Here is a 144,179-nt window from a genome sequence, read left to right on the forward strand (position 1 = left end):
ATCAGTTTTGTAGCATTTGGCTGAATGCAGGAAGCTGTCGCAAGGTCGCCATGGACTTTAACAGAATCATAATCACCTTTACTGCCAAGTACCGTGGGTTCACATGTACAAGGAATTTGTCTTGGTGTACTGGTGCTCACAATAACAGTAAAATACAAGAAATAAAAATAATATTAAAAAGGTTAAACATTTCACAGAGAGAAATTTATGAAATGAGAAGCCTAAATATAAAGAAACTATAAAGCTATGAAAAACTATGAGCATATATATAAAAATATAAAAATTGAGGAAAATAAAAATAGAGACATTACCTGTACATTAGTGCAGGATGTGCAGAAGTGGACCAGTGCAAAAGCTCACAGTTTGAAGTAAGAAGGTGCAGTATAGCAGTCTGAGCTGTGTGTGTTAATGTAACGCAGGAAACAGCACAAGCACATCTTGTGTTCTACATGGTCAAATAGTGCAACTGTGTAACCAGTAAATTCATTACAGTTCTCACATGAAGTCTATTTTGTTGAAGTTATGAACTGTTCACTGATGGAGACTTGAGTGCAAAACTGTTCATGGCAGTTGCAGTCCTAAAGCTATCATAGCAATAGTGGTCCAAAGCCATCTTCATGGTTTTAATCTCAGTGATCTTCAGGCTGTCCGTGTGAGGCCGTCCCCACATTATTTATTTATGTAAATAAAGTTACTTTTTTCTAAAAAGTGTTAATTTCCCCTTTGTCGCTATGGAGACTTTTAGAACACCCTGTAAATTAAAATAGGCATTTCAGGGCAGTCTCATGTGAGATCCAACAGTCGTGGTAGTCATGGTTGTATTTTCATGTGGGCTGTCATCTTAATCTTGTGAAACACAGAAAGGCCATGTTGATTAACATGTGAACGTATCTGATGTAACGTGTTGCTCAGCGACACGCTCATTCAATCACCTTCAGGGCATTGGCATGGGCACACCTCTAGTATGAGACACTTCCTTGGACTATGTCTAATTTTAATTTTAGAGTTTCTGGGGAAATGGTGAAAAAATGAATGACTCATTCGGCACTCATCCAAACTGCGTCGACTTAAATGCTCTAGCGTGCCTATGTCCCGCCCTCCATAAACATGTAGCATGTAGTCGTGGCCTGGGGTGCACTGGATCAGATGAAGCATGTAAGCTTGTTGTAGCCAAACCAGCCCCTCCCCAATGCTACTGATCGGAAGGTCATGAGTTCAAACCCCAGCACCGCCAAGCTCTTGAGCAAAGCCTCGACTGCTCAGTTGTATAAATGAGATAAATGTAAGTCACTCTGGATAAGGGTTCTCTGCCAAATGTAGGGCCAGACTCTCAACCATGCTAGCAATGCGTTAATCTCAAGCTGTGCTTATCAGGTAGTTAGCAGGGAATGTATAATTTTTGAAGAAGAACAGAACAGGAAAATAGACACACGTCTGCAATCAGAGGGCAGCCACTGACTAGCTACAAGGGAAAAGTGACAAACCTAAAGGACACTACAGAGCCCCATATGGAAAATATGAAAGATACTTGTAATATACACTGTATGGTCAAAGGTAAGTGGACACCTGATCATCAACATCCAGTGTTGGTCCCCCAACTGCTATAACAGCCATCACTCTTCTGGGAAGGCTTTCCACTTAGCTGTGGGAGTTTCTGCCTATTACGTCACAAGAGCATTAGTGAGATCAGGCGCTGATGTCGAGGAGGTCTGGGGTGCAGTCGGTGTTCCAGTTTATCCAAAAGGTGTTCAGGGTTGAGGTCAGGGCTCTGTGCAGGACACTCGAGTTCTTCTACACCAACCTTGGCAAACCATGCCTTCATGGATGTTGCTTTGTGTATAGGGACACTGCTGAGCTGGACCAGGTTTCAGTCCCTTAGTTCCAGTAAAGGGAAAATCTTAAAGCTATAGCATACAAAGACATTCTAGACAATTATGTGCTATCAACCTTGTTTGGAGAACAACAGATTGAACAACAGTTTGGGGAAAGCTCACATATGGGTGTGATGGTCAGGTGTCCGTATAGTGTAGAAAAAAACATACACCAAAGTAGAATATAATGACCAGAGAGCAGCTCTATGTCATTTTCATATAGTGTGACATGAGGTGAGAAGGAGAAAGGGAGTGACTGCTGTATAATCATGGAATTTATTGCAAATACTGAGTCATACATCACTCTTTTGCTGGAAGATATCTGCATGCATGCACATGCACACAAGGATGCACACACTGGCTGTTTTGTGCTTCACCATTTTGAATTTCATGACAAATAGGGTTAAAGTATATCATCTTCTTGGCCTTAACATCCATTTGGACATTCATGGAAGTTTTGTTTACTGTTATGTGAGGATACACGACGGTAAATTATTCAAAGCTGTAAGTAACTGAGGAAAAAACAAACTTTTTTATTGCCTGTTTGAGATTATGTGCCTGTACTGATTACGTACAGCCATTCATCAGTCATCAGGGTCATACTTTATAATGGTGAAAAAAGAAAAAAAAACTTGTATCACGTTATTTTCTGTTCAAATCCATACATTTTGGATGGCAGAAGACAGGATTGGATTAACTCATGTTCTTTATTTACATAATCAGTCATAGTCAGGCTGCATGGATCCATCTGATTTGTCAAGATGCCTATAAGTGGCACATGTTGGTGTTAGAACAGAAATTGTCACTGAGTCAGCACTGTCTGTTTCAATTAAATACTGTCATGAGGATATCTTTGTTGAGCTGCTTACGCTTAATTGTAAAATAAAATGCTTATTACTGGTTAGCACCATAATTGACATTGCACAAGTGTGACCTGGTTGTATAAAGCAATCAAAGAACAAGAACAGTAGCACTGTTCCAGATGAGAAAATATGGCATTAAAGTGTGTTGAACAATATTTTCTTTCATACATCCTATTTGAGGTTGCTAGCCAGGCAGCAAAATTGCAGAGGATGCACAGCTTAATGTCACAGGTTGTCATGAAAACACAGAGGCAAGGGTGGAAATTTAACATCGTGGCTTAGAGAGCGGTACATAGCACAGCTGGTAACATACAGGACGCTCACAAAACAATGGAAACACCTCGGCAAAATTGGGCTATAATTTATAACCAGGAGCTGAATTTGGTCTTTAAAGTTTTTTTTTTTTTTTTGACTGTATCATTTCAGTATCATGTACTGAATTTAAAAGTTCAAATTTGTTATACATGAAGAACTTTTTTTTTCTTTGGGAATCGAATATTTATTTCCTCCCCAAAATGCAACAGTTAAAGGTTTGGAAGATGTTAAACGTCACTTATGTGAAGAGTTTTAATCGACTTCTGTGTCCATTTTCAACCAATTGTGTCCACATATACATCCTTCAAAGATCTTCAGCTATACTTATTTATTCATCAGGTAGCATTTCCACTTCTGATGCATTGTATATTTGCGATTTGAACACTGAATTATGTTTTTTTATACGTATTTGTCTCATATCATTATAGATGCTGATAATAAGTTTAGTAAAAATGCCTTGTATAACAGAAGCATAGTTGAATATGTATTAAATTGATGAGGCTTTTATATGCTTTCTCTGGTGTTTCCATTTTTTCATTTGCCTCCAGTACATATACTGTACATCATCAACTCTTAATCCATTGTTAATTCTTTAATAGCAGAGATCTCAACGTATTCACTGCGTTTAAAGTGGCTTATGTCAATTTATTTAAATTAACTTTAATTATGTGTGGTACCATTGCATGGCAAATAATTTTTAAACAATGACCAACAAAAAGCATTCCCCTCAGTACAATGGAGTTGTTATGAACTTTGGCTTGATTGAACTGTATGATGGTACACCAACAAACTGTACAAGATAAAAATCTCCCTGGTCCATCAATCATTTTTCCTTAAATAATATTTTATTTCTTTCACATGTATTTGTAAGTTCTGTACAATTCTTTGTTTATCCTTGGGGTTGCTTAAAAAATAGGTGAGACGGGTTGAAAAAAAAAAATGGGATTATGCCATTTAGTGCACTTAAAACCCAGGAAAAAAATTGTCCGCCAGAATTCCTTCAGTTTTTATATGGTTGAAAAAAAAATCAAAAGTTCCTCAAATCATTACACAGGGTCCAGTTAAGGGTGTTGTTTTGCTCTAAATCCCAATTCTTCAGTGTCAATAGAGGAGGCACGTTAAAAATACTGCCACTTCCCGAGGACTGTGTCTTTGATTGCATCAACATACTGTGCAGGCACCCAGTAAACCCAGTATTGAGAGGCTTCCGTCGGACCCAGCTGAAACGCCTAGGAGAGCAAACAAAAACATTAAACAACACAGTGGTGATATTAAGAAGTAATGTGACTTCACATTACACACTTGAGATAGCAACCATCAGATTAAATTGTGTAGTGGAATTCTTATAAATGATATCTTATCTTAGAGTTTAACTTAAAGCTGCTTTAAGAAATTTCTTTTAAGAACACTTTGGCCAAATCCTGATAGGGAAAAATCACTAAAATAGATACTTGGGGGGGAAAAAAAGTCACTACCAGCATGTGACAACAATCTCTTGTATTCTATGGGGTAGGGTGGCTAGATGAAGCCATTTCTCACAGGGGAAAAAATAAAAAATCCAAGCCCATCTGAATCAGCCCAAACCATGTGGCTAAATGTGCTGTAGTCTGAACTTTTTTGGGCATAGTTTTAAAAGATATGATGGTGCAAAAACTAGACAACTTATCACCCAAAGAACACCATACCCACAGTGAAGCATGGTTCAATTCAATTCAATTCAATTTTATTTGTTTTAGCGCTTTTAAAAATGGGGTTTGTCACAAAGCAGCTTTCCAGAAATAAATAGATTCAAATTAGATTAAACCAAAAATAAATTGTAAAATATATGAATTTATCCCTAATGAGCAAGCCAGTGGTGAGGGTAGCAAGGAAAAACTGCCTAAGACGATATGAGGAAGAAACCTGGTGATGACATGGAGACTGGAGAAACATGGTGGTGGCAGCATCATGCTGTGGTGCTGCTTCTCTTTAGCTGGGACTGAGGCTTTAGTCAAAATAGAAGGAATCATGGATCGCTCCAAATACCAATATATTTTGGCAGAAAACCTGCAGGCCTCTGTTAGATGGCTGAAGATGAAGAAACATTTTCACTTTCCAGCACGATTTTTATAGAACAAAAGCCTCGATCCACATTGGTACCATGGTTTTATTCAAATGTGGCATCTGTCTCATGTGATCTGATTAAAAGTGAAGTACGAGTGCAAAAAGGATGCGATGCTTGTCAATCCTGATAGCTAAAATCACTAAAATAGATGCTCGGGGACGAAAAAGTCCAGGGTTTGGTAATCTACTAAAAAAAGATGAACTAAAATTTTCAAAACATTCCCTTTGTGTCGCTTTTGAAAGTGTAAAAAAAAAAAAAAAGCCTATAAGCTGTAAATGTGTAATTCTCAAGAAATAGTGATTTTATTCGAATTTGAAATAATTTATTTGAGGTCTTTTGCTTTGGAACATAAACAGTTGGGTCTGAAATTGTAGTTAGAGTTACATTATGTAGACTTTTTTTTTTTAATAAAATCTCATTACAGCAACTGAAAAATGTGACAAAAAAGGTAAAGTGGATTGTTTACTTTAAAAAACATAAAACTTTTAACATTTCACATGTATGTTTACTAAAAGACCTTTAAGTTATGAATTATTAATTGATGCAAATATTCACCACTTCTCTCATTACCAAAATATACAAGCTTACATCAAAGCAAAATTTTTTTGGCATTGATCAGACTAAAGTAGTGTGTTAATTAAAAAAAAATGTTTCCGGGTAAATTTAGTAAGAATATTTAGAATTAACATTTAAAAACTCATGTATCCTAAATGCCTAAATGATTAAAGTACTAAGTAAAGTGGATAAACTGTATTAAGTAAGCTGGATAAACTCTATCCTATACAGCTTTATGCCCATTATATACAGTCAGGGCCATAAGTATTTGGACAGGGACACAATTTTTGTGATTTTTGCCTCTGTACACCACAATGGATTTGAAATGAAGCAATCAAATCATTTTTTACACAGTCCCTCCATTTGCACAGGCTCAAAAGTAACTAACATAATTATACACATAAGGATTATTATTAATACTTGGATTCAAATCCTTTGCAGTCAATGCGGCTGCTGTAAAAACCTGGCAGAGCATCTCAAGGGAGGAAACTCTGCATTTGGTGATGTCCATGGGTTCCAGACTTCAGGCAGTCAAGTATTAAAAATAATCCTTATATTTATAATTATGTTAGTTTGTCCAATTACTTCTGAGCCTGGGAAAATGGCTGTTAATGAAATATTTCTGTTAAACCCCTTGAATTAAAGCTGAGAGTCTACACTTTAATCCCATCTTGATTAATTCATTACAAATCCATTGTGGTGGTGTTATAAAGGCAAAATCACAAAAAACTCTGTCATTGTCCAAACAGATATTAAAAACGTCAGACTCATCAGCCTAACTGGGATGAATTACAAACATGTGCCAGAAAGGCAAAATAATGCTCGTTTAAGGTTTTCATTTTGTTATTTTGTGTTTTAAACATTTAATACATCACTGCCGCAGCATACCTTTGATTTCATGAGAATGATCTAAAACGAGCAGAAAATAAAGCACTCGCTTGAAGGTTTATGAGGCAAGCTTAGGATTATGGCAGAGTTATTCATTTTAAAAAGAAGGCTGACGTGTAACCAAAGGTTAAGGTACCGGCTTTACTGATAACACTGTAGTTAACAATACAAAACAGAGCAAGAAAATAAAAGAAAAGGAAACCCACAAAGGAAACGAATTTGTTCACAAGACAAAAAAAAAAAAAAATGCAGATGCAGATGTTTGCCAGAGTTTTGCTGCAGGTGCTGTTCGCTTCTAAGTGATACCGGAGTGCAGGTTTGTGATGCAGCCACGATGCGGCTCTACTGGCTACAGCGGATATAAAAAGTCTACGCACTCCTGTAAAAACGGCAGGTTTTTGTGATGTAAAAAAAATGTAACTAAGGTAAAGTATGTCAGATGTTTTTCCATCTTTAGTTTGATAAAGCAACCAACACGATTCAAGTGAAAAAAGAAGGGGAAAAAAAACTTCACAACCTGGTTGCATAAGTGTGTACACCCTTTTATAACGGGGCATGTGACTGTGCTCAGAATTATCCATTAAACATTAACCATTCACATTCAGTCTCATGTTCAAAAGTAATTATCATACACCTGTCATCAATAAAGCAATGAAGTGATTCTGATTAACTCCAAATAAAGATCAGCTGTTTCTGTAGGATTTTCTTGACATCATCTTGGTTTCATCAGACTGCTGAAGCCATGGGCCTCAAAGAGTTTACAAAGCACGTACAGGATCTCACTGTTGAAAGGTATCAATCAGGAGAGGGGTACGAAAGAATTTCCAAAACATCAGATCAGTACCATGGAGCACTGCGAAGGCCATCATCAGCAAGTGGAGAAAACGGGGCACCACAGTGACATTACAGAGAACAGGACATCTCTCCAAAATAGAAGAAAGGACAAGATGGAAAGTTATCAGGGAGGCTGCCAGGAGACCTACAGCAACATTAAAGGAGCTGCAGGAATATCTGATGAGTGCTGATCACTACCTGCATGTGACAGCAATCTCTTGTATTCTTCACATGTCTGGGCTATGGGGTAGGGTGGTAAGATGAAGCCCTTTCTCACAGAAGAAAAAAAAAATCCACCTAAATCACCCCAAACCATGTGACAAAATGTGTTATAGTCTGATAAGACCAAGGTAGAACTTTTTGGGCATAATTCTAAAAGATATGATTGTGCAAAAACAAGACAGCTTATCACCCAAAGAGCACCATACCAACGGTGAAGCATGGTGGTGGCAGCATCATGCTATGGGGCTGCTTCTCTTTAGCTGGGACTGAGACTTTAGTCAAGGGGGAATCATAGATCACTCCAAATACCATCTACTTTGGCAGAAAACCTGCAGGCCTCTGTTAGACAGCTGAAGATGAAGAAACATTTTCACTTTCCAGCATGATTTTTATATCCACTGTAATTCTACCAATTCAATCAGGGTAGACTTCACCAAATCTCGTTATGTGAGTATTTAAGCGCTCGGATAGGACAAAAGCCTCGATCCACATTGGTACCATGTTTCTATTCAAATGTGGTAGCTGTCTTGTGCGATCTGATTAAAAGCGAAGAGCCAAGTACGAGTGCAGACAGGATGCGATGCTTGTCAGAGACACATCTGTGATCCAAGCGCTCAAATCGCTCGATGCGTCCTGATGTTTTAACAACCAAAAACCTTAAGTAGCCCAAATAACAACTTGAGTAAGGAATGGTAAAGAATTATAATTACACAAAAGTTTTAGTTCTTGCACTTAAATATTAATTAGCTTTCAACTACATCAGGCTAAGCAAACATCAGTGCTACACTGTGTTTGCATAAACCATGACAGTCCTGCTATAGTAATTCTCAGAGCTGTGTCCGGTCGAAGCTCACAGGAAATCTTTTACACGTATGCCATATGCCAGCTTGAGAGAGAAAACAAACTGAACGGGAGTCAGAGAGCGAGTATCTGATACTTTACTATAAGAGGAAAATGGATTCAGGGGTGATAGATTTTATCTTTCTGAACAGGTAAGTCATTTATTTGTTCTCCAATTTGGTCGCTAGTGAACAACAGTCATCCTCGTTGCGGAGTTTGTATCGTTACACAGCTGTAAAGTTGTTTAGCAGCAGAACTAATAATAGCCAGCTAGTGACTAACAGGAGATGTTATTTAGTTCCTCTGTATTTTTTAGTTTCAGGAATGAGTCATCTGGGGCATAAGTTTGCCCTGGGTGTATATTTATTACTCTGCATTTTAGCTAGGGAGTTATATTTAAATATATATTTATGTTGGTCAATAAATATGGTCCTTGTACAAGACCAAAGAATTGGTCTTGAGTTCCTGAACATGAAGGTGTAAGTAACGTCTCTGTATGACAAACAGGATAGAAGCGACTGAAGAAAAACTATTTCAGACATTTGACCTTGCTGTGACCTTGATCATGGCTCAAATCCAAAGTCTAATCAGTTCCATATAAATTCCATATAAAATACAAACATTCAACTACTTGTGCTTGAGATATCTCACTAATGAGAATCTCAGAAGGATGTATGTATGGATGTACAACATGAAAACATCCTGTGAGTGGCAGTTCACAACTCCTGCAGGATGAAACACTTCAACTTGCTGATGAGAGAGATCAGAGGAGAACGGCCAGACTGGTTTGAGCTGCCAGGAAGGCTACAGCAACTCAAATAACCACTCTTTACAACCGTGGTGAGCAGAAAAGCATCTCAGAACTCACAACATCTCAAAACTTAAGTTGGATGGGCTACAGCAGCAGAAGACCACATCAGGGTTCCACTCCTGGAACCAACCCACGTTCCCCCACCACCCTTTTCTGTCTTGCGCTCAGAACAATCTCGATTCTTAATGGCTTGGATTCTCTGGAGATTCTGGTCCATGTTCACATGCTTGCGTCACATAATCGCAGATTTCCCAGCTGCACGTTTATGCTGTGAATCACCTGTTCTATCACATCCCAAAGGTGTTCTACTGGATTCAGATCCGATGACTGAGGAGGCCACTGAAGTACACTGAAACCAGTCTGAGACGACTTGTGCTTTGTGATGATCATGGCGCACTATCATGCTGGAAGCAGCCATCAAAAGATGGTAAGTCGTGACCATGAAGGGATGCACATGGTCAGGAACAACGCTCAAATACACTGTGGCATTCAAGCAATGATTGATTGGTATTAACGGGCTCAAAGGGTGCCAAGAAAACATTCCCCACACCATCACACCACCTCCACCAGCCTGGACTGTTGACACAAAGCAGCAGCTGGGTCCATGGATTCATGCTGTTGGTGCCAAAATCTGACCTTACCATCTGTGAGCTTCAGCAGAAATCGAGATTCATCAGACCAGGAGACGTTTTTCCACTCCTAAACTGTCCAGTTTTAGTGAGCCAGTGCCCACTGTAGCCTCAGCTTCCTGTTCTTGGCTGACAGAAGTGGAACCTGATCTGGTCTTCTGCTGTTGTAGTCCATCCACCTAGAGCTTGAAAAGCATCTCAGACGTGTTCTGTGCTCTGAGATGCTTTTCTGCTTGCCACGGTTGTAAAGAGTGCTTATGTGAGTTACTATAGACTTCCTGTCAGCTTGAACCAGTAAACTCTAGAGAGTGCTGTGTGTGAAAATCAGCAGTTTCTGAAATACTCAACCCAGACCCTCTGACACCAACAGCCAGGCCACGGTCAAAGTCTCCGAGGTCACATTTTTTCCACGTTCTGATCTTTGATGTGAACATTAACTGAAGCTCCTGGCCTGTGTCTGCATGATTTTGTGCACTGCACTGCAGCAACATGATTAAGTGTCAACAGTGTTAAGTGTTAAATCAAAGATTTTGTGATTAAACTGGACTTTTTATGCAATCTGGCCAAACCTCATGAGGTTTTCTGGAATTAAAAATATAGAAAAGCAAACATACCATCATATGGTAGTCCTCATGACCTTCTATAGGCTCAGTCACAACATTTTTGATGGATCCCATTGGGATTTTTTCTGTCCTTTCTGTAAACCAAAATCACAGAGGTTAACAAAGAAGAAAAAAAAAATCCAAAATGTAAGGAGAAAGAATAATAAGAAGAAAGAAATCGGCACCCTTTGTTCCAATCCACAGCTGATCCTGTTCCAGTTTGAAAGTGAGCCTTACTTTTCCGCCAGATTTGTTGTACATTCCAGATAAAGGCACTGTTGGTAAACGCTCCTATACGTATGAATATGAAAAAATTAATGAATGACTAAAGATTAGAGTAATATGTTATTTAACCATCTAAAGGTCCTTGCAAAGGCTAATCACATTTTAAATTTCATATAATATTTAATATCTAACTTTAATATTTGATACATTAACACTTGATAGTATAATAGCACTGCACATAATGAATAAACGTTTCATAAACAATCAACGATTCAACAATCAAGATTTATTACCTTAGCTCCTTTTATTGACGGCATAACATCCTCAGGTTTTCCTTTGTCCAACACTTTTCTATGTTGCTACAACAGAAAATTATTTATAAGGACAATAATATTACTAAAGCAACCAAAGCTAAGTTTTATATGGATATGTATATCCCTTTGTTCACTAGGAAACACTGTGGTGTGGAAAAGAATAAAACGAGGATTCCCACCTTTTGTCTGCACAACGGCTCTTTTTTATTTTCCTCAGCTTTAACTTCTTGTTGAATTACTTCCTTCGGTGTATTTACAGCCAGGACGTCATTTATTGTAGACCCGACCACCATTATTTTCGCACCGTTTGTGACTTTAATTTCACGAAGCGTTTTGTCCTCTGGTAGCAGTCCTTTGTACATCACCTTCTGCATAGCGGGTGGAAGACCTACACAAGAGCATTCACAGAGTTAATCGGAAACGTTTCTGAAGAGTGACGGCAGCCATTACAAACCCAAACACCACAGACATCTCACACTACAGGGCCAAAAGTATGTGGACACCTGACCATCACGCTCATGTGCTTTTTGAACAACCCATCCACGATCTACTCCCCAGTTTGCTGTTATAATGAGCTCCACTCTTCTGGGAAGCTTTCCACTAGATGTTGGAGCGTGGCTGTGGGGATTTGTGTTCATTCAGCTACAAGAGCATTAGTGAGATCAGGCGCTGATGTTGGTGAGGAGGTCTGGGGTTCAGTCGGTGTTCCAGTTCATCCCAAAGGTGTTCAGTGGGGTTGAGGTCAGGGCTCTGTGCAGGACACTCGAGTTCTTCCACTCCAACCTTCACACACCATGTCTTCATGGAGCTCGCTTTGTGCACAGGGGCATTGTCATGCTGGAACAGGTTTGGACCTTTTAGTTCCAGTGAAGGGAAACTGTAAAGCTACAGCACACAGAGACGTTCTATACAATCGTGTGCTTCAACCTTTTTGCCAACAATTTGGGGAAGAACCACATATGGGTTTGAAGGTCAGGTGTCCACATACTTTTGGCCATATAGTGTAGATAAAATATAATATGCGACGTATTATAACCTCTTTCTGACAATTTGCACAATTTGTCACTTCACTAAATGCTGGGCAGCAACACAGACCTCTCTAGCAGTTGGGTAGCTTATGCTACTTTCTATAAAATACCAAAAAAAACTCTTACGTTAATCTGAAGTGAAACACAGTTATTGCTATTTTAAAACAATCATCATATAATCATAAACCATCATGCTGAAAGAGTGTGTGGTAATTAGCACCGAGTTTTTAATGTGTGTGTGTGTGTGTGTGTGTGTGTGTGTGGCTGCAGAGACCACAGAGTGGTACAGGCGCAAAATACTTCTGTATGCGTACAATTAAAGATCAAATAAAGAGTATTTTGTTATTTTACAGTGAGAATAATAATAATAGTATTTTTAAATTGTGTATGAGTATGAGAACTGCTACACCCTGGCCTAAAGACATTTCTCACCAGTAAGTGTGTGAATTCTCTCTTTCAGTTTAGCTCCAGTTCCATCTAAAGGTATTTTAAGATCATATTTGTTCTTGTTCCAAATAATTTTCAGTTCCACCATCTCCTTCCCCTCCTCGCCGTCGTCTCCGTTGCTGACGGCGGAGACCTGAGACAGCGAGGCGTTCTCTCCATCGGCGAGGACGGCTTGCTCAACCCCTGCTGCGTCTCCTTTACTGCCCTCGTCAGACGACACTTCTGATGCTTTCAGGCTGACTTCGGTTTCCATTTCCACTCCCTCGCTTCCTGCACGATCGAAGACAGACGGTCGCATTAGGACAGCGAAACACATGACTTTCACACACAACCAATTACTCAGGAGCACTTCTTGCCATAAAAGATTCAAATGTACCAGTAATATGTGGACATGTCAAAAGCTTGGATTCAGAAAGAGCTTGAAAGTGATTACTCTTGGACTGATCATTGATCATGACTATCTATAAGAGTGTACTATTAAAAATAAACACTTATAACACTTCTCCTTATGTCTTGTGTATAATCACATGCACTGTCATGCCACTAAAACAACTGAACACACTTACACTCATTTACAGTCATGTGCTCAGAATAGTTTACATTAAACCAGTGACTAATTCTACACAAGCACTCTTATTCAAAGCCACAAAGATGATGTTGGTGATGGTGATGATGATGATGATGCTAAATGATTAGCTTGTTAGCTAGCTAGCTGACGTTGGCGAACCATCTAGAAAAGTCTCCATGGGAACTTGGCTAGTTTTACAGCCTTAAATAACACAACACTGGTCACTCACTAGGTGCCACGGTTTACTTTTACTAGCTAAGTGTTTGTATTTTTTGTATTTTTATCTATTTTTTATATTTTTAGCCAGACTTGGCACACGCAGCACAACAGCTAACACAGCTTCTTAAGTTCGCCAACACTTTTGGCCGAGGCGAGTTAGCTAGCTAAGTACAACATATCTACAAAAAAAAGAGTCCTGACACGTTGATATCTTCTTACAGAGACGTTCCAGGAGTCGGTTTAATACTCTGAAAAGCGGAAAGGTCTGTCGAGAAGAGAACAGAAGCAGGTTTTGTGCATGAACCTACCATCCTGAGCCGCCATGATGATTGTGTACAATATGAGGAATGCCTGCTGGGAAAGAACGCGCTGTCACCGCTTGGACCGGACGGGCTTCCGTAGCTGCTGCTTTTGCGATTCTAAAAATCTGGAAAAGCGATTTGTTTATTTATTTTTGTTCTTCTGGCTGTCGAGGTGCTTCAACTAAAAGCTGCTGACTTTTAATCCATTTTTAATCCAGAAACTAAACCAGGACATAACAGACAAGCTTTACTTGAGCATGCAGGGTTATATATTATATTTTTTATAAACATTTACTAGCTAAAACACTTCAGAGCTGAAAGGTGACGTTGTAACTTAATTATAAACAGTTATAATGAGACAGATAATTAACACTCTAATTAATTAAACACAGGCTGGAAATACTGTCTTTTTTTTTAAAAAAAAATGCATGTCTGATTGTTTTAGAGTTAAAAAAGTTAAATTTGATCTTCATGTATCGTCATAGCCTATAGCTGTTAGTTATAGTTATTATTATTATTTATTTTTATTTGATTTATTCTTTATTTTGCTGTTTCTGTCTAACTACAGTCTTAAACCTTCACATTTAATTGGATCCTGGGATCATTTCCAAAAGATCCCGTGGAGAGGACCCAAGTGATCACATGCTGGTTAGATCTGACATTCCTGCAGTGGTCACACACCAGGAGTGTGTGTGTGTGTGTGTGTGTGTGTGTGTGTGTGGACTCATTTGGATGGTTTCCAGCTAAAACTCCACTTTATAATATGTAACACTGGTTAGAGTTTATTGTTTTCCTGCAATGGATCTCAGTTTTTGCTAAGATTGTTCAGAAAAAACTCTAAAAACTCTGGAGAGAGAGAGAAGGAGAGAGAGACAGAGAGAAGGAGAGAGAGAGAGCGAGAGAGAGAGAGAGAGAGAGACAGAAAGAAGGAGAGAGAGAGAGAGAGACAGAGAGAAGGAGAGAGAGAGAGAGAGAGAGAAGGAGAGAGAGACAGAGAGAGACAGAAAGAAGGAGAGAGAGAGAGCGAGAGAGAGAGAGAGAGAGAGAGAGATGGCTGACATCAGGACATATAATGTGGTGATTCTGGGAATGGCGTTTTTACTCGTTTTTACAGCCTTCACCACCTGTGGAAATATAGAAGTGAGTAAGATCTATGTTCTCAAACTTTCTCAAACACATTCTTAAATATACACACTGATACACTGCACCTGGCTCCATGTGGATGTTTGTTCGTCTATCAGGTAATTTGTTGAGAAAAATGTTTGATAGAATGAGTGGGTTTGTTAAAAACGGATTAAGTCGTAATAGGAAAGTGAAATAAAAATAAATATATGAAATATGAAATATTATTTAAATATTTAATATATATTATATAATATATTATTCTATAGTATTGTATATAATTCTATATTAAATATTATTTAAAAAATTATAGTAAATAAACAAATAAATAAGCAGACAGATGGTGGTAGCTTGCAGAGTGTATAATTGTTCATTGTTTAGCAAATCCGAGTCAGGCGCATCTCATGTTCGCAATCTGGAAGATTATAATGTCAGAGGTGTCTAACAAGAGCACTGGGTGAATATCACAGCAGATGCACTGCATTCCCACCAGTTTCCCACCAGTTTCCCACCAGTTTCTCACCAGTTTCTCACCAGTTTCCAGTTTCATGATGGTTATAGAGATTAAAAAAAGCCAGTTAAGCATGTTATGTTTCATAGATTGTAGACTAATTAGATCTGAGTTTCCCAAAAGGAAATGTGCAAAATGTAAAGTTTGTGGATTTTTGCCAAAATGCTGCAAATGTAAATGTCCAATACTGAGTAAAAAACACTCCACTATCAGATCCGATTTAAAGTTAAATCAGATCAGCATTAAATGCATGTTATGTTGCAACTTGTCGATGCAACACAGATCATGAGATCACGTATGCGAGCACAGGACACAACTTATCTTAAAGCAGAATGCCATTGCTTCTAGGATCGACGGAGGTCTACAGAAAGGCCATGAGTTATTTACGTTTGTCTGTATTGTTTCCTTGAGGTCACAACTTATTCTTCTCATGATCTCAGGATAATAAATCTTGTTTTCCGAGATCATGTAGCAGAGGCATACTAGCGTTGCATCATGGTGGCCAGTGGCACATTGTCATATATTGGTGTTATGGAGATTCTGCAGTAATTATGTCTCAAACATGATGCCGTCCAGGGTCACTATAGTGTCCACAATGGTTTAGTTACAGATTTCTGAGTCATCATCTCAGGTGATGGACACTAATTTGGAAATTGTCTAGCACTATCAAACACTTCCTTTTGTGTCATTCCTTGATTACAATAAAACCAGATGCACTCATACATAATGTACAGCATGTATGCCTAATCATGCATTACAACATCATGAGAAAAATAAGTTGTGATCTTGAGAAAACCATGTTTGTTATCTTGAGTTGTGACTTTTGAGTTGTTATCTCAAGATAACAGTACAGAGAAAAACAAATAACTCATGGCCTTTCTGAACTTCTGTAGCATCTGTGAGGTTTTGCATAACTTTACAGCAGACACTCGTAGAGAGGATGCCTGTAGTGGTCAGTATTGGATCGAAAATAGAAAGATTTGGAGCCACAGCTTTGAAGATAGGCCCCTGTCAGTAATTAGGGAGAATTCCCAAGCATGAATGTCCTTAAATAGTCTTTAACAACTTATAAAACATCTACCATCTTTGCATCAAGTCTCTTAAGAAATACAGGACAGTCAGTCAAATTTCCTTAAATGTATCTTAGTGTGCAGTGCAGTCTCTGGGGTCATGTTGTTATTCCAGAGTGTGTCTTCTGACTTTTCTCTGTGAACAGGGCAAAGTGGTGTGTTTTACTCTTGGACTAGATAGTTATCATGCCAAACCAGGCAATGATGGTTGTGACACCATGCGTAAAGATGGATAACTTTTTTATGTAAAGTATGTGGACACCTGACCATCACACCCATATGTACTTGCTGAACATCTCATTCCCTTTTTTAATAAGCTCCACTCTTCTGGGAAGCTTTCCACTAGATGTTGGAGCGTGGCTGTGGGGATTTGTGTTCATTCAGCTACAAGAGCATTAGTGAGATCAGGCGCTGATGTTGGTGAGGAGGTCTGGGGTTCAGTCGGTGTTCCAGTTCATCCCAAAGGTGTTCAGTGGGGTTGAGGTCAGGGCTCTGTGCAGGACCCTCGAGTTCTTCCACTCCAACCTTCACACACCATGTCTTCATGGAGCTCGCTTTGTGCACAGGGGCATTGTCATGCTGGAACAGGTTTGAGTTCCAGTGAAGAGAAATTGTAATGCTACAGCACACAGAGACGTTCTATACAATCGTGTGCTTATAACTTTGTGGGGTTTTGGGGAACAGTTTTGGGGAAGAACCATGTATGAGTTTGATGGTCAGGTGTCCACAAACTTTTGGCCATAGAGTGTATCTTATACACGTGATGCTCGTATTTGGTGTGTTATGAGATGATTGTCTCAAGGAGTTTGACGCACTCATGTCTTTGGTTGATTTCTTTGGGTGGAGTATTGTTAGAAGGGTTTGGAGAAATTATTATCTTGGTGGGATTAATTTGGAAGTCCGTATACCATCACACTGATTTTATTACATAATTAATATGATTTCTTTCTCTTCAGCAAACTGTGGTGAAAAGTCTGGATAATGCTACTTTCAGTGGAAGTGGGTATCACAGGTAAGGACCTGGGTTCTGTACAAGACAGCTTTAATTCAGTGTTTGTTGTTTTCGCTTCTTCAGAAGGAGGTATTCCTTTAACTTGTACTGTCTACATCACTTAAATAAGTGTTTCTGTAGAAAACAGTAGGTCAACAACCTGAAAAATATGATCTCGGTCTGAAGTATATACATCCTATCCTTTTTATTATCATTTATGGAAATATTTCATGTCTCTGAGATGTGCATATTAACACATTTTCCTTTTGCTTTTTCAGCCTTGGTATAATATATGGAGTTTTTTCGTTTGCTAATTTATTTGCCCCCTCTGTGGTGGCAGTAATCGGACCACAGTTTACCATGTTCTTCAGCGGAATTCTTTACAGGCAAGTATCACAAATTACCGAACATGTCCCGTTTATTTAGTGAATATTTAGTGGATATTTAATTAAGTACTGTAATGTTTCTCCAACCCTGTTGTATGTCTTTTAGTGGTTACATAGCTGTATTTATTATTCCATCGACCTGGTCCTTTTATTTGACCTCAGTACTGATTGGGATGGCAGCAGCCTGTAAGTATTCAGTCTTCTCAGGTTTTTCATGCTTGTGTTTCATTCAGCGCTGCAAGTAATGCGCTGAGAATATCATTTGACCTTCGTTATAGATCCTCTTTGTGGATAAATATAGCAATACTGCCACATTGCCAGGTCTAGATTTGTGACATTTAATAAGTTATTAAAGAATAATAAGAATGGATAAGGATAATCCGATACAGTCTCAAATTTGTTTGGTCAGGACTGGAGCGAAATTTTTAACATTCATTCAGAGTTCTCAGGTTTTTGACACACATGGATTAAAGTAAAACCTTGATTTGTTTGCACAGTGCTTTGGACGGCTCAAGGTCGCTTTCTGGTGGGGAATTCGGATGCCTCCACAATTAACAGGAACACAGCAATGTTCTGGGCTTTGTTGCAATGCAGGTAATAAGGCCAGTGCTGAGACTTTAATCATTAGCATTAGAATCAAATCGATCATACCGTAAGAAGTAATGTGCAAAATAATCCATTCAGCAAAACCTAGAAATGTTATCTTTTCTAGGGAATTATTCACCAGCACATTTCATAACCTTATTGTTCAATTATTTTTGTTGGATTTTGGTTTCGCTGTAGTAACTTTCATTCTTTTTCTTTCAGTATGTTGTTTGGCAATCTTTATGTCTATATAGACTGGAAAGGAAAAACTGACATATCAGGTAACTTGTATTTTTTTTTTACGTATTTACTTTTTTTTTTTTACTTATGTCATTTTCAAAAGACAAGAAGAACACAGGGCTGTGATTTTTAACAGCAGCCATTTACCATGGGCTTCACCACTGTGTCTGAAATCATGTCTAAAGCTCTTGGATCTAAACATGGCATTTTAATGGAGAGTTATAGGGAACTTTTACTTACCTTACATTTATATAGAGCCAAATAAAAGTTATAGCTACTTTCTTTCTACAGGCAAGAATCCCCTACTTGTTGTTTCTGTGAGCTAAAGAGTGGTACGTAATTGGTAGATTAAAAAAAAAGCCGCATTATTACTTTAGCGTACGGTTTATTTCAGGAAGCTTGCTTTCCCTTACCTTTTCATTATGTGAATTTTTATTTGTGTCTTGTGGATTATATGGAAACATCTGTGGAACAGCTTATTCAGGGCAGTACTAAATAAAAAAACAAAATGCAATTTTTATGATCCCTGATATATTTTTTAAAATAATTACCATTTTGCAGATTCTGCAAGGCGTATGTAAACTTATGACCACAACTGTACGTTAAATCTCATTCTAGACATTGTACAATTTTCAAGATATATCCACTATTAAAGGCCAAGTCATGTGGCTTTTTAGAGCATGTTAATTGATCATTGTACACATATCCAGTCTGGGAGTATCAGCAAATCAGGTTTACGATATCAGGAGTCAACATCTATAAAATAACGGAACCAAAATGGTTTCGTTGTAGCTGTCAGTCCATTATGAGGAACATGAAAATGACAAAAGTCACAAAATGACTGATGCTCACATGTTCAGAAATAATTTCATCATGTCTTTTATTGCAGAAATTAGTGTTTTATTTGATTTCTTCCTGGCCTCACAGACGGAGACAGAAAGACAATGTTTATCGCTCTGCTGGTCACGTCTGTGCTTGGAACACTAAGTTTCCTCTTTCTGCGAAAGTCAAGTCAGCTGGAGGAAGAGGACATTCTGTCTGAAGAAGAAGGCCAGTCCCTGCTCTCATCCAGACTAATGTACAGTAAATCCCCTTATAAACACTTTTTCAGTTTGTCTATAATTTGTCTTATGATTATTCATAAGGTTAAGGTTAGAGATGGGGCTATTTTTAGGTGTCACTGTCGAAAGATTTTAATACTTCCTCATGTTATTTCAGATTTAAACAGCGAGCCAGCTCTGCCATAAAAGAGGCCAAAACAGATTTCAGTGAGTGCAGAAACCATTCTGGCATCATGCACCTTATCTTATCAGTGCGATATTCTATAATAAAATAAGAAAGACTTGCATTCTCTGATAACCAGCATGTGTAAAAAGACAAACAATCTTGTGTTTTCTGGGAACTACTGCGTTTCTGGGAACTGAGTAAATCTGGAATAAATTACACAGTGACTCAGAAACCAAACAGCCATTCAAATGTGAAACTAAGGATATTGGGTGTTACTGGTCTCATGTGTACTGCGCTGAGTTCGCCTACTCATCATAAAACTCTTCCAAGAGTTTACAAATCATCACAATTTCTATCCCATTAAAAGAATTTAATTCTTGCTTTAAAAAAAAAAAAAAAAGCTGAAGTCCCACCTGGAAATTATAATTCATGTGCCAGTGACAATGTGTGTGTTTTATAATGTGTGTGTTTGCAACCTTTGACTATTTCTGTTTTATTTTTCAAGAGGCAATTTTGCACCTTTTTGGCACAAAAACTATATTACTGTTAAGCTTCTCCATGGCTTACAGTGGTAAGTTTGATATATTTACAATATATTATGTTACATTCTTCCTTTCATTAGTCATACATGGCTTGTCATAATTATTGATAGCAGTGTTCCTTCCTCTTAGGTCTGGAGCTGTCTTTTTATAGTGGTGTGTATGGAACTTGCATTGGAGCCACGAGTCATTTTGGAGACAGCTCCAAAGCCTTGATAGGCATTTCAGGCATTGTGGTGGGAATCGGAGAGATAGTTGGTAAGCATACATTTATTCCCTGATCGAGGGAGATTGATTATTAACAAGTTTTAATGCACCGTTTGGCAACCCATACAATTAATAGGATATATAGTGAAGAGAGAATAACAACACAAAGCCTTTCCCTGTAATGTTGACCATGGTTGTAGACATACGTAGACGATCTTTGAGATTGTTCCATGCAACATTTCAAGTGCCTTTATATTCTAATATTTAGAATATAATTCAAAAGAGTTTTCAGTAGAGCTCAAATATGAACTCTAATATGGTCTGTGCAAAAACATTTGATTTTGTGGCCCACAGTCATTTTTATTTGTTGATTTTGGATCTGAAGATGGTGTGCAGTATCCAAAAATGTTTAATTTTGGTATCATCTTGTGTAGGAAGATGATGTGTAGGATTATTTCTTGTTTAGAAAAACACCCCACGCGATTGTTGAACCGTGGGTGAAAATGCTCTGAGCTGATGTGAGTCACTATGTCATGCTGTTATAGTAATTCCCAGCCAGTGCTGAATCAGGAGTGTGGGATCAGAATCATGGGAAATTTGTAGGCATATGTCATACGGCAGCACAGATACAACAAACCCAACTTTAGTCATGAAAGAAGTGACAGCACAGTGATGGACAGAGGCAGCAGCCAATCAGGAGAGAGCGAGTGTGAGAGTGAGAGAGTGCAAGCAGACAGGAGTGAGAGAGTGATATTACACTATAAGTTAAAAAGGATTCAGAGATGGCAGAGTTTCTTGGTGAAAAGCTAAGGCATTTATTTGTTTTCTAATTTTGTAGGAAGCTAGTGCATGACAGTCAGGCGATTTATCTTCGTGTTGGAATTTGTAGCGTTACTCAGTTGGGCCAACTTCCTCCCTCTGCAGAGGCGCCAGCTGCGCTTCTGGGCATGCAGTTTCGGGACATACCGTGGTATTAAGTTTTCGCCTCCTAGCAGCAAGCAGTGTAATAACTGACGTAAACATGGGAGAGAAAACAGGAGCTGCAGTCTCATGGCATGTTTTTTGTGGTTTTAAATTTGCACCCCATAGTGAGATGGATAGTAAAAGAACTGCTCAAATAATGAATTTTTTTAAAAAGAGGTTGACTGCATCAGGGGTTGTCATTGCTTCACAGTTTGCCAATGAAACGTCTGTCTTTCTCAGAAATGCTGCCCTGATTATTGTACTGTCCTGTATATGTAATATATAATTTGGTAAAGTTAGTATATATACATTTTTAGCATTAACAGTAATTCTGTTGTCACATGATGCACCAAAACTTATATTTCTTTCAACTTTTCTTTCAAATTTTCTATCTATTAATTCATATTTAATGCATAACTAAATGTTAATGCCCAATATACTTTTTAACAACACAGCATTAACAGTAATGTAGTATTCACAGTCACTTAGCCTGCATGGTACAAAAGTAATGAATTCCCCAAAAACTCTGCAGTTTCTTCCAGCGAATAGACTGCTATTTGTCATCGCCCCCTTCCTGATGCTCGGCACTATTGAAATAGTCATTCATTCAGGCTCTAAGCCTGTTCACATGCGTTTGCTTGAACACAGTGAGACCTGACAGAGCATAATACACAATTACACACGCTTGCCAAGGACCGTCCTACATTAATTACTACATTATTCTGAAACCAAAAGATGAAAATTGGAGCAGTGCTTCTACAGAATAAATCCATTTTGCTTTTCTTTGCTGCTTGTTTTGTTCATTATAAATGTATTATCTCCAAAATGAGACTACATTGTATGCTACAGTGGGCGAGCTGTTTGTTCATAAAGCTAGCTCAGCATGCTCATTAGCTAACTGATGTTAACTTTAAATTGTAAATCATGATTAAAAACACTACCCTTACATACAAAGGAACCAACCCTGAAATCAAACTCAGATGTGTCAGAAATATTTTATTTAGAGGCTGACTGGACAGCTAATAGATATGCTAAGAGTTAAGATATATATATATATATATATATATATATATATATATAGATATATATATATATATATATATATAATACACACACAGTGCTGTGTGAAAGTCTTACATGCAAAGAAATGCTGTAGAGCAAAGATACCGTCAAAAATAATGAAATTAAATGTTTCTACATTTTAAAAAAATCTATAATAAGCAGTAAACAGTAATAAATGAAACAAACTCAGTTTGGCGTGATGAAACTTTGGTTTAAAAATAAAATTGCAGGCCCAGATATGTGTGTGGTTTTATAAGGAAATGAGCTGGAAGTGTTACTGAGCGTATTGCAGAAGCAGCCACAGTTCTTCTGGAGACTTCGACTGTCGCTCTTACTTCTTATTTTTGCAGCGAAACCCAGCAGCCTTCATTATGTTTTTTTTTTATCTGAAAAGCGTCTCTTATGGAATCTGCTGCTTTCTTTACTGTCATACAAACATTTTTCTATAGCATTTAATTTTCTGCTGAAAAACTGTTTGGAATCTAAAATGTTTTTGTACTGAATCGATAAAGTTTGTGACAAAAACAGGGCATCTAAGACTGTGTGTGTGCCGAGTTTGCCTGTTCTCCCTGTGCTTCGGGGGTTTCCAGTTTCCTCCCTCAGTTCAAAGACATGCGTTGTAGGCTGATTGGCTGATTTATAAATAGTCTGTAGTGTGTGAGTGAGTGCCTTGTGATGGGTTGGCACCCCTCCAGGGGGCCCCCCGCCTTGTGCCCCGAGTCCCCTGGGATAAGCTCCAGGCTCCCCGTGACCCTGTGTAGAATAATCAGTACAGAGAATGGATGGATGGATATATATATATATATATATATATATATATATATATATATATATATATATATATACATACAGTCAGGTCCATAAGTATTTGGACAGTGATTTTTGCAATTTTTGTAATTTTGCTTCTGCACACCACCACAGTGGATTTGAAATGAAGCAATGAAGATGTGAGTGAAGTGTAGACTTTAATTCAAGTGATTGAAGTGTAGACTTTCAGCTTTAAATCAAGGGGATTAACAAAAATATTGCATTAACTGTTTAGTCACAGGCTCAAATGTTAGAATTATTTTTAATACTTGGATGCAAATCCTTTTTCCCCTCAAATTTGGAACTATATATATATATATATATATATATATATATATATATATATATATATATATATATATATATATATAGTTTGCACATGTGTGTGTGTATGTATACACGTTGATATGCAATCAAAATTGACTGCATATTGATATATTACAAAAATAATAAATGTAATTGCTTGTCATAATACTTATGTAATACTGAGAAAACAGCAGTATGTTATTATATCCTCAAAGTCAAAAACTCTTGGGCCATATCCCAGACTCGCAGCTGTGAGATTAACGTGCAAAGCAGACGACGACAAGCGCAACAGAACATTGTTACACAAGCAACGTGCAATAGCTTTATTTTTTATTATTTCTTTTTTACTAGCGAGGGCCGGAATTACAAATTCTTAATTGTTCTTAATCTTTTTTGTGGTCTTCTGTTTCACTGTCCAGTGTTTCCACTTCCAGAGAAAACAGTTCCAGATGTTTCTGTTTTTTAATTATTGTTAAAAAATGACTGTGGTAAATGGTATTTTAACTGCTTATGTGTTCTCTTGGATGGTTTAGGAATCCATGGAGAGTAAATCTAGGGTTGGGAGCCATTTTATAGTTCAGCATAATAACAATAATAATAATAATAATAATAATAATAATAATAATAATAATAATATGATTGTTGTTATCATGGCAGCTTTACATTATATGCACAAGTGAGTACCAAACAGAACAAGATCTGTCAAACATTAATCCTGAAAATAAAAGTGAAACAAACATTAATTAAATAAATGACAATAGAGGGAATGAAAGACATTTAAAAGCATGTAAAAAGAAAAAAGAAATTTGCAAAGTAGTTCATTATTTATTAGAATAAATAAGCTACAAGAAAAAAAGAGCATCCTTTATTTGTTGAAATGTCTGACGTTATAGTTGCCCTGAAACGACTGTGATATTGCAGTGTAGAAAGTTGTTCTTAGTAAAATAGATGTTTTAAGTTATTTACAGTTATTCCTTTATTATATAGAGAATAACTAAGATGATATGAAGCTAATCTGGACTGAACCTGGATCATGGACATAGCTGGACTGAGTGTGTTTCTTGGCGGGTTGCTTTCAGGTGGAGGGCTGTTCGGCCTTGTGTTGAAGAACAACCACTTCAGACGCACGTCAGTTGTCTTCCTCGGAATGGTGGTGCATTTTGTGGCCTTCTACCTGATCTTTCTCAACATCCCAAATGATGCTCCAGTGGTCTTTGAAACCAGCACACAGCACAACCCTTATCTGTCTCCGAGGTTCTGTAATGACAGACTCTGACCTTACAGTGTGTATTTGCTGGCTGCTTTGTTATGAATGTGTTCTGTTTTCTTTCAGTGTGTCCATCGCCTTGCTGTGCAGTTTCCTGCTCGGGCTTGGGGACAGCTGTTTTAATACTCAGCTTTACAGCTTTCTGGGTTGTGTTTACACTGAACAAAGCATTCCAGCCTTCGCTATCTTCAAGTTTGTTCAGGTAAAGCTCAGATTGATTCAGACTTCTGACAAGAAACAAAGAAAGAATTGTTCATAATTAGAATGACCAAACAACATATAACACTGCCTGCACACTAGTTTAATCCTCAGTAGGGTTCCTTCTGCTCTGACATGGATTCCTTTCCTTCCATACAAAAATAATTCTTCACGTTCTTGAGTGCCACATCACTGGCGTAGCCAGAAAGGCCTGGATAAATGTGAATGCGTACTTACAGTACATTATGATTATGCTGAAGTGTTCTAGCATCAGTAGCCTCCACTGTGCAGCTCTGTTTAGAGCAGGACATGCTTTAACATCTGTTATGCACACATGCCTGCAATATGAGCTAATTATTATGCACAAAAGCTTGTAATATGAGCTAATCTGCACTAATTAAAACATGTACAACATGTGAAGCTGACTACGGCAACTGATCTGTCAGCAAAAAACAGCACAGCTTCCATGAACCGATCGTGACTTTACTATTATAATGTTCTATTTGGCAATCTGTCTTCAAAACGATAGAACTTTATAATACTAGGTTCATGAAATGTCAGTTAAATCAATCAATCACTTTATTTATAAAGCACAAGAAAAACAACACTAGCTGACCGTTGTGCTGTACAACCAACTACAAATAAATACAAATTATAAAAAAGAAAGAGACCATCTAGGTACAACCCCACAGAAATGAAAAGACATCATTACACATAGTAATAAACTCTAAGCGAAACCCACCAAGGACATGCTCTGGGTTTAGTTATAGGCCAGATCAAAAAGATAAGTTTTCCACTTAGATTTAAATTCTGACTCTGATGATATGATTACATCTGAAGAGATGCCAAAAAACTGTTCCACAATTTTGGGCCTGCTATTGCAAAAGCACGATCACCCTTTGACTTTAAACTAGATTTAGGGGCCATCAGAAGTCTCTGGTCAGATGATCTCAACCGTCTGACATGTGAAGTAATGCTCAGCAGGTCAGAGAGATGGGTTTAAGGCTCTTAAAACATATAATAAAATTTTAAAATCAGTTTAAAAAGAGTAAAACGGGTGATGATACGTTCCTATTTACGAAAAAGTTCAAAAGAATGCACAGGATGGGGATATGAGTGTTGAGATAGAGAGAGAGAGAGAGAGAGAACATAAGAAATAATGATGTTGATTTCAATCGTAATTCGATTATTTGACGTAGCATAAATCTCTATGATGCACCTGAAATGTGTCACTCATACAAAAGCCAATCTGTGACGATATTACCCCAGCAGTGGAAACTGGCACATTTAAGCATAGCACATAAATATAACACAAATTTCATCTGTTGTTTGATTTTTGATTAGTCCAGTAATACTACAAGAAAAAATAATATTGAAATGAGCTAATAGATTTGTCTACCATTACGCTGTCACTGCATCACACTATTAAAACATTTAATTAATTCGATTTGCTTTCAAAACTGAATGGGTCAGCCCAGATCTCTCTGTTCCTGGCTACACATTCCACTTCTCCAGATGTTCCCAAGCCACTGTGAAATTCACTATATGGCCAAAAGTATGTGGACACCTGACCATCACACACATATGTGGTTCTTCCCCAAACTGTTGCCACAAAGTTGGAAGCACACAATTGTATACAATGTCTTTGTAACCAGGCTTGGGGTGTAACGGAATACATGTAACAGCGTTACGCAATCAGGATACAAAAAACTGGTAACTGTAATCCGTTACAGTTGCGTCAAAAAAAGTAATCGGATACATTTGTAAAAATGGATAGAAAATACTATCAGGATGACAATTTTTTCATTTAAAACAAAAGAAATTGATCTTTTGACATAACGCAGTATAGACAGCTGCTTGATTATGGTTCTGGTTCTCTCTTGCCAGTCGTGATTCACGTAATTGTGTACGCAATTAACATCTGTCTCTAATCATCCTGCTCTGTTGAAACAGCTGTTTATCACGATGATGCCCGCTGGAAAAAATGCATTACAGTTGTGGAAATTTCGAAATTATTTTATCTATAAAGGAGAAAACAGAACGGTAAAGTGCAAACTATGCCTTCGAAATGTGAAGACGCTGGTTTTATCGAAACACTCGCCATCTAATTTAAAGAAGTATTTAAGCACGGAAATTATGCTAGCTAGGTTAGCTAAAATTATTTAGTGTTAGTTAGTGCTTTGAAAATTCCCTGGTTTGCATGATCACAGTTGTGGATGATGTTGCCAGCTGTGCTGAATTAGCTGGGAACGTCCTGTATTTTGACCCCCCCGATCACCCCACTCCATCTAATCCCGCTACACGGGATGCCTGCTGTCGAACTCCTGACAACGCCCCAAAGTCCAACAGTGAAATGAAGAAAGATCACAGCCTTGATCAGCATGTATTTTGAAATAGCCTTTGAAGTAGATGGTGTAGACTTTTTTTTTAATGTTGTGTGTGATGGTAGTGACATTTTTCCTTGTACTTGTTAACATTAGTTAATGAAATGTGAATGTATAAGAACAAAATGTACAAAAGAATGTACAAAAACTGGAAATTTTGCAGAATCAAACTTTTAACAAATAGTAAAGTGTTTAGTAAGGACATACTGAATAACAAAGCTTCTAAGATCATGTTGCAAAATTATGAAAATTAATAATTATCTGTCTTCAAATTTTTAGATTGGTCACTGCCCTTGCAGTATGTGCTCCACTGTCACTTCTCATTTCCATCATAACTTCAGTTGAAACTCTAAAGTTGTTCTCTGAAATGCTTTTGTGATGTTGCTGATGTTGTTCATGTTGCTTTTCTCTTGACTTTATTTACATATGTGGCCTTGAAGTAATCCAAAAGTAATCAGATTACATTACTTTCATATTGTCATAGTTGGATCATGTTACTGATTACATTTCTTATGAAGTAATTTGAAACTGTAAAGGAATACATTTTTAAAGTAACCCTCCCAGCCCTGCCTGTAACAATGCAATTTCCCTTCACTGGAACTCAAACCTGTTCCAGCATGACCATTCCCCTGTGCACAAAGCGAGCTCCATGAAGACATGGTGTGTGAAGGTTGGAGTGGAAGAACTCAAGTGTCCTGCACAGAGCCCTGACCTCAACCCCACTGAACACCTTTGGGATGAACTGGAACTGAACCCTAGACCTCCTCACCAACCATCAGTGCCTGATCTCACTAATGCTCTTGTAGCTGAATGAACACAAATCCCCACAGCCACGCTCCAACATCTAGTGGAAAGCCTTTCCAGAAGAGTGGAGGCCGTTGTAGGAACAAAGGGGGGACCAAATCCATGTTAATTCCCATGGTTTTAGAAAGGGATGTGCAACAAGCACATAGGGCTGTGATGGTCAGGTGTCACATACTTTTGGCCATATAGTGTATAATGCTGCTGCCTGATGCAGGAGCCAATCAGAGGGCATCGTTATAAGATGCCTGAACCACCTCAATGGCATCCTCCCAATTCGGTATTAAATATACTTAGGCGCAATCCAATCCGTGGCTTGCACATTTCTTGGGTTCAGATCTAGGAGGCCTCCATGAAGGGAAAATATTCTAATCTGAGGCTAGAAAGTTAAATATATAAGTAGCAGATTTTCCTGTCTGAGACTTGAAACCTCATAGAGGCAAACTTTCCGCTGAGGAAGAGCTCCAGCTGTGGAGCCCTCAGCCTGAGGCTGAGACTGGACTTATCCCACACCCACATGAAGCCAATCTCGTACATGAACGCTGGATGAGCATACAGACCACCTGATCATGAAGTTTGGTAGCAGAGGCCCAAATGCGGACTATATCTAGTCCATACCTTTTTATCTAACACAGTAACTTGGGCTCTTTCCCTGCCAGAACAATGATATTCCATGTTCCCAAAGGTGGTCTAATCCATCTAAGTCTAGTCCATCACATGCTTGCCACCTGACTCGCATTTAAACTGACCTCTACCCTTCGTTTTGAAGCTGGTGAGCCCACAAGATGGCTCCAAGTCGCCACTTCGGGCTGAGCCAGACTTGCCGGCTCACCTGCGGGCTTGACTCCAGGGGCCTCTAAACCAAGCAGGGTGCATTTAATCTTTGTCTGAATTCAATTCAAATCAGATCTGTTCATATAGGGTGACCCTACTGAGAGCATTATGCTCCTGGTAACATATCCATGAGGTGCACCAAAGTACACAATCACCTCTTCACCATGAAAGGGTTATGATCCATGAAGGTGCAGAACATTTCATTTGTAGCTAATTTCCTAATTCAGGAGCATGGTAGCTTTTCTGTGTTGTCTAACATCTTGAAAATAATCATATTAGTATATTAATATCATGTTGTATGAGCAGAAATGTCCTAATCTGTTACAGTGATTAGTAAACAAATATCTAAATATTTTTTTATGGCGCGTTCCCAAAATTTGTTCATAGTTCATCCTATTTATTTTTATCTTGCTAAAATAAAGTCAATATGGTATCAAATCAACTACGAGGCAGATAACGACTTGCAAAGTAATAAATAAAGATTTTAATCATAATGCATATAAATGACATTAATAATAATGGGAATAGCAAAGCAACATAATTGTCAGTGTTGTGTGTGAACCCTGAACAGTGGAATACAAAATATTGAATATGGTTTATGGTTACTTATAATCTATAGCTTTATTATGTTGCCAATAACAAACCGCTCTGTCTGTCAGTCTATCTTTGCAGCAGTGGCGTTTTTCTACAGTGGCTACCTGCTGCTGTGCTGGCAGCTCCTCATCATGGTCATCCTGGGCTTCATGGGAACGCTGTGCTTCTTCGTGGTGGAGCGGATGCTGAGCGTCTCAGCCGATCTGTCAGAATACTAGCTCTTCTCATTACACCAATGTCCACTCAGGTTTAGTATTTGCAATCATGCTAAACTTGCACTGCATTCGCATTGTATATGCCATGCTCCCACTACTAGCATTTAGCAATAATACAGTCTTATTTCTAATGAGTACTAACACATTTGTGGTGTTTGACCTTTGCCCCCAGTGGTGTTGGTTGAACATGTTGTATTGCTGATTGTTATGGGAAACACTACAATGTTATAATTTATATGTTATCTTTTTTAGCTTGTGGTCATTTTGGCAAAACTTAGTTGTGATTGGTCCCAGAGGTTTCAAGGCAGATTGGCCTATGTTATTATTATTATTATTATTATTTAATTCTAATATAGATGCTCTGCTTGATTAGTGACAGTTCATTTTATGATTCAGTTAAAATATATGGTGTTGAGAGACATAAGCAGTCATTTTATTGGTAGGGAAGTTGGTAAAATACACTATATGGCCAAAAGTATGTGCACCCCTGACCATCACACCCATATGTGCTTATTGAACATCTCATTCCAGATTTATTCCCCCTGTGTTTGCTGTTATAATAAGCTCCAATCTTTTGGGAAGTCTTTCCACTAGATGTTGGAGTGTGGCTGTGGGGATTTGTGTTCATTCAGCTACAAGAGCATTAGTGAGATCAGGCGCTGATGTTGGTGAGGAGGTTTGGGGTTCAGTCGGTGTTCCAGTTGATCCCAAAGGTGTTCAGTGGGGTTGAGGTCAGGGCTCTGTGCAGGACACTCAAGTTCTTCCACTCCAACCTTCACACACCATGTCTTCATGGAGCTCGCTTTGTGCACAGGGGCGTTGTCATGCTGGAACAGGTTTGAGTTCCAGTGAAGGGAAACTGTAATGCTACAGCACACAAAGACATTCTGTACAACTCTGTGCTTCCAACTTTGTGGCACCAGTTTTGGGAAGAACCACATATGGTTGTGATGGTCAGGTGTCCACATACTTTTGGCCACATAGTGTATGATTTCTCCTTACTGTATGTTTAATTTGTTTTGAGGTAAAATAATCATCAGTAGAGAGGAATTAAGACCAACTTGGACTTACATATTAAATTTTGTAACTGTTTGCACAACTGAATTCGTATGAAAGTTACGAAGGTTGTGGTTAGAGGCCTTGTTATGACTTCATTCATAACCTCATACATGTCCTAACAGTGCTATCAATTTCTCAAAAGAAAAAGAGTTAAAAATAGTCTCATTAAGATGTGTAAGATATCATCCTAACATGCACTAAGAGCTTCTTACTACAAATAAGTGTTTTTTTGTGTCTCCTTTTCTGGGTTGTTGTTAGTTCTCCTAAAATATGCTTCAGACCAATAGTTAGCTATGCTGTGTACTTGTTATGGTATGATTGAGATTTTGGTGTTCATAACCAGTTGAATGCCTGTCTTTGTCTTCATTTTCTTATTTGTTAAGCACAATAGGTTTACTTTCATCTGCCAGTTGTGAAAATAACCATATGGGGTATTGGATATCAGGGAGTGGGCCTTATTAATTATGTTAGACACTAATTTTCTCTTTGTGAAGGATTCATCACATAGATTTTTGTCCTTTTGATGATTAGGTGCACAAGGACGAGCACATTATGTTTTCAGAGAGCTGTCCCTCGCTCTCTCAGGGTTCTCATTATTTCCGCTGTAATTTTTCCACAATGTTTTGTCATTCTTGTGCTCATGCAGTGCGTATGAATTTGATACATAAGAGCGATCGGTTTTGTCTTTATGTTTACATATCCAGCCAATGTTTTACTCTTTAATGATTGTTCAAATGCAGCTGTTTTATTTTGAAAAGTGCCTTATATCAGCATCAGCAACTGATATACAGTGTTGTAAACTACCAAAGACAAAAAAATGTATAATATTGATGTATAATATTGCCTTGGTATAACAAAATGGATGACTTTATCACATTTCCAGTTCCATATTGCGCCAAATACAAAATAATTCAGTATTCCAGTCTATTAATTTTTTAAAAAATTCATTTTAATGTCAATTTATTTATATGTATCTTGCTGGCTTTGTTAACATGGTGTCAGTTTATACTGTCACTAATCTGCAGGATTGTGACTGAGTGCTGGTGAAGTATCAGTAACTAAAGGCCGAATGTGCCGAATCTGAATAATAGCTATACAATAATTAATTATTTGTTTTTTAGTGTAAACATGTCTTTTTATTTTTAATATACTGTATATTTTGCTTTTTATATTTAGCTGACAATCATGCAGGTTGAGTTTTTTGTCTTTTATAATAACAAATATACTGTATACTGTCTATGATTGTGACAGGAATATATTTCACTGTTGTCATATAATGTATTTTCTTAGATTTGTGCTCTCAAGTTTAATAAAGAAGTGCCATTGCAAAGCAGACGGTCTCATTGTTTTTTACTTAATCACAGAAAAGCGTATAACCTCATTAAAGGAAATTTCATCATATCCTGTCCACTCACATAAACTGTTGCGTTTCTGACCAACATCAACGCATGAGAATTTCTTAGGTAAGTAACTAGACATCCTCAGGGCTGTTTTCGTGTTGAGAGATCCACTAGCAAACGTGGCCAGGAAGTGGTGTAAGAATTAAATAAATCTTCTAAAACAAGCATTAGACTTCACAGAGTAAACCATGCTGCATGCTTGTCTGGCCATTTTAAATGGATTATAGCAGATCAGTCTTTATAATATGAGGCAAGATACAATTTGAGTGTTGCAAGTTAAACTCATGAAGAAGCGGAAACGTTTTACATTGTGTTGATCAGATAAGCGTCCTGCAGTCACAAATAGATAATGGAGTATTGATTTCTCTGTAGTCAGGCCATAAAAGCTGCGTTTCCTTAATCCATTCTGCACTGGAGTGCAGTTAAAACATTCACATTAAAGTGCTGCACTAAAATTTAGAGTAATTATTGTATTTATGCTTCCAAGTAATGGATTCAGAAACAAGTAGACAGAGTGCAATAAACCTTTCCAACTGGTGGCAGAAACAACTGTAGGTCAGTCTGCTATTTTTAAAGCTCTCTCCTAATTTTAGGTGTAGTAGATATGCAAGTGCTACTTTGATGTTACACTTTTTTTTTTTTTAGTCGGACCTTTATCAATAAAAGATTTCTGCATCACCTTTGTTAAATTGGTTGTTCAATCATATTTATATTTATAGTTGAAAGAAAAACCTTATTTCTTTTTGGACCCCATTCTTACTCTAGGATAGATACAAAGGCCAGACTTGAACATTTTGTATGAATTTTTTTTATTATTATTATTTTGTGAGATCTTTATTTGGACTGAGTATGCAATACATAACAGAATGCATAAAAGAACTGCATGAAATTAAGCAATACATCTCAAAATAACATCTTCTTTTCAGTTATGAAATATAATAGTAAAAAAGTACTTTTCAAATAGGTAAACAAAGGCTCAATAAAGTCTTCTCTCAACATGTTTCATGATTTTTTTCATGATGTCCACATTCAGTTGTATTCTGATGAATTTACAATAAAAACTAGCTCTAAAGAATGTCGTATTAAATCTAACACTAAGGAACTCTAGAAGAAATGCCATCGGTCCATTTAGTTCTTTACTGTAACATTTATGCTGGAAAGCCATTGCCTTATAATTACATAAGACAACAAAACCCTGTCACAAGACAGTGACAACACAGTAACTAGAGTGCACTACATTGTCTTTTACTGATGCTCAGGTTGTTTTTTTTTTAAATGATATTTTTGAATATATTATTTTACTCACACTAGTAGCATAGCTGAAAATATCTCCTGGATATTGTTTTCCTTTATCAGTATTAATTAATACACAAGAACTATGAGCATGTAAACTGTACATTCAATGGAAATTGTAGAATCATGATTACTATTTGAAAATCATGGGTAAGCCATAGTAAATATTGTAAAATCATGGTAATGAGAGAGAGAGAGAGAGAGAGAGAGAGAGAGAGAGAGAGAGAGAACCATGGTAAAAAGCCACTGTTCATTTTCATAAATGAAATTAAAAGCCTTATGTCGAAATTGTCTGTCTACTTTTTTGTTTTGTTTTGTTTTGCTCAGATCTGATCTTTCTACCTTGACACTTCAGTAGACATTCGTGTGGTCCATGTGTTACATGCACACATTTTGAAAAGACTTGCACAATGCCTCATGTGCATCATAAGCAACAGCAAATGTCATATTTGTGAGTTAATCATTGTTCTGTAGCGATGTGTAAACTAAAAAAAAAGGTTCGTACAACTCAGATTAGCACAAACAAATTAGATCAGAAACCAAACCAGCACAAACGGTCATTCTTACAGCACAAATCAACATAAATGAATAACAAAAGATTACTTCAGTTTCAATTCAATTCGTTTTTGCAAAAAACATCATGAACATCATAACATGCACTGCACATGTACAGTCAAAACCTGGAAACAGATCTGACGGATCTCATCGTGGTCATATATTTGATATGGTATCTGATAGGAACACATGAAAGGATACATTCACATTACAAAGATAAAGTTTTTTTAAAGATTTTTTTTTTTTTTTGGCCAAATGTGACACACAGCTGTGTACACAATATACAATAAAACGTACTCGCCCCCCCACCCCCTTTTCCTGCCTGAAAAGAACTGTGCCTGTGTCGAGTATCACAGTCAATCTAGAAACATTCCTGCATACTCATTTCCCTCTTTTCTTTCTACTTGCATCTCTTCCTGTCTGTGATTAAGGTGAAATATGAGTCTGCATTGTCCAGCAAATGGACCCCTCATGCATCTTAATATGAGGCAAGACGATGTGTGCCGTGTCAGAGTAAGTAACAGAAGAACCAGAAAGGGTTTATTTGTCTGATAAATGTTTTGCACTCACATACAGGCAATGAACGGTTGATTTCTCTATATTCAGGATGTAACATTTCTGATTCGAGAGCCTGTCACTTGGGCACAAATTGGGTGCGCGGTGGGAATACACCCTATATGAGATGCCAGTAGATCACAGACATGTCCTGACATGTTTTAAGTGCAAGGAAATGAGGTTGGCATGGGGTGCAAGGAAATCTGAAGAAGCCAGAGAAACTTAGGAAAAACATGCAAAGCTCTACATATACAGTGGGCCACATTTATAAATATTTAAGTAAAGTTGCATGTAAATATTTGCATAAGCCAAACCAGACTAAAAATATGTGCAGGGTTTGTAAAAGTTTTGGAAATGCTGATTTTCTTCAAACTCATGTGCGTATGTTGATGAACGCCAATCAGCTAATTTGTATTTGTTCACGACCAAAAACTCCATAAAAGGTAAAACTCACAGAGCTGAAATGACAAGTGAATGGCAGGAAAAGACTTTCTCAGCAGTAGACATGAAAGTTATTTTGACTCACATCTATACCAATTAAAAAATATATTATTTAACAATGTAACAGCACAAGAAAAGGCCAAAATCTGGAGGCAAATTACAGAAAAGGTGAAAAGAAAAAGGTTGGACAATTAAAAACAGAGGAAAAATAGACTATTTATATCACCAAGCACATCACACAGAGAAACTGCTATTTTTTATTTTTTTTTAAATTCAAAGCAAAGTGTCTTGGTGACTGTCAGCTAGATCTCCCTCGCATACCAGTTCACTTTCCCTGACACCGTGATGGAAAAGCAGGAAGCCTGTATTATACAATTTTAGCACACAGCAGCTTGAGACATGCCAGATAGGTCACTTATCGGACACTTAGCGCTGGCTCTGGACTGGGTTTCACAAAATGTGTGTGTATTTGAAATACATAAGCTATTTAAACTTGACATTGTAAGATACTATATCCGTCTATAAAATCTGTATATATAAAATCGCAGTAACTCATTGCGAATGATGATTTGAAGCTGATCGATTGAGTTTTACATTAGATAGTTTTCTTATAAACAAATTTACACACACTCAGGAGCACGAGCAGGACACAAATGTTTTTTCGAAACTTACAGAATTTTCATGAATACCAAATTTCTTATGTAAATGCACCTACAAACTATTTTTACAGATACATCTGCTTGTATCCAGCTTGAACAATGAGCCCCAGTAACCTGAGCAGAGGGTCGACCCGAAGACCCTGGAGCTCTGAGGCAGTAGCGCTCCCTGCTATACCACTCTACCTCACTTTACTGAAACCATTCAAGAGACTCGTAGAGAAAATCATTGTGGTCCTGTACTTCTTTACAGGTGTCATTTTCTCAGGCCCTGTTCCAGCTCCACCCTGATTCGTCCCTAACGATTTAGCATGTCTGTCCGCTCTGTTTGCAGCGCTTCCTTGTGAGCTTGTGTATACATTCCCCGCTTGTCTTGTGTGATCTTGTATTGCTGATGCTTATTCAGTAATCTTAAACTGTGCTCACTGTCTTCTAGTTCTTTATGTCTGTGCTTTGCTTAGCATGTGCTTTGACCTCTACTGAACCCACTTGTGATTATTCAGTCAGTCCAAATATGTCCCTATCTTGTCCACAGTGGTGGTGACATTGAACAGATCATAACAATCCCTACTCTACACTCACTCTTAGTGTTTGGGAAGACTAACTCAAGCTACATAAAAGCATTCTGAACTGTGCATTGAAGAAAAAATGAACATCTCTGCCACCAAAAGCAACTCTGAAAGGAAATTGAATATTTAAAGGCACAAACTAGTTGTATTATATAGTGTACATTATTTACATATGGCAGCATGTATAAAATCTCGAAAGATTTCCCCAGGTACAGTTTAATAAAGGCGTACATTCCATGACCATGTCTTTCCTTAACAGGGTAACTTTACATTCAGAGGAACAAACAGCTCGGACTAGTTTGGTCAGGTCTTCTCAGAGGCAGAACAACTACGCGACATTTCATCATGCATACTATTCCCATGACGCTTCTGATGAAACGTTTTCTTTTCAGTTTTATGGCCTCCAGTAGACTATATAATAATAAACACGGCCTATCACTTTACTATATTTGGCTGAAATTTCTGCTCTTGTGGTTCTTTATCAATACCAAATAGATCTGCAGGCTCCAATGTGTGCTGTCTTATCGAAGATCACACTCTCACATTAAACTGCGATGTAAGTACATGATAGCAGATCACTATTTTTAAGTGAGAGACACCAAGGAAGTGTGGTAAGGCAGTTTGGTCTACACTTGCATTCACAAGTTCTGTAATTACACACCACAATACTACATGTCTTCCTTTTTCCTAAACCTTACTGAAGTTTTAATTTCCCATGTCTAAATGTATTATTATCCAAACCTAACCTTATCTTGTTGCATTACTGACCATACCATATAATACAAGATAGAATAAAAACAACAAATCATCAGCCATACTTCTGCTTTTTGATAGTAGACATTTAACCTTTTTACTGGCAAGCGTGTTTTATTTTACTGAGTCATTCATTACATAGATGCAAATTACTGTATTGCCTAAATGTCATGCCAAAGGCTGCAGTAAAAAAAACATCAATAACCATGAAGTAAAGTGTAACACTTAAATTTATATTAGTTATATGCCCATAGTTTGCAAACATATCTGTACTTGGCATACTTCCAACAAAGTCATCTTGCTAATGCTCATGCTTATGGATTTAATGGAAGCTTAAACAGCAGACCTCGATAAATGGATAATAATGCTGCTGTGCTAACTGAGTAGTACGCAAGTGTGTCGTAAGAAAACACACCTCTTTTTTTTTCAGCATGAGTTCACTGCTTAATTGGTAGTGGATAAAAAAATTATGCTTATACCTTCTATGTCTTTCCTGTAAATACAATTACGGAAATTCTGTCCTAAGCTGTGACCTTAAACCCTGTGATAGGAAGAGTCGATTTGAATACCTGGAGAGATATGCAAAGCCGGGCCACAAAGATGTTTTAATTCAGGTTCAGTGGTGAGGCTCTGTTGTTCTTCCGAATTTCTGAGCAAGCTTTGAAAATCTTTATATCCATTCTCGACTGGGATGATGGTGGTTTGACAGGAAGTATTCTGTGGGATCTTGCTGCAGATTAGTTTTTCCATGATTAGATTAATGTCATTATGAGAGCTGATAAATGCGTGGTCTGTAGATGCACAATCTATGACCTCATTGATGCTCTGATATCCAGGAACCACAGCAATGTCGTTGCTGGAGGGTGTGAACTGAGTCGGGCTGGCGTTTTCAGATCCTGAGCAACCAGTACACGGGCCGTACTCAAAGTCTGTCGGGATCACTGGGTCCAGGTTTTTAGCCAGACCAGGAAACACATTCTCACTCTCATTAAAGTCATTCATAAAGTGACTAATAGCTGGGTTGTGAAACTTATCAGAGACTGAAAACATATAGAACTTGTTACTGACACCAGAGCTATTCCCACACTCACTTTGGACATTACAATCGTCACTGTTTGAGTTCAGGTTTTTATAGTATTTGTTCGACATTGGCATTTGACAAAGATTTGTTGATTGAGATGCTCTGACAAGTTCCCATTGAGTGTTATTTTCATTGCTGTTTTCTTCTGAACTCTCATTGCCTGTTTGGCCATAAATCACTTCAGCTGAACTGCCATTCTTACCAAGGCTGTTGAGGCTATTTTCACCTCTGACGTCTACCAGAGAAGACGCTGGCCTGTTGTCAGAAAATAGAGGCACTTTAGAAGAGCTCTTAACAATATTAGGACGTTGCTTTTCTTTTAATACATTTTAAATGCATAAAACAAAAAGAATCACCGTGTCTTCTCCCCAGGTTGGACCAGTTTCGAAGAGTCAAGACGGACAGACGAGAAGTCATTTTGAAACAACAGCAAGTTTGGGACCTGATTAACATGAAATATATGCAGGGCAGGATGAATTGCAGGGCATTTCTTTTGGAAATAATATTGCCATAATGCTATGTGTGTGTGTGTGTGTGTGTGTGTGTGTGTGTGTGTGTGTGTATGTGTGTGTGTGTATGTGTGTGTTTAATAGGTCACTATTGCTCAGTGTGACTCGAGCTATTTTACACGGACAAGAAAGGATTGGGTTTTATACAGCTACGATACAAATCTGGTCCTCAGTATAAGATATGAAAAAAAATGACAGGAAGTTCAGATGAAAATTGCAGCACTTGAGCAATCAATTTTCCTGCTTATGCGTCGTGACAACCCTTGCTATCAGCAGTATAAGTTATATAATTTAGAGAAAAAAGTGGCTATTTTTGTTTTTTTCAGTCCCCCCCTCCACACACACACACACACAAATGCATATATATATAAGGAGTTATTACTGAATTTCATGCCATGTGCAAAAATTGATCATAAACCCGTAATTTAACTGACAGTAAAGTGTCTTGAATTGTAGATGCATGGTGTAATTTAAGTCATGTGTTAAAACAAGGCAACAACTGACAGGAACAGAAACACTGCCTACCTGTTTTACAAAACTAGTAGCTATTTTCGGAGTAGGAATCTTGTCCCACCACTCTGTCAGAATTCTGCAATTAAGAAGTTTACAATTAAAAACTGACAATTTACTTATAACCTACTGTATGTGTCTGACCATAAAATTGTTTAAACAATTGCTGCAAATGCGTATATTTGCTTACTGAAAAACAATGTGAAAGTAACAAACTTGGTGACAATGTCTACTGCTAAAGGCGCTACAAAAATAAAATAAAATAAAATGAAGAGGAAGCCCCTAGTACTGTGATTCAGGTTAGATACAGAGCTACGCCATGGGTAGACAATGATACCCAACTGAAAAGATACAGTAGCATGGGGCACGTGTGTGCTAAATCACCCTTTTTAATACTGACAGTAGTTCTACATCCAACTTACGGTACTAACTGTAACTAAACTATCTAAAGTAACTAAAATGGAAGCAGTCTTACTTGTTGTAAGAGTAGTAGCTGGTGAATATGCAGATGATCAGAATTATACATAGGATGGGAATTATTATCTTGAGAACGTCCTTTGGAGAGGAGGCTGAGGACACAGATACAGGTAATACAGTTTTTTTAAAGGAAATGGTTCAACATATTTAATAATAATAATAATAATAATAATAGTAATAATAATAATAATAAAACGTACGTGTGGTAAACCTATATGGATCACTGTAGTCACTGAATCTTGAATTTAAGCGTGATCTCACTCTTGCCATCACAATATAGTTGGAATTTGACTCAAGGTTTCTGCCTAAAAGCCTATATTCCTGCTGTTCTTTTGTCACTGTCACCTGTATGAAAATAAGTAAAGTTCTGCTATTCACCTAATAATTTTCGCACAGCATGACAATGTCGGATGCGTGGAATGATGTACTGTTGTTCATTACACATAGCTAACTTACATTTTTTATGCTTCCTTTGTTTCCTTCGACATAGTAAATGAGCTCCGTAATCAGATCACTGCTGAATGTAGAGTCTTCAGTCCTATATACGGAGTCCCAGACAACAAGAAAGTCTCCATTCTTTGTCTGATTGACTGACACAATGAATGGTTTTTTAGGCTTAACTGTTGAGAAAAAAAAAACATTTATGAACTGGCAAGAAGTTTCATATAAAAGATATAAATACACCGATCAGCCATAACATTATGACCACCTGCCTAATATTGTGTTGGTCCCCCTTTTGCTGCCAAAACAGCTCTGACCCGTCGAGGCATGGACTCCACTAGATCCCTGAAGGTGTGCTGTGGTATCTGGCACAAAGACGTTAACAGCAGATCCTTTAAGTCCTTTAAGTTACGAGGTGGGGCCTCCATGGATCAGACTTGATGGCCAGCACATCCCACAGATGCTTGATCAGATTGAGATCTGGGGAATTTGGAGGCCAAGTCAACACCTTGAGCTCTGTCATGTTCCTCGAACCATTCCTGAAAATTTTTTACAGTGTTGCAGGGTGCATTATCCTGCCAAAAAAGGGCACTTCCATTAGGGAATACCGTTGCCATGAAGGGGTGTAGCTGGTCTGCAACAATGTTAGGTAGGTGGTATGTGTCAAAAGTAACATCCACATGAATGCCAGGACCCAAAGTTTCCCAGCAGAACATTGCCCAGAGCATCACACTGGCTCCACCAGCTTGCGGTCTTCCCATAGTGCATCCTGGTGCCATCTCTCCCCCAGGTAAACGATGCACATGCACCCTTCCTTTCACATGATGTAAAAGTTCCATTGCTCCATGGTCCAGTTCTGATGCTCACCTGTCCGCTGTAGGCACTTTTGGCAGTGGACAGGGTCAGCATGGGCACTCTGACAGGTCTGCGGTTACACAGCTCCATACGCAGCAAGCTGCGGTGTACTGTGTTTTCTGACACCTTTCTATCTGAGCCAGCTTTAACTTTTCAGCAATTAGTGCTACAGTAGCTCTTCTGTGGGATCGGACCAGACGGGCCTTCGCTCCCCACGCACATCAGTGAGCCTTGAGCACCAATGACCCTGTCGCAGGGTCACTGGTTATCCTTCCTTGGACCACTTTTGGTAGGTACTAACCACTGCTTACCGGGAACACCCCACAAGACCTGCTGTTTTAAAGATGCTATGACCCAGTCGTCTTGCTATCACAATTTGGCCGTTGTCAAAGTCTCTCTAATCCTTACGCTTGCCCATTTTTCCTGTTTTCAACACATCAACTTTGAGAACCGACTGGTCACTTGCTGCCTAATATATCTCACCCCTTGACAGGTGCTACTGTAACAAGATAATCAATATTGTTCACTTCACCTGTCAGTGGTCATAATGTTATGGCTGATCGGTGTATAACAGTAGCAGATAAATTTACTGTATATAACAGTAGAACATAAAAGTAACAGTTAGACAATTATCAGCATTTAACAGTTATAACAGATGATCTAGGTGTCAATCAACAAAGGTTTTGTGATTTTCAGAGAGAATAAAGAGTCATTGTATGAAAGTATCCATGTACATATAATTGTGAACAATCAAAAAAAATCTTTGTAGAATAATAAATTCTCTTCAAGGCATAAGAATTGCCTAGGAACATACTGACAACTTTATCCTTTTTTAAAAACGCAGGACCCTGACAATATCATGCTCCTTCATGTAGGCATACATGCTTTGACAAGCTGGGGATCATGTTACGACAAGCTGGGAATCATGTTAAGACAAGCTGGGGATCATGTTAACAAGCTGGGGATCATGTTAAGACAAGCTGGGGATCATGTTAACAAGCTGGGGATCATGTTAAGACAAGCTGGGAATCATGTTAAGACAAGCTGGGGATCATGTTAATAAGCTGGGGATCACGTTATGACGAGCTGGGGATCATGTTAACAAGCTAGGGATCATGTTAAGACAAGCTGGGGATCATGTTATGAAAAGCTGGGGATCATGTTATGATGAGCTGGGGATCATGTTACGACAAGCTGGCGGATCATGTTAACAAGCTGGGGATCATGTTAAGACAAGCTGGGGATCATGTTAACAACCTGGGGATCATGTTAAGACAAGCTGGGGATCATGTTAAGACAAGCTGGGGATCATGTTAACAAGCTGGGGAACATGTTAACAAGCTGGGGAACATGTTAACAAGCTGGGGATCATGTTAACAAGCTGGGGAACATGTTAACAAGCTGGGGAACATGTTAACAAGCTGGGGATCATGTTATGAAAAGCTGGGGATCATGTTATGAAAAGCTGGGGATCATGTTATGATGAGCTGGGGATCATGTTAAGAAGCTGGGGATCATGTTATGAAAAGCTGGGGATCATGTTAAGACAGGCTGGGGATCACGTTATGACAAGCTGGGGATCATGTTAACAAGCTGGGGATCATGTTAAGAAAAGCTGGGGATCATGTTACGGCAAGCTGGGGATCATGTTATGACAAGCTGGGGATCATGTTAAGACAAGCTGGGGATCATGTTAAGACAAGCTGGGGATCATGTTAACAAGCTGGGGATCATGTTAAGAAAAGCTGGGGATCATGTTAAGAAAAGCTGGGGATCATGTTAAGACAAGCTGGGGATCATGTTATGACAAGCTGGGGATCATGTTAACAAGCTGGGGATCATGTTATGACAAGCTGGGGATCATGTTAAGACAAGCTGGGGATCATGTTATGACAAGCTGGGGATCATGTTATGACAAGCTGGGGATCATGTTAAGACAAGCTGGAGCTACAAAAGTAGCAGAGCCACAGAGTCACTAAAGAAGACTAAAGAGTCACTAAAGAAGTCTATATCTCACATGATGACTAATTTATTCTATTCACACAATGGCTAATACCATTTAGCAAAAACATTCCAAACACTAATTTGACACAAGAACTCCACCATATTAATTAATTAAGTAACTAATTAGAATTATAATATAATTAATTATAATGATTAATTTAAATAACCTTTTTGACACTAAGACTAAGAATGAGCTCATTAAACTTAAAACATAAAGGATTAAGTTATGTTATGTCTACTTACTGTTTTCTGTAGTACTGACATTTTGACTGAACAACAAGTTTTTCCTTCTCGACACGTTAACGCTGAAGTTCTCCATTATAACAAAGCCAGATGGCACTTCGATCGAGCATTCACATGCACTGGAATTAAATTGCTTGAAATCACATGCAAACAGTCTGTAAAACAGCAAGGAACAAGGTACAGCAATCAGAACTGATAAAAGCGAGTAGAAAAAATATTAACTTTACATGTTTTTTTAAAGTTATGGTCCACTGATGAACTCACTCATATTTTGTAGTATCTCTAGACACACTGAGACTGTATTCGGAGCAAGTCTCAAGTTGGTCTGAGGTCAAACGGCACACCATCTCGGTTAGGTAATCGTTAAGGCATTCCAGATCCAGGTTGGGCTCTGAAATTTTTTTGAAGGTGTCATTGAATTTAAAGGTCTAACTAACAGACATTAATTACTAAAGCGCTTCAAAAGCAGTGCACAAACTTGCCTGCTCTTGGATGATCTTCAGAAGATTCAGTGAAGCCAAAGCTGATTAAGAGGCCTAGGTGCAGGATGAGGATCACGGCACCCATCCTATAGACTGCATAAATGAAAGTAAAGGAATACAAGGAAACTGTTGAAATGGATTTCAAAAAAAAAAAAAAAAAAAAAAGCTAACATAAAAGTCAGATATAACAGATATAAGTCTAGATTAATAACTTAATAACAACTAACAGTTCACAATGAGCAATTAACAGGTTCTGTGGACAGCTGCTCCAGAGCCATGAAGGCTTTAAACGCTTGAGGAACTCACCTCTGTGTTTCTGCACAATAAGCAAGCAGAATAAGGTGACTTCCAAGTTATCCTGGGAGAAAAGTCCGATGTGGTGGTCTGGCTCGTGTATTTCAACAGCTTGAAGCGACTTGGCGTGCTGACGCGCGGATGGCACTGAAGGAGCTTTTGGGAACACCACCGCCTTATCTCACTTCCCCGTTGCGGGATTGGGCAAAATGGGCGTGTTTTTCTGCTTTTACTGGAACAACTGAGCTACAGCAGTTCTGTGGAAAATCGTAAGGAGGGTTCACTCCTCCCATTTCACCAAAGAAAAACAAAATGGGTACAGAATATAAATAACAGGAACACATTAACAAGCGATCAAATATCGAAAGTGTTGAACGAAGTGAAACCCAGAAGCTTGCTGAGAAATCCGAGGCTGAGAAATAAGAGGCTTTGTGCATGTAGCTGGCGAAACTATGGGACCTAAACTGGCAAAAGTGAAAGTAGGAACTCTACAAACGGGATACTAGAGTTCAGTAGAGTAATTTCAGTAATAAAGCATGATATGAGATTATTCTCGGGGAATGCTAAGAGATGATTCTATGAGAGTGATTACAAATTATACTGGGGGTAAGATTAGAGATTATACTGGGGTGTGTGATTAGAGATTATACTGGGGGTATCATTACAGCTTATACTGGGGGTAAGATTAGAGATTATACTGGGGGTAAGATTAGAGATTATACTGGGGTGTGTGATTAGAGATTATACTGGGGGTATCATTACAGATTATACTGGGGTGTGTGATTAGAGATTATACTGGGGTGTGTGATTAGAGATTATACTGGGGGTAAGATTACAGATTATACTGGGGTGTGTGATTAGAGATTTTACTGGGGGTATGATTACAGATTATACTGGGGGTATGATTACAGATTATACTGGGGTGTGTGATTAGAGATTATACTGGGGGTAAGATTACAGATTATACTGGGGTGTGTGATTAGAGATTATACTGGGGGTATGATTACAGATTATACTGGGGGTATGATTAGAGATTATACTGGGGTGTGTGATTAGAGATTATACTGGGGTGTGTGATTAGAGATTATACTGGGGTGTGTGATTAGAGATTATACTTGGGGTATGATTACAGATTATACTGGGGTGTGTGATTAGAGATTTTACTGGGGGTATGATTACAGATTATACTGGGGTGTGTGATTAGAGATTATACTGGGGGTATGATTACAGATTATACTGGTGGTATGATTAGAGATTATACTGGGGTGTGTGATTAGAGATTATACTGGGGTGTGTGATTAGAGATTATACTGGGGTGTGTGATTAGAGATTATACTTGGGGTATGATTACAGATTATACTGGGGTGTGTGATTAGAGATTTTACTGGGGGTATGATTACAGATTATACTGGGGTGTGTGATTAGAGATTATACTGGGGGTATGATTACAGATTATACTGGGGTGTGTGATTAGAGATTATACTGGGGGTATGATTACAGATTATACTGGGGGTATGATTAGAGATTATACTGGAGTGTGTGATTAGAGATTATTCTGGGGGTATGATTAGAGATTATACTGGGGGGTATGATTAGAGATTATACTGGGGGTATGATTAGAGATGATTCTAGGGTGTGTGATTAGAGATTATTCGGGGGGTAAGATTAGAGATTCTACTGGGGGTATGATTAGAGATTCTACTGGGGGTATGATAAGAGATTATACTGGGGGTATGATTAGAGATGATTCTAGGGTGTGTGATTAGAGATTATACTGGAGTGTGTGATTAGAGATTATTCTGGGGGTATGATTAGAGATTATACTGGGGATATGATTAGAGATTATTCTAGGGTGTGTGATTAGAGATTATACTGGGGTGTGTGATTAGAGATTATTCTAGGAGAGTGATTAGAGATTATGTCAGCAACATACATATGTGTGTAACATAAGTGACTAAAAACCTGTCTATGATTAGAGATTATACTGGGGTGTGTGATTAGAGATTATACTGGGGTATGATTAGAGATTATACTGGAGTGTGTGATTAGAGATTATTCTGGATCTTTGAATAGAGATTATACTGGGGTGTGTGATTAGAGATTATACTGGGGTGTGTGATTAGAGATTATACTGGGGTGTGTGATTAGACATTATTCTGGGGGTTTGATTGGAGATTATTCTAGGAGAGTGATTAGAGATTATACTGGGGTGTGTGATTAGAGATTATTCTGGGGGTTTGATTGGAGATTATTCTAGGAGAGTGATTAGAGATTATACTGGGGTGTGTGATTAGAGATTATTCTGGGGGTTTGATTGGAGATTATTCTAGGAGAGTGATTAGAGATTATGTCAGCAACATACATATGTGTGTAACATAAGTGACTAAAAACCTGTCTTTGTATACTGTAGCTTTACAAGTTCCCTTCACTGGAACTAAGAGGCCCAAACCGGTTCCTAAATATATTTATAAATTTAATGTTGCCCTGACCTCACTAACGCTCTTGTAGCTGAATGAACACAAATCCCCACAGCCACGCCCCAAAATCTAGTGGAAAGCCTTCCCAGAAGAGTGGAGCTTATTATAACAGCAAAGGGGAAATAAATCTGGAATGAGATGTTCAGCAAGCACGTCTAGGTGTGCTGGTGAGGTGTCCACAAACTTTTGGCTGTACAGTTTATATACATGTATTTGACAGCTCTATTTTTGGACCACCAGCAAAGCGTCACCTCGCAGCAACCCTGCCTGGCTTCAGCCAATCAGGGTCGATTCTGTACATAACCTAATTAATATTCATGAGCCTCATGTCCCCTACCTAATGTACATCTTGGTAAAGCTGCATGTAGATACATTGAGTTAAGAAGAACACAAGTGAAAATGACCCTACTCAAAATAATTTTCACTTGTGTGAAAGTAATAAATAATTGAAGGAATAATAAATAATGGAGGTAATAAATAACTGGAGGTAATATGGCTCAGACCTAATTTTAATTCCAGCATCTAAATTTATTATTATTATTTTTTTTTAAGAAATCTTGAACAATACAGTATTTTTTCATTTGTGCTGAAACTTAATTAATAATTAATAATCTAACTGACAATTAATAATTCACTTAAACAGCGTTTGTGGACAGGAAGCTAAACCGGAAGTGTTTATTTACAGGAGATGTGTGACCTCATTCCAAACGGATCTGTACTTCCTGGATATGTTCACTACATAGGGCACAATATAACAGTGTATGCACACTATGTAGGATCCCTGTGTGTGCTGAGGAAGCCATTTTGAATTCAGGCCATTTTGAATTCAGTGTGTTAGCAGGCGGTAGATTGAAAACATCGGATGCAACATTATAACCTTCTGCTGTAAGTAAAGTGATAAACTGCTTACATTATTTACCTTATTTACATTTTCTAGATGGTCAGGATTATAAGCTGCAAAACAGTGAGCTAGCCTGGACTAGCTACAGCTATAATAACTAACTAGCTATCATTTAGCATTACTCACTGCTGCTGTTTATTATTAAAATTAGAGTTAAATTACTGATAAGCCCTGTGTGATGTTAGCTAACAGTGTAGCTGAGTGTAAAAGTTTGCATCCTTCAATGTTTTTGTGTCAAATAACCAATTTATTGCAAGTAAAAGGTTTAAAAAAAAGCTTGGGGATAGTTATAAATGCAAAGGTGAACATACATACCTTGCATAAGTATTCACACCCCCTTTGACATTATTATTATTTTAGACTTGGAATTGAAATGAACTTCATTGGGATTTTTGTAGGGCTGTAATGATACACTCCGGTCACAATTTGATCTGAGAATATTTTGATATTAGTGAAGAAAAATTTTGACCAAAAAGACTACTTTTTTAAATTTCTGAATCATAAACAATGCAAAACAATGTGCATTTTTGTATGTATAAAACTAAATAAATCCAAAATAGCTACAAACAGAAATTTAATATTGTAAACAAAATGTACTACAAAATGTACTTCACCATATCTTAAAAATAAATAAATAAATCTATAAATTCTCCAAAAAATTTGAACGAATAAATAGATTGAGACATAATGAGGTCCGTAGCAGCACCTGAGGCATCATTTCAACTGGAAATAGAGCTCCAAAGTCGGCTAAAATGTCCGACTTTCTTGTTTGACTCCTCGACTCCTGTGTTGTTTGAAAGCTACTGAAGAGCTGTTTTTAACAGTTGTAACATGGTTGTGTAACTGTATAACCTATCAGTCATTGTGATCCGAAGCTAGAGATCACTTCACAAATTCAGATGACTCCAGGTAATGGCACAGGCTTTCCACGAAAGAAAGCGATCGTGTGAAAATCTAGTATAAAGCCTTCCCAGAAGAGTGGAGGTTATTACAACAGCAAAGAGAGGACTAAATCTGGAATGGGATGTTCAACAAGCACGTATGGGTGTGATGGTCAGGGGTGCACAAACTTTTGCTATGAAGTGTATGCTGTAGAGCAATTTAATATAGCAATACACAAACTTAAACAGGATGAAATGTTGTACTATTTTGCGTTTATTAGTGATGTGCACTGCACCTACTCCCTTTTTTTTCTTTTTATCTAGTTACCTTCATAGAGGAGAAAATCCAGCAGAATGTCCCGACCTATGGGCGACAGTCATAAGCGGTTCTTACAGACCATGATGAGTAACGGTATAATCAGTAGTGTTCAGGCCAAGGCACTTCATCGCCACTGTTGTGAGACTCATGGAGGTGTGTACGTTATTTACTGAGGTGAAAAAATTTAATTTTTATTTTTGCTTAAAACCACATTTGAACAAGGTTTATTTTTGTGTTGTTCCTCTGTAGCACATTTTTCGCCAGATAGGTTGGAGGAATTCATCGACGTGATCAATACTAATCTTCAGCCCATGTTCATGCACATTAGAAAAGGCACGTCAGAAGAGGACGGTGCACAGCACTATGCCTTGGTCAGTTATATGTTTAACTGTGTATGTTGTGCTGTGAAATCAGCTTGAGCAGATACATCATACATGGCTTTTTCCATGCAGGTGAACATGGCCGAAACGGACATCACGAGAATGTCTTCTGATTACGCTGATAACGAGTTGGAACTGTTCAGGAAAACGGTAAATACTTTTGCTCCATCAGAATATCAGATACAGTCATTGAATTTCTTTTCATTTGCATTTCATCCCACCGAACCTTTTTCTCTTCGAAATGTCACATTCAAGAAAGCTTCTTCATAACCTGTTGTCCTTATATCTTTCAACTCAGATGGATCTGATTTTAGACTCCGAGAACGGTACTGCCTCCTCCACTGATCTCCTGAATTGCGCCGATCGTCTCCAGACAAAGAAAATGAAAAAGAAAGAGACGGAGCATGTGCTGAATAAGTTTGTCCAGGACAAATGGTTAAATGAGGTATGTTTTATGACTGGATGACGCTGTTGATAATGGTTAAATTCTTTTATACCATAGCGCTGTTGAATTGGTCAGATGGAGTTTTGTACACCAGCAGCTCTGACAGTAATGTCAGCTGTGATTCAGTTCCCAGGTTTATATTAATGTGTTCATTCTGATATGTTATCATTTCTATAGTAAAATCACAGAGACTTGTATGATGGACGCTTCACAATCTAACCTAAGAAGAATAAAAACTGGATTAAAAATTGTATTTTATTTAACAAAGAAAAAAAAAAATAATATTGATCTGGTGATCTTTGTGTTAGGAGAACTCCGTTTAACATTTATTCTCAGATGTCAGCGAGTTATTGAGTCAAAGTTCGTGACTGTTTCTAGTCACTATAACATTTCAGCTGTGAGAACTATGTACGTAACTATAAACAGATAAAAAGTGTGCAGATAAAAAGTATGAATTTTAAAATGTAATCTTTGGTAATAGGCTTGTGTGATATTGGTTTTTCCCTGATCACAATTTTTCCATTTTAAAATATCACGATACACAATTTCATCGTCAGGAAAAAGACAGGAAAATGATCATTTCCACCATTTCAGGTTTAAGGAAAGGAAGAGAGAGTGTAATAATATTATTAAAAAGACCGGAAAATGATGATTTCCACCATTTCAGGTTTAAGGAAAAGAGGAGAGGGAGTAATAATATTATCAGCTATGCAGTCGGGGACTGTGGCTTCCAGGAAGCGTCTATTAATATCATTAGAGTTCAAAACATCTGCACACATCATTCCAGATTCACGTCGACTGGTTCATCTCTTATTTTATTTTGGAGAAAAAAGACTGCTCTTTATTCTTCTGGCCTATTTTTACTTTTATTTTAACTTGTACTATGTTTTTGCGGCGCTCCTTCGCAAAATGCGTAACAGTTGACAGGTCTGGTAATATAATATAGTCTGCGATAAACGTCACTGGATGTCGTGGCAACGTAATATTGTGTAGAGATGATAATATTGTTATATTGCACAAGCCTAGGTGGCTAATTACTGTAGTATAAGAGAAATAAACACTTCAGGGTGTGCTGTTGCATTAAAATAATCGACGATAGGTTGGTGTGATAGACCTAATGCCAACACTGAAGATGGTTATTTATTAGTGTGTTGTGTTTTATTCCTTATGTAATTACAGAATTCTTGCAAAGATGTCTATATTGGCATGACTTCCAATAGAACATGACTTTCATTAGTATATTTCATTATTAGGGTTAAAAATGCTATAGTTTGTAATTATTACAGTTTTTTTTTTTTTTTTCATTTTGCATGGTTTTCTGCCAGTTTACTCGCAGCCAAATTCTACCTGCTCCCTAGAGCTCTTAGGTCGAAGCGTAACGCTCACTTTCGCTCATTCATTGTAACCTTGTGCCATGCGGAAGCCCCGCTTATAACTATTCATAACACTTTCAGGCTTTGTTGAAGAGAGGAATTTCCTGTTACACTGGAAACAGACTTTGACAAAGATTCCACTGTGCAAATTATGAGGCTTGGAAGCTGACCGAAGTATCTGAAAATGAATGACATATTCATAAAGTTATCTAGATAGTTTACACCGAGCTTTTACTGAGCATCGAGTGTTTAACATCACTGTAGAAAACTAACTATTTTAATATATAACATAAAAAACTTTTTAGCTGTTTGACCACTCTGAAAGCATTTTTTCCTGGCTGCTTCGTCTTTAGTCTAATTTACATAAAATCTGTATTTTTAGGATACCATAACCTGTAATTTTGAATAGTTTTCGAATATCAAATAGCAAATGTTACCACTAGCAAATTAAAAACAGAGGAAAAAAACAAGCAAAAATGTAAATGTATTAGATACACCACAGGAAAAAATAATTTTATTTAATGTGCCATGTATTTAATTCACATATGAATATGAAATTCATACTCATACTTTTATCAGCTTCCAAGCTCCATTGCAAATAAATTCAGGACTTCACATTAATAATACATGAATCTCCTATATTTTTATCTAGTATGTACAATGACTTAACAAATTAAAGAACACTGAAATTATTATTTATTATTATTATTGTTATTATTTTTGGATGTCTCTCTTTTCCAGAAACAAGGTGAATACACTTTAAGCACTCGCTGCATCATCGAGATGGAGCAGTATATACGTACAGTTTACCAGGACCTCATCAGACTCTGTCACGTGTGCCAAAACATCGTCTTACAGGTGAGCAAAATATGAAATAAACTGTTGTGAAGCGTTTCAGTCACCCAGATCATTTTGAAATAGCAGTTAGTCCATGTGTCTGGATTTTTGGTATAAACAAAATGTCTTCCAGATTACATGACATAAAGTAGCTTTACGTGCTCTGACAGAGCAAACAAAAGACATGCTTTCGTGGAGGCGTCCATTTGTTTTTTCGTTTTTTTTTTCCCCACTTCTCACTTTGAGCATGGGAAATGACATCATTACAGCCTGCAAATTACCACTTACAAAGCACCACAAACACAGCATTAATTTGTGTTTCAGGGTGGAAAGCTCCCTTACAGTAGCATTTAAAAAGCTTTAAAAGAAACGCTTCGTATAGCACATCATTGATAAGTTATCTGTTCTCAGATCTGCCAGTAAAAATATAAAAATGATGTATTTACATCTCTGTGAACAAACTTATCCTTCATATCTTTAGGGCCAAATCTGTGAAAACCCTGAGTGTGGTATCAAGATGCATTATCACTGTGTGGCCAGATATTTTAAAGGACGCACTGATCCACACTGCCCTTCCTGCAGTGACTTCTGGGCTCATGAGATTCCCGGTAAGATTCTTTACTATGCCGTTGGGATGAATTTACCGCATCTGCACAGATCCAGTGATATTTCAGTAGATCTAAAAACACAACTGTGTAATTGTACATGTCTACAACTTTACTTCGTCAGAAATCCAGCCAGAATCACAGAACCAGTCTTCTTCTGCGAGAGACCTGGCTGCTCCTACACCCTCCACGTCTGCCACACGCCGCTCCAGGAGGTCGTAATGTCGGTCAACTCGCTGCATCCTGATCTCAGCGTTGCTGATTTAAATGTGGTCTAGTTCGGCTGATTTTTTGTTTGTTTTTAAATAACAGGATCGTACGATGGTACAGTTACGTTCAGTTGTTTAAAGGGGAAAGGGAAAAGCGCACTCGCAACGAACAATCCGAGTTCATTACACTATGGAATCTTGAAATAAAAAAATAAAATATAGAGGTAACTGCTGCCTGGAAATATGGTGAAATATACTTTGAAAGAATCTGGTGTACCTAGGAGAAATATCCTGAATAGAGCAGTAAATATTTAGAATATTTTTTAATTAAAAATTCAAATGTTCCTTGACTCTTTTCCCCCCTTTAATATTTTTTGTAATATATTTTTAGATATATGTATATATGAAAAACGTATACTGTTTAAAGCATTTTGAAGTAAAAAAACATTTTCAAAACTGATTATTTGTTGTAACTTGGCTGTAGTAAACATGAAGGAATGAATAAGGAAGAACATATGAAGAACATGCAAACAGGGCAGAGTTGGGGAATCGAACCCCCAACCCAAACATGCTAAAGTAATATTTGGAAATCAAATTTTTTACTGACTCAATAAAGCAGAGGTTATAAAATAAACATCTAAGATGATTAGCATAAAAAAAAACTTTCACACAGTACTGAAGGTAATTTACCTATGTACTACTTGTTTTGTAATTGAACTCATAAATTATGAATTAAAAGTTTAAATTTGCTCATTCACAACAGCTTCAAAAGGGGGGTGAGGGGGTGGAAGAAAATCATATTTAACTTTTGCTGCATATTTCACAGTACTCACAAAATCAGTCAGAAACTATTTGCTTGGAAAAAAAAACAGTACGATTTTCAACACTGCAGAAATGACAATATTTATTTATAATGTTGAAAAATATTACGGAAGGCTAATATCATGACCACCAAAAGCTAACGGAGAAGCTGAGCTCTAATGAGCGCACATAATGCCAGTGCTGTTTGGGGATGAAGAGGACTTCGCCAGGCTCAAGCACACACTCCTGATAGGAGGCTTTGAGGAAGTCTGGGAACTGGACCACATCTGGATTTTCAACATCCACCTGGGCAGGACACACCATGCATCATCATCACTGTCATCATCATCATCATCATCATCACTGTCATTTGTTGTAAGCGTATCATCTTTTGCTGCCTGCTCAAATGAGGTTGTTTTTAGATATTTAACAGGTTTAGAGGAGAGGCTAGAGGTAGTGTACAGTACCTGACTGGTGTTGTGCAGAAGCTCAGACTGATGCGGATAGAGCTTTTCCCTTTCCTCAGGACTATACAGACGAATGTACTTCCTCCCAACCACCTGTTATTCACCGGCGAAAGAAATCCAGCAGTGAGTTTGCAAATATGTTGTATGTTATAGAAAATCAGGACATATTGTCACTAACACTAACTTGAGACAGAAAGTTTTGCTCGGGATCCTGATGCAGAGGAGAGACGGTTCCTCCTGGCCCAATCCAAGCATTAATCGTGATGTCGTCTTCATCTCCCTCTCCAAGGCAACAGTAGTCAGGGATACGGATGTCTTCTTTCAGCTCCGGCACCTGGAAGAACAAATATTACTGTTAGTTTTTTATTCTAATAAGGCTTCAGAAAACAAACTGCTATGGCAGACTATACCACAGTGTTCACGACTCTTCAAAAGTCTCAGACAAAGTCAAAGTGCAGACTTTCAGCTTTCATTTTTAATACTTTTAACAAGGTTGCAATTCCTTTGCGGTCCATGACTGCCTCAAGTCTGGAACCCACAAACCACCAGATACTGGGTTTCTCCCCTGGTGATGCTCTGCCAGGTCTTTACTGCAGTTGTCTTCACTTCCTGCTTGTTCTTGGGGTGTTTTGCCTTCAGTTTTGCCTTCAGCAAATGAAATGCAGCTCAGTTGGATTCAGCCCAGGTGACTGACTTGGCCATTGCAGACCGTTCCACTTTTCTGCCTGAAAAAAGTCTTGAGTAGCTTTCGATGTATGCTTCAGGCCATTGTCCATCCGCACTGTGAAGCATCGTCCAATGAGTTTTAAAGCATTTGGCTGAATGTGAGCAGATAACATTGCACTATACACTTCACTGCTTTTGTCTGCAGTCACATCATCAATAAATACAAGGAAAACAGTTCCACTGGCAGCCGTACACACTCACGTCATAAGATGGGGTGGTACGCTTCAGATCATGAGCAGTTCCTTCCCTTCTCCATTCTCTTCTGTTCCCATCATTCTGCTACAAGTTGATATTTGTTTCTTCTGTCCACAGCATGTTGTTCCCGAACTGCACGGGTTTTTTTTTTAGATGTTTTTGGCAAACTCTAATCTGATCTTCCTGTTTTTAAGGCTTACCATTTGTTTCCAATGTTGTGGTGGAGCCTCTGTATTTAGTCAGGTGAAGTCTTCTCTTGATTGTTGACTTTGACACAGATACGCCTACCTCCTGGAGGGTGTTTTTCATCTGGCCAGCTGTTATGATGAAGTGGTTTTTTTTCTTCAACAGGGAAAGAATTCTTCTGTCATGCACCACAGATGTTTTCCATAGTGCTGCTTTTGGTGTTCCTGAACTCCCTAAAGTGCTTAAAGAATGTACCAAATAGTTAATTTGGCCACACCTAATGTTTTCGCTATCTCTCTGATGGGTTTGTTTTGATTTTTCAGCCTAATGTTGGCTTGCTTCACTGGCAGTGACAGCTCTTTAGATTTCACAATGAGAGTTAAGAGCAACAGATTCCAAATGCAAATGCCTCACTTGAAATCAACTCTAGACTTTTTATCTGCTTACTTGTAAATTAAATAATTGTCCAATTACTTTTGGTCCCTTACAAGGGGGGGGGGCATATATAAAAAGTGCTCCAATTTCTACACAATTCACCTGATTTGGATGTAAACACCCTCAAATTAAAGCTGAAAGCCTGCACTTTTGAGGTCATAGTCATTATTTTCTTTCAGCTCCAGTATACTTCGGTAAACAGCTAAAATAACTATAACTGTCCAAACACTGTCCAAATATTTGTGGACCTGACTGTAAATAACATACCAAATGAAAGTGACATCATCTCTCTTGATTTCATATATTTACTTATGTGTATATAAACATTATGACGTTAAGTACATGACCATGACGAGCCAGATCACAAAAACGTCACCTGATCAAAAAGCTGATGCTGAGCCAAGTATCCTGTAGCAGCCTCCCCCTGTAAACAAACACACACATGCAGAAACAGCTTTATAACCAGCCACAGTGATTTTACACCTAAACACGTTCATAGCATATATACAGTTATAATCGTACCTGGCCCATAATGTAACGGTCGATGAACTCATTCACTGTAAGGAGCTTCTGTGACCACTCTTCATCAGTGTACCTGGATCCCAGCTCGACAGGAACGGTCCGGCAGCCTGCTACGGCTCGCAGGTACTCTATACTTGTGCACAAGTTGCAAAAGAACAGTTCATAACACTCAGAATTACTTAGAACAAGGTTTCCAAACTTTTTCCCAATGCAGAGTCACAGAGGCGCATTCCAGCCGAACCCTATCGAAAGAGCTGATAGTGGTGGAGGCCTTTTCATATGATGCTTCTGTAAGCTGTGTTGCAGTGAACTCATCATACGCAACAGCCGATACAGCCAGTGTGTGTGTGAGGTAGAGTGAGTATTTGGAAATAATGGGCCTCATTTATCAAGGTGGATATGAACGGATTTACGTGTAAATCGTTCGTACGAGCATGTACACAAGAAATTAATATTCATGAAAATGTTGTAATTTTGGAAAAATGTTTGTATCCTACTCGCGCTCCTGAGTGTGTGTAAATTTATGCATAAGAAGCCTAACTAATGTAAACTTCAACTTGATCTACTTCAAATCATAATCTGCATGGATTACTGCACTTTTACATCCGGAATATACTGTCGAGTTTAAATTGCGTTTAGCAGATACTTATCCAGAGCGACTGACAGAAAAGCTTTGGAGTCTCTATCAAAAACACATCCTCATGCTAGTTCACCGAGTCAGGGACTAAGAGTAGCATCGAGAATATCTGGTGAAATCCAGTCATTTTATATTATTGGCATTAATTAAAGAATATGAAAAATAAAGTAAGAGAGCCAACACAAACCCATAAATTAAGACAAATAAAACTAATCATTCAATTATGATAAAAGAAATGGTGCTGGCTTATTATTATTATTATTATTATATTATTTTTTATTGGCATAGAAGAGAGTCAAAATAACTTTCACATATGTCTTTCAGCTTTCACCCTGATTGTTCATTTCGTGCTCCCAGCTTTCTGTGCAGTTGACCTTTTATGGAGTTTTGTGGGCGTCACTACATGCAAATGAGCCGTGTCATTTACACACAACTTTACTAAAAGATAAATGAGGCCAATTGCGTGTGTTAATATGCATGTTAGTTGTCCAGAAGCTTATTTGTTAGATCATTGGATATTTTCCAATTACAGTAATACATTTCATATTTCCTCAGCATGCAAGAGCAAATGTACAATTACTGATATAAATAAATGTTTACCCCAATTTCAGGAATAACTTTGCCTTTCTAATTTTCATCTTTCAGGTAGAAGTTCAAAAATTGTGTTTAAATCTTCCTTTATTGAATCATATATCATTTAAAAACTTATTTCCTAAAACAATATTATGTAGTCTATGTATATTCAGACATTTCATTTGATGATGTAATGATTCATGTTGAAAGATTTATTGTTCCCTGAGATTCCTTTGGTTTCTGCCTTTACATATACATATATATATATATATATATATATATATATATATATATATATATATATATATATAAAAAGTGTTGAGTGTTATGAGTATGAGTGTTTATATATGTATTATATAACACTCATATATGCAGTGCTGTGAAAAAGTATTTGCCCCATTCTGAATTATTCTGTTTTTGTGCATCTCATAATAAATAGAGTTAGATCTTCAAACAAAATACATCATAAAACAAAGGCAATTTGAGTAAATACAGAATAGATTTTTTTTTTTATTGAAGCAAATACGTTATCCAACACCTATCACCCATGTGAAAAACTAATTGCCCCCTTAAACCTAAAATCTGGTTGTGCCACCTTTAGCAGCAATAACTGCAACCAAACGCTTCTGATAACTGGAGATCAGTCTTTCACAGCGCTGTGGTGGTTCTGACCCACTCTTCTTTCCAGAACTGCTTTAGTTCAGCCACACTGGAGGACTTTCGAGCATGAACTGCACGTTTAAGGTCCTGCCACAGCATCTCAATTGAGTTCAAGTCAGGACTTTGACTAGGCCACTCCAAAACTTTAATTTTGCTTTTTTTGAGCCATTCAGAGATGGACTTACTCCTGCGCTTGGAGCATTGTCTTGCTGCATAATCCAGTTGTGCTTGAGTTTCAACTTACAAACTAAAGACTGGACTTTCTCTTTTAGAAGAATTTTCAGTAGAGAGCACAATACATGTTTCCCTCAATTACTGCAAGTTGCCCAGGCCCTGAAGTAGCAAAGCATCCTCACACCATCACACTTCCACCACCATGCCGTACCGTAGGTATGACGTTCTTTTAGTGGAATTCGGTGTTTGGTTTACTCCAGGTGTAACAGGGCCCCTATCTTCTAAACAGTTCCACTTTCGACACATCGGTCCACAGAACATTCTCCCAAAATGTTTGAGGATCATTAAGGTGTGTTTTGGCAAAATTCAGACGAGCCTTAATGTTCTTCTGGGTTATCAGTGGTTTTCGCCTCGCCACCCTTCCATGGAAGCCATTTTTGCCCATTGTCTTAGTGATAGTGGAGTCATGAATAGAGACCTTTAGTGATAGAAGAGACGCCTGTAGTTCCTTCGATGTTGTCCTTGGCTCTTCGGTGACTTCCTGGATGAGTCGTCGCTGTGCTCTTGGTGGAATTGAGTTGCTCTTGGAAGGACGGCCACTTCTGGGAAGGTTCACTACTGTGCAGAGTTTTTTTCCAATTGGAGATAATGGATCTCACTGTGGTTCTTTGGATCCCCAGAGTCTTTGTAATAGCTTTGTAACCCTTCCCAGACTGATGTATTTCAATCACCTTCTTTCTCATCATTTCTGGAATTTTTGGAACTTTTGAACCAACGTCATGCTGTTGAAAAAGGTCTGTTTAAGTGTTGATTTGATTGAACAGGGCTGACAGTATTTAATCCAGCTGAACCCCATTATGAATGCAGTTTCATAGATTTGGGGAATTAATAACTACAGGAGCAAATACATTTTCAGGCCTGGCTGGTATTGGATAACTTTTTTGCTTCAATAAATAACATTATCATTTAAAAACACACACTTACAAAAGTATTTATTTACACTTATACTATTTATATGCACTAGTACCTCCATGTGTGCTCTCTGAAGGCAGGCCAGTGGTCAATGGTTCCCTCTAGTATGACTGGCATTTTGGGCTCCAGAAATTCTGATCGAAAACTTTCCAGAGCTGGGCATCGAACCCTCTGTACTGACAGGGCGGGGTTGATTATGGGCTTCGGGATAAACTCTTTCCTAAGTTTCTACTGACAGAGAAAAACAGAGGTGAGCATAAAGCTTTGTCTGAGGAATGTCCATTCCAGTAAACGTGACACCAATGAAAGATCATGAAAGTCAGATATCAAAAGGATCACCTTAGGACAGGGCTGTTCACTGTCCTCTACTTTGCTAGGAATCGTCACTTTATTTTTCAGAACCCCTATGAGTCTTTGCAAAACATTATCCATGATGGAGGCGCCCATTAGCAAACCCATGTCACATGTCTTTATGGCAGCCTGGACCTTGTCTTGTGATGCTTCTCCATGACATGTTCCTACAGCTTTAAACAAGCAGCCGTAGGAGTAAACACGTCTCCACTCCTTGTCCACATCTCGCCATGTCCCTGTGTTGAGCTTCTCCCAGGAGTAATCAATAATCACCTGGGCTTTTTCAATACAATAAGAGCTGAATGAGCTGTACAGCTCCTTCCTGCTGAGCTCTAACATGACCAGCACACTTGGTTCAACTACCTCACTGAACACAAGGGGGAACTCAGTTTCAGTCACAGGCAGCACTGCCATCACATCTCCCCAAACATGAGCCATGACTCCTGCTTTTCACTCTTCAGCAGAAATGAAAGGAGAGGTGTCTGTTCATGGAGTGTAAATCACAAACCACACACACACACACACACACACACACACACACACTCTAAAAAAACAAGTATTAAAACATGGCACCCACTAATCCTTCAAACATCCGCATGTTTAAACCTCTTCCGAGTCATAAAGACAGTCATGAAATAATTTCGTTCGTTAAATAATAAAAAACAAAACAAAAACAAAAACAGAATTTGCGATACACGCTCCTGAACAGACTTACTGCGCTACATCGAACACGGTCCGTGCAGAAACCTCGCCTGGACACAGCGTTCCTACCGCCATTTTCTTCCGTAAAGACTAATATCCGTTAAAACCAGATTCTGAAACAATTTTTAATATTATGTCATTACGTCTTCTGTTTTTACTTGGCTTAGAAAGATTTAAGCCTATTTTCCAGAGATTACTGCCGTGGTATTCATGACTTCCTAGTTAAACTAATATATATTGCCAGTGTACTAGACCCCATTCCCATCAGCCTGCTGGAGCATTAAGTTGAGGGAAAAGGATCTCAATTTATCTCTTTTTTTTGCCCTCAACACGAGAACACGGTCATTTACCTTCTAGATGACCTGTGAATTCTAATTAAGGGCTTTTTGAGGCATCCAGGAAAAAGCCTCCTGCACATGGAATGAGTTTCACACCAAATGACATTTATAGGTTAATCAGATTGATAGAGTGCCATATGGAGACCTAATCATATAAAGATACTACTTGCAAGCATCCTTGCCCTCTTTCATAAATATTCATATGCATATTATATACAGGCCAGAGTATTTATTAAGCAGTATCAAATATTTACATTTCCAAAGTTAGTGATGCTCTTTTTTATTTAAATGATAAATCCATTTAAATATTTAATTGCTCAGTTTGATGTTGGTTTCTGAGTAAACATGTATTATTAAACCAACAAAGCTTGCTTTGCAATGGTTTGGAATCACTAGCAAGTAATGATAACTTATTTTATTCCTTTCTGTCTCCCTATAGTATTCCAGTAATCCCAGGAAGAAGAAAAATATTTGGATCTTTATTGGTACAATTCTGGGCTGCAGATCTGTCCTACTCTGTGCTCCAGTTATATGAATGAAGAACCTCTTATTTGTTTTGCCTCATGTAAACTTGTGATTCTGAGTTCTCTGGGTTTTTTTTTTTTTTTTTTTTTTTTTTTAATGCAATACTGGTGGTTAAAATTTGCACAAAGTAGTTAAACATTATGTAACAGTTTTTCAGTTTTTCAATAACTGACACATCTGCTATCAGCTCTAAAGCATTGTGCCCACTATCAATGTTAGAATAAGATGAATCATACAATTAAAAACTGAATACTTCATCAGAAAGAATACATGTACAAGGCAAGGATCAGATTAATAGTTAGCTCAAAGCACTTCTGATGTGATCCTCCTTGTAACCTCTAACATAATGTAATCAGGACAAATCATACAATTATGATTTTTCCTGTTTACATTATGTTAGAGGTTGCTAGGAGGATTTGCAAAATAAGAATTTCATTGTATTGTGTAACTGACTGCTTCCTGTACATATGACAATATACTCTTGAACTTGTTAAAAACTTTGGAAAATAATAAAAAGTACACATACACTTGTCTAAAAAGCAATCAGCACGAAGCGTGTAAGATTTAGGGCACAGCTCAGAAGGACAAGAGATCCCATTCACTTCGAGCTTCTATCATGTTTCTATGAGATGTTACAACAAAAAGATGATCCTGGAAGGAAGCAGGAACAGGATTTGTAACATTGAATAGACCTAGGCCTAAGTGAGTGCATAATCCAGGCTTTGCATCCTGGTTGTTTTGTACAATGCTTTGACAATTATTTCTGCACTGCCAGGTCTTGGTATCACCTGTCTGTATGTCTCAAGCTCAGGGTTTACCTTTCAGACCTGGAAGACAGCAGCATCAACACACCAGTGTCATGGCAAATGCCATTGTGTTAGAGTGTTACCTACTCTGACACCTGGTGCTGAAATTCTGACAAGATGTTAAGATACGCATGCACTGGCAAGCAAGGGAGACAATTTAATTCTCTATTACATGTGTGTCTGCTTCTGACAAATGAGCCACTCCAAATGCGTGAAATGTTGTGGGGCAGCTGTAACTGCTGACTCGACAGCACTTCCCTGCCCTCTATGACTTTGCCTGTGAATGAGATTCTGTAGACAGCCTTGGCTTCAGGCTATGTTGCACAGCATGTGTTATCTCCCTGCTTTCTCACGTTTTAACATAAAGGATGAAAGCGTTGCTTCTGGTACATGCCATTATTATCCTTTTTATAGCAATTATTCAACATAGTTCCAAGGCTAATTTGAACAACTTCTCATAATAATGATAACTTCTCCCTAAATTGTTTGTTTGTACTTGGATTGATCCTAAACCTTTAATAAGGATGCCATCAGGAATGATTTTCCTGATTGTTTCCATAATATAATATCACATAATATAAGATCAAAACAATAGTTAAAGTTTTAAATTCTTCTTAGAAGCATAAAATACTCAGAGTCATAATTATAGTGCGTATGCAGGATTATGTTTATTGCTGAAATAAGCTACTAATCTAAAACTGAACCAAAACAAGTGCCATGCTGATTATCTGTATTGCGGTGGTGTAAGAGATCTGCCACTATCTGTATCTGTACCTGTACCTGTTCTCCAAATATCAATATCAATATCCGGATTTAAACCCGAAGTGGGCGTGGCTTAGACCAATTGAATTCTTTCTTCCTTTTTTGTTTGTTTGTTTGTTTAATTGACTAAGAACCCTACCACTGGAAACACTGGATTAAAAAACCAGAGGAAGAAATGCCAACACTGTCAGTAGCCTAATTTACCTAAGCACTGTGACTTGCTAAGGATGAATGAATAAACATTATAAATGCATGTTATAGCTTCCTATAGACTGCTTACTTGCATCCTCATGAAAGTAAAGACCTTTTTTATTGCCTCCCATGGGATCTGGATGCACTCCTCTAGTCTCAGCCAGATGCCCTATGAACATTCTGGCAAGTTTTCTACTTAAGCAATATCTCACGAGCAAGAGTGCGGTTATACTGAATATCTCTTTGCCTGATTTTCAATATAACTGCATGATTACAACTGCAATATTACTTTTATACAACAGTTCTATAAACAAGAACTTAATATCGAGTAACTGACATTTCGGACACAATATGGCCAAATGTTTTGTTTATTTTTGCTCCGCTAGCAGAAATAGATCCCTACACTCACTTTACAGCATGTCGGCTAGCTAGTTAGCTAGATCGCATTGATTTGTACATTCCTCTTTAAGGTGCTTAAGGTGTAATTGGCTTCCTTTCTTCCTTTTCATCTTGATCTGAAAAGCTTTCATATTTTAAGTCAAAAGTTATATTCATAAAAAGTATCATTTGCCGTGTCCATTGACGATGTCGCTAACTCTACTGTAGTAACGGTTTCAGACTAGGAAGTGTAATTTTACTTGGCGAACACAGATGAGGGGACGGATACACACAGTGAAATGTCCCAGTGCGGTTATAGGTGTCACATCGCAGCGCTCCGCGGACTCCATATCCCAACAATCACCATGGCCTACTAATATGGCCACCTCAAACTACACTCCCCAGAATGCACACACTCTTACCTGCTCTCAATCACCAAGCTTCTGATTGAATACACCTGCATTCAATCAGCCACACACACACACACACACAGAGACTCTCATCCATTCACTTTTGTGACGTATACGCTCAGCTTTGTCTTGTACACCTGACTATACCAAGCCTTTTGTTCTTGTTTTGCCTCTCTGATTTTGACCTGTTCTATCCCCCCTTTATTTGCATTACTCCTGTCTACTTTACCCTGTTCGATGATCCCATGACCTTTTGGCTGTTTTTGACTCTGCTGAACAATTTGGATTAGTTTACCAGTGTTTTGTGCATTAAATATTCTGCATAACTTGCAATCGCATCCATCTGCACCTTCATTATATGAAAATAGGGAATATAAGCACTCTTGGAACGCAGCTCGACCAAATCAAATTAGTGGACCGTAACTAACTGTTGTATTAACAAAAATAATATTAATAGTGTGCCTCCTATTCATAATCTGTTCATTCTGAATAATGTATTTGCCCTCAGTTACATCTCTACTGTATTGTTAATAAGCAGGCTGTTTCTTTGGTCCTCAGTCCTCAGCATTATACATTCACTATAGCTTGTTTATTACTGCTATGATTTTTGCAGATCTTTAGACAAAGCTCTTTAATGAGATGCTTTTTCAAAGAGAGTTCATGTCTTCTAGAGAGGTAAAAGAGACGCCTCATTTTATACGAGTCTTTGCTTACTCCAGCAAACTGAAACATTTTACTGAGGCAGGGCCAAGGACACTCATCCTCAAGTTCCACACTGCAGTCTGGTGGATTATCCGTCTTTAAACACACACAGATGGCTATAGCGCTAACTACATTGTGTAGCATGAGACGGTCATGGCTGGTGATGAATTGGCACGATGCTTGATAATTTCTTCTACACTGATGAAATAGATTAGATGTTAAACTGAAATGACTGGATGCTAAACTGAGCCCATGATTAGATGCTAAACTGAAATGACTGGATGCTAAACTGAGCCCATTCTGATGTATAGCATGCAGTCGTTGGCTGTATGAGAGAAGAAGAGATCTTTGTGATTGGTAATGAGTACTTTGAAGGTCTAAATATAAATATAACGAGTGAAAAGTATGTTTTTTTTCTTGTAATAATAATGGTAATGATAACAATGGTAATAAGTAAGAGTACAAGTGTAAGAGTACAATTACAGAGTACAAGTTCAATTTCAATAATACTCAAGTAAAGTATAAATATGCCAAAATAATACTTAAGTATAGTAACAAAGTACAACTACTCAAGTATTGTCCACCCCTGGTCATTTCATGGGTCTAGTGTATCAGGATTACATCCGTGTAGAGATTATCCACATACAAGTGCAGGTGTAAATGTACCAAAGACACATTTAAAGCTGACTGATGAAGCCACTTTGACAGTGTTTATGCCTGGTCATTTCCTGTACCTTGTATCTGGATTGTGTCCTGATACGATTTTGGCATGAATTTTCATAGCTCTATCCTAATGTGCAGTTTTTCATACAAGCTTTTTTTTTTTAAGGAGATTAAAAATGGCATACAAAATCAAGATTTTTGATGTGCCACCCTTTTTTTTTTTTTTTTTTTTTTTTTGCGCAAAACAACTAGAAACAGGGAAGAACACTTGAAGTTGGTTGTCAAGTGTTATGAGCTGATTTGCATATTACATGTATATAGCAATTGGATTTCAGTTAAGCAGAGATGAATCTGACTAAAAGTGACAGTACAGGTGGTTAAGATTTTATCAGGATACAATTCAGATGCAAGATATATGAAACAGGTGTATATGTATAGGCATATGACCTATGCTGTTGGGATGAAAATCTTTCCAGAGAAATGCATAGAATAAAAACGTTTAATCAAAATTGTACATTTTTGTGTATATTCTCTTGCTTGTTCTTATTTGTGCGTGTCTGCTCGTGTATACATGGTCTTGAGATGTCCATGTCACCCATGATGGCCAGAGGCATCAGGATACTGCTGTATTTGAATAACTGGCTCCTCCATGCCCCTACCAAGGAGCAGGTCATTTAACACACGTCCACTCTAATCACACACATTATAGCATGGTGTCATGATGAACTCAGAAAAGCGCTCTCTAACACCAAAACAAGCCACACATCAGCACTGAAGCGAGGTTCATGGAGACTTTCAGGAGTAGGTTAGACAGCTCTTTAGACCAAATAGCAGCCATCTGATCCTCATATTAACTGTTCTTCTGTCATGGAGGAAAGACACGAGGAGCTTCCTTGTCTAAACAGAGACTGGCCAATGGATGTCACAGTAGCCTATAAACATGGCCACTACCGTGACCTGCTCCTTATACAGAGGCCTTGTATAGAGGCATGCTGCACCAGGAAGTCTGCACTGCTGCTATACAGAAAGGTCTAAAGGTTCTAAAAGGTCATCTTCAAACAACTTTCTAGTTAGAACTAAGGTGTGTCGGTTTCTCATGACATTGTGGCATTATGTTAACCAGGTGACTAGCTCACAGGCCCTGGTTAAGAGTTAAGAGGGGTAAAACAGAATGCTAGTTACGTACATAACTCTGGTTCTGTAATGCCAGGGTTTCCTCTTATTTGGAACTGTTAGAAGCTTTCTAGGAAAGATGGCATTATTTATATCAAATACAGTCATACAGTCAAAGTTTTGAAGGTTTTGGCATGTCTCAGAAGGAATTTGTTGAACCGCAGTTACATATGCAAATAATGTTCACTCAGAATATTGAAATGTTTCTCCAGTAACTTCCAGAGAAACTGCTAGTTTCACATTCGGAGTTATTGCCCGTGATGGGAAAGTGACATGTTCACTCAGCAAGGATACACACAGTCCTGAGTTTGGATTTTTTGCTGAGCCCTGGTGAGCTACGCTATTTAGTAGAAATGTCAATAGTTATATCTAGACTTCATTGTGTCTCTCTTGCTCTGCCCTTATGCACCCTCTGCTTGGATGGTGTAAAATCCTCAACACTGTGGGTGATGTTAAAAATCTCTTGAAAAATTTCAATAGAAATTTATTTAAATTTCACAACTATAGATGAGCATCACAGTATTTGACAGTGCAATCATTCTTTTACCACAATAATTTTTCCTTTGGAGTGCATATAATCTTTATTACATAAATTCAGATGGTTTTGTAACAGCATGTGGCCTGACCAAGACGTGTTGCACAACACTGACGTATGAAATTTCTGTGAAAATGGTTTTACAATGAGAGTGCTTGTTCTCATCTGCAGGCTGTGCTGTAGGAAACTTGTAATGCACTGGCATGTTATCAATGTGCTTGCTTAGCCTTGGTTCCGTGTTGGCAGAGCCTGTGTTGTGGAGAAGCAAATGTTTTATTTAAATGCGGATCATGCTGTGGGGAGTGGCTGGGGGTTGGGGGGGTGATGTGCTGAAGGTCAGAGGCGCGGCGATGCCGTCTCTCTCTGGGCTATCAGTGTTGACATCACCTGCTGGCTGACTTCCAGAAAGCTTGTCAGTGCGAGCAGCTGACCTTTCTCAGGCTTATCATACAGTGCAGGGTCGAGTACAGGCTCCTGATAGGCCACTGGCATCGTTAACACCTGTCACTCACCACCTGAATATTAAAAAAAAAGATTTAATAAAAAATATAGCATGGTTCTTTGTAGAATTTCTTCTAAACCTATCTGTTCTGCTGTAGATGACTGTGATTATGACAGAAGTGCTGTAATGAGAGAATCTATATTTAAAGGTGACACATGGTCAAGGTGAGCAGTTAAGGTATATTTAATTACTGACAGTTGGATGACAGAATCAATGAATGCTCCATCTGTGCAATCACCTATCTTGCTATTTTAGGCTTGAAAGCTGCCTTTCTATGAAAAATCTGCTAAATTTGTGTCAGCAGTATTTATGTAATATGCAAATATATTGTTTTTGTGCAAGGGCCCTAAAACACTCTGTTTACTATCCTTTTACATACGATGCTGAAGGCTTAATTTTTTATGTTATGAAAGGGACCACTGAATATCCAGCAGCAGTTTATGTGCAGTGCATTTGAGTCAGGAGTCGTTAAGAAATTCCAGTGCTTTTGAAGGATTTGATGGATTTTTCAGACACTTTTAGCCTCAAACCCAATGCTGTCTCTTTCACATACTCTGGTGGATCGTATGCATTTAGGGTGATAGATATAGAGAATATTTTCACTACTTGGCAATTATCTTGCTAATGTTTGTCTGTCCTTATAGCTTTCCCCCTCTAGCCCAGACAGTAATACCTGGAACCTCCTAAAGAGGGCAGCATCAGTAAATTTCTCCCTGCTGATTATTCTCACGAGTGAATTCCCAAGCTTTCTCTCCTGGGCTGTGAAATGAACTGTATCCTGAGCTTGTTGTCGCAGCAGGAGATGATCTTTGTGGCAGAAATCACTTAAGGTTAATCCCGGCTGAAACACCGGGGTGACTTGAGTTGAGCAGAGGTGGCGGTATTAGAGGCATTAACTGCTAGGCCCAGTGCCAGGGCATGAAGGCACTGCTGGAGCATGACCGTAAACAACACTGTCCCAGGGGTCTGGAGCACTGAAACCAATCACCTCCATTACGCTCTAGGTGCTCTGAAAAAAAAAAAGTGAGTGAGGATATGTGGAGCGCCAAACAACCTTGTAGTTGGGTTGCTCTGGATCAGAATCCAATTAATCACTGTTTAGTTTTCCGCAACCTGCCAGTCATAGCCTGTTGACTCATGAAATTAAAGCATTGTGATTGCACAAAAGCTCCTAGTGTGCTAGAATGCACAGCTTCCTCAGGGTGTCATTCAGATTGACACAGCTTACATACCTGGCAGATGTTAACATTTCACTGTCACTGAGAAAACACAAGGCCGGGGTCTCACTAATTCCTTGATCGCATACTGGAATTGACAACCTTATAACTACTGTCAGTATACAGTAGGTATAGACTGTGCTGATAGGCTTTTAATGGAGCCTAATGGAGCAGGCAGTGAAGGCTATCTGATGGAACTCGGCCCACTGTGTTCGCATTTGTCCCTGCTCTCCTGCATTCCTCCCCAGCTGCAGCTTGTCAGGGTAAATAATGACCACTGCAATGTCCCGGCGCGTCCACAAGGCAATTTATGCATGCATAAAAGCTATTAAAGGTTAAGGGTTGCTGAGTTCTATGGCTGTCCTTAATGGACGTGGGGCAACTCTTTGAGGATGTAACAAATGGGTATCTTAAAGTTCAACGCTGTGTGAAGAAAGTAGGGCTATTTAAACAAGCACAGCAAACTTTAATAAAGGCGGTTTTCTTTCCAAGAGCAACCACTCCAGATATACCTATATTTCAATACAATCACGCTCTTTGTATGGCTCACTGTCAGAGCAGTCTATGACAAATGCCCTTGGGTAAAAGTGACTATCAGGCCATGCCACTTTAAAATTGCACAGGCCAGTTTTGCAACTCTGCTTAAACAGGTGCTTTATGTGGCCTAATGCAAGTAAAGAATCTGCACACCGCACCACAGTGCATGCACTGCTGTCTCAACCACTTTGGATCAAATTAATTCAGCCAGGTGTGTGCCTGTGCCGCCTGGGCTCAGGTGGCACCTGCTACAGTTCTTTAATTAGAGTCAAAACAGCTGTTTCAGGGTAGACCTAGGGGACAAAACCCACTACCTGTGCCCCCGCTGGATCACATGCTTTGAATCTTGACACATCAAATACCCTAACATTTAATGATCAGGGTTACCAACCAGGTCCAAGGTGACAGGTCTGTGATTTTCTTGCAACTGATTTGAACTGCTTTTTGATTTCTCTCTTTTCTTATTTATATCTTTATATTAAAGCATGCACTGCCGGCCATGCAAAGTAGACTTCTCTGTCTCAGTCTTGGCACCGTTCTCAGCATTAGCTCTTAACATTGCTGTATGAATATGTGTCTTTCATTTGGTGTAATTAAATGGTAAGTCTAATGACATTGATGGCATCAAATGAGCTAACTAGAGCAGTGTTGAAATAAACCATGGGTATTGTTCTGGGTAGTGTTGTGAACTAGCATGAAAATTAGCTTAACTATTCAACTAAATATAATTGCTAGCTGGCCGGGCAGTTCTGGGAGGATTTGTTTAAATTCATAGTCCTTAGCTACTCTGCATTTTCAGATGCTGGCCATACCAGTAATACTGAAATACACTATATGGCCAAAGGTTTGTGGACACCTGACCATCACACCCATATGTGGGCCTTCCTCAAACTGTAGCAACAAAATTGGAAGCACATAATTGTATAGAATGTCTTTGTATGCTGTAGAGTTATAATTTCCTTTCACTGAAACTAAGAGGCCCAAACCTGTTCCAGCGTGACAATGCCCCTGTGCACAAAGCGAGCTCCATGAAGACATGGTGTGTGAAGGTTGGAGTGGAAGAACTCGAGTGTCCTGCACAGAGTCCTGACCTCAACCCCACTGAACACCTTTGGGATGAACTGGAACACCGACTGAACCCCAGACCTCCTCGACATCCCAACATCAGCGCCTGATCTCACTAATGCTCTTGTAGCTGAATGAACACAAATCCCCACAGCCACGCTCCAACATCTTGTGGAAAGCTTCCCAGAAGAGTGGAGCTCATTATAACAGCAAAGGGGAATAAATCTGGAACGAGACGTTCAACTAGCACATACGGGTGTGATGGTCAGGGGGTCCACAAACTTTTTGCAGTATAGTGTATTACAACTGCTATTAGTGTATAGTGGAACATGGAATAGCTTTTGGGCACAAATTGATCATTGTTTAGCCCTTATACCCACAAACCAACCATTAAAAGAATCTATGTCAAAAAAATTAATTAGTTAATACACATTTAGAGTGTTTAAGAAACTACTGAAAATGGCCTTGGAACATCTTACTCCCCTACACTACACTATGTATGTGTGTATTTATGAATGTACGCAAATTGGAAACGCTGTCATGTGCTGTCATGTGCTTCTTCCCCTGCCTGTTAGTTAACTGATAGGATTGATGCACTCTCTTATTCTTTGAAATTTATTCAACAGTAGTCAAAGCTGTCAAACAGTCATGTTGTTCATCAGCTAACATCAGCTTAGCAGGCTGTGTAGGTAAATGTTTCCAGGTAGCCTAACACATCATTTACAAATAATTTGCATATTGTACAAACCAGGCAGGAGCCTTATTTCTTGAGAACACAAACTGATCTTACCTGTAACGCCTGCTAATTTCGTTCACAGAGTGACAATCTGATAAATATGCTAGGTTTATAGTCAGTAACCAGCATGATTTTGGTGCCATCAACCTTTTTTGGTGCCAACAATTCAACTTATTAATAAGATAATGTTCCCATGTTCCCACTTTATTGGAAATTTGAAGTAAAAGATAAAAGAGTTTTCCTTCTGATGACTCAGGCTTCACAAGGGAACGATTAACACTGAATGAGAATCACTGAAGCTGTTACAGGGAAGACAAGAGGGATCTATGGGTATTCAGTACAACAGAGAGGGATATCCCAAGAGACTGGGAAGGGGTCAGAGCTAGCTTTGAATTTAGATGTGAATGGCAGAGTGATGCCAAATGTTCCTGGCAGTTAAGCACGCATTTAAAAACACTCCAGCATTGCAGCTGATCCCCAGTTTTTTTGGTAAAAACACTAAAGAAGATCAGGTCAACTCGACTGTGCTGCATATTAGTTCATATTCTATTTGAAAAATGGATATTTTTGGATATACATGATAGCAACTTTTAAAGAGTCTGCGTAATTATGTCATAATTTATTAATATGTTGTGCCACCACCACTAAGGCATATCAATAAGAGGTAAGGAGCAATATAATGTGACGTTCATTCATTCATTCATTCATTCATTCATTCAGTATCCTGGTCATTTGAATATCAGTAACATGATTAGAGAACAGATACACCTCCGGTTCTGTTCACTATATAGAAATACTGACTTACTGTATAAGGAACACCTTTACACCTGCACAATTATGCATTTATCCAATCAGCCAATCATCAATGAAGGTCAAGAGCTTCATTTAATGTTCACATCAAACATCAGAATGGGGAAAAATGTGACCTCAGTGACTGGATGTTGGTGCCAGACAGGTTGGTTTTGTACGTATTTCAGAAACTGCTGATCTCCTGGGATTTTCACACAAAACAGTCTGTAGAGTTTACACAGAATGGTGTGAAAAACAAAACAAAAAAAAACATCAAGTGAGGGGCAAACCTGTGTGTGGAAACGCCTTGTTGACAAGAGAGATCAGAGGAGAATGACCAGACTGGTTTGAGCTGACAGGAAGTCTACGGTAACTTAAATAAGCAGTTTTTTACAACTGTGATGAGCAGAAAAGCATCTCAGAACACACAACACATTGAACATTGAGGTGGATGTGCTACAGAAGACCACATCAGGTTCCACTCCTCTCAGCCAAGAAGAGGAATCTGAGGCTACAGTGGCACAGGCTCACTAAAACTGGACAGCTGAAGATTGGAAGAACATCGCCAGCAACCATGCCAAAGTCACTGAGATTATATTATTATAGTGGAATCAATTATTAGCATCATAAACAACATTTATGAGATAGATACCAAATTAAACCTGCGTGATACACGCACGTAAGCACAAACAAGAGATAATTTGGACTATAATCAGCAAGATTATATTATTTGAATACAAATATTACAAAAGTAATATTTGATATTTATTGAGCCAAACACACGAAGTTTAAAAAAAACAAATACTGGAAACATGATCTTTAATATTGCTCAACTAAAAATTTAAAATTTCAAGATTATTAATATATTTAAGAGTTTGTTTAGCTCAATAGCAGGAATGAGCGTGGTGCATCGGTGTCCAGAAGAGGGCAGTGGCGGGGCAGCAGCATGAACCTGTGTTTCACTGAGCAGCACATTTAAAAAAGAAAGAAAAGCCTTTTCATTACCTTATAGTATCCAATACCTTTTAGATGCAAGTGGGCATTCCATTCTTCACCATTTCTATTGTACATGTAGCGAATGTGAATCCACAGGGCAGTCTGGGTATGCATAAGAGCATGCAGAATATTTCTGCCAAGTGAGTCTATGTAAAGGGAGCAGAACATGAGGAAATGCATACAGGAGGCAGGTTTTGTTGCAGATAGCTCACATAAACTGCCAAAGGTGTCACTATTTCTCTACAGAACACAAACCATAATGCAATAGCTAGTGAAATTGCAGTTCCAAAAAAGCAAAGGTAAGTTCAAATGAAATTGTATTCACCTCAACAGCCTTGACAAACTGTATTAAATCACAGCTGAATGAAGCATGGACCAGAAGCACGGGGGTCAGGTTTACTGCCCTGATAAACACCAAGCACTTTGTATGCTTGTAATTAGTTTATGGCTCATCTTGCTGCCTCACTTCATCATCAGTGATATTCCCAAATAATGTTCAGATTGCAACCATGTTCCAATAGGGTTTATTATATAACTCGAACACAGGCAGCAGTTTCCTTAGCTCCCACACGCAGAATTCAGTTTCTAGTCTGCACCTGGTGGATGGGCTGAGAAAAAGATGGCTTGTGGCAGTTTAAGAACAAACAAAACCTTTCAGATGTGTGGGTGTGTGACCTTGGGATGCCTGCCCATTTTCCAACTGGGTCAGCAGTCACCTCTACTCGAGAAGAGGCGTGCATTCTCCTCTCCAGCGAAAGCAGATAAAGCCCGGGGTGCACGTGGCCTCAGTCTTCAGGCTGTAAGTGTGTGGGCAGGACGGCTGTTTGTGTGCAGTGGGAGTGAGAGACTGATAATTCCTCTGGCACCTGTGACCCACCCTGCATTGTGCCACCAACAGCTGCCAGGTCATATCAGGGACAGGTGAGGAGAATGTTTTGTGGCAGAACAGTCAAGCATGTACAGGTTACAACATTGCAGGTCACATTTCTTAGGGCTTCTCAAAATCTCTTCCTCAACACTACGTCCAAATTCCCTCTGGCAATATATATATGGCTGAGATATTAAGTGCATGGTGAACACTGAAATACCAGCTAGATGCCTTCTTAAATTCTTGAAAGAAAATCTGGGTCATATGACTGATACAGTTCTTCAAGGTCAAATACAGTGTCAACACTGTAATGCGATAAGTGTGGCTTCTGGTTCGAGCTAAAATATCTTTCCCCAGTGGCGTCTGGGGTGACAGAACTGCAGAGGTGGTAACCTTAGTAACTACAAATGCTGACTTCCAACACATCCAACACACGTCAGAAGGTCTGACCCTTTACCTGTAAATATTATTATTTTTTATCTGGTTTAAATATGTGATGAATAGTGTTTGTACAAGTATCATTGCCACGGCGACTCATGGTGGTTTTGATAAACACGATCTTCATCACATCTTTCCAACAATATAATTGGTACTGCATTCAAGTCATCCAACAATTTTCTCCTCTCTTGGACCTAACTGGACTTCTCGCGTCCACTGCAGGCAATTAAACATCTCCTTTTTTGCTTTCTGGCTGAACAAAAAGAGAACATTTCTCCACTGAGGCTTATGGGCTCCATTGTGTTACAAGACTTATGCTCATGCTCAATGGGGGATGAGGGAAAGTCCTAGATGAAGGTGAAGGAATATAATTGAACTGGCTGAAGGACGGCAGTGCCCTATAAGCTTCTTATACTTCCACTAAACTCTAAGCTCCAGCATTTAATTATGTTCTACTTTCTACTGTAGCGGAAAGTTGCTTTCAGAAGACTATCAGTCTGTGTGATTGTTTAGCCAGCTGATTAGTTGATAATAGCACAGCAACCTGTTTACTCCAACAGAGAGAAGCTTCACTTCAACCTGATCACTTTAGTTTACGTGTTTAAGAAGCATTGTTCATTTTACTTCCACTGCAAGAAAGGATGGACCACACAGAGCTTTCTGGAAACCCTTTTTATTTGCCTCTACTCAGCCATACCTGTAAAATGTCAGGGATTGTTTTGAATTCTCCATTCATATAGGCCTGCTAGAGCCATCTGCTTGCATGCACATCTAATCCACAGCGCTGTGAAATTCAAATTGCTCTTACTTGGTTGGTGAAATAAAATGATCAACTCCACAGAAAAGTGAAAATGTGCTCAATGACCTAAACCTGGCTATGTGTGTTTGTATATTTTTCCATATATCATAAAGTAATTTATTTTAAAATATTCTACTTCTTGTGACTAATTTAACTGTTGAAGAGTCAAATATTAACTTATAATTTCATTAATTACTTAGTTAATTGTGCACTTTAAATTATACATAACGAAATTTTGGAAATATATTTTTTCTCCCTAATGCAGCTAGTTGAACGAGTGACTCACCATTTATAAATTTCTTACAGATGATGAAACAGGGGACCAGAAGGAGAAACAGTGAGATAAAGTTAAACTTTAAGATGCTCTGTTTTGAATGCAGATAATATGTTTTGATTTAGACTAAACACAATTAAAAAAAATAGTTGCTAGATTGTTGCTAGACGTGAGCAGATCCTGTGTCCACCCGGCTCTGTATGTACCCCAGACAAGCTTCTTTCGAGCCTCAGTGTCGGCACATCTCAACATGAAACATAACTCCATTTTGTCAGTGCTGACAAATGAAATAATTCTGTAATAAACGTAAGGAGCATTCACATAACCACTCTGCTAGCCAACAGAAATTAAAACACAGACACCTTAAGGGCTTCAGCGCTGGTGTATAAAACAACCTCAGTGTGTAATCAAGACAATAAAATGAAACAGTTGCATCACTCCTGACTCACAGTGTATTCGTTTAACTATGCTGCAATCTCCCGAAGAGAGAGCTGATATATGCTTCGGGCACTGATATTAAGGATGCAAAATTGTTAATCATTCATGTTCATGACATGAATTTGGGTTTTTGTGTGCCTTACCACACAAAATACATGAAATCCCACAGTGAAAGAATTTCTGGTGCTTATTATATTTTTTAACCTGTTTTACGATGTTAATAGTGGCACAGGTTTCTTATGTTTTGTGTACTGCACCCCTGTGTCAGTGCCGTCACTCTGTTCATTTAGAAATACGTGCGTAGAGACCATGATAACTGCCCTGCCTGTTCAACAGAGACATCTCTTCAGAGGCAGAAGGTCCCTCTCTGCCTTCATTAAAGCATGGCCATACATCTTCCTTGCTCATCTGTGCCTCGCTCACTGCCTCTTTGCCTGCGTCCGGAGGATCTCACAGACATCGACACTGTATCATTCGTGGCAACCTATCAACATCGGGCTCCTAATCCAAATTTAGAGTGAGAATGGAGGACTCGGGATGGGGCGCTGATGATGTGATTCCCCTCACGTTAGGCCTGCTGTTCAGCAAAAGTCCATTGAGCCCTCTCCCCCACCTCCAAGAGATGGATGCCTCGTCAGCGACAAGCCTCCTTCTTCACAGCACCAGCCACAATGAGTTATCTACCCCTGTAAGGGCCGTGATCAATTAGTCAATCGCTTGACTGCAGCCTGCAATTAACGCAGTGAGTCCTGCTGCCGAAGCCTCCTAACGCTGTTTGTCGACGCTGCCAATTAAAAGGAATAGGCAGAGGTGCTTCTCAGAGCCAATACATGTATGGATGCCTAGGGATCAGGAGGGATCGAGCCCAGCTCCTAGGACGCTGCAAATGAGAGGGAAATGTATTGCTGGGCAGATTGATGCACTCGCAGATTAATATGCTCTGCCTCTGAATTGATTTTGTTATAAATTTTGGGAGCGTGCCAATCACCTGAACAGGCATGTATGGATGCACTCCCAATCTGATTGGAATTAGAAAGCAACTGGGGAGGTTTGGAATGAGCTGTCTTTGGGACTCAAATGGTATACAGATTGGTGTGGGAATGGCTTGGCCCCTGGTGCTCTGGAACGAGCCATCACTTCCCAGATCTCTCTCCAGCACACGTTCAGGGGAGAATCCAGTGCATGAGGCTTACTGTAATTGATGCAATCTGTTCCTTCAGCCTAGGACAGCTGGGTTTCGCCTTGCTGTAGTGTGTTTGGAGTTGTAACCCCAGCAGGATGTCCTCTGTCTCCTGGAGCCCCATTAGTGGACAGTGAACTCAAGAGCTGCAGACTGGTCCTTCTCCCCAGTCAGTACCTCCTATATGATTCTGCACATCTTTGGCGATGAGTGTGTCCTGTGGATGTTTTACCGCTGATATGTGGAAAAACAGCCTGCAATTTTACACTCCACAGATCTTGCACAGTTCTTTAAAGTTACATCTCACAGAGGCCACTTTTTTCATTTCCTCAGAGTAATTTTGCTGATGAGTCCTAAATTCAATCGGACCGAGCTGAAAAGTCTAGAAGCAGTTTAGAAGTGCCCCCCTTTTTATGACCAGTTTTTGTTTTGTACTAAAACCAGAATCACTCTGACAGCAATCTTATGGTTGTTGCTGATTCATAAAAGACCTAACAGAGCAAAAATATTTACTGCAATAGTTTACCTTTCCTGTGAAGTGCCTTTTAAACAATACCAACATATTGACTCATATTGACCCTGGTCCTTCATCAGTGGTCAGTTTATGAACACTGTACTGCTGGTTGCTGGTTGGTTTTGGTTGGTGGACTATTCTTCACCCAGCAGTGACACCGAGGTGTTTAAAAATCCCAGCAATGGCTCCTGAGTAGCACAACACAAAAGCATTCATCCATCATCCAATAATCATGAGTTCGGGAGCTAAGAGAGCAAAAAATTGGCCGTGCATTCTGGGTGGGATGGGTGGCATTCTCTCTCTCAGGTCAATCACAGTGATACTAGCTAATCTGTGAGCTCATGCATACGAAAGGGGGTGGCTAATGCGTTCCTCTGAGTGTGTGACGCCACCCTGTGATGAAGCATGAGCATGAGCAGTTTGAAAAGTTCAGCTGGCTGGCTTCATTGGTCTCAGTGATAGTATTAACCCTTCCTAGTTGGTAGCTGTCCTATGAAAGGGGAGATCTGAGTTGTTGGTGGGAATCGGCCAAGGATAAATTAGCAAGGAAAAATAAAAAAAGTCCCAACAACACTGCTATGCCTGATATAGCACTGTAACACTATGCCACCATCATGGTGTGGAATGGACCACCACCCAAATGATATTTAGTCAGTGGTGGACCTACGATGGTTGGAGGGACGGATGGATTGTACGTGAAGGTGTTTATATTGTCAAGAATACTACTGTACAATAGAAGTTCGGTTTTTGTAGTGTTTAATGTTTCCCTTATAGCCTATTGTCTGTATTTATTGTATTTACTGAGTTTGCACTGACTGTCAAGGTGTTATTGATCCTCTTGTCTGGCACAGTTTAGTGTATTAAGTGTAGCATCGTGACTCTAGAGGAAACTATATTTCATTCCTACCATTAGGATGACAAGAATGACAGTAAAGCCTATGTGAAATTTACCTTAAAAAGGTTGTCATAAACAACCAGATTTTAAGTATACACTGATTATACTCAGCAAAAAGTTAAATGAAGGTGCTGTTTTATGAATGCATTGGATCTACAGTATAATGCACTGAAAATAATCCATCACCTACTCCTGTCCTCCTGATTCAAAATGGCTAGTCTGAGCCTCAGAAGAATCTCACTACTTGGTATCCTCTAAAGCAGAACTGAAAGAATGTAGGGGACAGAGTGTGTATGCGTCAGGTGAGTGTCTGCAGGAGTATTAGCTCATGTAATAGAACAGTGCCATGATCACTCAGCTGGAACGCAGCATACAAAAATGACCAAATAAATCCCAACATTAATATCAAAGCCAATGGACTTCTGTCCGGGAGGCTGGGGCAGATGCATTACATTTTCTGCCTCATTTAAACCTTTTGCTCCTCTCTTCTTTTTTGAATTAACCATAATTTGTTGAGGGAGCCACGTCCACTGAGAATTCAGTCTGAGGCGCTATCAAATATCCCTTGCAGTCCCTGACACATTGGGCCAAGAAGAGAAATACCAACCATTATATTAGAGCAAAAAGTCACGAGTGTGTGTAGTGTGTGTTTAAAATACCTGATTAGAGCTACCTTATCCATGAATACTGATGATGGTCCCTTGGTTATTACAGCTGCATACCTCTGCTAAGAAGACCTGGATCCATGCATCGTTTTCTTTGAGGTTGTGTAATGAGGCCATCTCTCTCCCATGTGAGTACTCAGTAGCGGGGACAGAGGCAGAGGTGAAGGAGATGCTCGAACAAACGGGCTCCTATGGTCATCACTCACACTTACCCAAGTGACAGTGCATCCTGGCAGGACTACTTATCTCCTGCACACCACGGAGGGGGAAAAAAAAACAACTCTCCTAATGTCCTGGACAATTATCAGGTGTAAAAGTATTAACTGGGATTCACAGCGGCTCTCTTGTCATCTGGTCACAGTTGTGGGTTAAATCTAGCAGCCAGTTATTTGTGTCAGACTGACATTGTATCTGTCTTTGAGCTAATGAAACCAACAATATGTATGGCAAAGATAATGTTAATAACTTTAAACATCATAGTTAACGTTAATAAAGGGAGGAATGTGGTTTTTGGATGTGAGTCTTAATACTGCAGAGCAAGTTGGCAAAAAATGCATTCAGTATTCAGCTGGAGTGTGTGAGAATAGATGTCACTGCACACAACCTCTACATAAATTTTCCATTTTTGAATTTTACATCTACTTGCACAAAATGGCACCGGTTTAAAGCTATAGGCATGATCCATGCCAAGCACGCAAGCAAGCATGCCATGCGATAAGCCAGCATGTTGTGCAAAAAATTCAAACTTTGGTGCTAACCTGGTGGAGAGGTCCAGCGTCCCTGGCTCGAACCTTTGCTCAGGTTACTGTCTGTGTGTACGTTTGTGTTGATTTTGTCTAGATTCTCTGGTTTCCACCTCCTAAATAATGTCAATAGGTGGATTGGAGACTATAAATTGCCGCTACACTGAAAAATGGAATAGGTGGTCAGTCAGATTTAAGAGACCTTTATGAATTATGTATAGTTTAGATGAAAATATTACGTTTCTCATCCAAATGTGATTTCATTGCTTATACTAAACTTAATTTAACCAAGTTTTTTAATTACTTGATTCAATCATGTAGATTGAGCATGATCAATTCACATAGTATTAACGTAAACCAATTACATTACGAAACCTTGCAAGCACGTTGGTACTTATGGGAATTATAACTATAGAAGTAAATTAACACAATTAAAATGTGTGCAGTAGAGTAGTGCAGTGGCAAAATGCCATCAACCTGAGTTCGAGCCTCAGTTCAGGTGAGAGCGCAGAGTTTGATTTTATTCAGGGTTTTGAAAATACATGCTCAAGTCATGCTGGTTGTACAAAAACAAACTGTGTTAATGTATCTTAATTCAATCACGTGGAACTTATGTAAGCATTTAAGTCAATTGGATGAAATTTTTTTAGTGTAGATTTGAAAGAGTGTGTGAATGTGTGTGTGTGTGTGTGTGTGTGTGTGTGCATGGTGCCCTGTGATGGACTGGGGTGTATTTCCTGGCATAGGCTCTGTTTCCATCGATCAGGATAAAGCGGTTATGGACGATGAATGAATGAATAAATGAGTTTTTACACATGATATAGCACAGTTTTTTTTTTTTTTTCAGATGTGAATTTCTCACATTAATTGAAATGTGATCACGTGTGTTTACTTGAGTTCACGTGTGCAATAATCATATAATCACATGCGAAAAACTTAAGCATGTGTGAAATGTATGTGATTTTCCCGTAAAGAATGCAATACCATAAAAATACCACAAATACTAAAGGCATCACTATTTCTCACAATAATATACTCTTGCAAAAAAAAAAAAATAAAAAATCCCAAACAACAACAACAACAGATGGTCTATGGTGACCTAAGCCCTCTTCTTTTTCTTTCTGTCTTGGTTCTGACTCTTCCCTTGGTTGACAGCTTGCGCCTGGCAGTGCCTGTATTCTGTTGTTATCCAATTATGTATCTCAGGAGCATGTGTCTGCATGGCTCTAAGATATTAATGTGTTATATATCATTAATGATAATAATAGGAGAGCAAATCGGAATGACTACAGAGAGCTTTTCAGCCCAGGCCGGGTAGAGAGGAGTGTAGAGTGGTGCAGAAGCACAAGTCCGTGGAGGACTGAAAACAATAGTGGAGAGGCTCGAGTTGGGAGATTGGCTCCATTGTGATATTAATGAAAACTCTTTCGGCCATGGACGCTGAGCTGTGATCAATTATTAATCTTGTGCCCGGTGCTTTTGGGATGCTTAAGAGTCAGGAAGAGGAGAAACGTATGCAGAAGGAACGCGCTTTATCACTAATGCTGTCCCTTATTACATATGCCTTACCTATGCTTATGGGAAAGAGGTTACAGTGCTCATTTCATAACATCTGTATTTCCTCTCAGACCACATATCTGCTCATTTATAATGAAGTGCCATTTAAGTTATAAATTTCAAAGGATATGTACAATAATTATTCGATTGTAAAACATTTGTGCATGTGATTTTACTATCACTGTGCCTTGAATTGATTTGTAGTGATTTCTGTACAATTCCTGGGGAAAAAAAAGGCCTTCAGCACAATATCTTATTTCTGTTGAACATACCGTTTGACTTCCAGAGCAATTTTGGTCAGAACATTTCCTTCTTGTGCTAGAAACAGACAGAGTGAATATGGACATTTAACCAGTCTCTGTTTTAAATGCTCAGAAGAGTGGAACCGTTTCCTATAGCCTTCTCCCCTCTACCCAAGCTGTTCGATCGTTCATTAACGCCAGACTAAAGCGCATTTACAGTATTGGCTCAGTGGAAGTGATATGTGCAGCTAATGTGACCTTTAATATGAGCTTCTTGTTAGCGTCAACAAATATAGGAACGGTCAAGGGTATGCAGAAATTGGCACACTTTAATAAAGAGCATTAGGGCATCTTTTCCAGTTACTTCAGTACAAAGAAGAAATAATAACCACAACGAAACAGAGACTTTCTCACGGAAAACACAACGTTCCGAATAAAAACAAGATGGCAAGAAGGTTTTCTTTTGCTGAACAAACCCAGAGCAGTGCAAATACAGATATCCAGAGGTCCTGCATCCTTGTTGTCATGGTCTTATTAGGAGAAAGACAGGGAAATTAGAATGAACTCTTCAGGGGGCGAGGGTTCCATCTGCTAAGACTCCAAGCCGCTTTGAAGTTTCAAAAGCAGTGCCTGCGTGTTTATTATTGACATTCATGGCAAACAGCATCTGAGCAGTAGCTACAGGTCATGGAGCAGCCTGAACAACAAGGATGAATAATAATACAGGGCACCATCTGGGCAACTTCAAAGCATCCTGTTTGTAAGAGATTAACACGCGAGGTGTTTAAGGGTCAGTGGGCAAAGTTCGGAATTAATAACGCCCTGAATGAAGGTGTTTGCTTCACTTTACTTGCAAGAGCTCTAATTGTTGTCTGTATCATTTGTCGTTTATGTGTAGATCGAGCAGTGCATCACTGACAGGAGTGGGAGATGGAAATATGAGCTGTTAATCCATGGAGTTCTCATGCATTGTAGATACATTTCTTGCTTTGAGCTTTCAGAGAGAAAGAAAGAGAAGAGAGAAATAAGGGGAAAAAAAGAAAGCAGCTTGCATTAGTATGATCTGGGCATTGAGAGACGCTGTGTTCTCTGCCGCACAGCTCTACCTGAGGCAGTCATTCAGGTGGTAGAGAGCCAGCGATTGGTAAGCTCTCCAGTCGATTCTCTGTGCCTTTACATTGTAAGAGCACAAAAGCACAAAGTACTCTCAAAGTACCCCCACCTACACAGCTCTTTCAGGGAAAGGCAGGTCTTGGAAGTGGCTCATGTAATGAAGCCTGGAGACAAGTGTTGCTCCTCAGAATCTGTGTAGTGTCCTTGAGAGGAGGATTTGTTCTCCTGCCTTTAACGGCCCATGGCAAGCTATGCACATGTGGAACTACTCTCAATAAAAGGTTATGTGGCAGGCTATAAAAATAAGCTGCATAAAGAGTCCTGATGATGCTCCTTGTCCTTATGAAAATGAGATGTCTTGCTGATGGTTTTTAGAAAAAAAAGGTTTGTGTGATGCTATGCCATCCTTTCCTTGCACTGCCTCCCGACAGGAAGCAGAGGTGGTTGATGATGCTATTTGCATGTGTGAAACAATACTGCACATCTTTATTAAAAACTGCAGCACTGTGAAATTGTTCAACAGAAAAGTTCTCCGTATCAGGCCCTGAAACGCTCTGCTGCTTGACCTTCTCCATCAGCTGTGTTTTCACACCCCCTGCTCTGACTGTTGATTAATCGTGGATTTACACCAAGTGCTCCTCATGCACAGAACAGAGGGGTCAGCAGAAAGCAACTCCAGTGCATCGCTAAGTGACAGAAGTGGCGAGGAGAGACTCGATGCATGTCATCACTATAGCTGCACAGAACAGACAACGGCTGAAACCCCACTTGTGCGGGGAGAGAATAATGCAAACTTAATTACTGCTAGCTAATAACTCCAAGCAATCAAACTCCCGGCTCGGCTCAGAGCCTCCTTCTAATTGTCATGACAACTAAAACCTTTTGTCTTCTATTTAGCATGTGGCTAAGTAGGACCCGTAGATTTAACTGGTGTGACTCGGGTGATAAGAGCGGCTTCGGTGACTGCGGCTCGCTGCTTTTATTCAGCTGCTTCTCTGCTCAGAATGACTAATTGTGCTGGAATGTGAGCACACTGGAGATGAAATGCGCATGGCTAATCCAATCATTTCCAGCAGAGCAGCAGTAAAATGAGGACTAAAGACACACTCGGAGATGGAGAAAGGAAGCCGTATTTGCCTCAAATCATCTCCTATAGGGAAGCCCATTTTTTATCATTACACTTACTACCTACTCATTTGCAAAAAGCATTAGCTTATTTTTTTGAATGCTCTGCTATGTGCTACAAATCACCAGTGCCATTTTGGAGCTTGTCACGTGTAACTTTCGGTTGGCACCCTACTGTCTAAAATCACAGTATTGATTTAAATCTTATTTTTATATATATATATATATATATATCTGTAGAGTGTAGTTTATTACAGTTAACTCAAGACCGGGGATTTAAAACTCCATGAAAGGTCCATGGATGTAGCACTGGTCATTGTGCTCACCAGTCTTCTGACTCCTTCTTTTGCTTTGTTTTTCAGCAGATTTCTGTGAGAGGTATGATATTCAGACGGCTGTACATTGCACTGCACAGTTAAGAAAAAATGCTTAGATTAAACTCTCTTTCCAATCCACTAATTTAATTGGTCGAGTGGCATTCCAAGAGTGCTTATATTCCCTATAACCACACTGGGACGTTTCACTGTGTGCATCACTCCAGTGTAAAATTCCACTTCCTAGTTCAAAACCGTTACTACAGTAGAGTTAGCGACATCATCAACATGTCGGACTTGTCAAAATATATTCTTCAGGAATATAACCTTTGACTTAAAATATGAAAGCTTGCCAAATCAAGATGAAAAGGAATTTTTACCAGAAACACCTTTAACGGGAATGTATAAATCATTGTGAGCTAGCTAGCCATCTAGCTGTCTTGCTATAAAGTGAGTGCGGCTTCATCGGGATCTATTTCCACTAGCGGAGCAAAAATAAACAGAACATTTGGCCATATTGTGTCCAAAATATCACTTACTCGATATTAATTTCTTGTTTATAAAATTGTATAAAAGCAATATCCCACCTGCAATCGTGCAGTTATACTGATATTCAGTATAATCTCACTCTCGCTCATGCGATATTGCTTAATTATACCACAGTGGTGTTGAATTCTTAATTTAGCGCCACGGCTCGATCAGAAGTTCCAGCTGCAAGGTTTACATTCACGTGTTCACACTCATGCACTATCGTTTCTATAGTAATGGCTAATTCACAGGGTTTTGTATGACGGATGCTGCATATAAACTGATGTGTAAGTGTGTAAGCAACTGAAATCTGCTAAGTTTTCTGTGAGGAGATGCTGATTTAGCATTTCTGGAAGAAGTCTCCAGTGTAAGCACTGTGTAACAGTCAGTAGTAAAGCTGTTCCTATAAGTTTACCGGAAAGTCTTCAGGACTGAGGGCTTTGTGCTTTCGCCATGACAAGCTGCATTTTTGTGTGTCATTTTCAAGAGAGAGAAAAAAGAGAAGCTGGTGAAGGAATGACTGTAGCTGCTACAAAGGAAGTGATAACAGGGACTAACCTGTTTCATGGACATTCCACAACATCAGCTATTATTGCTATAGTTAAACTGTTAAACTAATAACTATAAACAGGTCAGAAGTATAATGTGTTGCTCGTCATTAAATAAAAAAATCGTTAGCGTTGGCAAATTGCTGCGATATACAGTAAGAGGAATATTGGAAAATGATTAGCTTCACTACCTGTGGATGATTATTTTCCTATAACAGCATGTCCCATCTTGTTTTATTCCTTACATACAGTATAGCTAGGTAGACACACACACATTTGCCTTCTATAATATTACCTAATGTATTAGCTATCTTACACGTTAGCTCTGTAGATGTCTGACAGTGTGTGTATTCTGGCTGTGCCTTGTTTACTTAAACGTAACTAGTCAAAGTTAGCATATAACTAGCTACCTAGTTGCATTGCTAGGTTTCTTGAGGTTGCTTATGTTATTAAGGACATTAAAGGGTCATATATTTTTACTTTAATCAGTTTTGTGTAACTGCTTAGAGCTCATGCAGGGTTTTTAAATGTACGTCTTCCATGTCTTTATTTTTAGTTAAAGGAAGTTTAACCGGCTCCTTTTGAGCGGCATCTATGGAAACGTGGAAATAACATGTGGACGTTTTGTTTTCCTGCTGTGTTCATGTCTGCCTCACCTAGGAAACACTTCAAAGTATTTTGCAGTTTCTGAAAGCTAAGGCACAAAGCTCTGAGACAAAGGAGGATCAGAAACCACTTAAAAAAGATGTCTGAATAAAAAAAAAAAATCAATGCAGTGGCATACTCAAAAGGCTCATGCTTCTTTGCACAGAGCACTAGAATGAATGAAACAAATCTGATATATGCAATAAACCTCAAACTATAAGTAGCACAGAGCAGGGACCCATCATTATCTTTAACAGCAAACACTTTTAAAAGGCTTTGTTATCTGGAGCGTAAAGTACAAACTCCTAATGCATTTATTAAATTAAGCAAGATTTGAATTACCCTTGAAACTATTGAAACTATTTTTATTTGAGAGTCCATGATCATTTTATCTTCTAATTTACCCTTATTACACCACATTAGATGGGCTAGTTACAAATTAGATTTACTCTCATTGGAACGCGTATCAGTCAGAATACAATCCCTGGAACAGGATATTAATGCAAATGCTTAGAAATTAAGACATATCACAACACTTCCTGTTAGCCACATTTCAAAACTTGTAATTAGGATTTATGGCAGCGTTGAACACTGTATAATTGGCAGCATTTTTATTTGACTTCCTACAGAAGACACTGTATTTCATATGTACTGTAGCTATACTGTAGCTGTTTAACCTCTCCCAGCCATTTACTCTCTGAAAAAAAGGATTCGCTGGTTCAAATCTGTGGTTTTTACACAAAAATTTAACATTTGAATTTATTAGAATTAGAATTTAGGGATACATTAAAATAAAAATTTTATATAAAGATTTCTAGAAAGCTGCTTTGGGACAATGTCCATTGTTAAAAGCACTATATGAATCAAACTGGAATTGAATCGAATTGAATAAAATGACTTTAATTCAATAAATTAATTCATGTAAATATGCGGCTATAGCCCAAAGTCTATATTTCAATTTCTTTATTGGCTTAAATTTAATTTTATTTTGCAAGTGCTCACAAAACTAGAAAAAAAGAAGTAACGTTTAATTGAACCGATTGCATACTAAAGTGAGGGTTTGGTTTCTGAAATCGATTTGCATATGTGTTTGCAGAAATTTAAACTGATTTAATTTTGAGCCTTATGGATGGGTTGTTTTCAGTAGGTCTTGTTTTGTGTTGGCTTTAAGGCTTAAGGCTATTGTAGTATGAAAAGGTTTGGAAAGATCAAGAGTTTTGGTGAAGTTTGTGTTTCTTTCTTTGTGTTTTTCAGTCAGGTGTGTGTGTGTGTGTGTGTGTGTGTGTGTGTTAGTTAAGTAGTCATGTTCAGTCTTTATGAAAGTTGATGTAAGTGCATGTACTGTACCTGTTGGAGCTTCTGGTTAGAATTGATGATTAACGATCTGTGAAATCAATTTGCTTGTTTTATTTCCGCAAATAATAAATAATAATAAATAATAAATAAATAATATTTGAGTAAAAATTTGCTGATTAAAAAAAAGAAAACTGATTTACTTAAATTTTTTTGGAGAATAATCCTTGCTGCCATGTTAACCTTACATAAAATGTGCTTAGTTAAACTTACTAAGACTTTATGTGAGGAAATTGTTGCTACACTTTTCTTGAGTGAATCTTACTCCATTATTTTTTCTGCATACACACCCAGCAGTTCATTTGCTCAGACTTACAGCATGTAGGTTTTTTTTCAGCTTTTCTCACCCTTTTTGCACCTATACGCAAGTCATTTGAACACCAGTACAGTTATAATGAACTTTAATAAACCTGCACCTGCACTCGTCTCTGCTGCCTGACAATCTCTTTGTTTCAATAAAGTTTGTCGTGTCAGCTTCTGTTCTTAACTGTATTATGCGTCAGTCAGACTTGGTAATTACAACTGCACGTTATACTGAATTACGCATTTCCATTCACACTGTATTACTAACTACCTACTCGCAGAGAAACCTTTTAGTTGTGTGGAAATTTGGCACTTCTAAACTATCTCCTATGGCACAATTTCCTAGGAGTCCTAGTCGAGTCATAGTCGAGAGCGTTATGAGTCACGAAGCCATGTGCTATTTGTTCAACCTGCCACAATTAGACCTACTATGCAATCATCTGAATTTCTTGTAGAATTGTTTTTCCAAATTTTGTGCCAGAAATAATTTATGAACTGCGCACCACAGTGTGAGGTTTCTGCTGTCTGTATAGGTCTAACTGTAGCCTATGCAAAAGAACTTATGCAGAGCAAGGATGAAAAATATACAGCACTGCCATTTATTTGCCATCTCTAGAAAAGGGCATCAGCGAGCTGTGAAATCACTTTGTCCGATTGAGACTGTTGCACATTCTGTCCATTCATGTCGCATAATGACTTAGATTATGTGCCTCCCTCTTCGCCTGCCTGCTTTTGGCATCTGCAGTATGTCAGAGCGGAGTACAAACACACTCCCTTCTACATTTAATTCAATCCCTGCCAAAACAAAAAAAATTAACACCCTTGATGCCATGTTAATAAAAAAAAAAAAAAAAAGGATTGAAGATGGAAGCGGAGCCGCTCCTTTAGTCGTGTGTTTGCTGTGATCCATGAAACGATTTGTCAGTAGTGCTGAAGATGTACTCCATTTCAGTCTCCAGTGTCATGGCTGGGATCTGCTTGTGCGGTTTAAAAGCACCATGGGACTTTCCTGGCACTGCCACACACTCCTCACACTTAGCATCTCAATCAGACAAGAGATTACTTGGATTTGAATAGTTAGTGGTCTCTTGAACACTGAAATAACTGCTGTTATATATCTGCCTGAGAACAGCTACATGTTCAGGAGAGCTAAAGTTGTTCCTGCTATGATAATTAAGGTGTAAAGAGCAGCGCTACCACTGGGGTAGTTTAATCTGTGTGATATGTAATAGTCTCTTATCATTTCATGAAGCACATAAAAGATCCTGACACCCCTGTGGTGTGGTGTTAGCTTTATGACCCAATCCCGAACTTTATTCCGTGGATATTTAAGGTAAGAACGAGTATTCCTGAAAAGCGATACGCTCCTTTGAAATGCGCTCTGGGAATGAGATATTGTCAATGTAACGTTATTCACGAGATTAACAATGGCATAGCACTTTTAACTAGTCTTTACAAAAAAAAATCACCTGCGATCTTCTCGATTCCGTGTTTAACTCTTCTCTCACAATTAGACTAAGACAACAGAAATTATGGCTTAATCAAAATCAATTTGGTACCTGAATGAGGTCTGAAATATGATGGAAGTTCAGTTCCTCTGACCTTGAACACCACTGGACTGTGATACTATATAAATAAGGTCAGATATCATGACAAGAACACGTTAACATGTTATTACGACTCAGAGATTTAAGCAGCGTACACTATTTTGGATTCAGCTCACAAAAGCCGTGGGAGGGCTGAGAGGTGTTGACTGCACATTACATCAATTATTCAAAACAGAAGCACTCGCACCAGAGATATGCGCTAAGCTTGCTTGCTAAGCTTCACAATATGAGCTGTATTTCAATGCACAAAACCTTGAATCTTACAAAACTATGTTCAGGTCTTTAAAGAACATTACACTTACCTAACAACACATATCACTAGACCACATTTTATTAGGTCTAATTAACAAAATTTAGTATGCAATTACTCCACAAACCATTTGCTCTGTTCATCTGTAGCCAAAATAGGAACAGCAACGTTGCTGCTCGTGCCTAATCCTAGATTTGCTTTTGGCCTGCAGATATTCCTCCGAACAAGTCTGGGCATCTTTTTACGTTTTTAGCTTCTTGCTTCTTTTAGAATAAAGAACAAAATCATTTTTTCCCATTTCAAAAACGGCAAAAATTCTTCCCATGCAACAGTTTGTGATATGATTACAATTTGCACCATGCTCGTTGCATCAGGAAACAGTCGAATGGGATGGAGCATGTAAAGCCTGCCGTGGCATTATATACAAGATCGATAATTTGCGAATAAGGCCCAATATCAAGCATTAATATTTGCACACAGTTGCCAGGTTATTAGATACACTTACTTTGTAGCTATAGTGTATTTATATTGTTAGTTAAACCTATTTTGGATAGGTTTACAATTATTGTTACGAGGAACAATTAGTTAGCTTCCCTTCACCGCATCCGTTAGCGGAAAGAGACACCTCTGACCAGAGATCATTCAGGTCAGGGGTTCTCAAACTTTTTGTAGCCAGGGACTCCTTTAACTGGAAAATAAATTCCACAGACCCCCTCAGTATGGATTTATTTCATGAGCATTATTAAAAATATAATAAATATCTTTAGTTCTGAACACATTAGTTCTGAGTAGACTTTGGTGCTTGGACCCCTAAATGTAATAACTTTGATAATACAGATTGTGATTTCTACCTCTGTGACAAAATAAAAAAGTCATGGACCTCTGGCCATGCTTCCTGCCCCCTGGGGGTTCCTGGACCACACGTTGAGAACAGCGACATGGACATGATAGTGACATACTGTAGTAGTTACACAGTAGTGTGTGCTGTGATACAAGCCTACTGTTGCTGGGGTTCTTAATCATTATATACCCTTTCTAGACATTTTATTTGATGAACCTACCTAGTTGGGGTACACCGTAGGTGTGCAGTGGTATAATGCTAAATTTTTAGGGCCTATGGGATGGGGCAGGAGGGTAGTTATGGGGAGTTTGAGGTGGTTGGGGGGATTAACGTAAGTGAAACTATTTATATATCACCTAAAAATGTCAGTGACACACATTTTTTGGACATTTATACATTGTCATGTACATTTGTGTTCTAGCTGCATGATTTAGTTTTTTTTATTTATGGCCCTGCCCCCATTGATGGCGTCCTTGTTATCTTGGTATATATGTGTGTGTGTGTTTGTGTGGCCATGTTTTTATATCCTGATGAGAACCAGAAATATACTGACACAGATAAGAATATCTGACAGAATATTTTGACCTTGTGGGGACATTTCTATGGTCCCCACGAGGAAAACTGCTTTTTTAACAAAATCTGCAGCTAACTTTTATATAACGTGGTGTTGTGTGTGCACAAAAAGAGTGAAATAAATAGATTACTGCTCAGTTTTATTTTATTACATTTTATAACTTCAGTATAAAAGTAGACATGCCATAGATGCAATTTATCCAAAAATCTGAAAAAAAAAAAGTTTAATGTGAACAAAAATTGTTATTTGTTCTAGAGCTTTCTTGGCTGAAAAAAAATTGCCAAAAATGTTTCCTTTTTGGTTACTGAGGTTAAGATTTATGTTTATGTTTAGGTGTAGCATAGAAATAATTAGCTGCATTCTTAATTATGTCAATGGAAGGTAGTATGTCAAATGTGTGTGTGTATGTGTGTGTGTGTGTGAGACTGCTGCACACACATTTGTTTAGAGTATACATAATCAGTCATTAATGCGAGTAGCAATGCAGGGTGCAGATCCGTCTGTTCATATTTATGAATCAGCAGTCGCACAACAACAGTCTCAAAAGTAACCACAAATGCAGCACAGCATTCACAAACATACTGACAGACTAAAATAATGATTCAAAAATATGTTTTGTGGTCTCTACTTGTTACACATTTGCATTCAGAGTGTGAAGTACATATACAAATAGTTCAGCGTGTACTTGTGCATAACTTCATGTTTGTAAAATGAAATGCTGTCTTGTTTTGTATTTGCTTTTTTGCTACACATTTTCATGTTAGGCTACAAATACATATGAATTCATTTGTGGAATATGTTGTCATTGTTCGAAATTGTATGTATATTTCTGCGTTTTACGCTGCCACATTCCATGAGTGGCTTTGCATTGCTTATGGCACTAATTGCCCCCTGTAAAGTGTCTTGAATCCTTGGGCGCTGCCCATGCTGTAATATACCACAGTAGTGGAGGTCACTTTGTGAATTTTTGGTGTAAGTCTTTGAGAAATGACTTTGAAGAATTACTCTATTCCAAATGCTGAGTCCCAGAGGATCTGGGAATGGCTATGGCCCTTATTTCTGTGTATACAGTGAGAAATAATGAAGTCCAAAGTGATTCAGCAACAACATGGCCTTCCTCTCCCAGCATGTCTGACACTTCTTGGAATGTATGTGCAATATTAAGGCATATGTTTCTCGAACAGAGGAATACACATTTAAGGTCCACACTTGGATAATGATTTCTGTTCACAATAAGGAAAAGCTTTCTTTATCTCTGGCAAAGACAGGAGGATTCCAATTAACCCAAGCTAGAGACAGAGCAACACTTCTCACATTGCCCATCCTAAACACTCAGGAGATCAGTCTTTACCACGAGAGTGAATATACTAGAAGGCAACGTTTTTTTTTTTTCTAATTGAAACCTTTGGGACTGGATTTTTTTAAGCTTTGAGGGCAAGAAACATGTATCAAGAATCAAACTGCTTTCTTTTGGATGCTGTTTATTAAAGCGTGTTTTCTTGAGCCAAGGTTTGTGAACCAAACCATTATTCCTCGTGCCGGTTTTAATCTGTCACTCATTAAAACCGACACAAGGAATATTAGACCATTATTTTAAAGACTGGTTCTGTATTAGGACACGAATTGCAGCAAGATTACAGGGAGATTTGTCCAAGAGAATAAAAGAGTCTTCTTGCAGCATAGTGTTACATGTTTCAAGTTAATGCACATAATAATGGCTTAATAGGACTTATCCGTAATATTATATTAAATTTTATTAGCCATTTATTATCACCACTTCTCCACAACATTATAGTTTCAACTGTCCAATAGTAGCCTTCAGCCACTATAAAAGTTTTCAACCAAACGTTTTCATGCAAATTCACACAAGTTAATGCACTGTATTGTTAGGATAATTTTCAAGCAGTGAATGCAAAATCTATACTGCAGTCTAAAAGGGCTGTGATTCTCAAATGTGTTCCCCACTATAGATTCAAATACCTTTTAGTTAAAGCAGATCTTTCATTAAAAATCCACTGAACTGAAATGTTGCCTCTAAAAGCAAGGAAACACTCAATGGACAAGAGATTCGTTTATGAAACACGCAACAAAGACCATATAGTCAACACTGAAGTGAAAAAAGAGTGGATTAGTGGGATGACTCATTAAGAACACAGCACACCTTAAAGAACGACCCCCATAAATCCTATAAACACTTGGGCATTAGGAGAAAGAGCATTTGTCAAATTAAGTGAAACCCGTGGCATTGATCCTTCCTAAACATGGTAAATGAAAGAGAATTAATTAAAGTGGATTAATGGATAAACGAAGACACGACGGAAGTATTTCCCAGGGAGCTTTTAATGACCAACATGGTGGATGAAATACCCTTCTTTTCTTTCTCCACTACACTTTATTTTGTTCCTCCTGTCTAATACTCCACAGCATGGTTCCTCATTTTCCCCAGAGTAGCTTTGTGGGAGGGTGATATGTAAAGCATGCAGAGTGCTCAGCTATCGACTGCTGTTTTATATTCAGATGAAGCATCTGGGGTGAAAGGAGTATCATTTGGTAAAGCTTTAATTGCACCTCACCACTGCTGGGGGTCATTTGTCCAGTGGCAGTGGATTACTAGTCCTACTGTTTGTGATTAAGCCTACAAAACGGAACGTGGTTCCATTCAGCTCACATCATGTTGCTCCTAGCCCAGGACCCCTGAGAGGAAACAGCTGTTCTATCCTTCTGTCTTCAGGAGGAAGAGCCTACTCCATGTCCCTTAGCAGGTTTCCCTCTGTCACTTGGGTTCTCGCAAACATTTTTAAAGAAGCAATTCTGCAACAAATATGCTCTACTTTTGACATTAACTGACAATCAACATACAGCATGCACCCGTGACGTGAAGAATCGAGATGTGGCTTTAATTCAGTTAATTTTCTTTTTGTATAGTGCTTTTAATAATAGACCTTGTCCCAAAGCAGCTTTACAGAAATCTTTAGATCCCTACCTAATGAGCAATCCCATTATTATTACAGGATCACTATGACCAGAGGGGAGCTGGCAGTGCTGTGTCACTTTTGCTGGTGATAGTGCAAAACAAGAGGGCAAACAATGTTTTACTTTCCTCTCTCTGCCCCCAGGATAACACTTGTAGTATAAACCACTATTACCCAATAAACCTGTCAGAAGTGCAAGCAATGGGACAAACTCCTTGAAAAACAATGCCTGCTCCAGTTTTAAAACTGAGTATCCACAAATCATTTCCCAGTGTTCGGAGGGGAAAAATCGATGAAGAGTCCAGAAAATTTAGTTTGTTGCCCACTTGCCAAACCAGAGTTTGGAATCTGCTGGACCAACACAACTAAATCAGCTTGTCAACTGGTTCTTTATTATTGCAGAACATTAACCTTGGAGAGTTTCGGTGAAATCACTTTAATCACCATTAACAGACCATGAACTGTGGGGAAAGTGCACATAGTCTCTCTTATAGATCTGCTAGCATGGAGTGCTCAATAACGTTCCATTAAATCCTGACAATAATATGCAGGAATATGCAATTTTCCTGATAATGTGCACTTTTGTTAGCTAGTGATGTAGAATTACCACCTTATAGAGCAATAGCACAGACCACTATCCTGTTCCTCAAAGGAGCACAAAAATTTTTATGAGAGGCAGCAGCAAGATTAAAATCACTATCATTTCTAAGGGCAGACCTGGCTCTGGAGATTAAGCTTGGCATTCGGCAACGTGACACAATGAAACACGATTCATTTCAGTTCATTTGCATTTTCCTGATTCGGATGGAGACCTCTCGGATATCTCCACTTAAACCGCACCTTATCTATTTAGTCTCATTGGTGTGATTTTACGTATGTAGGAGCCAGTAATTAAGCTGTTCTCAGCACGGATCCATGTAGCCAGTATTGGCTCTTATTGATTTACAGTAGATTACCATCTCGATGGGACGAGCAAGAGACAACAGGCCTGATTTACGCTAACGTTCTCTTTCCCTGCTTTTGTCTGCATGTAGTGTCCGTTGGGCAAGGCCACATTTCCAGCAGGTGACCCCCCAGGCTTCAGTAACAGTCAGTAACAGTCAGCCTTTATTGCTCCACGCCAAGCACTTGTTCATGCTACCTTCCACACATCGGTATGTCGCAGCCTTCCATTTGCATAACTCATTTCCAGGAATGTGGTGGACTGTTGCACACATTTGACAGAATGACAACAGTAGAGAGAAGCAGCCACCACCTGACAAAACATTATTTCAGCAGACGAGGCAACTACACAGCGGCAAAGTCAAGTGTCATTTAACTACGAACAATGATCATTTCTCTCTCTTTCCCTGCTTCTAAGTGAATACATTAAGTCTTATGTGAATATGTTCCTGTGTATGAGGTTGGCTATGAACCAGAGGTAGGGAGGGGCTTATTACTGCGTTATTAGAAATTCTACTGCAGCGTGCTTTCTGAGCTATCAGTAGCTTGTTGTCTCAGCTTTGCAATTTTACCTTTATTTTGCCACATAATTATCATGGCCTCATCTCTCCCAAAAGCATTTTCAAATGCAGAGAAGCCATTTTGTGGTTTGTGCATGAGTGGCTGTCTATTCTCTCTCATTCCCAGGTCTGCCAATTGTTGTGCTCTTTGTAGCACGACAGCCATTAATGGCCCAGGATTCAGGAAGCCCCTGCATGAAGACGTCAATCCCCTGATGCAGGGAGGCTCTGCAGAAGTAGTTATGAACTTGGCTGCAGTCTTTCCAGCCCTTTTTTGTTCCCAAATCTTTATTCTTGGAGATATTTTGCATTGAGTCCAGCTCTGGCCCCTGTGTTCAGCTGCCTGCCAAAAACAGTGTTTGCACGACGCTTCAGGCTCATGGTCGGCTGCACCCACCCCTTCGCGACATGCTCCAAGCTAGTTTGCTCTTTTTTATTTGCCCAGTATCTTTGCCCTCTGTCCTCGCTAATGTGTTCTCATTCCAAGACATTTTTATTTGCTTAAACAGAGTCCTGGAAGTGTTGAACCTGGCATGGTGGAATCCAAATGAGGAGTGGCCTGAAGCCTCGGCTCTCCTGAGGCTCTTCGGGTTGATGCTGTTTGTGTTTTCCTGTTGGCTGCCTTCCCCTGATTATTTTCAAGCTGTCCATGGCCATTAAGATTAAAAATCTAAATTCCTAAGTTTTAGGAGACAAATAGACATATTTCCCAGAGCATGGGGACAGCATTGTGGCACCAATCACCAAATATATTACAAATGTGTGCCACCATTTTTTTTTTTTTTGGATAGATTGCAGTCTATTAGGCATTTTTTCCATGATACCTACACTCACCGACCACTTTATTAGGAACACCTATGCACCTGCTCATTCATGCAGTTATCACGTGATGGCAGCATAAAATAATGCAGATGCAGGTCAAGAGTGTCAGTTAATTTTCACAGCAAACATCAGAATGTGGAAAAATGTGATCTCAGTGATTTTGACCGTGCCATGGTTGCTGGTACCAGACGGGCTGGTTTGAGTATTTTCAGAAACTGCTGATCTTCTGGGATTTTCACACACAACAGTCTCTAGAGTTTACACAGAATGGTGCAAAACAGAAAAACATCCAGTGAGCGGCCGTCCTGTGGGTGAAAACACCTTGTTGATGAGCGAGGTCAGAGGAGACTGGCCAGAACAGTTCAAGCTGGCACGAAGCGTCTGAGCAATATGCTTCAGAGGCTCAGTTTCTTAGATTATACATCTCTATTACCACACATACAGTATGACAAATGTACCTACTACACTTTTGCTTTCAGAAGGCATTTTTTTGAGCACTTCAGCTGAACGTGTCAGTCCTATAACTTTATTCAAACCATCAGGCAGCTATAAATGATGGCATGATAACTGGCAGGTTGTTTTTGAGGTTCTCATACCATCGTATGGCTTATTCATCCCTTTCCTTTTGCTATCCCCTCAAATCCATCACTGAGCAAAATGCTGTAAATACTGTTCTCGCTCTGCCTGCCACTCCTCCAACAGGCTACTGTTGGGAATTGTCTTAAGATTTGTGTCAATCATTCTCACTGTCCACCGTTTAATCCTAACTCTTCATGACAGCAAAACACATCCTTTGAAACCCGTCCACGAGTCTGCCCATTAGGGCTGGACAGCTAGATCGTCTCAGACGTTGACTTCGGACAAAGAACTTTCCATTTATTTTTGCTGCCAAGGTTTTTGTGTCTTGCCTCGACAGACGAGTATGTATGATAACAAGGATGTTATCAATTAATTAGAGACATCATATCATTTTATGACTGCCAGTTGGTTTCTGCATAGGGAACTATGCCTTTTGTTCTATTTTTTAAAATGAAGTTGAGCAAAGATCATTTACTAAAGTTTTCCAAGACAAAATTTTAGTTTTCAATCGGTTTTAATAGTTTTTAATGGATTTTCATTCATCTCTTAACTTAAAATAATCTATTAAGCATCTTTAATAGATTTTATTCAAAGTATAAAAAGTAAATACTCTTGTATGTACCACACCAACTCAACCAAAAATGTGGTTTCTTTCAAGTAGTTTAAATAGCTGCTATTAATATTTCTGTTCTAAGCCCACTACTCTTGCAAGCCAGACTTCCCTAGAGAATCTGGTACGTTTCATCATTAAATGCAGCTGAAAACTGCTGATTTTCCCAGAAAGAGGCCAGTTGACAGACATGGCAGATAACTAACCACTGAACTTTTTCTGTAGCCCCTCAGCAAAAACCCAGGTGGATCTTGTTTACTCACCAATACCTTGCTCAAACTAAACTCTTTACTTAAAGATGGGATGCTGTGAAAGTTTTCAATCCACATACTAAAGTTTGTACTACTATTTTCAATACTGCAGAAGTGCATATACATGGAAGTGCAGAGAGCCAATCAAACTGCTCCCTTCATGATTCTGAAGCTTGTTGCCAGAAAAGGCCAAAAAGGATGTTGCCAAGGATTATGAAATCTTTGCTAGAAAATTCTGTGATTATCCAAAAGTTAATTTTGTTCATGGAAACACATTATGCCTTTCTTTAATTTTTTTTTTTAATTTTATTTGATTTTCAACTCTGGACAAAGAAAAAGGACACTGGAAAAAGGCAGTGCTAACTGTAATTAAATGGCTTGCCCATGTGAGCTGCTTTGGGAGAGTTGGATTACAAAGCTTAAGAGAGATGTCCAAGCAGCTCCACAAACCTTTGAATTGTCCTGCAAGAGCAAATCATCTCTGAAAACGCCTGGAAAAACCTGATTGTGTTGTTTGCTAAGGAAGTTTTTTTTTTTAATCTTGTCATTTTTAAAAGTTGTTTAAAAAATTTACATGTATGATTTGCTTTCCTCAAAATAACCTGTATAGACAAATGCTTAGCTTTTAAGTTTGTGAATAGCTAAAATTTAATTTGTCCAGTTCTGAGAATATTTATTTACAACTATTTTTACAACTACTTATTTTACAGACTATATATTACATTTCCTTTTTTTTTTTTACATTTATGGCAGACGCCCTTATCCAGAGTGACTTGTGGAAGTGCTTTGTAGTTTCTATCAAACACACATCTGCATGCAGTTCACTAGGTCAGGGAATAAGAATACCATCTGTGTCAAAAAAAAAAAAACTTGTTGGGGATGTTATTAAAGTATGAAAAGAAACACAAACGAGGATTTTTCTTTCTTTCTTTCTTTCTTTTTTTTTAAATAGATAAATGTGTTAATTCATGTAATTAGTGAAGAGGTAGGTCTTTAGACTTCTTTTGGATTATTAGTTTCCTTTATAATAAAAGAATATTAGAATGATGAAATCCTGAGGTTTTAAAAGTAAACATCTCAGAGTATAACATTTATTTTTTGGCTGTGCATCAACTTCATTCACACCTTAACACCTGGAATGACAGCATTGTACCGGAATGTTGAATAGAGTTTATACTTATGGAGAAGAAAGAAATCTGAGGAAGAGGAGAAAGAACTAGAGAAAGGTAGCATTTGATGGTTTATTAGGTCTTGGATATTTTTGGTGACGTTGCCACGCAGCAGTTGGTCAGTCAGCTAGTCAGCTGCCAGTCAAGCAAGGCACAAAATGCATGTTTTAGCATTTAGTTCTCTACCAAGCCTAAAGACATGACCAAATAAATGAAAAGCTGTCGACACTAAGGATTTTAGAATTTGACGTGATTTCCATCCAAACTGGTTGAACGGTGTAGGAATTATGATTCTAAGGGACCACAAGTAATTTGACAAACTGACAAAAATCAGTGAAATTGTCATTGTTAATACTTGGTTGCAACTCTTCCAAGAATTCGAAAGCGAAAGGTTTTCCACGCTTAGTGCTTGGAAGCATCGCCACTTATTAGCTCTAAAGTTCTGCGTCATGTTTACTCTGATAAAAAGTTGTTTCTGCCAGGATAGCGTCCAGCTGCTTCAGGTTCTCTGCCCTCTCATCCTCTGGATATTCTTTGCAATGCCCATGATTTGTTTCATAACATCACATGATATTAAATTCCTTAATTACCGCAACAGTCTTTTGACATACGAGGCACATGAATTTGCTCTGGCTCTTGATGTAAAAGCATTCTTATTTCCAGGTTTTTTTTTTTAAATCATCCCTTCTCACTGTTAACTTTGCACTTCTTGTCTGTAGCCACGACTAAATATCATTCAGTGAATTCATTTGCAGGTGTGATCAGAGAAAAAAAGGCTCTGGGAATTTAGCTATCTGTGTTAAGACAGTCTGCTGCCACCATCAGGTGAAAGGGAAAATTGCAACGTGTTGGCCGCTGGTACGGTTCACCACCTATCATACATTCATATATACAAGAGAGATGTGGCAGACTTTGGACACCCCTGCAGTATGGGATTGTGTGTCTATAAAGCACTGGTAAGCTGCTGTGATGAGGATCCCGTCAGTCAGATTCTGCTCAGGATTCCCAAAAGGCTAAAACTAGCCATGATTAGATGTTAGACTCTGACAGTGTGTAAATATATAACTTCTTTTTGTGCCAGATTTATGCTTTTTTTCCCCTAATGAACCAATAAATAGACAATTTTGTTGTTACTGAGCAAATGGAATGATACTTTATATGATAATCCTGTCATTGTTATATAAACTCTCCAGCCACACTGTATAGAAGAATAGAAGAAAGCATAATACTGTGAATAACACCAAATCAAACAAATACACTTTACTGAATAATGACTCAAAGTAATGACGGGAGATTGAGCATTCCTACCAAGCACGCTGAATATAGTCTAATATTTTCACAAGAGCTCTGCAGAGAATGAAAGCACAAGAGTAGCAATGGAGCCTTCTTTAAAAAATGATTTCATGCCTTAATTACTTTGGTGATATGATACAAGGTGAAACATCAGTTGATCACGGTGTAAAATCTCAGGTGTCAAATGACAGGGTGATGATGAACTTTCACTGTACCAGCCTTGCAAAGGCAAAAAAATCAGAAAAAGGACAGAGAGAGATAGAAAGAGAGAGAGAAAACAATTTTCCACTGTTTCCATCAGCTGACCCGTCCTCTCATTTGTCTGATACACGGTGCAGATTGCCTGTCCACCTTTACTACTACCACCGCGGAGTAAATAAAGCGATGGTTTTAAAAATTGGTGCCACGACCCCTGTGAAATGAAAGTGGTGCTCCATGAGCAACATGAAGCTCTTCCATTTTTCAATATCCAGTCATCGGCCTGTCAGTGCAGGAATTTGCCCCAACATTACCAGCTATCACTCACACATTGAATCATCTCGAATATGGGAACACTCCTATAATTTCGTCACCCTATATGTACATAGCAGTACGGCTCACGGTCCATCAGGTCAATCATACACGCACGTTGCGGATGCAGAACACTGCTGTACGTTTGTCCTGTAATAGACTTCCCTCTTTTTGTAATTAATTAAGGATTTTAGAGTAAGAAGCAGCCGAATTTGAAACTTACAGTGCTGTGTAGCTGTAATCACCTCACATTGCCCAAGCAGTGTCTGGCTACAGTACAGACTGAGTTTGACAAGGCCAGTGGGGCTATAATAATATCTGATAGGGTTGTTACAGGGTCGGTGTAATCATGGGAAGGCATGCTCGATAGGTGAGTGCCTTTATCAGCCTCATTAACTTCAGCTCTGTCCAGAGAGGCCTTTCCAAATGCAGTCGCCACTACATTTATCCAGAATTGCAGTTATTCCATGAGGAAACTGATCTGATGTGTGTGTGTGTGTGTGTGTGTATACGTATATATGTGTAAGATTGCATACTAAAAGGTATTGCAGATTTTTTTTTTGATTCTTTGTTTCTGATATCAGTGACTTGACCAAACCACAGCTTGTTTTAAATATTGTTGATTAATTAAAAAAAAAAGAAAAAGAAAATCATTGTATCTAGATACAAACACACACAAACCCATTGAACATGGAAATTTGATTTTGGTATTTATAATTTCTTGGTATTATAAATCACTTGATTGCATATTTCACATACACAAAGCAAGCAAGAGGCATATTTCAAACCTGATTTGAACACAATGAAGGGCAAGACTGGGAATAACAACAAGTTAAACAAATAGGCTCTGCTGATATAATGAACCACTAATGAGACTGATCTCCCGCCAAGCTTGTTGACTACAGGCTAATATTTACACAAAAACTTAAGAGCAGAGAATAAAGGAACAGTAAATTGTTTTGGATTTGTTCACATCTTCGCCAGTATGCATGTTTATTAAGTGTTCAACTAACCCCAAGTGCTTTGATCAAACACTGCAAATTAACTGCAGTATATCCTTTAATTTTCATGGTGCAAGATTTATCTTAAAACGACAGGAAATCATAAAATGATTGGACGCAATCAGTTAATGAGTCACTAGTGCGCATTTGTACAGCTTGTTTTTGTTAAAGCTTTTCTAAAATGTTACCTAGTTCCTTCAGGCAAATCAGGGCTATTTAAAATAAAAGCGGATACACATCCTTTTTGAACATTTTATAGCATTTTTTAAAATAATATTTTTGTTTTTTCTAGTTTTAGATAACATTATATAGCACTGATTTACCTAATGTTATCTAAACGGATTAGTTTAGGATTAGAGCAAGGCTTTAGTTTAATTTTATATAATTACATTAAAATGTCTCTCAAAAAACTTTATTGAATCCCTGAGCAAAGATGTTGTAAAGGCAAGAGGTCATTTTTAAGGTCATTTTTCAAAACAATAGATATGAAAATCAATCTTTGGCTGTTGACTGCTGATATTTTTTACTGCAATGTTAAAAAAAAGGTACACTTCTTTATGCAAATGAGGCTAATTAAATCTGCATTTGCATAAAATCTTAAATTTGCATACCAAATTAAAAACAAAACAAAAACAAAATCTAGTCTTTGGAAGATGCTAGGATTAAAATATTTTTTTCACTGTAAAGAAGCTCTCAAGAGAAAAACTTTTACAGAAAAACGTTTTTTTTTTGGGTGAAAATCGTTTCTTTGTTTATTTAAACACCACAGGCTGTTATAAATTTTTAGTTGTTTCTCAATATAAATTCTGATGTAAATCCAACAGTTATAAACATTTTCAGAACTTCTGTATTATGCTTCTAAATAGGGATAAGAATGAAGAAGACATCTATATACAGAGATTTTGGTCATGAATGTAGAAAAAAAAGATTTTGAGGAAACGGTTTTTAAATGTGATTTCATGTGTTTCCACTTTAGTAAATGTGGTTTATAAGGTTTATAAAGAAAATTGATATGTATCATAATGGCACATACCCCCCAAAAACCACCCACCCACACACACACACACACACACACACACACACACACACAAAGGAACAGCGCTATATGACATGATGTGACGGTACTGAGTGGACGGAGTTTAAAGCCTTCATCAAAGTTGCTAACTTTCAGATAATGCAGTAGTCATGAGTGGACAAAAACTGTGAAATTAACACTTTTCTGTTGCTTTTTGATAAGTTTATTATTACAGTTTAAGAAAAGACATGTTATAGATACAATTTATTTTAAAGAATCTGAGAAATGATGTCTAAAATTATTTCTACCTGTAGCGTCTTAAGAGCAGAGCCTAGAGAACAAAGAAAGAGTTAATAAAAAAAGTCCAAAAAGTGGCAATACCTTTTTTGATTTTAAGGAAAATCAAAAGACACGGTGATCACTCTTCTAAAATCTGAGAGAATACTGTCCATACAGCATTTTTGCATTACACCAAGCAGAAAAATGGAGGAATAACAGCAGAGCATAAAGTGAAAAACTGTGTATTTTCAAAACCACAGCCCCAGGGGGACAAAAAAAAGTTTTACACTCTACTTTATCTCTCCTGAAATCTTCCTAACATCGCTACAAGGATCTGTGCTGCTTTGCCAAGCAAGAAAAATGTTAAGTGACAGAGGGTCAGGGACTGACAATTCCATTCAGTGGTATACAGGTGTTGAGACAACAAGGTGCTACAGCAGCAATAACACACTATAATATATTTTCCTGACATTCCGTCACAACACATTTCACACAACCACAACACCATGAGTGAGCTAAAAACACAAATCCATCTGTAAGAAACACAATACTTAACCACAACCCCGCTGCCGTTTCCTTGTAAATGCGAGCAAGTCAGATTGTATGTGTCTTATGTTGAATCAGACAGAGACTGAGCTGAGCATTCTGAGGGATACTGACAAGAATAGAAATGAAAGAGTGCCAGAGGAAAAGGAGCATCATTTAGCAGAGCCAGGGAGTGCTGGGTTTTTCCTCTTCTCTTCTTCCTGTGAAACAGGCCGGGGCTGCATCTCGGGCTGCTTGCTGTTTCATTATGACGAGGCTTGGGGCTAAACGCAGCCAAGCATGGCAAATATCCTACAAGCACACACCAAATAAATCATTTTATTCATTCCATCACTGGTAGATATTTTCCCCCCATAAAGCATCATTGGAGTGAGCTAACAAACAGACTTTACTAGGCTTCCTGTATCATTCTGCCTTCTTAGCTGAAACGCACTAACAAAGCATGATTCTCTCATTGTAGCAGATGCTGAGAATGCTGCTCGTCATGCAACACTGGTGTGTTCCATGCAGGTAGGAGACTGCAAGTTTACAGCTGTAAATCTAGTGACAACCGGGTTTTAGAGAATCACGCTTTGGTTTTAAATTACGAAGGGCAATCAGGCTTACTCTATTTGTTCAGCATCAAGAAATCCTCTGCCCCTGGTATATTTTTTATTTGTATTTGTGTTTTTTTTTCTTTTAAAATGTTTGATTAATCTAATAATAATCCTTAAGGTCTAAGGCTAATAAGCTTTTGTTATGGTTCTTTATACGTTATATACATCCTGATGAATGTGGCTAACCTCCATTAGTCTGGTGTTTTGAAATGGAGGCCTAATGGATTTCCAGTGTAGTCACCACTCTCTCTTCCAAACTACAGGAAGACTTGAACAGCTAAAAGCACACTCTGCCTAATATATGTACATGTACATCATGTAAGGAATGTAAAATCAAGTAGAACTCGATACCAACAGCTCCAACAGGGATGTCTCTGCCACCAAGAAGTCTAGTCCTTCTGGTTACTAATTTGTATCCTGGAAATACACTTCAATTTACTTCATACAGGAAGGAAACTATTGAAGAAAAATGATTTCAGACATAAGACCTAGCTGTAACCTCGACCCTGTTTGGATTAATTCCAAAATCGAATCAGTTCATCTGCTGGTTACAATGATAATTCCAGATAAATCCATCAAATATTCAACCATTCGTTCTTGAGATATCGCTCTAACAAGAATCTCAAACGGATGCATGGACAACTGAAGACAACTAGCTATAATGGAGTAGCAGTCATACACTTTTGTGGTTTGGGGCAGGGACCAAACTTCTGGGTTGGTAATGAGACTAATGAGGTAATGAGACTTAACTTAAGGGTAGAACACAGGATGAAGCACAGTGGTTATAAAAAGTCTACACACCCCTGTTAAAATCGGAGCTTTCTGATGTAAGAAAAATATAAAATCAATACAAATCATGTCAGATCTTTTTATGTGATATAGCAACCAACACAATTCAAGTGGAAAACACATACAAATATTTTAGGCTGAAAGAAAAAACCTACAATAACCTGGTTGCAAGAGTGTGCCCACCCCTTAACTAATGCTTTGTTAAAGAGCCATTTGCTTGTAATACAGCACTCAGTCTTTTTGGGTAAGCCTCTACCATCTGGCAATTTTATTCCACTCTGGATCTATTAAATTGTGAGAGGATCTCCTGTACACAGCCCTCTTCAAGTCACTCCACAGATTATTTTGATAGATCAGGATTTAGATCTGCGCTCTGACTGGGCCATTCCAAAACGTTGACCTTCTTCTTCTGAAGAAGAAGATTTGAGCTTGGATTCGAGCTTTGTGTCGTTATTGTGCTGGAAGTCGAATTTCTTTTCCATCTTCAGCTGTCTAACAGAATACCAAAATAGATGGTATTTGGAGGTAACCATGAATCCATCTATCCTGACTAGAGCCCCAGTCCCTGCTGAAGAGAAGCAACCCCATAGCATGATGCTGCCACCACCATGCTTCACCACAGGTACAGTGTTATTTGGGTGACAAGCGCTCTTGCTTTTAGAATTATGCACAAAACTTTCAACATTGTGCCACATGGTTTGGGGTGACGTAGGTGGGCTTGAATGGTTATGTGAAGAATATGACAGATTGTTGTCACATGCACCGAGTGACCAGTACTTGCCAGTTGGCTAAATTTCTTCGAAATATATACAGGAATCACTTACTCCATCAAGAATTTGAATTAAAATGGTCCTTTAAACAGACAGACTAGCATTTCTCATTCACTGATATGTGCTTTCATTTCTTCAGAATATTATCTCATGTTAAAAGAAATGGAGACCTTTTCAGCAGAAATGATGTCACTGTGGGCTTGATGTAATCTGTTTGTTTTTCCGAAGGGTTATTGTTACAAGCAGAACAGACACACACACACACAGGCTTCTCAGTATCTAAAGCTAAAATAATGGGTTGGGTGGAAAGCATTTGTGTTGGAGAAATGTGGACAGGGAGCGAGAGAGCGCTGTGAGACTGAGAGGGCACATGTCTGAAAATGACAGGCAGAATCAGCATGCGGGGACGGAAAATATCAGGGGGCTTCTTCCTTTAAAGATAATTTACTTTTGCTGAAGAACTGTACAGTCTGACACCCTGGCGTGTGCAACAGTGAAAATTGAAAAGTTCTATTTCTCTGGCGAGTGCTGAGCGGATGTAACTCCACCAGGACTGCTGATGACACAAGAAGGCAATTCTTCTAGCAGTTTAAACCATGTTTTCTACAGCCTCCCTGTAGGTCTCTCAAGCTCTAAAAAAAATCTACCCAAATGCCACCCGCCAATCCCATATCCCACGATCAATCAATGAAATAAATACAACATCAACTAATTCATAGCCTACGTAAAAGAAAATTTCCAGATAGATATCAATTATAACAATTAGTCTGGAACACCCTGTCATTGTCTTTTCTAAATCAATTTCGCAGTGTATCGAGATCTAATCCTGAGGTGGTGTGTGTCACCAACGATTTTTACGTCAATGTCAATTAAAGTCTGTTAAAATCACAAAATCCCCAAGCAACGTCCCAATATGATTACATTTAATACATTGTTGTTAACTTGGAGCAATCAAAACATTAATCCCTTAATTGAATTACTCATTTCATGAATTAATTACCAAAAGCAGCCTTGTGCTATTTCGCTGCTTGAATACTAAACCATGGGCGAGCTTCTGGGAACAGGTTTTCATCTGAAAAAAATGACATGATGATTAAGGAAACCCCTGTGAAAAGAGTATCTGGTGCGCTCCTTTCATGAACATGTAGGAATTTCAGACGTTTGGAGGAACAATCCTAGATGCAGTGTCCCAGAAGACAGCTCATTGTCAGTGTACATGTCTATAATCCACTTCAGATCAGAAAAAAAAACACTGCTCTTGTTTACCCAGCCTTCAGAAAGAAATGTCTCTGCCGTGCTGTTGTGCCCTACTTTATAAATCCCAACACTTCTCTGACGCCATCCAGGAGATCAGGGTTATAACAGCAGCAGCAATCAGTCAGCACACTTTCAGGTTTTTTTTAACCTCATGATGACTTTATGTTGCATATATTAATTTCATTACATTACCAAGTATATGAATATATTAAATCGCTCCATATCCCATGGCTGCTCACATTAAATACCCGGTTTAACTGAAGTTTGTGCCTTTTTTTGTGTGTGTGCGCAAAATGTGCAAATTTGTTAACCAGCAAAAAAGTGCAAGCTGATTTACTAAAAGGGTTCAACTTTCACACGAGCGAATGAGCAGGTCTTGTTTATCTGTTTTGCACATTTCCCCAATGAATATGGATTTTGGGGTGTTTTCACCTAAACTACAGGGTGTTGTCAGTGCAAATGTATTATTTTTGCATCCGATTTACCAAGCTTGAGATTTGATAATGTGGAATCTTTAAAGCAGTTGAAATGACTTACTATAATCCACAAAAGTTGTTATTTCACATATACAGAACATCAATGCTGGAAAGCAAAGCTGCCTTCAAAAATAATGGAATGAAATCTTTTCTACATAAACATGTTGTATAAAGAGCAGGAAATAATAATAAATAAAACAGTTTATTACTAAGTCAATATTTAGCGTTGTCTTTAAAAAAAAGCATCAGTACTTTCAGGTACACTTTGTGCAGTTTTATAAGGAAATTGTCTGGTAAGTTTTACTGAGCGTCTTGGAGAATCTGCCACAGTTCTTCTGGAGACTTTGAATTTCACTTTCTTCTTTTTTTTCGTGTAAAATCTGACAGCCAGCATTAATGTTTTTGCCTGAAAAGTGGTCTATTACATAATATGTTATTTTCTTGACTTATATTTTTCTGCAACATTTAATTCTGGATGGAAAAGTTAGATTTTACTGAGCCAATAATGCAGAAGTCATAAAATAAACATCTAAGACAAAATTACTATTATAAAAATTTAGCATGCGTAAGACTTTTGCCCAGTACTCTACCTCATGAAGGAAAACATATGCTCATATCTGCACTATTCTGCATTCATGTAATATTTTGTCACATTATACGGTCAAAAGTATATAGTATGTTTACACTGTTTTACACACTGTTTACACTGTTTTACACACTGTTTACACTGTTTTACACTACCTCAGCTGTAATATTTGCACTACTGTCACCTTATCACTTTCAACAGGACTGTGTACTGGTCGGCGTCATAGTTATGTACTGTCTGTTCTGTCTTGTGCTGTCTGCACATGTTTGCACTTGTGCACTTTACGTTTAATTTATGTAATTTATGTAGTCCCCGTAGTTCTGTGTTGTTCTGTGTTGTCTTATGTAGCACCTTGGTCCTGGAGAAACGTTGTTTCGTTTCACTGTGTACTTGCATATGGCTGAAATGACAATAAACTCCACTTGACTTGAATTGACTTGAGACACCTGACCATCACAGACATATCTACTTGTTGAACATGTCATTCCAGATTTATTCTCCTTTGCTGTTATAATAAGCTCCACTCTTCTGGGAAGCTTTCCACTAGATGTTGGAGCGTGGCTGTGGGGATTTGTGTTCATTCAGCTACAAGAGCATTAGTGAGATCAGGCGCTGATGTTGGTGAGGAGGTCTGGGGTGCAGTCGGTGTTCCAGTTCATCCCAAAGGTGTTCAGTGGGGTTGAGGTCAGGGCTCTGTGCAGGACACTTGAGTTCTTCCACTCCAACCTTCACACACCATGCACCCCTATGTACAGGTTTGGGCTCCTTAAGCCCTATTCAGATTGGATTAGTTTATCAGAAGGACATTGATAATACATTTTTTACACGTCTCCTCAGTGATAAAACACTCGGATCCAGACAGCAATAAAATGACCACAAGAGAAGTGAGGTTAACCCAAATGTTTGCGTCATGTGATCATGTGATCATGTTCTGTTCACACATAACATGGTGTCCAAGCGGTCAGAGAGGAACTGGAGTAGAGAAGAGACACGGACTTTGGGGTGAACCAAAGTTCCAGCAACAGTTTGAAAATACAATAAAACAATAGTCACACAGTATAGAGAGAAGCATTCATTTTTCATTTCGTGACTCAGGGTGTGTTTATTATCAGGGTTAGGGTCACTGATACATGCTATGAGACCGAATACAGCAAGCAGCAGCAGTCAAACATCTTTTTTTTTAACCTGAGGCAACATCCACATAGAAAATCATGGACGTGTATATCTGGACGAGTTTAAAATTATCAGATGTGTTTGGAGAAAAGCAGTAATTTTCTCTTAGATGTTTATTTTATGACTTCTGCACTATTGGCTCAGTAAAAATCTAACTTTTCCATCCAGAATTAAATGTTGCAGAAAAATATAAGTCAAGAAAATAACATATTATGTAATAGACCACTTTTCAGGCAAAAACATTTTCTCAGAGGTGGAAGGACAAAAACATAGACAAGGCCAATCTGGATGCAAATAAAATCGCAGAAGAGCTTTTGTAAAATAGGAAATTACCCCACGACCCCACGTAAATTTAATCCCGTCCGAATAGGGCTTTCATTTCAGTGAAGGAAAATCGTATAACAACATCGTCTACAATTGTGGGCTTCCAACTTTGTGGAAACAGTTTGGAGAAGAACCACATATGGGTGTGATGGTCAAGTGTCCACATACTTTTGACCATATAGTCTATGTTACAGTGCTCTGGCATTGCCATAAATATGAATAAAAACTTTATATGCAGCAACATAAACCTCACTTTACTTATGAGCCAGGAAAATACAGTGTAATAATTGTCACTGTCAAAGACTTTACTAAGCAACAGTTTTATACAGCAGGTTTTTATGTCGATGTAACTGAGTGCCAAGTACAGAAGACAAGAGCTTATTTAAAAAAAATCGCACTTTTGATCCATTCTCCAATTAACCTCACTTGACTCTAACGTAACAGAGCCGAGCTACAAAATCAACTGTCATGACGTTCTAACATTAGCCAGCCTGCAAAGTGTTATAACACAACCATAATTCACTTTACTGAGGTGTTGCATCCTGACGAATGCAGGTTTTATGACAGGTGACGGCTGTTAAGTTATTGAAGCTGTCTCAAAGGGCACATTCGGGTGCCACTTAGCCTCATGAACACTGTCCTTAAGTAAGTAAGTAAAGCATTAGCACATTTTTTGAAAAGTGAAATTTTGTGGGATTTCATATGTCACACTTCACCTAAAGTTAATTTCTCATAAATTAAAATGACCTAGCTTGTGTGAACATTACAAACTGGCAATCAGTGCCAGTTGATATTTAGCTTAATTCAAGTTAGGATGCTGTGAGCCTGCTGTTTTGTTTGGGCTGAGCAGGCACAGGCAGATTGCATCTCCATTATCTGCTGGCAGACAGGCATGAGCGTGCACTCTCTCTCACAGCATTTATCCAGCCAGCAGGTGGTGGAGTTAAGAGGACGATGTGTGCGGACGTTAGCATCGCTCGCATTAGTATGCATGCTGCTCATCACATTCAGAGAAAGTTTTGAACTTTGGAGGTATTTAGCCTGGGGAATCAGAGCTAGACAAAGTGAGTCAGTGGTAAATGAATAGTTGTGAGACTTGGGCCATGTCTTGCACGTCTATCGAATGGTCACATGGTGCTCTATGCAGAGCTGAGTTTGAGATATACGTACAACGTACTAGACTGACTATGAATAACTCTTTATACTATTTTCAAATTGTGTGAGTGAAGGCACTGGAGGACGGTTTATTCATTTCTGGACTACATGTATGTACTGTATTCATATAAATCGCATAAATCTATCATTGGTTCATATACAGGGTGTCTCAAAAGTCTCCATACGTAAGGGACCGTGTTTTCCAGCACCGTGTCGGTTGTGTCTTCGTCAGTGGATGTTCGTGGACGTCTGCTTCTCAGGTGTTCCGCAACACTTCCAGTCTTTTTGAATTTGTTAATAAGTTTGGTGACAGTGTGGTGTGTGATGTGCTCACCATGTTTCCTGTTAAAGTCCATCGCAACCTTGCGACAGATTCCCGATCCAGCCAGGAGAATGATTTCAATACTTTTGTCAAAGGCATTCTTAAAGGATATCTGAAAAAAATATATAATATAAACTAAGTATGAACATTTTTGGAAGACATTTTGCCAAAAAGGTCTCTGTATGGAGACTTTTAGGACACGCTGTAGTTATCTTGAACAACATATTTGTATGAGCTTCTGTGGCTTTGGCTTAATAAATGCTGATCTTATGGCTAACTTTTTGTAACGAAAACTTTCACTTCATTATTCTGAGGTCAGAAAGTTACATGACCACTGGTTCACCGCTTGCTGGTTTATTTTCAGTGTGCTTCTTCACACCATGTTTATGATTTGATTGAGATATAAAATCATTTCTTCATTGTTACTCTGTAAACTGCTGGTTCTGTGGAAATGATACTGAAACTTCACAGAATAAATAAGATTTATTCTTTAATTAGAATTAAAGATAAATAAGGAGTGAATAAGGAAGGAGGGTGGGTGATGTTAATGATGTGAAGCGATTGGAAAACTTAACCCTTTCATGCACAGTGTCCACACTTACGGACAGTTAATTTAAGGCTGTTTTTTTTTTTTGAAAATCCAGACCATCACTGCAGTTTAACATAAATCATTATTCTGATTTCTCTCTAGACTTTTTGTGAGTGCAGCAATGCAGCATGTCTCTGGTTTATCTTTACAAACTTTCGATCCAAAATTAAGTGTATTTTTGTGCCAATGTGTCCTAATGAACACATTAAATTTTTTAAAAATAGTTATTTTTTTATTGAAGATATTTTTTTGCCATAGAAATCAGCTTCATCAGGCAACAGTTCTAAACTGCGTACATTTTGAACTTCAAGAATATTGTTAAAAAATGATATTTTCTATCATTTTGGTCATTAACATTATTTAGTTTAGACTTTAATGCTAACAATTTAAGATTTCTTATTTTTTAAATTTCACTTAGAATGTTTTTTTCCTCTTGGTATTTCAAATAAACATGGACAATTCATTTACTTTTTAATACAAGTAATATTTATACAAATTCATATTCATATGACATGTAATTTTAAGTAATAAAAAAGAATGTGAAGAATATATTTGTAAATAATTTATGCTTGAAAGAGTTAAAGGAACAGTCTTTATCTCTGAGTGTTACAAAAACACAGACAGCCCAACAATGCTAATTAATTATCTCCTCTCAGAAAACCTTACTTGTTGATATTCATTCCTGTTTTAATTTGTTGTTACATTTTTAACAAAAATAGGCATATAATAAATATCCAAATATCCATCACTATTTATACTTAGCTCATCTTTCTTAATGGACATGCTAATTATTTATTTATGTATTTATTTAACCAATCCCAAACACTCATTTATATTACAGAGACTATATTCAGAGCATTCATACTTGAGGGCAACCAGGTGGAACAAAAAAGGTGTTTTTAGTCCCTGTCTCACAAACATCTCCATCTGTTATGCACACACACACACACACACACACACACACCTGCCATGAAAAGAATCCACAAGCACATGAAGAATGGTTTGTTTGTCTTTTTCCGTAAAATACTGTTTACATGCTTACTAATTTGGATAATTACAATTGGGATTTTATGAAATTGGAGTATTTCAATAAAAATGTTGTTACACTCCTAATTCTGTCAATCAAAAGAGATCAGTAGGGTTGATGGGATATCTGTTAATAAGTAATGAGTGTTCAATATCAGATATATGATGGTAAGACCCCTTCTCCTCCCAGCAATGAAATGGGGCGATTCTTGTACGAAGCTTATTCTACAACACACACACACACACACACACACACGATGACGATGCCTTTGACATGTAAATGTCCACCGAGACATGACTCTATACATGTAATGTAGCCCTAATATAGCTGCATCCTGAGTGAAAGAGAAAGTGGTTTACAGTAGAGACAGACAGTGCAGTTGTGTGTGGGTGTTAGTGCGTGGTTTCAGGGTGTAGATAAAGGTGTTAGTTCTTTTTTATTGTCAGCATCCAGGTGTCATAACAAAGCAGATGCATCACGCATGTCAGCAGATGGAATAGACGTAAGAACAACACCAAATCATTCCACTAAAATAGAACCTTTTGTTAGGTGGAAGTGTTTTATATGATGCTGATAATTGACAAATCTGCTGCTGACGATAATGTTGAGGTTGCCCTTGCGCTTTTTTTTCCACATACACATTGGATCAAGATCTCAGTGATGTTTCTGAGTGAGATATGATCGATTATTTAGTGTGGCAGGTGTGTTTGTGCGTGTGTGTGTGTGTGTGTGTGTGTGTGTGTGTGTGTGGTGGGGGTAGTAGGAGGGGTGGTAGGGGAACACTGAGCTGTAGTAACACATTGGTCAGGAAGAAGAGCAGGCAGAGCAGATCTGGAAACCATGGCAACTCTGTGCTACTCATATCCCCTGGTCCTGACAGAGAGTAGAAGAGAGAGAGAGAGAGAGAGAGAGAGAGAGACGGCTACCTGTGGAAGCCTAATCCCATTCAGCACCTGCATACAAAGAAGGACCCCTCGCTTTCAGCTTGATATGGAAACACACGGGGGGACTGACAAGATACATTTTTGATGGACTGCTGTTTTCCCTCAAAGTCTCGCTATCAAGCCGAGCACACAGCCGCACTGACAAAAAGGCGTCCAGCCCTTGCTTCTCGTCCGGCTGCTAAAACATTTGAAAAAGCAAACTCAAATTAATCTTCCCTCTCTTTTATTTCCTCAGCTTGAATGGCACTTTCATTTATTTGCCAATGATTTATTGAAGCAGTCTCTACTGTAATCTCTGCTGCCGTTCAGCCTTTTTTTTTTTTTTTTTTTTTTTTTTTGCACATGGGCACTTCAAGTAATCTAAGGGCGTAGTGACGGCATTGACAGATGCTGAGTGCAAAATGCATATTGATATTAAACACCATATTCTGTGAAGGATATAAAAGATGAGCCCCACTAAAACTCCCTGTTCTGTAATCTTTCTTAAAAGAGGCCTGGATGAAATGCGTTTATGATGCTTCACCATCCAGAAGGAATATTAAGTTAAAGGGGAAAAAAATGAAGTATGTTACTAAATATGTCATATTTCACTTGTTTGCTATGAAGTAGAGTTGTTCAGATTTTTTTTTTGCTGTGAGGTTTGAACCAAAGTAGATCCTTTTCCTGCAGTTTATAGAAGTCGTAACATCAGCTTTGGAGATTTTATACATCAATGTCTTATAATTATTTGTACAAATCAAAGATCAAATCTGTAAAATCTTTTTATAGGTAGAATCTCAACACCAATCGGAAGCCAGTTCTTTGCCATCATATAGTCTATAATCTATAAGACTATAATAACAATATCACTCCCTCAGTGTTACTATTATTAAAACGCTATAGTTGAGCCGTTTAGCATGGGATCTCATCACAGGCATACAACTATTACGCTTACATACAGGAACTCACTCCCTGAAAGACAAACAGCACCACTGTTGATTGCTAGTTGTTAAATCAAGTGTTGAAATTCTGTTTTCATGCTTTGTCTCTTCGGAATAAAAAGTGTGATAAACAGAAATACTGAGCTTGCCATTGGCCAGTTCTTTATTTACTTATTCAAGCTTTACAAAACTTATGGTTCTGCCATTTGTGTCTTTGTGTAATTTGTGTTTTGATTGGACATTTGTTTAGTTTGTCTTCTCCTCATTTCCCCAAAGGCATTTTGAGAAATCAGAGATTGAGAAATCAATCATTCATTTTTATTGCATGCGCTATTTTGCAGCACTGGCTTCAATAAATTAGCCCCAATGCACAGAAAATCTAGAGGGCGTTTCACTCTGAGTAATCACCTGACATACTGTCACTGATAGGCTGTGTGGATCTACAGTCTCGGCTAGAAAGAAATCAGCCCCAGCAGCTTCTTCATGCCACTCAGAGAACTTTACTTACAGCCTTTGGGAGTGCTATTGTTCTTGTTTCCATTAAAGTTGAAAATAATCCAATTTAAGCCATTAAACAGCAAATAAGACTATCTGAGCATTTTTTAATGTATTTTTTCGTTGAATTAGAGGGAGGGTTAAGCCGTTTATACCAGCCGGGACTGTTTAACACTAGACGTATGAGAAATCTCAAAACTAGTGTCATTTGTGCTGACAGGACCAACTTCTGGAAGGAAAGTTAACAATGTATATTATATTTCCATGGGGATTTCTAAGCCTGGTTTTTGGCCTGTGTTTGGAAATGAACCTTTGGTTTAATTCTGAATGTTGAGAGAGATATTTGGCTTCTCTCTTTTTCTTCAGGAAAGACATTTTTGTCACATATTGCATACCAACAGGTGAAAAAGCTTATTTCTGAAAACGTCAAGAGTTGGACTCCGTCACTACATGATCCTTTTCTGTATCTGGAGGTTTGAAACGTTATTTTCTTTCAGTGGTGGGGTAAACTGTTCTGTCTCTCTTAATTGAGCTAATGTGATGTTAGGCTCAGTGGTGGCCAGTTACACAAGGACAGCCTTTATTAACTGCCAGACTTGCTTTCTTTCTCCTTAATTGTACATTGTTATAAATGGCCAAGACTCTGTAGGTGAACTGAACCTTCATCATTAACAAGAGAATGTCTCTGTAGAAACTGTACTAAACTCGGCCGGCCAGGCTTGTGTGGAGTCAGCGGCGGTTTTGTGTGCGAGCAATGCGCAGTTTGCTCTCGCGTTTATGTTAATATCAGTTGATAGCATTCTCCCCTGATACTTTATAGCACAGAAGCAGTGAGCTAATGGAAGTCCTCCAGTGAACCTCTCCTCACCCATGTTCAAAGAATAATGCACCAATTTTGCCAATGCCATTAGAGATTTTATGATCCACTGAGAGTGAACTAGTGGGCGCTTCATCCCCCTCCACTCCCAATCCAATGAACAGTACTCTTGTTGCTATTTTATACTGCCTGCCAGCACCAACTAGATATTCTGAACAAGGAGCCTATCAATTCCAGATGGGATATTCAGAGAGCGGAGTGTCTTTGAGGGCCACTGTGCATTAGGTATGCTGTAGGCTGCCGGCATGCATGAGTATGTGTGCAAGTCACATTCGCCTTTTTTTCTCCATTTGAATTTTAATTTGATTTTGATAACAGTGCCATAACTAGCAATTATTTATCACAGATGTAATTTTACAGTCTGTCAGGTTATCCGTGAACATGCACTGAATAATATAAGACAAAAAGCAACCAAGGACAGAAGAAGTGACTGATTATTTCCTCTCACCTCTGTAATATTATAATTTCTATTAGTACACTGACCAGAATTACATGGATACCGTGTGCAGAGTCTGTGTTGCATAAACCATGGCAGTACACATTAATATGAGCGGTGTAAGGGAAACAGATCTTCCTTTTTCACAAAGACATTAGCACTATCTCGCTCTCTCTCGCTCTCTCTCTCTCTAACTACTTAATAACTTTCATACAATTGTTGAGTTGTAGCCATATTAATAGTGGTGGTATTTTCTTATTCATGGAGAAACTACTGGAAAAAACTTACTGTAATCATAAGCGCTACACTGAATAATATCTCAGATCAGAAACTGATCCAAAAAAAAAAAAAAAAATCACTTAACTAACACTTCATGAGCCAGTTCCTGCAGGTTTGTTCTTCTGCAAGCTTGGAGGTTTATGTCACACATGGTTATATGACATAAATGTATCAAAAATTCATTTACAGAAAAGTGGCTGTAGCTGCCATTATGATAGTTTCAGGCTCCCAGTGAAGACACTCTGTATAGTTAAGCTCAAAAGTTTATATAAACCCAGGCTAAAGATATTCAATCTCAGTTTTTCGCAACTCCACACATTTCATATTGCCTTATATTTCATATTTCCTTTGGAAAGTCAATTAAGGTGTCGACTTTATTCACATCAGAGGTCATTTTAAAACATTTGATTAGAGACACATACATTTCAGCTTTAATTCAGTATACCAGAATTCCAGTGGGCCAAATCTTTACACACACCAAGTTGACTGTCTCTTGGAGCTCCAGAAATTAATGTAATGACTTTTAGAAGCTTCTGATTGGCCAATTATCATACTTAGGAGTTAATACTTGTGATACTTGGGAGTGCACCTGTGGCTGTATAAGGGCCTACCTTTTTGCCATTGATACCATTGGAAAATCTAAGCAGCTCAGCCAAGACCTCAGAAAAAAATGTGGACATCCACAAGTCCAGTTCCTCCTTAAGAGCAAAAGACTGAAGGTACCATGAGCATCAAATTAAATATAAATTCTTGGGGCATCATTCAGGAAAAAGGCACAAATTAACTCCCAGGTTTGAATGAACTTTGGTCCAAAAGATTCTACTGAACCTCAAGACAACAACAAAGGAACTGGTGAAGGAGTTGGAGGCACCAGATACCAAAGTACATCCACCATTAAGAAAGTCCTACATCACCATCGCCTGAAAAGCTGACATGTAAGCAAGAAGCCCATATTCCACGACTGGTGTAAAAAGACTGGCATCCGTGAGGCGGATCTTCACAGGTGATCTCCAGGATGAAGACCTAGCTTTTTGGAAGACAAAAAAAGGGTGAGGATTTAATTTGAAGAACACCGTCCCAGCTGTGAATCATGGGAGTGGCAGCATCATGTTGTGGCAGTGTTTTGCTGGAAAAGGGGCTTGTGCACTTCAGAAAATAGATCATGAGGAAGGAAGATTATCTAGACATTCTGAAGTAACACCTCAAGACATGAGCCAGAAAGTTAAAACTTGGTTGCAGCTGGGTTTTCCAGGTTTTCAAGTATTTGATTGGCCATCAAAGCCCTGACCTGAATCCCACTGAAAATTTGTGGACTGAACTGAAAAAGCATGTCAGAGCAACAAGGCGTACAAACCTGGCTGAGTTACACCACTTCTGTCAGGAGGAATGAGCAAAGGAAAAAAATTCAGCAACATATTGTGAGAAAGCTTGTGAAAAGCTACAAGAGTTTGAGTCAAGTTTAAGCAATTAAAACTTCTGACCCATAGCAAATCTGATATTGTAAATAAATGCTGAAATAAATATTTCACTTAGCTATTATTTTGAAATGAACTCTTGGAATGAAATGGAAATAAAGTAGTTGCCTTAATGGACTTAACACAGGAAATGCTTAATGACATGAAATGGGTGGAGTTGGGAAAACTTGAGTTTGAATGTCTTTAGGTGTATGTACACTTTTGGCCACAATTCTAGGTTATGTAAACCAAATTTAAGAAATCATCATCGATTCATTGACATTGGTGACATTGGAAGCCTTTCTTTTCTGTGAGATGTGTTTGATACAGATGACTAAAATGCTTCAGAAACACTTTTGGTGCAAATTGACCTTGTTTTTTTATTCATCATTCAAATTTAGATTTTTTTTCCCTCCAATCCTCTCATCATTCTTATCCCCAGCACTTTTCAAAACAAAGCTATGACTATGATCCCAAAATAATAAAGTGCTAAAGGAAACTACAGCAAAAAAAAAAAAAAAACTACAGAAAATTAATTCTTAAATTCAGATTGAATGCAGACATATTTTTAGAGGCACTGTTTACGCCTGCGGTCTTATTAAGAGCTCTTCTAATTATTAAAGCAAGCAAGCCAGCATAAAAAGGTCCCTGATCGGAAAATCTCAGTATGAGCACGCTGTGCTACTCGGTCTCAGCTTTATCTCTGAAATCTAAAGCCCTACCTCATGTCAACAGCCTTTTATCATTACATCTCTCTGACCACAGCAATTTCATTTCAAGTTTGCAGCACAACAAAATAACCACAGAGGAACTGTTTAGAATATTATAAAGCAATACTGTGCAATATTCAGGTTAGGTTTATTAGAAATCAGCAAATATGGCAGATATGATTGATGGGTCCTTGAGCTTGGTTCCTACTGATAGTCACTACACGAAAAGGGTAGTGTCTAAGCATCAGCGAGGTGTAATAACATTCATTTAGAACCTCGCACAACTTCATTGTGGATTCTCATGCACGTCGCCATGCCACCAGACAATGATTTATCATGCAGCTGAAAATGTTGAGCTTTGTGCATGGGTAAACAAATGAATTAAGGAAAAAATGCAGGGAAAGAATAAAGAGTGCCAATTAAAATGACACGGTAAAGTAGAGGCTTAGGTTTATGAGAAGCCAGAATGCAGACAGGCCTTAATGGCAAAGCCCAAACAAAGAGAAGTGCTTTAATGAGTGTCTCTTTCAAAGGAACACATGGTGGGCGTCTCTCCCTATCTTTCTTTCTTTCACTGCTGTTTAGCTGGCATATTGAATTTGTTTTCGGTGAGCTCGTTTGAACCTCGGCGCTCATGCAGTCACCGTGTCTCATGCACCCTGTGTGTAAATCACAGAGGACCCAATAAATTAGAACATGAGTAGATGACCATAAACACATAAGTGTGACTATTGAGGCTGTGCCACAAATGCAAATCAGGTGGACTGCAAGCAAAAGCAACAAGCTGTAGCTGCTTCTACAGTCGACTCTACAAATATTGGCACCTTTTATGTAAATGAGCAAGAACTCATATAAAACAAAAAACACATTCAGTGAGCGATATTTCACAGTGCAATGGAGACGTTGCACAGCGTAACATAACAAAGGTTTCTTAAGCAGTACAATTTCTTTTTTCTACACTGCTACTAATTTCTTTACCTGCTTTCAAAATTATTGGCACCCCCACCAAGATTAATATGATGACGCCTCCCCTAGAGAGAATAACAGCCTCTTCCTGTAATCCAAAGGTTGGAGATAGTGTATGTGTAGAGGATCTTAGACACTCCTCCATGCATTTTGAACATTTCCATGCATTGACTGCTGATTTTTACATTTTTTTTTTATTCAGACCCCTGGGTTCAAATTCAGAGATATGCTCATGTTGTCAAGTCCATGTCCGTATTTCCCGAAGTTGCACACCACAATTTCCATGATCCTCAGCCTGTGACTACAAAACAAACCCCTATGGGCTGACCTTTGGCCTGTCTCTCTTTTTTAGCATTGCCGAGCCCTTTTGTTTGTTTACATTTGTGGGTTTAATAAAAACCATAAACCTGCACCTGCGTCCGTCTCTCCACCTCCATGCCACTCCATGTGCAGTTCATGGATTTCTTAATCTGTCCAATTTAAAAAATCCATTTTTTTCCATTTTGCATTTGTTTTAAAAATTCTGGTGTCAGCAAGTTTGATCAGTAAAGTTTGTCTCATTTGTCACATGAGAATGAGAGAACAGTGAGTAGTTTCTCCAGTTTTTTACAGTGGAAAATGTGAAATGTTTATTTTTGCCCATTCTCATGTGGGGTGCCAATAATTGTGAAGCTTATTATTTGTGCATTGCCCTGTGAGAAACAAATCCTACAATCCTGTAGCTCAGTCACTCACAAATATTGAAGTATTTTGAAATAGAAAGTAAACAGTGACAATACTCCAGCCCATCAATGTGAACTCATCAGGCACGATGATGATGATGATGATGGTGATGATGATGATGATGATGATGATGATGATGATGATGATGGTGATGATGATGATGATGATGACGATGATGACGATGATGATGACGACGACGATGATGATGATGATGACGATGATGAGGCCATAAACACTAAGTCATGGACAATATCTTTACCAGTGGATGAACAACAACATTATAGAATTATAATTCTGATAGTTATAATTATATCATTATTATAATAATCATAATGTGTTTTGTCTGACAGTCAGCATTTATACTGTGCTTTCTACTGTGGAATGTCTGTGCTCCGCATGAAAGAATTCACATTTGGTTTATTTTACTCATGGGGTGTCAAACAGTCCAACAGGAAGAGTCTAGTAATAACACTGATGCATGACAAACCAATTCCACACACGAGTCCCCTACAATCACACACTGCTTTGTGCCTTCTCATTGTGCCTCCTCTCTCTCTGTCTTTCTTTCACTGCCTGTTTATCTGTTAATCAATTTGTCTATCACACACGTTCTTTTTGCTGTAGTAGCTCACAGGATCATCGGAAGACTGCGAGTCTGAAACCCGACAATCTCGAAGCCATCCGTGGCTAGTCCTAGAGGTCAAAATTGGCCATACTTTCTGGTCGGAGGGGCATAATCTGTCTCCCCTGTCAATCACAGTGGCACTAGCCAATCAAAGGCATCTGTGAGCTCATGTATGCAGAAGAGAACGGTTCTTCATGCTTCCCTGTGATGCAGCATGAGCTGCACTTTGCAGTAGTTGTGGTGGATGGCTGCATGTGTTATAAGGCTAAAACATAACCTACAAAGGAACACTTGTTCCTGTCCATACTCAACATGCGTTCTTGCATTACTGTGGTGTTTATAAAGCTCAGTACTCAAGAGTGCGATAGAGAGTCTTTAAAACTTTTTGAAACATTTAACAATGACGTTAGGGAATTATGAAAGTTGGAGTCGGCAGTACAGTGCTTTATGAAATCAAAGGGCCATCCAAGCATTTCCAGAATAGCAGGATAGCCGTAGCCACTCACAGCATCCCCACTACAGATATCCGCCCACCATTTCTTGGGTTGGACAAATCTGTCGCAAAGCTGTTTCCATTTTCTCTAGGCTTTTTTTTTTTTTCAATGCAGTATGCACTTGTGTTGCATTATAAAGTTTGCTGTGACATTTCTGAACACAATGATGTGTGAAATCTACTTTGCGTAGCTTGAAGTGTATGCATTTGCATTGATATGTCGGGTATGTTTTGGCCCTTCACCCTCACCGTCCCCAGCTGGTAGCTGTCCAATGATAGGAGAGAGCTAGCTAGTGACTGGGAATTAGCAAATGATCGAAATGGGAGGAAATTGGGGAAAAACACAACAACAACCACAACAACAAAAATTGATGATTTCCATTATTTCCATATATATATAGATAGATAGATAGATAGATAGATAGATCAGCCAGAACATTAAAACAGCTGACAGGTGAAGTGAATAACATTGATTATCTTGTTACAGTGGCACCTGTCAAGGGGCCGGATATATTAGGCAGCAAGTGAACAGTCAGTTCTCAAAGTTGATGTGTTGGTAGCAGGAAAAATGGGCAAGTGTGTATTGTTCGCTGCGTATGGGGCTGCGTAGCCTCGGACCGGTCATTGTGACCATGCTGATCCCTGTCCACCACCGAAAGCTCCTACAATGGGAATTTGAGCATCAGAACTGGACCATGGAGCAACGAAGAAGGTGGCCTGGTCTGATAAATCAGACAGGTTCGTATTAATTGATAGAATAATATTAGACTTTTTTTTTGTCAATTTCACTTGCTCATCATTGCACTCTTTTTTGTGCATAGTTTAACACAACAGCATATCAGCTATTGTCATGGCACATTAATATATTTCACTTTATCATTTGAATTCCAGTATATTTGCCTAGTACTGCACAATTCTGCAATATCATTTCCAGGGTCCTAGATGAGTCCTTATGCCTTTTAACAGTGAAATGAGGCATAGAATGGATACCAAATTACCAGTCACCCAGGAGTATCTCAGACTTTTATTAAGGTGGGTGTACCTTGTGCAGCCTATATGACTGACATCTCCTCGATGTTGAACTGCATATACACATTTCAGAGGTGCAAGAGGCTTCACAAGGCACAAATTATACTCATATTTCAGCAGTGAACATTGCAAGACAGCAGGCTTCAAGTGATCGAGGCATCTTTTTTTAGAAGTAAGGCACAGAAGACCAATCCAATTCTAATATCCTGTCAGAGATCCAGTACTGGTGACATTTGCATGATAAATGCTGTGCAGTCAGTGGAGGTCCAGAAAATCTAGGCCTGTGTAGTCATGTTTATATATGATCAGCTTTTATCTGAAGATGCAGAACAGATGGGAGTCCTGCTCAGCTAATGTCGCTGTCCAACTTGTCTCACTATGTATAATCTGAGTCATTGTTTCCATCATTAACACTGCTGCTTACTTATAAAATGCTTTCTTCACTGTAACTTGTGTTAAACAAACTCTCTCTCTCTCTCTCTCTCCCTCTTCCCCCTTCATTGACTCAGGCACAACATGGATCGATACTGTTTATTATTTATAGATGGCTTGAGAATATGGCTGAGGATGATTCTATATGAAGTGGTTTCCTGAAAACTGCAGTCAATAATTCAGTGCTCTGTTATGCTGGGCAGTCAGCTCACACATCAATGGCTATTACACACACACACACACACACACACACACTAGCTGGGGACTGCATTTCTATTTTGTTTGCTAAGGCCTTGCTCAGAGACCAAACACAACACAACACAACAAGGACACACACTGCCGAACGTGAACCAGTACTATCTGAACTGTGTCAGCATTGAAATGTATAGCAGATCAATCCCTGCTATACTGGAAGCCTTCTTTTATAGATTCCCATTTTTGGCCTTGTTCATAATGTAAACAAGCTCAAGAACAGTAGTGACCTGTCTGAACATGATTTGTAATCTAAGCCTATAAGATAGTAGGCCCACGTTGCGTGGAAGGAAATTAGTGTGCCTCATTTTAATCACCACATCTAAATTGTCCCACTAACTAACCAATTATTACATGTAATGATTCAATTACAGCATCTCATTAAGAGGAATACTCCGGTATACTGGTAGGAAGTACACAGGAGACCACTCAGTATCATCTACAATTACTGCAGATGCAACGTAAAGCCATTAAACAGTGCAACACCATTCGCTCGAACACACCCAGCAAATCAAAGAGGCAGAGGATCGCTGGGGAATCTGTAGCTCAAAAGAGCCCCTGTGAGTGTCAGGCTGTAGGATGAAAGAAGACATAGAGCCTTTTTCTGCTTATACACACTCACTGATTCTGTACACGGTTTTTCTTGTTTGCATAGATGAGTACGTTAATGTGTAGTATTTGCTAAGATAGCACTATATAGTCATAGCAAATCTGATGTTGCTCTGAAATTTCCAAGCAAATTTCTTACTGTCCAGCATGTCCTCATTATCAAGCCTATCTGTAGAGAAATTAATGATCACAGAGGTTAATGAGCAGCCTACCGGCTATCTGCTGGCTTTTTGATAAGCGCATAATGATGGCCTGTATGCACACGGCAAGACTGCATGTTTGACTGCACTTCAGGAAGTAAAGGAAGAAAGAACACTTACTATTTCAATGAAGCAGTTAGTATATAGCATCTAGTACTCTGAATAAATATATTAGAAAGGCAAAGGCTGTGGTTGCATGGAAAAAACATCCTCCTTCATCCTCATCCTGCAGTTTAAGTCAAGTCAAATGTATTCATATAAAAGCATATTTGAAAAAAAGCCCTGCTGAAGTGTTGCACAATAATATCAAATATGAACAGAAGTGAGATACAATAGCAAATGCTAAAAAAAAGGTTAAACTCTGAGTTTAATCTCAGAGCTACAACAAAAAAATAGCACAGCGCACTTTAAACTTTTCTTTTCTTGGCTGATAGGAGTGGAACCTGATGTGGTTGTAGCTCATCCACCTCAAGGTTTGATATGTTGTGTATCCTGAGATGCTTTTCTGTTCACCATGGTTGTAACGAGTACTTATTTGAGTTAATGTGTCCTTCCATCCTTCCAGGTCGAACCAGTCTGGCATTTATGCTTGAACTGCTACTCACTGGATGTTTCTGTGTAAACAGTAGAGATGTTGCGTATGAAAATCCCAGGACATTTCTGAAATCCTCAAACCCGCCCGTCTGGCACCAACATCCTTGCCATGGTCCAAGTCACTGAGATTACCTTTTCCTTCATTCTTACATTTGATGTGAACATTGTCCTGATTGTGTGCATTGCTCTGGTGCCACATGATTGGCTGATTGGATAAATAACGAATAAGCAGGTGCACAGGTGTTCCTAATAAAGTGGACAGTGAGTATATTTAGGCTATTCTGTATGTGACTAAAGGGTTGTCTGTTTCATTACAAACTGAATTTGATTGAGACTGACCTCTACACTGATTGCAGTGCTAATATGACGGTGTGTCATTGACACAATATTAAACTCCATGTAAATGTAGCTATAAATATGTTTGCCTAAGGCTCAGAATAGTAAACGTTTCACTGGCTCATGTAATTGGAGCAAGACACGTTTCGGTTGTTTATTGACTGCTGTTCTTTCACCTAGTCCACCATGAAGGCAACATCTTTTTTCCCTTTAGCTTTGTAGATTACAATGTCAGGGTTTTCCACTCTGTTCGAAAACTACAGAACATAATCAACGAAAACAACATTTTAATAAAAAGTTTTTCTTTGTGCTGCAGTTGTGCCGATCACATGTTCATGAAGCGGACAGAAGCTTCTTCAGACGCAAATCAATTTGGAATCTGGCAGCTTGAAGAATAGCAAATGGCTGTGACCTTAAAATTACTCAAGAACTGTTCTTCCTCTATTGATTTTTGAGTTATCTGCATGGAATAAATAATCAGCTGTACACATGCCCTGCAGGGCGCTGGTCATATAAAATTCACAGACATTACCCGGTATGAGATCATTCTGTATTCAATTTGTGAGGAACACTGAAGCATTTTCTGGCAGATGTGGAATTTTATACAGGCTAATGCCTGACAAATTGACTGACAGGTTTATAATTAGCAAAAAGAATCACCCTGTGTTCTTATTTCATTGACCTCTGGCAGCAGATATCTTCTTCCTTTCAAATAATTACCTGCTTTCATTTTTCGGTGTTAGAGATCTCGTACAAACCCAGTGCACTCAGTGTGATGTGTATGAAATGTATTCAGTGGAAGATAATACACTGCAACTATGTGAAAAATATGCAGCTGTATTTTATCCTACTGAACTAGATACTGAGTTAGAAGAAAAACATTTTTCAGACAAATAGGGTCTCTGCAGGGGGCACGGTGGCTTAGTGGTTAGCACTGTTGCCTCGCACCTCCGGGGTTGGGGGTTCAATTCCTGCCTCCGCCCTGTGTGCACGGAGTTTGCATGTTCTCCCTGTGCTTCAGGGGCTTTCATCCAGGTACTCAGGTTTCCTCCCATAGTCCAAAAACATGCGTTGTAGGTTAATTGGCATTTCCAAATTGTGCAACTGTGCCCTGTGATGTGTTGCCCCCCCCCCCTCCAGGGTGTCCCGAGTCCCCAGGACCCAGGACCTCCAACCCTGTGTAGGATAAGCGATACAGAGACAGAAGGAAGGAAGGATGGATGAATAGGGTCTCTGCATATCACAGCCAATTTATTATCAGCACTGAATCAGGCATATGTCTGATAAACCCCATATGGCATATGGAAGTCATCCATAATGCTTTTAAAATGATCAGTCAGTTACAGACAATTTAGACACATAATGCACCGTATGTGGAAAATAAAACGAAGTGTATAGATGTAATGTATTTCTGTTTTAGCTGTAAACCGTGATGGTCACTTCAGCATGCATTGTATATTATAATGTGCCTTGAATAAAACAACAACAAAAACAACAACATTGTGTCCAATTTGACTGGATACGGCTCAGCTCACTTCCTTTTCTTTACTGTGCTTTATTTAATATTCTACTCCTGTATGCTATTTCTGGCATGGCAGTATAAGCCTGATTGTATTAACACCTAAGAAAAAAATAAAACTGTAACTCTGCAAGATTTTTGAACACTTCCCCCTACATCTTCACTCTACCTGCTATTCTATTTGACCAGCATGAATTTGAGACTTCCTTAAGTTGAAAGAATCACCAAATTGTTGTGGAGAGATTAAGAAAGAGCTCCAGGGAAGCAGAATTTAGTGGACTATGGAGAAAGGTTAGGCTTGTATTGCCCAGGGCAATGACAAACAAAGTAGAGTTGCTGCCAGCCAGTGTGAGATCTGTGGCAGTGTTAAAAGGACTGAGGAGTCTAAACCAACAAATGGTAATATGATGAAATTCCCGTAAAAGAAATACAAATCCCAGCCTTGTGTTTGGATAAATAGCTTTGTGAGATCCTGCAGAGAATCCTGCCCACATTCATTATAGAAACCTGCGTACTTTAAACACATTGCACATTGATGTGGCACCATCAATGAACGTGATTCGTATTTCTTTCTCATAATGTTGAGATAATCTGCATGTGATTCACTGAGTAATATGTACTTTGACCTGAGACGAGTGTTTGAATATTTTATTACAGAGACAGCCCATGTAGCACAGACACACACACAAGCACAGATACATAGAGAGAGAGAGAGAGAGAGAGAGAGGGGGCATGGAGGACAGGCAAGAAAGGAAAAAAAGAAAGGCTGAATTCCTGGGACTATTCATGAAGCACGCTTTATCAACAATAACAAATGAAATGACCCTTTCCTGCATTTCTACGGGAGGAGCTCCAGCTCTGTCAACATGATACAGCATGGAGATGGAGGCTTTGGACCAGCGTGGCACAAAGTATGGCAGAAATGATATAAAAAGCTTTATCCTATTATGAAAAAATGCCATGATTACAAGTGATAATACATTATTAAAATCTGTATCAGCCAAAGTGATTTCAAACAGCTCTTTAGGGACATAAACAATCTAAAGAAACCAATTTAATGCATTTATGCACATTCTAAATGGCATTATGTACATGCATACCCATAATTAGTGCAGTAATGTGCTGCTGCAGAGTATAGCGGATTTGCCAATGATGGGTTTATGCAGTGCACTGAGGCCAGTGATGCACAACTGATTAGAAGCATGAACCGATAATCCAGTTATGACTGCGGTCGGTGTTTAGTTACACACAATATTAGAGAGTGTTTGTAATGTGATGAATTTCAGCCTCAAGAAATGATTGCCAGCAGTCTGTAGGTTTATTCGGACCAGACCTTATTTGTTAGATTATAAACTGTAAGTAACTGGAAAAATAATGATGATTATGACAGTGGAAATGTGGTTATATGATTAGTGAAAACAGTGCTTGGGGAACAGGGATTAATGGTAATACTGCTGATTAAAAACAAGACAGCAATGCACGTCCATTGCCAGGATGTCGTTTTGGCAGTGGACACTCAACAGTTGCACTGGAAAGCACTTGTACAGTAGGCTCAGATCATTTTACACCTGTTCGGATAATATTGCCCATATGAATTTAACCTGTGTTTATCAAAACAATTTGACCACATCAAGTGTCAGTCAGCTTTGGCACCTACAGTCAGCCTTTTCCCACAATAATAGACTACAAATATGTCTTACTGAAAAGAATACTTATCTTTTGTTTTTGATTCTACATTCAGCAGCTGCAATGTTAATCAATTTTGATTCATTGGTACTTCTGAAGCTTGCAGTTTGTTCATTTAGGAGACAATAAATTCACATTCTATATATTGACTAAACATCCTGAATGTAATCCTGAGTTGCAAAAGATGTCAGGTTTTGCTAACAAGAAAAAATATTTTGTCAATGCATGTACTAGCCTGTGCTGTAAAGCATGGAAAAAATTGCAGAGGTAAAAAAAACACATTTATATATATATATATATATATATATATATATATATATATATATATATATATATAAAAAGGTCTGGGTATTCTTTCCCAGCAGAGTGCTATCAGCTGTAATGACATGGCCGGTGCTGAATGCAGACACTGGGAATATTCAATCTGAAGGCCATAAAGGAGGATTGTCATTTTCGTTAACAGCCAGCCACTAAAAGCAATGTCTGGTAACATGTTAGGTGTTAGCAGGTGGAAGAGCCGACTCGGTGCGCTCTATCCACCCCAAGGAGATTTAGTGTGAAGATAATGCTGTAGGAAAAATGTCATAAATAGTCACAACCTTAGCTATTTCTCCCACTGCCACCCCCTCCAATCTGCCCACCACAGGGTCTCTCTCTCTCCTGAGACGCCTTTACAAGGTGTAGAGATGAGCTGGAGTGAGATATAACACACTGAGAAACTCATGGCTTGCTGCACAGCACAGAACAAAATATATTGTAAGGACACAAGAGTTCTGTTGTTAAAAAAAAGACGAAAGGATGGAAGGAGGTGAAAAGAAAAGACAAACGTGGGAGTTCAACTGGCTGTGAATGGCTCCTCCATTAAGTGCGTTCCAAGACCTGTCTAGTGTATGACTGAGTAAAAAAAGATCTTCTTTGATTTATAAAGATGTGCTGCAGAAAGGCTTTTTACCTTGTCAGCTGCCTTCATCCCCTCCAACTTGTTCTTCCAGCCTTAGGGTTTTCAAGTATTTCTGGGATGGCTTGTCCCATTTCTTCCAGAAATCTGATCAGAAGTGACTTAGTTAAGTGATCTTGTTTAGCATACAGTGTTTAGGGGCATTTTTCTAATTTTGAAAATAGACGTTGGTGGAAAATGACACTTGATTTGCTTCAAGGTTTAAAGGTTTAAAAGAACAGATTTGTGATGGTGTAACAGTTTAAAGCAGGTACAATAACACTGGTATTAACAAGGTGGTGACATGATGAGGCAAAACTTTACTTTGGAAATCACAAGGTCTGTAATGTTTTTGGTCTAAATACCAATCATAACTTTATACTGTAGTCCTTCATATTCATTCTTTTGTTGCTTTTTTTTTAATCATATGTCTGATATTGAATGCCTATTTGTACTTCATGATCACAGATGTGTAATCACTGTTAGTCAGGGAGCTAATGTTCACACTGAGTTAACAACATTTAATGTTCCACAAGTAACTTCATTGACCTTGTTAGAGTGAGGCCTGTAAGGAGAAAAAAACAAGCCATATGCGGAGATTGAAATGTACTTCTCCTAGCAAGGCTATTTCATGTGGTCATAAGGGAAATGTGTGTGATGATGGCCTGTTGTCAAGCTAAAAGGTAAACAGATATTTTACATCTTGTCAGAGGGGGTTAGCTGCGGCAGGCCACTGGGGAGTCGTGGCAGCTGTCTCTGGATCACCACAACTCTGATGCTTGCCTCTAAACAGCATCCTTTTGCAGATCAAAACATCTGAGCTCTGATCAAAAGGCATTATTCACATCAGGAACCTTATTAGCACTGTTGGATGAATCAGCAAGAACCTTGGATTGATTGGCAGCTGTGAATGTCTGAGAAACGTTGCTAATTGGTAAGAGAGTGCTTCATAGAATTCGGTCCCCTTTCAGTGGGTATTGTCACTGTCTGCTGTTAACTTTCTTATAATAAAGATAATGAAATAACAGGATAACATTCCACAACATTACATGTAAGTATGAATGATTATAAAGCATGAAGTGCTATTCATTAAAAAAATTTAATTGTTGTAACACTTAAAAATGTGCTGTTATAGGAAAATAATCAATGTTGAGTATTTCCCTATAACAACACACCCCATTGTGTTTCATTCATTACATATAATTTCAGTGCATTGATCTATACTTGAAATCAGTGCTGGATTCATATGATATTTTATGCAACCAGATGAATATACAGGTAATAACCCCAGCAAACGGAATACTAACTATAAGTGCAGCCTGTGTATGCGGCAAAGTCTGCAAGAACCAGTGTGGCCAAAAGAACCACCAAGTCAAGATGAGATGCTTAAGAGGGTGCATGTAGTACAGCTTACAGGAGCAGTCCCTGGGGAGATTCAGGAGAAGCCAGGCTCAGAGTCTACTCACAGAAGAAGGCAGCCATCCAGAACACTGCTGAGTCATGAGGCCTGCAGCTAACAAGCAGAGAAAGCGGCACCAGTTTTAGGATGTGGATGGAATCCTGGTGTACACAGCCAAGGGAGAGGTGGACCAAAAGATCTAAATAACATCATTATTAGCATTGCTGCTGAACATTGTGGCACCAAGAAAGAACAGGTCACCAAGAGCACTGCTATGCCAAGCTGATGGGAGACAAGGTTTGGCCAGATAAGCTAGGAACTTAAGTCTGTGAGGCTGCAGCACAAGATGGAAAAGGAAGATAATAAGCCTTAATGAGCTCAGGAACATCATCAGGAAATAGATTATCAACCTCCATCGTGTGGAAAGGCACAGAAGAAGGAACAGGAAGAGGGCTAGGAAGCCTGTGGCCTTCATTGCAAACCCCTTTATTTTGGGAGAAGGTTATGGTCAAGTACCACTTCTACCTCTGAGGTGTACAGATTCCATCAATCACAGAGAGGCCTGTTAAGAGCCAGGGCAAAGTCTTCAACTGCACCTTGATGGTCATAACAACACGACAGGTGACCAGCAATGAGCTGTTGTTCTGTGAGGTCCCTCTGACCACTGTTGAGGGCCTTGAAAGGAGAATCAGCCCCTTCCTTCACAGGTGACTAGCGCTGCCACAAAGCCTGGGGAGCATCACTCTGTATGGCCACAATAACAAACTGCAACTCCCCTTCAGCAACCTGACTGTCGTGCTGTACAGGGACTCCATCAACAGCAAAGTCTCCATGGCCAGCATTGAGGTGCAGACTGGGAGAAAGTTGAGGGCCCAGGAAGCAGTCACACTAGCAGAAGTAAGGTTGCAGCAGAACTGACTGGTAGGACCTGCCAAGCAGGATTTGCCCAGGGGAAGAAGAGTCAGTAGCTGGTCCAGGACGAGTTTGGGGGATCAGTGGAGGAGGAGCACTCAAGCAGGATAGAAGGAATGTACCTGCAGAGTGCATGGACTAGATGGGAGCAGGCATTGGACTGGATTATTTTGTAGGAGGACCTCTGGATGGCCAACCCATTGAAGATCAAATTTCTGATCTTGTCAGACTATTATATCCTCCCCAGCCCATATAACCTCTTTTGCTAGGGTATGGTGGAAACACCAGCGTGTCCTCTGAGTCAGAAAATAGGGTCCCTGGAACACATCTTAAGCTGTTGCCTGAAGGCTGTTACCATTGGCGCCATGACCAGGTGCCCAACGCAATAGCAGACGCAATCGTGTTCAATGCTGGTCCATTGAAATGAGCTGTGATGCTTTGCCAGCCAGTCTCTCCTCAAGCACCTCATAAGACAGCAAATGAACAGAGTCAACAGGAACATCACAGAGGCCATTGAGAGAGCTTCAAGATGTCTCTGGCTCAGTAGGGGTGTTCCGTGGTCTGCAAAAGCTACTTGGACACAGGCCAGGGATTGATCGCCCCTGGCTGGGTCACCTGGGAGAGCATGCCTGAAGATTAAAGACCTGAACATGCAGTGACCCCAAGTTCCATCACTGATGATGTGTCTAAGATCAAATTTGGCAAAATTGAGTTAATCTTGTTAATATGTTATATAAATGCCATTATGAGAAGTTTTAGTTAAAAGTTATCTGGCTTGACTTTATTGAGTGTCAATATTTTAAACTCCCTCAACTGTCAGAACCTTTTAGTTCCAAGGTCTTGATTTATCTATCATATTTATTATTTAAGGGTGGCAAGGTGGCACAGTGGGTAGCATTGCCACCTCACAGCTCCAGGGTCCCCAGTTTGATCATGAGCTCAGGGTACTGTCTGTATTGAGTTTTTGTGCATGTTCAAATGGCTTTCCTCCGAAAAACAATGCAGATGAGTAAACTGGCTACATTAAATTGCCCCTAGGTGTGAATGAGTATGCGAATGTGTGTGCATGGTGCCCTGCAATGGATGAAAGAGTGTATTCCTGCCTTGCTCCTAGATTTCCTGGGATAGACTCTGCATCCACTGTGACCCTGACCAAGATTACGCAGTTATTGAAAATGTATGAATTTATTAATTAACTTTTTTTTAGAACATTTGAACGAATTGACCGTATCTCGAATCTTGTTTTGTTTATATAAGAAATTTAGTTTGTGTTCAAAGAAAGGTTTATCAATGTTGTATTTCAATTTAGTGACCATAAATTAGCTTGAAATGTACTAGATAAATAACATTACGTATGCACTTACCTATCTGCTCAGAATCTTCAGTCTACTGCTTTCAGCTTCCATGCACCACTTGATTTCCAAGGCTTTAACAGTGAGTGCACAATCTAGCTGCAGGGGGTAAAGCAGAGCACTGCACTCTGCTTAATGATTCAGCCACCATGGGAACTCACATGCAGTGATTTATGCTCTGCTGGTTATGCTACTCACTAGCCACAAATGAAAGAATTAAACTAGCAACAGGGCTGTATTATCCAACTTCAGTATGAAGTGATATCATTATTTATAGTACACAATGTTTTCAGGAGGTTTCAGACTCCTACTTTCCTACTTTAGAGCCAACTTTCACTAAATCACCTGACACTTTTAAAAATAAATAAATAAATAAATAAATGGACAGAGTAGCTTTTATCTGTCCCTTTTCTAGCCACCTAGAAGTAGCGTTTTCTGTAAGCTTTCTATTCTCTAGAACTCTCTATATGGCTTAGGTTAATGCACTCTATTATAATGTTTCCGAGATAATACGGAAATTACTGTGACTTTGATGGATGTTAAAGTAAGCACAATTGAATCAATCAAAATGAAGTTTCCATTACAGTGGGGGGGCCGCAACCATTCATTCAGCGACGGCGAGAGGTGGGAATTTCCACTGCTCAGACACAGACGTCAGTAGAGAAATGAAGATCAATGCAGGGGGGAAGTCCTTTCAAATCCACCCCATCTCTCCTTCGCGTTCTTCTTACGGATTGCTATATTCTGCTGCTTTTTTTTTCCTACGTATCTTGTGTATGTTGTGAGTCTTGTGTAGGTGGAGTAGAGTAGATTTTCTGGGTAGTATATTCAGATTCCTACAATGACCTTTGTTTAGTTCATGTCTCTTGTCAGATTTTTCTTAAGTAGCAGTGCCAAAGATGGGATTTTTAATATAATTTCTAGACCATCGGCTTTATAGACAAGCAGATCTTTTTCTTTTTTTCTTTTTTTCTGTTAAGAGACAGTTTATCAGTGAAAACAGACTAATACAATAATATGTGAATGAGAAGATAAACATCTAATAGGAGTATATTGTCACTATATTACCTTTGTATTACTTTGTATTTAGCTTTGAATTTAGCTATTTAATTTTAGTGGTGATGGACAAAGGTATCTAAAGGCAGATGCTAGTTAGCTAACATAAATACATCACTGGCTAAATAATTATGTAATATTTACATTTAATATGTTATGTTTACGTTAATATGTTAATATATTTAACATTTATGAAAGGAGTCTCGCTTGTAAGCACTCTCAATCTCAGTTACGCTTTCCGTTTCCTCTGTTTTCTCAATAGAATGACAGGCTCTGCTTTGTGTGTGTGTGTGTGTGTGTGTGTAGGAGAGAGAGAGAGAGAGAGAGAGAGAATGTGGGTGAGGGAATGACTGTTTTTCGCAGCTATAACGTAAGTGAGATCAGGAACTAACTTGTTTCTCAGATGTTCCACAACATTAAATCTAATTATAAACCATTAAGATGTACGATGTGTCATTCATTAATAAATTAAACATTGTAAATGTTGGCAAATCACTGTTGTATAAGTGGAATAACACACTCCAGTCTGTGCTCTTATGCAAAAATAATGCACTTCAGGGATGTAGGGTTTGACTTGTCTTGTGCCTCATGCTGCGTCACACCCCACCTGCATGAATTATTTTCCTATAACAGCACAATCTGTTAAGCTGTTCCTTTTAAACTTTTCCGTAACAAGCGGAATTTTTATTATTATTATTAACTTCAAGAGATAGTGAAGGAACGACTGTTTGTAGCTGCTTTAACATACGTGATATCAGAAACGTGATATCGCATGACAGTCCACAACACTAAATGGATCAAAGTACGGCGTGTCATTCTTTGATAAGTGAACAAATTTAATCATTTGCAAACTACTGTGGTATAAGAGGAATAAAACACTTCAGGATGTATACTGGTATAGAACAGCACTCACCCTTGTGTTTTAATCCTTACTTAACTACCCAAATGTTGGGGGAACATGATATGAAACAACCAAGCAGAATGACTCAACCCAGTGATTAGGTTATGTAAATAATGCACAATTTCACATTTTGTGACTCAACTCTGAAATGCATTGTTACAGTGAATACTACGTGCAATGGGTAAATGTTTTTGCCTTAGCTAATTGTGTTATAAGTAATTAAATTACTCTGATCTAAAAAAAAAAAAGCAAATGCCATATAAAAAATGTTTTCTATCTAAAAGGCCCAAGCCTTTTCTTTAATATGATTAAGTAATTTACTCTGCACACACGTTGTCCACAACAACTTCCACTTATTTAAGTGGCATGTAGCCTCAAATTCCAGGTGATACCATATCACTTAGAGTCACTAGATACACAAAAACACCACTGTGGAATCTGACCTCCTTCTATTTTCCCTCCTCTGGCCAAATACAGCCACAAAGGTGATCGAAAGAAGTCAGGAATAACGGAGTAGGAAGTCAATCAGGGATTCATTTGCATTTGATAATAGGTCCCCTGTGCACAATTAGTTGGGCCATACCCGATAGAGCAATGCTTGGATATAAACCATTAGTACATGCTTTAATAACATCTTTTGGAAATCAGCAAGCAAGGCATTGAATCTTGTTTTTATTGAGCTGTGAGGATTAATCTAATATCCTTCAAAAAAAGACTCAATATTATTCTGCAATATTCATTAAGACTGTTAAGAATTCTAAGATGCTAAGCCATCATCAGACACACAACGTACCCACCATAGCTATGTTTAATATTGGACAGAATTTATGAACGTATGTTGCATAAATAAGTGCACTCATTTGCAAGAAGCATAGCAGTTGTCTCTGTAAAGATCAAAAATAATATATCTCATGTCTTAATAATTCTTGATGAGGGTAATAATGATGCTACTTGGCCCAATTTAACATGAGACCTAGCTTTCAGAAAGCAACAGACCCAGCCCATGTCAAAAAAGCAAACTCTCTGATAACTACTGATAAACTATATAGTCAGCTCTAAAGATTTCTGGGAGTATGATTTCTTTTTTTATGACCTCTTTCAGGGCCAATGACACACTCTTACTTATTACAGATGCTTCAGATTGATAGTGAAGTGGCAAACATGCTAAATTCATATTTTTTTCAATTACAAAAATAACAGACAGCCATATGAACTCCATTCTCGTCTAGTTAAAATGCCTCAAACGAAGTAAAGTATTTTTAAAGGTGTGATGATATACATAGAGTAATTTTCTCTCAATGACACTTCAGGGTGCTTTAGCCTCCACAACCAGGCAATTCAGATTGTCCTCTGCAAGAACACTGACTACTTAAAGACAAGCACTGAACAGACATGACAAGATGATATCTACCCTGTGTGGTCGGGAAACAAAATCCTACTTTTGGACATGCTTTTTTCCCCTCCTTTTTGCTGCCTAACGATAGCATGGATTGTTCTATCAGCTCTGATTTTAATTCTTTTAAGTCAACCTGCACTGTCTTTTGAAGAGTAAAACAATATTCCAGGCACAGCTCCTTGAGTACACCCCATGCAGACCTCTGAACAGCAAGAGGGACATTGTGGTAAGTGGCAGCATACCAATAGGTCTGGAAAAGGGCACAGTGTAAAGACTGATGCAAACGCTGTCTCGCATAATCGCACTTTATAAAACCTGACCAGTCAGTCATTATTATTGCGTGTACACTGGCGCGGAGCTTTAATTAACAAGGAGTCTGCAGCAGTAAATCAATTAAAACGCGGGCGCTATTACTGTGATCAAATAAGCCCGCAGTGTATCATTCATAAATAGACTCCAGCTCTGGTTCAATATTTGAAGTGTGATGTACTTGATATCATGCAAACAATTACAGGGGTGTTTGGGGCTTGGTGATAAAATCCATCATCCATAAACAACAAGAGTTCAAAAACAGGAGGAGGTTCAGTCTTACACAGTATTTATAGCAAATAACTAATGTGTCAGTTTGGATTTCATTATCCTGATTGTGATTTATTTTAGGCCTTTTTATTTGAGATTCAGTGAGCCTTTAATAAGGCTTCATAGAGATACAGAAACATCCTTTTTTTTTTTTTTTTTAGGTCTCATTCAAACCTGAATGTGAATTTGTACACTATATGGACAAAAGTTTTTGGACACTTGATCATCACACCCATATGTGCTTGCTGAACATCCCATTCTGGATTTATTCTCTCTATTGCTGTTCTAATAAGCTCCACTCTTCTGGGAAGCTTTCCACTAGATGTTGGAGCATGGCTGTGGGGATTTGTGTTCATTCAGCTACAGGAGCATTAGTGAGATCAGGCGCTGATGTTGGTGAGGAGGTCTGGGGTTCAGTCGTTGTTCCAGTTCATCCCAAAGGTGTTCAGTGGGGTTGAGGTCAGGGCTCTGTGCTTGACACTCGAGTTCTTCCACTCCAACCTTCACACACCATGTCTTCATGGAGCTCGCTTTGTGCACAGGGGCATTGTCATGCTGGAACAGGTTTGAGTTCCAGTGAAGGGAAATTGTAATGTTACAGCATACAAAGACATTCTATACAATAATGTGCTTCCAATTTTGTGGTAGCAGTTTGGCGAAGAGCCACATATGGGTGTGATGGTCAGGTGTCCACATACTATTGGTCATATAGTGCATTTTTATTGTTTCTGTTACAATAAACAGGTAAAGACAGGAAATCAAAATCATAGCATTTTTCAGTAAAAAAAAAAGTCACAAATGGGAAAGCTTAGCATATATAAAATCAATGATGGTTTCTGTGTGTATTTCTAAAATAACTGCTGCCAAACATTTGTATAGACTTTCATATTCAGCTTCGCATTATTATGCTGATCCCTAGAGGAAAAATAAAGAACAAGGCTGAGATGAAGACCAGGCCTTGTTACATTTGCTGATATTGGTTCATTCCTTATTAACCCCCTTAGATTGTCAATAATAAGTCAATACTGAATTTATCAGATTTAAATCTACCTCATCATCAATTCCTTCCTGCTACGCCATCATCAGACACAAAAATGTAGCCACAATAGCTATGTATACCTACATAAAAAACAAATTTACGAATTCTGTATGAGCCATATTTCATAAATAAGTGCTCTCTTACGTTAATGTCAGTTTTCTCCGTAAAGATCAAACATAATATATCTCATGTCCTAATACTTCTTGATGATAATAATGATGCTACCTGGCACCATTCGAACACGAGGCCTAGCTTTCAGAAAGCAAAAGTGTAGGGATAAATATTTTTAGGTTTCCAAACAATAACTCTGAAATTTAGACATGTGTTTGTTCACACCATTAACACATTTAGAGACACAGTCCTAAAGTACACACACGCAGATTCTTCTGCAAATCGTTTACCTACATTTCACTGGAAAGACAATTTACAGTGTCAGATTATTTTGGTTACATTACGTGTGGATGATTAACACTTTTTTTTTCCACGTCTAGTTTTATTGCATTCATTAGAGTACGGTTCCTTCCACAACAATGAACTGTTTCTTGCCTTGCTATGTTTTAAGGAAACACATTAAATACATTTCTACTGAACTATTTGTGATGTGCTTAGTGATTCTGGTGTTTATTTGCTAGTTGAAGGTGTATTCTCATTATTCGTGCGAGATAAGTTGGTAACAGGAATAGTCATGCACTAATACCTGAATTAATACATACTTAAATATGAACTAATGATGAGTTAAGGCATGTACTAATCATGAACTAATGAAGAACTAACCTTAACTACGACGTGAGTCTTATGAATCTTTATGCGTGAATAACGACCACCTTAAGTACGTTAGTACACGTTTGTTAGTTAATGTATTAATTAACACATGGGGTAAAAGAAATCAAACATGCTCTATAAGAAAGAATCTGAATTAAATGTGCATAATTTCAAATTGTTTATAGAATTTTTCATACGCATCTGTGTACACAAACAGCACTGAATGGCGCTGGATTACTTTCACCATTAAACTAAACCTCCTTATCGAACGTACAAAGACGCACTAATAATAAACACCGATAATTTCATCTCAACCTATTTTGCATCATTCTCTATCATTCTCAGACTAAATCGCCAGAAAATAGTCTTATAGAACACTGGTTTTAAATGGTAATAGATAATAGCATCTGCTAAATGACTAAATGTTACTGTATTAATTTCGCCTCGTGGTCAAAGGAGCAGCACCTCGGGCCCTAAAACCACCCAGAGCACGTACTAGTACTACAGTGGGATTTGAAGAGAAATGGATGGAGAGTGACGGAGATGGAGAATTACCGATAAGTTAGTGATTGTCTGCTGCGCTGATTTCAGAGAAGTACATTGCTAGCAGAGTTATAATAACATTAGCAGGGAAAAATTTTAACAATCTCAAATATAATGATCAGGTTTTGCTCCTGAAACCAAAACTTTCTTTTCTCACTCTCATTTTCCAGCAATGTTGAAAGAATCCAGTGTAGAATTAAAGCAGAGAATGTACAATGTTCTGTGTGTGTGTCAGAATATGATGGAGTTACAACGCTGAGTTATGGCAGAGTTAGCGATCCACAAGATGGCAAGCGCGATGGTATTGACTTGACTGTGCGCTTTTCTGTTTCGTTTGAGCTGAGTGTACAGAGTGTATCTTTAGGAAGGGATAAAGCAAGGACTAGTTCACACTGGTGCCACTAACATCAGCCAGTCGAATGGCATTGTGGGTAATGTAGGAAACTGTTAATCAAAGTGCAAATAGATCAACATGTTGATGAAAGAAATTAAAAATTTAAATGTGCATTCTCCAACAAATTTCGCTCAGTTGTCACGCTCGATCAGAAGTGACTGTTGGCACAAATCAATTCAAGACGTCTAATCTTGCTTTAGAACAATTAAATAGTTTCAACAAGGTGTGATTTTTATCACAGGAAACTTTCCAAGTTCCAAGAAAACTTTCCAACTGGACAACTGATACAAGCAGTAGCCAATGACAGAGCTAGGAAAGGATGCTAAAAGGATACGTGTCTAAGAGATGTATAAACACTCCTACAGATTAAGGACAAGCTTGTGAAGATCTGAAAATAATTGTATTTTTTTAAACCTAGGCTTTTCTGTTTCATTGCTTCACATACATAATATACAAATTAAAGAAAAATCAAACAAGATGCATTATTTCCAGCTTCACCTTTATTTGTGTCACATGATTACAGGCATGTGCAGAATTCTGAGTGTGTGTGTGTGTGTGTGTGTGCACGCATATGTGTGTGTGTGTGAGAGAGAGAGGATATGTGTGTGTGTGTGTGTGTGAGAGGATGTGTGTGTCCTGAATGCATTCTCTCACGATGAAATTTCACGATGAAATTCTGTCAAAGGAAAAAAACATTAAGTGCAAACTATTTTCTATTTTTAAACTCGTTTCCGGATGTTATACGTTGTGTAAAGTATTCCAAGCTTAAAAGTCCTACTCATAAAATAAAAAAACACAGAGTTGTTTAAAGCCACTTGGGAAATTAGTATACAGTAAGTTAATTTTGGATGTTTGTTGTTTTGTTGCAACACATTCAAATGTGCCAATGCACAAACTTAATCTGTTGTCTGTCTTCCGTGAAATCAGGAAAATCTGATAATGACTTGTGCTTCAGGGGGAAACTGTATGCTAATGACTGCCAGGAATGAACTTGTCAGTCAGAGCTCAGTGTTCACGATGAGTTTCAGCGCAGAACTGCGATTTACGTCATCGTTAAGCACAGGTGTTTGTGCACTGCGTTTTAAGAACAATGAACATGTTGCTGTTTTCTTCTTACAAATTACACTTTATTTTTTTTTTCCCTTATTAAAGCTCCAAGTATAGGTTATTAGAGCTTTATGCGATAAATTTCGATTCATTTTACACGTTTTAATCATCACATTTTCATGTTCTTTCAAGCCAAAGAAAACATTTTTGTACAAATATTCTGCGCTTTGCTATCACTTTTACTGTCACGTGCCAGTGTGTTAACTGTTCTGTGTGAGTCGTCATCAAGATTGTGTTATGTTTGCACTGTAAACTGTCATGTGGTTGTTGTCATTAGGTTTGTGCATTACTCTATATCTTGTTTATGTCCAGCATTGTGTTGTAAGTGTGTAAGTGTGCGCTGTAGCATCATTGTATGCTCAGGCATGCTTGGCCAATAAATCTGATTCTGATTCTTTGCTAGATTTTTTTTTAATCTTGAAAAATCCTATTCAATTTGTATAATGACTGAGGAGTTACTGCTGCAATACATTTACATTTTAATTGATCTGGTTGGCAGATGCTTTTTTCCAAAGAGACAAATGCAGCTCTTAAAGGAGTTACAGTTGAGGCCAAATGTTTACATAAACCCAGGCTAAAGATATTCAATCTCAGTTTTTCACAACGACACACATTTCATGTTACCGTACATTACTTTTGGCGAGTTAATTAGGGCGTCTACTTTATTCCCATCAGAGGTCATTTTAAAACATGTGATTAGAGACAGCAGTGAAATGCGTGAAATAGTTATAGAAATAAAAGAGAGAACGACAACTAAACACACGGGGTTGGAGGATCTGGAGTAAAAGGCATCACCGGGAGTTGCTCATTCGCCGGCTGTGGTCATTGCGATGGAACGTAAGCCCTGATGAGTGACTCTATGAAGGAGCACTTTTAGAAAAACAGGTTCCTTAAGAATTCAAGTCAAGTGGAGTTTACTGTCATTTCAACCATATACATCCAGCTAGTACAGAGTGAAATGAAACAACGTTTCTCCAGGACCGAGGTGCTACATAAGACAAACACAGAACAACACAGAACTACATGGGACTACATAAATTTATACATAAAGTGCACAAGTGCAAACATGTGCAGACAACACAGGACAGTACAATGACTACTGGGACAGACAATGGGCACAGTAAGTCCCAGTGAAGCGCCGACCAGCACACAGATCTGTTCGAAAGTGAATCCAGTGAGAATAGTGCAAAGAGTACAAGAGTACAATATAAGTAGCTGAAATAGTGTAAACATAAGAGTAGCAGCCTATGGACAGTATAATAAGTATTATAGCAGCAAAATGTAATGTGCAAAAACTTGCAAAAAAATTGCAAAGAGGATGGAGGATGCTCAACTGTGTATATGTGTGTGTGTGTTCTTTCAGTCCAGTTACTGAGTATTGAGGGGTCTGATGGCATGGGGGAAGAAACTATTGCTCAGTCTGGTCGTGAGGCCCGAATGCTTCGGTACCGTTTTCCAGACGGCAGGAGTGGGAAGAGTGTGTGAGGGGTGTGTGGGGTCGTCCACAATGCTGGTGGCTTTGCGGATGCAGCGTGAGGTGTAAGTGTCTGTGATGGAGGGAAGAGAGACCCTGATGATCTTCTCAGATGTCCTCACTATCCGCTGCAGGGTCTTGCGAGATCCGAGATGGTGCAATTCCCAAACCAGGCAGTGATGCAGCTACTCAGGATGCTCTCGATAGTCCCTCTGACTAATACGGATACTCTTTAATAAGGAAAATACTATTCACTGATTTACTGCTATATTTAGACTGGTAAGACAATGACTCAAGTAAACTGCAGTTCTATTTACTCTGAATGAGCCGTGGGTGTAATTTTACTTGGGAAAGAATCAAGTTGTTACCAATTGAAATGTAAATGATGTTCTGTTAGATGCTTCTTTAGCGATCAGATCATTTAGAGTGGTTGAATGTGGTAGAGTGGAGAATGTGTGACTCAACCTTACAGCATTGTACATTTTGTTCATAGATCAGTTTATATATTTGTAAGAGAAAGTGGAATTAATGTGTAGGAATCTTGGTTTTAATTTAATAGCAAATTTATCATAAACGACTTAGGCATAGTGTTTAAACTGCACAATATGAGGAATGCAATTATAACAGTTAGAGATTGCAGCTACAATGTGACACATCAACATTCAAAACTGGTGATTAATTCAAATCAAGTCAAGTCAAGTGGCTTTATTGTCATTTCAACCATATACAGTTATGTATTAGTAGTACACAGTAAAACGAAACAACGTACCTCCAGGAACAAGATGCTACATAAAACAAAACACAGAAGTACAGTAGACATTACATGTATTTACATAAAGTGCACCGTGCAAACATGTGCACACGGCACAAGACAGTACAAAACTCTCTATATAAAACAAGACAATGTGCACGGTGTGTTACAGTGCAGCTCCGACTAGCATACAGTGCTAATAAAAAAGTGAATCTTATGACAGTAGCGCAAAAGATTGACAAAATAAGTTGCTGAATATAAACATAGCAGCCAGGTGGAGAGTATAAATATACAGTATATAATAAATATTTATAGCAGCAGAAATTTAATACAGGTGTGTGCAAAAAATTGCACAGAGGATGGAGTGATGCTCAGTTGAGTGTGTGTGTGTTTTCAGTCCAGTCCCTGAGTGTTGAGGAGTCTATTGGCTTGGGGGAAGAAACTTTTACACAGTCTGGCCGTGAGGCCCGAATGCTTCGGTACCGTTTGCCAGACGGCAGGAGTGGGAAGAGTGTGTGAGGGGTGTGTGGGGTCGTCCACAATGCTGGTGGCTTTGTGGATGCAGCCTGTGGTGTAAAAGTCTGTGATGGAGGGAAGAGAGACCCTGATGATCTTCTCAGATGTCCTCACTATCCGCTGCAGGGTTTTGCAATCCAAGACGGTGCAATTCCCAAAGCAGGCAGTGATACAGCTACTCAGGATGCTCTTGATAGTCCCTCTGTAGAACATGGTGAGGATGGGGGGGTGAGAGATCGGCTTTCCTCAGCCTTCGCAGAAAGTAGAAACACTGCTGGGCTTTCTTTGTTATGGAGCTGGTGTTGAGGGACCCGGTGAGGTTCTCCGCCAGGTGAACACCAAGAAATTTGGTGCTCTTGACGATCTCCACAGAGGATCTGCCGATGTTCAGCGTAGAGTGGTCACTCTATGCTCTCCTGAAGTCAACAACCATCTCTTTAGTTTTGTCCATGTTCAGAGACAGGTTGTTGGCTCTGCACCAGTCCGTTAGTCACTGCACCTCCTCTCTGTATGCTGACTCATTGTTCTTGCTGATGAGACCCACCACGGTCGTGTCATCGGTGAACTTGATGATGTGGTTCGAGCTGTGCGTTGCTACACAGTCGTGAGTCAGCAGAGTGAACAGCAATGGACTGAGCACACAGCCCTGTGGGGGCCCAGTGCTCAGTGTGGTGGTGCTGGAGATGCTGTTCCCAATCTGGACTGACTGAGGTCTTCCACAGTCCAGGATCCAGTTGCAGAGGGAGGTGTTCAGGCCCAGCAGGTTCAGCTTTCTAATCAGGTGCTGAGGAATGATTGTGTTGAATGCTGAACTAAAGTCTATGAACAGCTTTCGAACATAAGTGTAATTGCATATATTTCTGCATATATTATTATTATTATTATTATTATTATTATTTTAACTATAGATGAACCATAGAACTTGCTTTCTAGTAAATGTATTTTTTTCTGCTTCTCTGAAACGTCAACTTTTTGATGATGTGGTCATAAACAAGTACTTAAATCTGTGTTTAATTTCCACCGACACTCCAAAAATGTAGGCTGTTAGAGCTCTGGGCTACACTTTCAATGACTTAAAAAAAAAGATTTTAAATAATTTAATATGATTACAGCATAGGGTAGAGCTAAGGTTGGAATCAGACTAACCTGACCTGTCTCTGTGATTGTGCTGAGCTCACGAGAGAAGAGAGAAGACAATTACTTTTCCACAGTGGAAGACTCCATGTTTAATTACCTCACACAGAAATTCGCTTGCCACTGCAAGGCGCATAAATAACAGTGAATATTCAGTGTGAAAAATGAGGAGAAACTCTGAAGATGCTACAGGGAGCACCTTCTCCGAAAGCACCAAATGTCCTGCTGAGAATGTAAGATGAAAAGCTCAGCATAACTAGATATGATCTGTACAATATCTGTGGACAGGGGCGGACTGGCTGCTGGGAAAGTCAGGATTTTTTCTGGGGAGCTGCTCTATTTTCCTCTGGGTAGGCCTGCAGTTTTTTTCTATTCCCTTTCTTATCCACATTCTCTGATATGTTTTACACACACACACACACACTCACTAGTACCATGCTTGTGATTGGTTCTGTCTGTTAGGTTTCAATGATCAATTTCCAGTGTAGTCTAGACAAAGAGGGAGAGGAAGTGGAAAACCAGTGAGGAGAAAGCGAGAGAAAGTTAAAGAAACATAGCTGGCGTATGCAGCGATGAGTTAAAAAAATGAAATACAGTTTTCAATTCAATTCCAAATTGCCTGCTGGTGGTTGTGGTGATAACGG

At 38.7% G+C, this 144,179-nt stretch overlaps 5 protein-coding genes across 7 annotated transcripts; 2 read left to right on the forward strand and 3 right to left on the reverse strand.

Annotated features, from left to right (window-relative positions):
- Nucleotides 1-2,384: 2,384 nt before the first annotated feature.
- Nucleotides 2,385-13,768, reverse strand: ubfd1 (ubiquitin family domain containing 1). 2 transcript variants are annotated; one of them, XM_026929956.3, is made up of 7 exons: nt 13,644-13,768; nt 12,534-12,818; nt 11,253-11,461; nt 11,053-11,118; nt 10,720-10,825; nt 10,547-10,629; nt 2,385-4,278 (listed from the first exon to the last, which is right to left on the reverse strand). In XM_026929956.3, the coding sequence occupies exons 1-7, from the start codon at nt 13,657-13,659 to the stop codon at nt 4,168-4,170; spliced, it is 876 nt and encodes a 291-aa protein (XP_026785757.1). In that variant the 5' UTR covers nt 13,660-13,768; the 3' UTR covers nt 2,385-4,167. The 2 variants fall into 2 exon arrangements, with proteins under 2 accessions (XP_026785757.1, XP_026785758.1); XM_026929957.3 differs by having other exon boundaries at nt 13,555-13,669.
- On the forward strand, nt 13,666-32,338 carry LOC113536112 (UNC93-like protein MFSD11). Its single transcript, XM_026929898.3, has 14 exons — nt 13,666-13,958; nt 14,206-14,777; nt 17,297-17,352; nt 17,610-17,717; nt 17,824-17,903; nt 18,215-18,311; nt 18,525-18,583; nt 19,470-19,620; nt 19,761-19,810; nt 20,275-20,340; nt 20,441-20,566; nt 24,733-24,907; nt 24,987-25,122; nt 29,797-32,338. Exons 2-14 carry the CDS (start codon nt 14,688-14,690, stop codon nt 29,947-29,949), a joined length of 1,347 nt encoding a protein of 448 aa, XP_026785699.2. The 5' UTR covers nt 13,666-13,958; nt 14,206-14,687; the 3' UTR covers nt 29,950-32,338.
- A 2,104-nt stretch (nt 32,339-34,442) lies between these two features.
- il4r.2 (interleukin 4 receptor, tandem duplicate 2) lies at nt 34,443-44,319 on the reverse strand. The gene is made up of 10 exons (XM_026929559.3): nt 44,136-44,319; nt 43,830-43,922; nt 43,612-43,738; nt 43,348-43,502; nt 40,261-40,424; nt 40,005-40,149; nt 39,803-39,896; nt 39,343-39,406; nt 38,665-38,750; nt 34,443-38,563 (listed from the first exon to the last, which is right to left on the reverse strand). The coding sequence occupies exons 2-10, from the start codon at nt 43,912-43,914 to the stop codon at nt 37,762-37,764; spliced, it is 1,722 nt and encodes a 573-aa protein (XP_026785360.1). The 5' UTR covers nt 43,915-43,922; nt 44,136-44,319; the 3' UTR covers nt 34,443-37,761.
- A 138-nt stretch (nt 44,320-44,457) lies between these two features.
- nsmce1 (NSE1 homolog, SMC5-SMC6 complex component) lies at nt 44,458-52,778 on the forward strand. Of its 2 annotated transcripts, none has more exons than XM_026929562.3 (8): nt 44,458-44,602; nt 48,707-48,854; nt 48,951-49,072; nt 49,154-49,231; nt 49,380-49,526; nt 51,641-51,757; nt 52,218-52,344; nt 52,466-52,778. In XM_026929562.3, the coding sequence occupies exons 2-8, from the start codon at nt 48,737-48,739 to the stop codon at nt 52,561-52,563; spliced, it is 807 nt and encodes a 268-aa protein (XP_026785363.1). In that variant the 5' UTR covers nt 44,458-44,602; nt 48,707-48,736; the 3' UTR covers nt 52,564-52,778. The 2 variants fall into 2 exon arrangements, with proteins under 2 accessions (XP_026785363.1, XP_026785362.1); XM_026929561.3 differs by lacking the exon at nt 44,458-44,602 and adding an exon at nt 47,320-47,485.
- A 274-nt stretch (nt 52,779-53,052) lies between these two features.
- On the reverse strand, nt 53,053-60,305 carry kdm8 (lysine (K)-specific demethylase 8). Its single transcript, XM_026929560.3, has 7 exons — nt 59,238-60,305; nt 58,954-59,126; nt 55,883-56,015; nt 55,737-55,784; nt 54,003-54,152; nt 53,819-53,911; nt 53,053-53,657 (listed from the first exon to the last, which is right to left on the reverse strand). Exons 1-7 carry the CDS (start codon nt 59,685-59,687, stop codon nt 53,493-53,495), a joined length of 1,212 nt encoding a protein of 403 aa, XP_026785361.2. The 5' UTR covers nt 59,688-60,305; the 3' UTR covers nt 53,053-53,492.
- Nucleotides 60,306-144,179: the final 83,874 nt, after the last annotated feature.

The sequence above is a fragment of the Pangasianodon hypophthalmus genome, chromosome 23 (genome assembly GCF_027358585.1).
Source record: "Pangasianodon hypophthalmus isolate fPanHyp1 chromosome 23, fPanHyp1.pri, whole genome shotgun sequence".
Lineage (NCBI taxonomy): Eukaryota > Metazoa > Chordata > Actinopteri > Siluriformes > Pangasiidae > Pangasianodon > Pangasianodon hypophthalmus.

Excerpts from the sequence above, each read along its gene's own strand:
- kdm8 (XM_026929560.3), bottom strand. The coding sequence starts at position 59,687 with ATGGCTCATGTTTGGGGAGATGTGATGGCAGTGCTGCCTGTGACTGAA. Across the intron at positions 59,127-59,237 it reads GTGAACAGCCCTGTCCTAAG|AAACTTAGGAAAGAGTTTAT; the intron begins GTGATCCTTTTG and ends CTCTGTCAGTAG. Across the intron at positions 53,658-53,818 it reads TTCTGCACAACACCAGTCAG|GTGGATGTTGAAAATCCAGA; the intron begins GTACTGTACACT and ends TGTCCTGCCCAG.
- il4r.2 (XM_026929559.3), bottom strand. The coding sequence starts at position 43,914 with ATGGGTGCCGTGATCCTCATCCTGCACCTAGGCCTCTTAATCAGCTTT. Across the intron at positions 43,739-43,829 it reads TGAAGATCATCCAAGAGCAG|AGCCCAACCTGGATCTGGAA; the intron begins GCAAGTTTGTGC and ends AAAAAATTTCAG. Across the intron at positions 40,425-43,347 it reads TGTCAGTACTACAGAAAACA|TTAAGCCTAAAAAACCATTC; the intron begins GTAAGTAGACAT and ends TTTTCTCAACAG.
- LOC113536112 (XM_026929898.3), top strand. The coding sequence starts at position 14,688 with ATGGCTGACATCAGGACATATAATGTGGTGATTCTGGGAATGGCGTTT. Across the intron at positions 18,312-18,524 it reads TGGGCTTTGTTGCAATGCAG|TATGTTGTTTGGCAATCTTT; the intron begins GTAATAAGGCCA and ends TTTTTCTTTCAG. Across the intron at positions 25,123-29,796 it reads CTATCTTCAAGTTTGTTCAG|TCTATCTTTGCAGCAGTGGC; the intron begins GTAAAGCTCAGA and ends TCTGTCTGTCAG.
- ubfd1 (XM_026929956.3), bottom strand. Across the intron at positions 10,630-10,719 it reads GCTGTGGATTGGAACAAAGG|AAAGGACAGAAAAAATCCCA; the intron begins GTGCCGATTTCT and ends TTTGGTTTACAG. Across the intron at positions 4,279-10,546 it reads ATGAGGACTACCATATGATG|GCGTTTCAGCTGGGTCCGAC; the intron begins GTATGTTTGCTT and ends TTGCTCTCCTAG.
- nsmce1 (XM_026929562.3), top strand. The coding sequence starts at position 48,737 with ATGTCCCGACCTATGGGCGACAGTCATAAGCGGTTCTTACAGACCATG. Across the intron at positions 49,232-49,379 it reads TGGAACTGTTCAGGAAAACG|ATGGATCTGATTTTAGACTC; the intron begins GTAAATACTTTT and ends CTTTCAACTCAG. Across the intron at positions 51,758-52,217 it reads GCCAAAACATCGTCTTACAG|GGCCAAATCTGTGAAAACCC; the intron begins GTGAGCAAAATA and ends TCATATCTTTAG.